Source organism: Rhopalosiphum padi, chromosome 1 (genome assembly GCF_020882245.1).
Source record: "Rhopalosiphum padi isolate XX-2018 chromosome 1, ASM2088224v1, whole genome shotgun sequence".
Classification (NCBI taxonomy): Eukaryota; Metazoa; Arthropoda; class Insecta; order Hemiptera; family Aphididae; genus Rhopalosiphum; species Rhopalosiphum padi.
This window is the reverse complement of record NC_083597.1, coordinates 47,242,280-47,356,812: the sequence shown is the minus strand read 5'-3', so window position 1 is coordinate 47,356,812 and position 114,533 is coordinate 47,242,280. Positions and strand designations below refer to the sequence as shown.

Here is a 114,533-nt window from a genome sequence, read left to right as displayed (position 1 = left end):
TTTTTTGATTGACACGCATTCCTAAAATAAAAATAAATAATCACACCTCCTGCGAATAAATAAATTACGATTTCATATTATTTAAATATTCAAATATTTTTAATTTTATGACGAAAATTCAGCTATACATATTATTTAGTAAGTATAACAAAAATTATTTTTTAAAAAACGACGACTGTTAATATATACGAAAAATTTAATATGAACAATGGGCTTGTTTCCCGTTTATTAATGTTTCATAATTAGGCATCAACGTTGTTACTGCTACTCGAATTTCGTTTTCGACATTAAGTTTGGACCGAAACTTAGATTTTAATACCGCAACTGCCGAAAATCGTTGATCAAAAAATATTAATATTTACCTCGCGCCTTCCAAGGGAAGTGCATCTCACAGTTTGGGAACCGCTGTGTTATACTATAACGATTTTATCCGAAATACGATAATAATTGTTTTGGGACCTCGTTCGACGCTATTGTATATAGAAACTGACGAATTGTTTCCTAATGTTTCATTTTTTGGCTCCAAGAGATAATTCTGGCCATAAAAAAATAAAACACTAATAATAATGTAATTATATTGAATCAAAATTATTAGATTTATAGGTATTTACTTTTTATAAGAAGTACCTACTGGTAATTACTAGTTATATTGAAAATAAAGAGCTGAAACAGAAAACTTTTCTGAATATGGTCTATAACTATGACTATTAATAAAAAATTCAGTTTTAAGAACAGTGCCATATTAAATGGTTCGAAATTGCCTATATCGTTATTCATTATATTGAAATAATTTTCACGGAGAATAATGCATTATATTGAATTTACAATTCAAATCTACTTTTTAAACTTACTAAAATACAAATCAACAGTCAATATTTATAACAATACAATATGAAATATTATTACATAATAGTATTGTTAATTATATTATTAGTCTGTAATTCACTACCTACTCTGTTTACTGAATATTATCGATTTAATTTACAGTGTGGTATAAATGTGTACACAAGAATGTATCTATAATCTATATTATTATGAAAATATGAAACCTTTATGTAGTTGTATAGAGGTGAAATTCAGTTTAGTATGGACTGTGGATGTCCCCTTCAAGCCAAATAACAATCACTTTAGGGTGGGTTCAAAGACTAATAATTTCAGGAATGTGAACATTTTTTTTTGCGGTCTCCGTCGTGTTGTGCAGTTGTGCTCTCACCCTTAGACCGGTTTCATTATGTACGTTGTCAGCGTTGGCTGCGTTGCCATATATCCGTGACCTTCGTCGGCTCAGTTATTTTTTCTAATTCTCCCGCACACTTGAAGGGTTCCTATAATGTCCCTATACTTCTTACTAAGGTTATTTCTGATCGGTCCAATGTTATTGCGTGAGCCACTTCGTTAATAATAATAATAATAATAATGTATCGGTAGACAGCGGTTATATCTTATTATATACTATGATATATTATTATTTATTATATATATTTAATAGATGCAGTAACATCAATACTTTAAATAAATCAATTTTGTATGGAATAACATTTTTTCACATAAAAGTTATAAATTTTGACTGCTGAGCAATACTTTTTGATGAATGACGATCATCAAAGTTGTAGTGTCTTATTCAATTAACAATCAGCGACTATTTCCCATATTATAATCAGCCAGTCAATGATGTACATTGAAATGCCTCTACGCCAATAATATTATATTTATTTAAAAATTGTTTGCGAAACACTGATTTCTATGCAATGTATTCATATTTCAGTATATATATATATATGAATTGTATTTTATACCTATCAATATTAATAAAAGTATATATTGTCAATATTAGTTATAGAAATAATAAGTTATAATTGATTTAAAATATATATATATATATACTTAGTAGATCTTAATCGTTTCGCTACGCCTATGTACAACGAATCTGCGAAGGGTGGCACGTCTACCGGTTATCGGTAAGAACGTAATGTTATTACTATATAACTTATTAGTATAAAAAAAATGCCTATAATCGTCGTTTACAAACATTAATTGTATTATGAAAAATACATTTCCGCCCGAGCTCTGAAGGCATAATTAAAAGTATATGCAGTATAACTTAAATGATTTAATTTTACGTTAAACAAAATTGTGTCCAACATCCAAAAAATGTATGTTCCTATATATTATTATATTATTATATTTAAATTAAAAATATTATTTAAGCATTAAATAATAATTAATGATGTAAATTTAAATAAATGAATTTGCATTATAATTTATATTATTATTATGCATGATGAAATAATTTTAATAAAAATTAGACTAAATGTTCACAAAAATATATTATTCAAAATGCAAATTTTATTTTTATTATTTAGTTGATTTACCTAAAAACTAAATTATATTTGAACCATATCTTTATAACAACTATATATACACAATATTAAATATTTGTGTTTATAAATTGAAAATACATTATTAAACTGTTTTAATATAATAATATATGTATTAATATATGTATTTATGATCGTACGGAGTTGGTAGAAAAAAGCAACAGTATTGTTATGCAGTCAGTATATATAGGTTTACTTAAAATTAACTTTAAATACTACTTATTAAAACTTTTGGATATAACTAATTGTATTATTTATTTTGCTTATCTACTAATTCAATAAATGTTATAATTAAGAAAATGTGTACCTATACATGTTTTATTTATCATACTTGGTAACATGATTGACTTTATTTATCTTTATTTAGTTCTATAAATCTTAAATACCTGTGTCTATAATGTATAAGTTAATAATAAAATAATTTCAAACGATGAACAATTGATTTATAGAACTATATTATATTATATCAATGTAAACTATTTTAAATAGGCATGCCTGGAGGATAGTGCATAAGATTCTCAATTTCAATTGATGACTTGTTAACAAAAACCTAGTTGGATTAGATACTTCATTAGTCCATTGTGTGTATTACTATCCAATGTGAATCTAACAAGACCCCAAACAACAAAATCCGCTCTCCGGTTTCAGAGATCTATCTCACTTAATGAAAATGAAAATAAAATACATTATACATAATTTTTTTTTTTTTTTTTTTTTTTTTTTTTTTTTTTTTTTTTTTTTTTTTTTTTTTTTTTTTAATAAAAATTACCTACACCTTTAAGCTAGGCTTGTGGTGGTGTAGGGAGTAACAGTACATATATATATGATTTAATTAATTACTTAATTTAACAAATAATAACCAACATTGTAAAATAATTAAAATAATTAAGAGATACTAAAATATACAATTTTCTTATAATAGACATTTCCTTAGTTCACTAGATAAAATGTTGTTTATACATTTTTTTATGTTAATTTGATCATTAAAAATATTTTTTTTCACATCAATTGGCAAGGCGTTAAAAATGACAGGACCCATATAATTAATAAATTTTTGACCAAAACTCGTATTAGTAAATAAGACTTTAATATTACATAGTCTATCTTCCCCCAAAGGCTTGTCATTCTGTTTAATAAAGAAAAAGTCTGATTTTTTATGTACAAACATGATTGCGGATTTTTTGTAAAGTAATTCAAGCGGAAGCACATTAAACTCTATATAGTTTAACGAGGTAGACCCAATAAGATTGTCCTTTTTCAGACATATACGAATTAAACTATTTTGCTGAACCCTTAATGGCTTAAGAACATTTATGGATGCACCTCCCCAAATTACCATGCCATATTGCAATATAGATTGGTATAGAGAAAGATAAACTATTCTCAATGTATGAGATGATGTTATATGTTTTAATATATGAAATTTGAACATTAACGATCGCAATTTTACTATTAAACTATTGATGTGAATATTCCATTTGAGGTTACAATCGAATATTAGTCCTAAATATTTAATTCTTTTTACTATATTGATTTTCGGGCAGTTACAGTTTGATACAATTGAACAGTCATGTAAAGTAATTTCTTCAAACGGTGGTAAAGTATAATTTATTGAAAAAACCATGAACATTGTTTTGTTGAAATTTAAAGAAAGTTTTTTAATATTTAACCACTTTATTATTTTCTTGAAATTTAATTCCGTTTTTTGTCTAAGAGTTTCCCAATTACTACTTGATAATAACAGACATGTATCATCCGCATATACAACTATTTTTCCATCAACTCTCATATCACATAGACTATTAATGTACATAATAAACAAAATTGGACCTAGAATACTACCTTGAGGTACACCATACATAACTTCATTTACCTGTCCCAAAACTCCATTCATATTTGTAATTTGTTTCCTCTTATTTAGATAGCTTTTGAACCAGTTTAAACAAATACCATTTATACCATAACTACTGAAAACTTTAATTAATAAACTATGATCTACAGTATCGAAAGCTTTCGCTAAATCTAGAAATATACCTAATGCTTTATCACCTTTATCGAGTGCTTTAGAAATAAATGTTGTGACAGCATATAAAGCATCTTCGGTACTTCTCCTAGGTCTGAATCCATATTGATTTTTAGAAAGAAGACTGTTATTTTCCAGATAATCTATCAAACGAGCTTTGATAATTTTTTCAAAAATTTTTGAAAAACTACTCAACATAGAGATTGGTCGGTAATTGTTCATATTTTCTTTATCACCACCTTTATGTAGAGGTTTAATTATTGCTACTTTTAATTTATCTGGAAAAATACCAAGTCTCAGACTTAAATTGAATATGTGTGTTAAAGGATTTATTATATACGGTGCTAAGTTTTTTAAAATTTTGACATTAATTTTATCAAAACCACAGGCCACATCGTCTTTAAAATGATTTATTATATTCATGATTTCCATCGAGTGTATTTTTACCGAGAAAAAATTGTTGAAATTGATCACTGGTGTACGCTCATCAGAAACTTCATCAAAACATTTATCTATTTTATTTGCTAGATTTTGTCCAATAGTGGAAAAAAACATATTTAAATGATTGGACGCAGTTAAAGGTTCTTTTTGTGCATCAATAATGTTCCCGTTATAGTTAAGGCGTTTTATGATATCATTATCAGTATTTGGTTTATTAGTTAGATTTTTTATTAATTTCCATGTGTTTTTAGGGTCTCCAGAAACACGCTGAAATTGGTCATTGTAATAATTTATTTTTGCCATTTTAATAACATAGTTTAGTTTATTTCTGTACTTTTTAAAGTACTGAATTAATTTAATATTGTTTGGATGTTTTTTTGTTTTTAAAGATAATTCTTGTTTTTTACGCACCGAGCATAACAAACCTGATGTCATCCAATTTTTTAAACGATTAGTTTTAGAATTAAGTTTTCTAAGACTCTTTGAAATATTTATAGCATCAAAAATACGTGTATATACTAAATCCATTGCCTCATTTACATCACAAATACTATATAAATCCGTCCATTTAACATTATTAAAAGTATCAATTAGCTTTTTAAAATTAATAAACTCAAATGTGGTTGATTTATTTTTCTCTTTAATTACATTTGGAATAGATATAATGGTAGAATAATGATCTGAAAAAACGGTTTGAAGTACACCAGCTTCAATGTTATCAAGGCATTTTTTTTTTTTATTTGATTTGACAAATATATGATCGATACAAGAGTTTTTACTAATACCTGCAGGAATTCTCGTATATACGTTAATAAGAGAACTAAAACCATTAGATGATAATAAGTCAAGGTAATTATTCTCAACATTATCATTACCTATTATATTTATGTTAATATCACCTAATAAGATAGTCATAGTGCTATCAACAATGTCTTTATCTGACATTAATATAGCTTCTAAACGAGTCAAAAATTCATTAATTATATCCGAGGGTGACCTGTATATACATATTAGATTTAACGGTACAACAATATTATTGATAATTAACTTAATAATATTTGCTTCACAAAAATTGAATTCATGAAAATCAATATCTAAATGTTGTTTTGCAAAGACAATTATGCCATCATTCTGGTTTCTTTTCGTGGTAGAGTATAATGTTTTATACCCAGGTAAAGAATAAATACAATTTTTAGGATCGTGCCAGGTTTCCGTTAACACAATTACGTCTAAATGGAAATCTGAATCATTTTGCAAAAATAGTAGTAACTCATCTAAATTAGCATTTATGCTCCTAATATTAACACATATTATTGTAATTGATAGATTATTACAAATATTATATTTTTTCATAAATTCAGATATTGTAAGGAAATAATTAGTATTATATAACAGGTTTTTTTCAACAGTATCTACAACATGCATTATCTAACAAAAAAAAATGAATACAATTTAAAGGTACAGAGATCAATTATTGTATAATATTTTTAAACTATTTTCGTCTTCTATGAGAATGACTTTATTATTTTCATCTTTTCTTAAGAATAATTTACTATCTCTGAACCACACATATTTATAATTATGAGCCTTTGCAAACAATCTAGTTTTGTAAAATAAATTATTATTTGCTTGTGTTAAATAGTTGTTTATGTATATACCTTCATCATTCCAGTTTGCATTGACATTTTTTGCTTTAAGTTTTTTCTTTCTTGACATCTCCATCAACGATTTTTTATTTTTATAGCTGCTTAAGACAGCAACAATTTTTCCAATTTTATTTGGCACTTTGGACCGGTAGCGATATGCAGATGTAACTGATACAGCTTCTCCTAATGCCAATGACATTTCTTCAACTATTTTGCAACAATCTTCATTTTCTTGTTCTGGAACACCGACTATTTCAATATGATTTTCAAATATTTTTTGTTCCACAAAATTAATTTTTTTATTGACCACACTCATTTCATTTATTAACTTTTGATTTTGTTCTTTTAGCTGTTTATTTTCTAATCTAACATCATTAATCGACTTGATAATATCACTCAATTGCGATTTAAAATCGTCAAATTTCTCACTCAAGAAGTTAACCGAATCTTTCAGATCCGATAATATTTTATCAGAATGTGAACAGTTTTTTACTTGATTTACTACAGCACCTGATTCAGAATTAAAATCTTTACAATTTACACAAAACCATTTCATTTTGTTTGAAGCACTCATTTTCCTGAAATTGACTTCTCTAAAACCGGCGCATGCAAAATGAAAAAACATTTTACATTTACTGCATTTGATATCTTCATTATCAAATACATCTTCATTACAAACGGAGCACACCAACATAATTTAATTAATTAATAAATCACTAGTACGAAATATAGATAAGAGAACAACACAGACGATCGACGACCGTTTGCATCAACTTGTAATGAAATACTGCATATTACATGCATACAATTAATAAATTTCTAAAAATTGAAAATCAAGAAAATTTACATGCCGATCTTTGACTTGGTTAGCGTTTTTTATTTATATCTGTTGGAGGGTAAAACTATTTAACGTGAGAACGTTGCATATTTTGCAGAAGCTGTATTGATCCGACCGCTGCTAATATTTGGCCGCAACAAGGCCGCCCGGTGAAAGTGACAGCGCATAGTCGTGTATACTGCGTAGAATACGTCAATAGGTACCACCAAAGGTGGATATATATCCACCTTGGGTACTACAATAAATTATATCACAACGCACCCCGTTTCATTCGTATTAATATGTACTTCAGTTTTAAACCGTTTATTGGCATTCGGCATCAAATCAGTATAACTGTATAAGATCGCTAAAGAACGGATGGATTTAATCATTTTGCACACAAATATAGATAGAATAGCAATTAGTTCCTAATTTTCTATAGTTTGCTAGCATCCTAGTTCAGTTAATTTTTACTGTTTGATTTGGTATAAATAACTAATATAATTTGATGATTCATGATAGTTAAAAAATTATTTTTGTATAGGTACTCTTCGATGAAATAATAATATGATTCAACATCATATTTCGAAATCTTGATAAAATACTAAGTAACCTCTTATATTTTTTAATTTTTAGTAAGTACATGAAAAACAAAAATTAAACCCCAATAAATATCATATTGACAATTGACATTTAACATTATTGTAAGAAAGTTAGTATAATTTTTTTTATATAAACTAGTGATAAAGCTAACCAAGTATACAAAATGGTCTATAGAAGGAATTTTTAATGGATTAATGTAGGAATAATTAATAACTAATATTGATAATAGTAATTTTATCTAAATATTCTCGTATTATATGTTGATTTGTTGATTTGTTGTAAAAATATAAAAGTTTGACGAGTTGTATCACCTTGTCCTATATCTGTAGTCTTGTATAGGTATAGATATTGGCGCCGCAAATAAAGGATTTTAATATATACTTGCAGTAGTTATATTCTTCAAAACTCTGACAAGCCACCCCTCTAATCAAATCGTCTTTATTAAATACTAAGTAAATATTATTTTTCTACAATTAATTGAACTCAATAAACAATATTAAAAAAGTGTAATTATTATTTTTGTAGTATTTTGTCTATCTTTAAATGCTTTATTGTATCTATAATTTTTATTGATTTACAAAATTCCTTAAAAGGTATTGTATAAAAAAAAAATTAAAACACATTTTATTGGGTGTTTTTTATGATTTTCAGCTTTATAGCTTTGTAGTAAGTTAACAATTGAAGATTAAGTTCTGAAAATCTTCACAGCATTTCTCCTAGCCAATGTGAATCTAACAAGACCCCAGTAACAAAATCTGTTCTCCAGTTTCAGTAATCTACCATGCTAAATGAAAATCTAAGCAAAAAAAATAACTTTTTTTTTAACTATGAAAAATTAAATAATTTTTTTTTGAAAATTTTTAATCTCACATTTTATTTCTACTTGATAATTCTTTTTTAATGAGCTATCAACCAACTTTTTAGCTATAATAGTTTTGGAGAAAAGTTAAAAAATAGAAATTTTGGGACTGTTCACACCAATGTTTTTGTGGATTCAAATTGTTATACTGCTTGGATGTGATATCAGACCTCTTTCATTAATATTTTATGTTAAAGCTAGCTTAATGCCTTAATTATCCACCTACTCATTATAACTGAGATACTTTTTTTTATCATTTTCCTATTTAACAAAATTCTTAAAGTTTTAAAAATTCAGACCTTTTTCATTTCAATTACCATAATACTTGATTAAAAATCAAGAAAGTAAAAGTTTTACATTTTTAAAGTTACAGTATCCTAAATATACACTATATTTGATTAACTATGATTTTTGAAATGCCTAATTATTTTTCTTTTTATATTCAAAAAAAAAAAATCTCAATTATAATCCTATTATCCTATTATTATATTATTATCCTATTTAAAATACACAACTATCAAAGTACCCAATTACAATTTTCTAGTTATACTGTTATTTAAAAAAAAGCCAAACTATTTTAATTATATTTAAAAATAATCAAGTACCTTGTAATTATAGAAAAATACTAATTCAAATTATGAATAGTATTAAAATGTATGAATTTTATTAGGTTATGAAAATTTCAATATACAGAGATGTGTTTAACAATTATACTATTTATACTGCTAAATACATTACATTACTTTACATTATATTAATTATGTATATTATAATTATTATTATTAAGAACAGATTCTACTATTTATTCTCAATAATTTTAATTTTAAATATTGTATGGATAATAATACTTTTATTTGTAATTTTTTTTCAGTTTTATCAGAGGATGGTAAAATTTAGATTGTTGACTTAATTTTGGTGAAAGAGGTGATGAATATATTTCTCTTTCTAAAAGCAATTAAGTACCTAGTTAAAAAATATAATAATTTATATCTAATATTGTATTATAATTTATTATAGTAAATTACAACATATAATATTTACTTTGCTTGTTACCTATCAATAAAAAAATAGTATCTTTAAAACTTTCAACTAAATGTTCAAATATTGAAATATCTATTCTTTATTTGTTACATCTGTGAATTCATCAATATTTGTAATAATAAATCTAGTTAATCATAATTTGGTAAGAAATTTAGGTATATTGTTATAATAATTCATTGTCAATACAATATTTTTAATTGAAACTCTGAGGTATAGCTGTACTATATTGTTTATGCCTAAGGACTGGACAACGAAACTTTAAATAAACTTGTAATAAATTAAAGTAATTATAACTTGTCCTCAAATAATAAATTATATCCATCGAACAAACTGCAAGATTCAAATCGTGATTTTTCGTTCAACAATGCGAGATATGCCCATTACAGTGTCAGTATAGAATATAGGTACAGTACAATATAACCTCAAATGTTCAGTTGGTTGTAAAAAATATTGAATAACTATATATTTTATTAGGAAACGAGTACTATAAATAATTGAAATAGAGTTAATTAGCTAACAATTGGAATTACTTCAATTAAAAAAAAAATGAAGAAAAAACCAATAATTATTTTACCTACCTAATCGAATATATTTATTTATTTTAGTATTTTAGTTATCTAAATAGATACCTACTCAATAATTTAACTATTTTTATATCTTATAGTTAATTGAATACACTTAATACTTATAGTATAGTTATTAATGGAAAATATAAGGTAGTCGTCTAAATTAGAAAATGATAATTTTGTATAATGGTTATATTTTTATTTATATACCTAATATAAGGTAAATAATATTCAATACTTACTGTCCACATTTTGCGCCTTATCCGAAGATGGTTTCATCATTGAACACTATAAGACTTAAGAATTTACAATTAAACTAAATTAATCAAAGTTTTTTACTCTGCATCTCTGATTATTTTATTCTTCGGCATAATGTTAAATGTTAACATATAAATTTTTATTATTATAATCAACAATAATAAACATTATTATTCCTAATAATAAATTTGGGTTGATAAATGAAAATGATAAAAATATCGCCCATTGTGCAATTACGCGCCAAATGCCAAAATAGATATGGTATTATTCTATATTTTATTATTAACGGTGTTCACAATGAAAATCAATCATTATTTTCTTAATCTTAATTCTTAATCCTTATTAATCAATAATCATAATATATCAATTATCAGTTATGAAGATGTGAGTGCATTTTTTATTTTCTGTCTCAAATTCACGCACAACATATAAGATACAAATAAAACACATTCATGTAAAATCGTATTTTTATGACTTTGTAATCGATAGTCTTAGAGTAAAATACTAAAATCACTCAGAGAAGGACACAAAAGACAAAACCGCACGAATTTGATTGACAGTTAAAAATTAAACAATGATTATTATCAAATAAGGATAATTCAATACATTAGATTTTATAATTACAATATTAATTAAAAATAATTTAATATCATTAGCGCCGAAGTTTCTAAAATATAGTTGGGCCATTTTAAAACTTCGTGTCCTACCCAATGGCATATATATAAAAAAATGATTTAATAAAATTAATGAACTACTACATAATATATTATGCTCGGAAATACATTTATTAATCTTGATGATTTTCAAGTACTTCTGAATGACTGAATCACGGAACAACAGAACATTTATAATTTTATAAGATTTTGCGGATATATTCATAAATTGCTGTATAGTAAGTAATAACGATATCAATATTGTTAAATTGTACAATAATTGTCATTGTAATTTTCTATCAGTATTACAATTTAACAGTTAACAATTTCCCTAGTACATCCCTTGATAAAATCGAACGTTAATTAATAATTTTAGTTAATTTTTTTGTAATTCAATTATAATCAAATGTAGAAACTTAAAACATTCCACTTTTACTTAGATTATAATTTTTTATACACGACGAATATCTAAACAATTTTTAAGTTAAGTTTAAGCTATATTTATAGGCATTTTAAAATTTTGTTCTTAGTCAAAAATTTTGAAATATAACAACTAGATTTTTCATAACTCATAAGTTTTAAAATAATTTGAAAATATTAAAAAGGTAAGTAGATATCGCGCTGCTATACATAATTAGGTGTCGAGTGGGTCACTATTAAAGATCTGTAAAATTTAAACTCAGATATCATTGTATATGAAACACGGTTCTAAGCGGAAACGGTCTATCTGCAGCGTCAGCACATAATAATAATATAAAAAATAATCATGTGTAGTAGATACTACTTAGATTGGAATACAGTTACATCCTAACTCGGCAGTAACTCCTAACGTTTTCAAATATTCTATTAAATTAATTTCATTGTTGCTTATGGTTCTGTAATTATGATTAAATATTTAATTATGGTTAATTAGTGTACGGTTCTAAACGATTATATGATTTTAGATAAATGTTTAAGTAATTTATATACGTGTGTGGTATTGAACAGTTTGATTTTGGGAATACAAGTGCGGAATTAATGTATAAAAGTGGAAAGTGCGTTGTTATGACAACCACCATGGCGGAATATGACCCAATAATTGCTCACTGCAGTTAAGGAAAAAAAATATCTAAACCTTCTAACGTACTACGTACAAAATATTCCCGTTACTACCTATTATCCTTCACATTTGTTAATTCCAAAATAAATCACTCGTTTTTTGAGTACCTATAAATTTTTCCACCGTCGATTCAATTTAATGCAGCAATTACGACATCGTGAATTTATTATTGCATTTTGCACGTAGCGTCAGACGGCCACACGCTATACACCGTTCAAAATCTGGCGCAATCGTCGTTCTATTATATAGAGTAAAGTTACAGATGACTTTTAAAAACTGTGCTCATTTTTATGCTGTTGCGTAAATGGTAGGCGAAAGGGATTTCGCTTTTCGCAAGGAAGTGAAGTGATTGCAGGTTCGCACCGGCCGGCGACGACAAGGTATTGATTTACGAACGAAAGCGAATCACCAGCGTGCAGCAGCGATTTTAGTTTTCGAGCCACTATATAATATAATAGTTTTAAATGTTTCGATAGATACTTCGATAAAGTAAAAGCAATTTTATTTTTATTGTTGATTAATTTTGATGTTTTGATTTTTAGCGCTTATTAAATGTGGATAATACCATTCAGTAAGAAATGCTTGTGGTGAAATTGTTAAACTGTTAAGAGGATGTCAGCGCACTATTTGTTTTCTCTCTCTAGCTCATGCGCAACATGGACAAAACGCATTTACGCAGTCTGAGTAGAATTCGCTCAATTTTGGTTCTAGAGTAAATATACCTATTATAAAATTAAATTTTGATAATATTTCTGAGTACAAGACGATGAGTTTTTTCCATTATTCCCAATACAACGTTAATTATATAGTTTAGAAATAGCTATAAATTATAACATTTTTAAATAACCTTTAACTTTTCAAAATTTTAATTTTTTTTTAAAACTCATCGTCTTATACACAGAAATATTGTCAAAATTTAATTTTATAATAAGTATATTTACTCTAGAACCAAAATGGAACGAGTTCTACTCAGACTGCGTAAATGCGTTTTGTCTATGTTGGTGTGTGTGGGCTAGAGAGAGAAAATTAACAGTGTGCTGACATCCTCTTAAAATTAACTATGAATACTCAGCTTTATCTTAATTTTTCTAGCACAGTGTTATCGTTAATTCCCGGGCGCCCAATAATATTCGGTATGTTCTTTTTACTTATCACATGAATTTTCAATACTGTGTACTAAAAATGTATGTAATCTCGTAAAACATATATTTGGTAATTTGGATTTTGGTTAGTTTGATTATATATAGTTCATACTTCATTGTAAAGCAATTAATTATATCAATACTCGTGTAAATAAATTTATATAGTTATAAAACACAACATTAACCCTTAAAGGTTAACCCAAAACGATATCCGTCGAAAATACATCTGAAGATTAGATAGAAGATAAACTCGTATATTGTATTATGATATTTGGCATTCATTTTATAATCAATTATATATATATTGTCTGATTACATTATAAATATTCCTCAAACAGCATATACTTACCTAATATAGTTTACACAAAATTAAATTTTAATATTATACATTTATTAAATTTGGTTAATGATTAATATATGCCTCGTGGGAACGCCTCATTAATTATTATTGCCAAAGGTTATTTTCGATATGGGATTTGGTTATACATATCTTTTACTAATACGGTTTTTTTCTTAGTTATATCAGTGTTTTATTATACAAACAAAATGAACGCATTTATATATGAAAATAAACTATTTTAACGGATATGTTTTAACTATAAAAAAATTAAAATATCAATTGAATTTTACAATAGAGTAAATATAAAAAAGGTGGGCAAGTGGATATCGCTCTGCTGTATAGTATACAAATGGAGTGTAGCCAGTATAGGTCACTATACTGGATGTGTTAAATTTGAATGTAATGACAGGTATCATTGTACACGAAAAATGATTCTGAACGGAGATGATTTGTCAGTCTAGGATAGTTAGTAGGATATATTATATTATTACCTATATTTAAATTGTAATATATCGTAATTTTACTCGATTTCGTAAAAAATAAATTTCATACGCTCATAAAATTGTTTCTATATTGACGCTGGAATTTTTTTTACAGTTACTTAAAGCCGTTAAAGGAAAACTAATGGATAACCTTGTGTTGGGTTTTTTAACCTTAGGTATAAATTACAAACATTTTATGGATTTGCAACTTTAAAATTCCTTGCAAATTTTCGCGATTTTGACATATTTCGTAAAATTTGAACTTTAAATGCTTATAAACAAAAATTGTGACTAAAGATTTTTTATTTTTTTTATTACGATAAGTACAACTTATATTAAACCTTGTATTAAATTTTAAAAAATTTTTTGGATAGCCAATTTTTTTTGTCATTTCAAAAAAAAACTTAAAAAATCGAAAATTTCAATTGTCTATAAATAGCTTAAATAGGTCAAAATATTTTTATATTTTACTATATTTATTTTTAATATTATATTTATGTATGATACCTATATAATAATACGAAATTATCAAAATATTAAATGGGTAACAAATAAACAATCATAGAAATATAGAATTAACATTTTCGAAATTATTTTTTTATAATATTTTATGTTAGTATTTTAACAACAGGTTTTATTGATATTGTGTGATATTGTGACACATCACACTGCATTGTAAATATCATAATAACCTATTATTTCCAAATTTCCAATACATAAATCATAATATTAATATTAATTGTAATAACTAACAATATTTAATAATATGTTGACACATTTAAAGTGTAATAATAATAATAATAATAAAATCAATCAAGTTTGTGTTTATTAATATAATAAATACATGTTTTTAAATTATAATTTATAACTAACTGCCTTCCAACTATATACACCTTTAGCATTAAGCGCCGTCGCAGATGTCTACTTCACTGCCGGTATTCAATCAATACGACCCTTATTATTTTTCACCTGTTATACACCATTTTCAATGTACCCATAAAAAACTTGAGTTTTGTAACATGTAAAAAAAATGTTATGATATTAAATGTAATGTTTTATTTTAAATCTTAATACGTAAATTGATGTTTTTTTTTAATATCATAATTGCAATATCCTTGGCGAAATACATCTCAATTGTCCTATACATATAAATAAATAAGTTGGAAAATTAAAATTAAATTATATTTATCTACATTTTATATAAGGTCTCTAAAATAATTTAGATTATTACATTTTATTACACAAAATGTTTTTTTTTTTATCTTAGTATACTAAGTTAGTAAAAGAAATAAAATATTTTTGAAACTGTCTATATACCTCTAGGCTTTATCATCTATTATACTTTATAAAACAACATGAATATAGATCATTTTTTTTTTTAATGCTACAGTTTATTGTGAAATGAGTTAACTTAGACTTAAGCTTTAAAATTAATAAATTTGTAGAATAGAAACTCGTCCGCACCGCAGCATTATTCCGCATGTAGCTACGACGCGCGACGGTATATTAAAAACACTGTTGCCAATATTTGAAGATCAAACGTGCGGCCCGATTATATTATATGAATGGTGGTATTTGTATGTGACCTATATAAATTTGGAGAGTAACTGGATGGATAAAATATTAAAGTAATAAATAATTTTCCTAAGAAAAGTAGTCAGACCGTAGCCTGACATTAAAATAACATAATAATATATTATATAAGAATAGGATACATTGATTCAGAGAAGTCATTTTTGTCTTATGAAATAAAAACGCACACGAGACCATGTTATTAACTATAGTCTGTACCGAATAAGCGCGCACCGGGTGGCGCACGAAAACCGTGGTGCGTTCCAGCGTCGGCAGGGTCAACTGTTTATACAGAGTGTTGTATATTGTCACACCATTTTAACGGTATTAAGCGGTAACACGTCTTTTAGTTTTTTTGTGCGCATTCGCTGTTTATTTTGAATTTTTCTTGTTTTCGTTTAATTTTCACGTGACACTATGGCAAATGTTTCACCTTCAACAAAAAATCCTATGGGAAAGGTTAGTAAAAAATATATACATATTATGTATTATGTATTATATATTATTATATACCTATTATAGTTTTGTCTGTATTTTATACGTTAATTAACATAGTTTTTTTCGTATTTTATTCCAGCCTATTTCATCAGCTCAACGCATTATGATTGTAAATTCATATAAGAAGGAATTAAGAAAAAATCCTTTTATAACTGTTCGAGAAGCTCGGATTTATATATCGAAACTACTTGGCATCAGACGACGAGCAGTTTCAAATGTTATCGGCGAATATAACGCTAACAAAACTGTCACCTCTCCGTGCAAAACCCGCATAAGGACATCATTTCAAGATAAGTTTGACGATTTACAAATAAATGCAGTACGTTTCCGTGTTCATTCATTCTGGTTTAATAAAACAATACCCACATTGGACAAAATACTGCATGTTATTAAAGACGACTACACTTTTCCAGATATTTCCGGAATAAATTTGCATCGTCTGTTGAAATCTATGGACTTCGTTTACTCAAAACACAGACGCAATAGTGCCCTTATAGAAAAGGATGAAATTGTTTTGTGGCGTAGACGGTATTTAGAAAATATTCGTAAATATCGTGAAGAAGGGCGGCATTTATACTATCTCGACGAAACATGGATCAACGCAGGCAACTGTACCAGCAAAACGTGGGTAGACAAAACAATTAAATCGCCTCGTGATGCATTTCTACAAGATCTCGCGACAGGGTCTCAGAATCCATCTGGCAAAGGCAAGAGGCTCATTGTTCTCCACATTGGGTCAGAAGATGGGTTTGTACCAGGTGGCCTTTTGTGTTTTGAGTCGAAAAAAACGACGGACTATCACGAAGAAATGAATGGTGATACATTTTACGACTGGATGACAGACGTAATACCGCGACTCAAAGAGAATTGTGTCATTATAATGGACAACGCCCCGTATCACTCTGTGAAAAAAGAAAAAATTCCAAACAAAACGACGAAAAAAGCAGACATCATAAAATGGTTACAGGAAAAGGGCGAAGTAATTGATCGACCTATGGTGATCCCTCAATTACTCGATATAGTAAAAAGACTAAGACCACAATATAGTAAGTATTTAATTGACGATCTGGCTGAAAAACACAACAGGACAATTTTAAGAATCCCTCCATATCATTATGAGTTAAATCCAATAGAATTGGCGTGGGCTAACGTGAAAGATCACGTAAAAAAGAACAACACCAGCTACAAATTAAGTGACGTAAAAACACTGCTATTGGAAGGTATAGAGCGAGTGGATGAAAAGATGTGGAAAAATTTCATAAGACACACTATAAAAGAGGAAGAAAAATTCTACAAAATTGATTTTATTATAGAGGATATGTTGTCCGCAGAAACACAAAGTCTGACAATGACGGTTGACGATACGTCTTCGGATTCTGAATTCGATAGTGAATAGTGATGATGAGTAATATTAATTTTATTTTTATTTTTTTGTAAATAACTTTGACGATGTATAAATAACTTTGACAATGTGTAAATAACTTTGATAATATGTAAGAATACAAAACAAATTGTATCCTATCAAATGTTGATATTTATAATTTAACCTATCCTATTTCTACAAAAAATTAAAATATTATTATTGTTGTTGTTATATTAATATTAATATTAAATACGAAAAATAAATAAATAAATAAAACGTACCCAAATAAAGGAAAACAATTTCGGTAGCATTGGTAAAAACGTTTATGTATTAAATATGTTTAAAAATAAATAAATAAATAAAAATACAAAATACAAAAAAATTATATACATAACAAAAAAAGGATCTGTTATTTTACTGTTATATTGCTTATTTATGGAAAGTATCGACCACAAAAAATATTGATAATAGTTATTTAATTAAAATCTATTTAATACATATATATTTAAAATACAAAAATTGTCAACCTAATCTAACGAGTTACGACCGCACAAAGTAAATAATAAACACATCGCATGCGCAAATTGTTAATGGTTATCGATTCTCAGAAGCTACTGTGTTGAATGATTTATTTTTAAATTCCCATCATCTGATAATGTTTTCATAATATTTATGTGTAAATATAGGAAACACAATTTTTATTTTTGACAATATTATGCTACAATATAATTTTGAAATTTGATATTTTAAACTTCTAAAATTAATAATAAATAATAATTTTAGAAGGGGGCGATCGCCGCATCGCCCCTATCTACAAGCCGCCACTGATAATAGGTCAATTTATATGCAGGTAAGTGAATAACATCAAATTTATTTCGCCGTACTAATTTTGTAATAATATTCACTTTCCTTATAATGACAAAATATTTTGTGTATTATTAAATGTAATGGATAAAATGTGTATTATAATTTATAATAATATTCTCGTGAAATCTTATACGAAATCGGTCGATCTAGCGTCCTTGGTAGGCGTGTCGCTTGGCGGTTTGGCGAGGGTTGTTGGTCGGGTAAGTAGTGGTTCGGAGGTTGGCGCTGACGTCGTGCACCTGCGCGCACCGATGTTTGTCGGCCGGGCAGATGTAGGAATACTTGAAAAACGGGGTGTTTGCGACCAACTGCAAAATATTGTAGTCGTTTGTGTGTTTCAACGGCGGCGCGTCAATAATAAAAACCCGTGACGTCACCGCCAAGAAACCCTCCTTATTCTTTTATGTGAGGTTTGACGACTGAAAAACAACCCTTGGTTTGAATAAAAATATAATATACACACGAATATAAATAATATAATATTCAAGTCCGATAGTTTTATAGAATTCACAGATAATAAATGCATTAAGTAGTATATATTATCTATAATATTTATTTATTTATGCATATCATATGACAGAATCGTTTCTATATGCAAAAAGTTTTTAAATAATTATTAAAATAAAATAAATAGAATTAGACAAACAAATAAGCAAACCTAATATTATCATGTAGTTTATACACGAGTATTTACTTGTTACTTACATATTTTAATAAACCATGACCGTCGTACATTTTTTAGATGGAATTTTAAGAATCATATTTTTATTTTGTTATTATTAAAAAACGAATAAACGTTAAGTTGAAATTTTCAACAAGCTTTTATATTATTATTTTATAATATATATGGTATAATTTTCAAAATATTTTGATTCTTTCTATGCTTTTTATAGGCATAGTAAATTTTAAATTTTTTTTAGAACTTCATATTAGGAAATAAAGATTTTATTTATATTTTATTCTATATAAATATAAGTAAAAAAATTATTCTTAGTCAAAATTCTTAAAAACTTCATATAATAAGATCCTAAATGTTTTTACATACATTATACATATATATTTTTTTAATAATAAAATATTAACTATACTACAATCAATTTAATATTTTCAGAAAAATTTATAACAACATACTATAATACTTAAAAGTAAAATAATTGATTTTAATAGTTATTTTACAAAAAATATCATGAAATATATTTAATTATACAGGCTAATAAACCGCTATGAATCGATTTTTATATAAGTGATACAACTGATACACACCCATTACAATGGACGTCATTCAATTGCATTCCGTTTCAATTTTTTATACCTCTCCAGTGTTTCGATGTTTCGATTGTGGGCACAAGTCGGGGATCGTAAGTTCCTACACGAAAGTATCAGGTAAAAACATAGCAGGTAGTTAGTACAGGTAAATAATAGGTAAAATAGGCTTAATTCCTATATAATATGTGATCTGTAAGTTCCTACATTGTAAAAAAGGTAAATAAGTTAGTTCCGGCGGAGTACGATTGCGCGCGTCTTACCTTTTTAGGTATTAGATTGCGCGCAGTGCCAGAATAACAAAAGACAAAATTTTAATTACTCAAAGGCATACGATTGCGCGTGAAATTGGGCGCGACGTTGCCAAATGTATTACGTAAATAATAAAAAATACAAAAAGTTAATAATATCAAAAAAATGTTATTTAAATAAAAAATAATAAAAAAAGTTAATAATATCAAAAAAATTAAAAAATTTACGTAAATAATAAATCTTTACTAAACAATATTGAAATTAACTTTTAAGCCCCCGATACCTATTCCCAACTATGGCCAAATCGTCATCAACACTGTGGACGTACACTGTTTTTTACAGCATCTCCATCTCACATATCCATCAGCCCGTTGCCTGATACATCTAAATTTGTGCCCATTCACTAGCAACAAATCATTTCCCCTTTCGGATGTAATACGGCGAATTTCGTTTTCCATTTTTAAAAAATCAATACAAAATTTAACACTGTGACACAATTCAAACACCGAACACAACTGATAGTTAATTGATATAGTCACATCATGCACGATTATAGTATATAGGTATATTCGTACATGTATGGACATTTACAATAAAGATAATATTTTTGATAATTTAACCAATTCATTCTTAGTGATGGGAAGTTTGTCTGATATCGGCAAAAATAAGTAATAAATAATCTACTATAATCTACAATGGTATCGTATGGATTTACCATGGACCTATATCTTTGGCAACGTTGCTTAAAAGTTAAAATAATATAGCGCGCGCAATCGTACGCTTAAAAAGGTACCGCTGATATGGACCGCGCGCAATCGTATCGTGCCCGTTAGTTCCTACACGATGGAAGATAGGTACCTACGTATGTAAAAAAATACACCAGTGCCGTAGCCAGGGGAGGGGCTTTCGGGCTCAAGCTCACCCCCTCCCGAAATGTCAGACGACAATAATTTTATTAATTTAATTACCGTTTGTGGTGATAAAACAACGCCGCTTTTAAAACACTTAATTGATCTTGATTTGATAATATGTATAATTAAATGAATTATATCATCAGAAATACAGTGCGATTATAAGCCAAGATTAAGATAATTTTGGGCCTGGGGCCAAACAATTTTAGGAGCCCATACATCGCCGGACCTACCAAGTTTTAGAATTTCATTGTTTGATTACAGCTACAAATGTACTTACTGTACGGTTTAAATAATTCAAATCAATTATAATTTCTACCAATTTTATACTAACAAAAAAAAAAAACAATACGACCAAACACTCAAAACCAGCGGCACTGAATGGCGTAGCGACTGAGCGCGTTATTTATAGTATGTTTTGTACTTTTACATGAGAAATTATGGAATGCTGCCTATGCTACAAAACAGGGCATAGATTACATCATCTTAAAAAGCATTTATGAATATGACATTTGATAGTATATTATTTTATTTATCTACTTAATCCTAAATGTAAATGTTAAATTTAATTATATATAATTTGTACACTTAAATTGTTAAATTTTAAAATAAATTACATTTAATTAATTAATTAATAATGATTATATTATATATTGGTGAAAAAGAGGAAGGTCCACTTTTGGTGAAAACGGGTATCACCCCATTTGGAGCTCAGAAAAGGTAATAAAAAATCGTTTACCTGTGTCTGGGATGCAATAGACGGTCTTACTTACAGTGATCACATGACACTAAGTGTTAAGTCTTAATATACAGCAGAGCGGTATCTACTGAGTACTTGATCTTGATTACATTTTTAATTGTACAAGGCAATATAGTAGTATTTCTCTTGAGAATTTTTAAAATTAAACTTTTTTTTATAGCCAATTACATTACTTTTTATACATAGAGTACCACTATCTTAATTACCTAATAATGTTTTTTTTATCATCAATATATGCATATGATTATTTTTTCAAAGACGCATTTAATGTATGATTATATTATTATACAAAAGTTATTATTATTATTTATTTTATTATAAAACTAGCACTTATGTAAATATGAAAAAAACAAATAAATATATTCCTAATAATATAATGTACTATGATACAATCATGTCTTAACTCTTAGTTACAGATACAAATAAGTGTTATAAAGACCTTAATAACTATATACTATTATAATATATTATTTTATTATTATATATAATATATAGGTAATGTAGTTAATTCTAATTTTATTTGTAGTTATTTGCATGTCATCAGATGTCTTACTGTATAATTATATATATTTAACATTTAGTCAATAAGGTAAATTTCTAAAACGGCTAAAATGTTATTTAGTTGGTTCCGTTGGTTGTTTTCATATAATAACTCAAGTTTGCGATGTTTCATAACGCGAAGTTGCGGTTATTATTGTTTATCGGCAAGTAGCAACAGTGCGTCGTCCACATAATTTGTAGTCGTGTAAAGTGTAAAATGTATTCCGGTATCTATATCATATTATATGCACGTTCGCATTTCGTCCGTTTCGTCGTTGCATGTCCGCCGTATGCGGTCATATTATATTGCGCCATGTCCCGTTTTCACCGTATCTACAGTCGGTGGTCATGTCGCTGGATTTGCGACCATATCGGCTTTGGTCACATCTCGCGTTTGGTTAATAACAATAATAACAATAATCGTCCATGCCTGTCTGGCCCGTTTGAGGTCGCAATTATTATTTTAACGCGTTACGTTGCGACGCGTCCACTGTCCGCGCCGTGCCCTATTCGAATTGTGTTCCATTTACGCGGTGCGCTGTTGTTCCATACCAATCGAACGAAGCGGTCGTTTGCGATCCGTCCCGCATTCGCATACGGCGGACCAAAGCGCGGAACGATGTTGTTATGCAACGACGACGCTTCAGTCTGTCTACGCGGTATACGCGTAATATTAGACGTTACTCACACGGACCACATCACGACCACGTTACTACCACGAAAATGCGATCGCTCGTGGTCGGTGCATTAAAAAAATAACATATTACATGTTAGTATGTTACATAATACATTTTATACTTGCATACTCTTCAACATACCTACTAAATAAATAAACTGTGAATCACAATATATATATATATATATTAATGTAATAATCATTTGTTTAACTATTAGATGTATCGTGATTCCGGAATGTAGCGATTACACGGTACCGAGTGTTTGATTTCTGTAGTGTCTATAATATATAATATGTATTTTATATCATTATATAGCCCTAACCACCCTAAAATCACCAACTATGGTTTGATGATACATAGGTTAGGTTGACTTTAACCTAAAGGAAATTTCCCCGAAAGGTATAATACTTAGAGGAGCGATTGTAAACTGTATACTATCAAAAATACATTTTACAGCATCACATACATAAAATTGTATTATTATTTTATTATTATTATAAACAATAAAAATAACGAATTATAAAATGTAGTTAAATTACACACTGATAATATACGTATATTATTAATTGTGGTCATTTTAGTATTTATACGCATTACATTAATTTCACTCGATGATAATATTGATTGTTTATGAGAAATAAATAAGTTAATAATTATAATCACTTATAATCACTTCTTTTTTCAGGTGCAGACTACTGAAATACATCAAATCTAGTTGATCCATTAACAGTAGTTAAATATCTTTATAATTTTAAAATACAAAATAGGTTAACGATGATGATCTCACGATACACTACGATAATAAATTAATAAATGTTTACTATGATAACCAAAGTCTTAGTGTATAGTAAATTCATATAATGTAGTTAAATGCAGTTTAAAACAACTCTGGTAAATATTAAGTACCTACTAAGTTTACAAATTTCTTTCAGGTGATCACCATAGGATCAAATGTTGACCCGGCAGAGTTAACCAATATTGCGTTTAGTGTTCGCTATTCCTTGAAATATAATATAATTCGAGTGTAGAGTTTATCTTCAGATCAACGCTCGTTATTCTATACAAACGAGACTTCTGTTGCGAGCATAAACATATATTAACGATTTTATAAGTCACTAATTCTTAAAAACTAATTTATAAAAGTTTAATGTACACGATTTTTGTGAACACTTATTGGGATTTTATGCCGTAAGCATAGTTTTAAAATTCGCAATGTACTCTTTCTCATAAGGTAAATCTAAATTACACGGGGCGGTGTATACTCGAAAACGCATATAAAAAGCCACGAGTCGTAACCGCCGAAAACAAAACCGTAAAACAACTGCATGTCCATGGCCTGCATCGATAACGAAGACGAGTCACAACAGTATTAATATTGCAATGACAATACTATATATGTGATATTACGTCATTCATAACAATAATATGCGTAACGGCCAACGGGACAATGTAAGATGTAACAATTACAAGGTGACCGGCCGACGTTTGCACCGGTGAGGAAGCGCGATTTCGGCGTGATGCGACACCCGGCAAAAGTGGCACAATGAAACTGATGCGCCACCGATAAAACACGAGGTAGATGCACGATCGATCGGTCGTGTATGGTGACCAGATAAAAAATTTAAAAAAAGTACATTTTAAAACTTAGCTCCTTCTCTGTCGTAATTGCTCAATGCGTATACTATTCTACCCGTTTTACCCATATTTCCATAGGTCATCTCCTTCTATAAAAATTGTTTTTTTTTTCATCTGATTACTCTATTTATTTTATTATTATTATCAATTATACAAATCAATATTATTTGAATTATAATGTCAACTCATTTAGTGTGTGTCTTTATGATGAAAATACTTTGATATTGAAAATTTAAAGTAAACTTAATAGTAATAAATAATAATAATATTTAAAAAAAAGTGTACAATACAATGTACTATTCTAATACTATTGTAAGGAAACTAGAGGACACACGTCAATAAAGAGTACGTCTGGTCACCATATGTATAGGTGACTGATGGCAATGCGCATTACACACCAAAACTAATGGTAAATCGTCGAGCGTCTATACATTTTACGCACCAAAACGATATTTGGTTTTTGAGTGTACCAATAATACACTCATCTCTCATATAATCAAAACTAACTAATTTTTAACTATCTAAATACATCGTTACATTTTACACAATTACTGAATTACCTGTATACGTATTATATATTATTATTATTATTATACCTACTTGGCTGTTTTCTGCAAAAAACAAAGCGAATTTCACGGTAATATTATATGAGCGCGAGGTCGAGGACACACAAACGGTAACGGTAGACGAATCGATGGCGTTTATCGGTATGCGCCGGACAACGATAAAAACGGCATACCTAGTAAGCCGTCGCTTCGAATTTCTGCGATGGTGCCGCGACTCGCGAGAGCGAATAAGTGGCGAGAAGCGGTGACGGCACACTACATGGACGCGCGTCAAAATAAAGACGGGTGTCAAGACGACGGATTTTTTTCGAAACAAACCCGCGTACTCGATCGTTGCTTACGCGCGGGTAATGATACGCGATGGCAATCGACGAACGGCCGAACGCGATCAAAAACTAAAGCACATAATAATCATCATTCATCAGCGTTAGACGGCTACCGATATAGAGTTGGAATGGGTTTTAAACAAGTTGTTTTATTTAAAACATTAAAACATTTTATTCATAAACGTTCGAAAAAACACAGACAAATATTGTAACGTAATTTTTTCTATGAATGTATATTTTGTTTGTAGACCAGGATTTATAGAACCATACATGTTGTAGATGTAAGAATGATGTAACTTTATAGGTGAAGCACAAACGATATTATTTTTACGATTGCTCGAACAGCTAGAAGAAAATAATTGTCAGAACCTAACTCGTAAGGTCGTTGTTGATTAAGTCTCGGTCTCATCAGAACAACGTGTATAGCGGAAAATAATTAACTAATGACTATATTTTAATATTTAATACTTGATATTAATCAACAATAATGAATACAGTAGGTATTATCACAGTAGGATAAACATAAACGATAAATCCGTATTTCCAGGTGCAGCATTTATATATCATGCAGCTGCATCGTCGACTAGCAGATGTCGATTATCACCTGCAATGTGAGTATCTATATGTGATAGTGACACAATGACAGTACGACACTGAACGATATGTCGATATACAAGCTATAGGTTTTTCTATGAAAAAATCGATTTAAAACAGATTTTACGCCGGATTTGAATTCTTCGTAATCTTTTACAAAAGAATCGATGTTTATTTTAATTTTCAAATTTTTGGCAATACCACTTTGGATTATTGCCCTTTAATTGTGGTTTCTACAGGTCATTTTTTCAATTTTATTTTTGTGTTATTAATGTGTTCATATACTTTGTATAGTTAAATTTAAAGAAGTAAAATAAAATAATAAAAATTGGTTTTTTAACCATTATACTCATATATTTAATACGATAACGAGCAATTGCACATAATATTATTATTATTATGTTGTGATATAAACAACTAACAATTTAAATAATGTAGTGTAATATGTATATAATATAATAATTATTATTATTTTATTATGTATATTATATTACCATGTCCCTAACTGGCAAAACTTAGTGCTCGAATTAGGGAGGGGGGTTCGCAGGGGAATGGAGCTAAGTTTAAAGAGTAATTTTAAAGATCTAAGCATACATAAGGACAGTATATTGAAAATCGTGAACTCAGAAAGCTCTGAAAAACAAACTGTCAACATAGTAATTATTATTATTGTAAACACGTATTAAAATATATTTTTATTAAAAATTACATGTTCAATGTTCTTTTGTTGATAAACAAACAACTAGTGAAGAACCTTAAATACATATAAAATTGACGATTTCTATCAACCAGTAAGGTTCAGTCAAGCAGTGAAAAGACAAAATAAAATATTAATCAATATTAATAAAAATAAAACCGTTATATAGTTTTCACTGAGCAGCAGGAGTCACAACTTTAATATAATTTATATATTTTACCATTTAAATATTAATTCGAATTAATGGGTTTGCACACAGTATTCAAAATCACAATTAAAAATATCTATGTAATACACAACAGGTAAACGTTAAAAATAACAAATCGGTTGATTACTCGTAAAAATAATATTAGCACCAATAATACCTATATAACTAAAACGAAGGTCTGAAGCCACCACATATCGACTGCAGTCTGCAGGTGGTTTATTATTGCATGGTTTCTCAAGTGGTCTTTTCCTTTTGATCATGCCCTCTATAATACTGTGTTGTGCAGTTGCCAGTTCATCTGGATGTCTCAATATGTATGTCCCACGCCATTTTCATCTTCTCTCTCTATTTCTCTAATCGAGACTATTAAAAGACTTTCTCGATTACTACTTCCAATATTTCTTGGTTTCTTTTCCTTCCATCCATCTTATATTCATATACAAACTCGCATGCGTCTCCAACACCACATCTCAAATAACTGTAATTGTTTACTTTTATTCTCATTTATAACGTGTGTTTCACAGCATTTTTGATACAGCCAGGGCTATTACACTCTAAACATATATTTTTTTAATGACTCAGTTCTTAACATCAAAATTCAATTACTTGGACGTGAATAATTTGAATTTTTTTAATGAACGCTGCAGCTGTATGACACCGAATCAACGATATGTGTGTATAACCGCGACGCCGGATAAGCGGCGCGCGTGCATTGAGACCCATCATCATTGTACGATGTATATCGTTACATAACAATAACAGCGCGGCGCGATTTGGTCTGGTGCGAAAACCAGTGTGTGTTGGGACGCAAACGATCGCGAAAACATAAGATGGTTTATACAATATTATGTACAAAATGGTCAATATAAATTCGATAACGGAACAACAACGCACTATGCGGAACACGGAACATAATTCGAACGTAGGGCACAGCGCGGACAGGCGACAGCGAACGCGTCGGCTGTTCGATCATTTTTTAGATGACCAATAATTTTTGGTAAAGGCGAGCGCCTAATAAATTACGACCTCAAACGGCCCGTTTGCACAACACGGGCGAATAACGAACGATTATTATTAACCAAACGCGAGATGTGACAAAAACCGTGAGTCGCGAATCCAGCGAAACATCATAGTAGGCGGCATGTCGACACAACACGACGAAGACAGGACATGGCGCAATATAATATGATGATATTATGACCGATGATCCCAAACAGCGAACCACTTCCGGCGTACAAACAGCGACGAAAAGCGAACGCGCATGTACAACACCGGAATACACTTTATACTTTACAACTACAAATTATGCGGACGACGCACTGTCGCTGATATACAATAGGTAACCACAACTCTGTGTATTAACTGTATTGAAACATCGCAAACTCGAGTTATTTTAATATAATATTACGTAAAAACAACAAACTGAGCAAATAACTAAACAACATATTATTATCTAGGCCGAGGCTACACATGGCGTGTGATGCCGCCGCGATTTCCGTCGAATTCAAAATGAATTTTCTTATATCGGAGTAGCACGACGGGCTTAATCTGCCGTGTATAGCCCCGGCCTTAAGGTATTCGTATTATTTTATTCATTCATAATGATACACAAACGGACCTCGCGCCCACGGGGGTTATGCGTAGTATTGTATAAAAAACGGACTGAAAAAAAAACCAGCACCAAAATGTAAAATAAAATACAAGAAATAAAATGAATACAATTTAAGACATTAGTAATATTGTGTTAGGTATGATGATAATATTCAATATTTACTTCTAAATAATATAGAAATAACACTAATATCTAATTATAATATAATAAAACAATCGAATGAATTGTCAGCTTTATGCCTATAATCTATATGGTACGGCCAGTGAAAAGTGAGCCGCGATAGTCGTGCATCTTCCGTCCGTTATTTTTATATTCCACGTTTGTATGTGGACAAACAAGTAACAACAACAAGCTTGAAGTGCTGTCGCGTATTTTAAATCTCAGGTTTTGAGAATATAATTTTTATTTCAATGCAGCTGGTTTTTATATCCACATTCCAACATTCCATAAACAATTGACGTTTTACGATTAACTAATGTTTTATGCGGGATTCATAGAGTGAAACCTCTGAATAGCGGACACTAGGTCACTAAAATTTTGTCCATTATTCAGAGGGGATACATTTTCGAAATTTATTTGTATAATAATGTACATGGATGTATGTATAATGTTATATTTCTTATTATTTATTGTAAATTATTACATTTTTATATTTTTACAAATTATTATTAATTATTGTTATTTTAAGTATATTTTTACAATCAAAATCAAAATTATATACCTGTATTTTTGAAAAAATCGGTGAGCTTTGTCTGTTTATAATTACACCGTCTCTGCAGTGCAATCTCAATAGTAATACGAGAATACATACGAATATGAATACGTATTATTTTTAAATAAAGATTAGTGACTTACCATTATTCTAAAAATTCCCTATTAAAATAATGTCCGTTATTCGGAGGTTTTCCTATTAAAAAGTAGTGAAAATATCCCCGTTCCCCAAAAAACGTCCGCTATTGAGAGGTGTCCGTTAGTGGAGGTTTCACTGCATATGTATACTTCACATACACGATTAGGTGTATTACCGAAACAATATAGGTATATCAAAACGCAAAAAAATGTCAATTATTATTCTTATAGTAGCCACCTATTGCTATAGTACCTGTTGGCTGTTGAGTTTTTTTTTAAAAAAAAAAAATTAATTTTACGTCTTTTTAATAGTTAGGCTGTAGGGTGTTAGTCAGACTTCTAAAAATAGGCTAGAATCAGGGGTGGATTTACCATTTGTCCGCCTCTAGGCATTACAACACTCCATCATAACCGAAAAAATAAGTATACGTGACCATATTCAAAAACACAACTGGAATTAAATAAAGTTTAATAAAGTTATACTATTTCTGTGTTTGGCTAAATATTTGTTAGGTCTTTTTCATACAGAAATGTTCAAAGACCTAGGAAATTGTGTTTTTCCTCAGTAAAATATAAATCAACATGAACTTCTAAATGTAGAACTTCATTTACAAAATCATTAAATTCTATAATATTTATTAAAATATCTTGAAGTAATTTAAGGGGTATCAATAGTATGAAAAATTCCTATGATAATTCATTTTCGTATTTCCAATAATATGGCTTCTTGGGTGGTTTCAGAATAAAAACACCTATGATTGATATTGTAAAAGAGAAGTTAATCTGTACTTGTATAGAACCCGTTTTTAGATATTTTAATTATTAAGCTGAATAATTAGAATGTAAAAAGTAAAATATCGCCATATTAAAAACTAAATATTGGACATTACAAAAAAAATACCGACAATCGACTCCTATACAAGCCTAAAAAAACTTCTTTACTATAATTCATGTAATAAGTGTTTATACAATAATGTCACTCATTAAGCTATATTATTGGGAATTCGAAACTAAGTTTCACCGCTTTTCGCTAAAAACACATTAGTAATTAGTGTGTAAAGTGCTGCTCTCCATCGTGCAGCGGCAGCTTTTAATATTACCATATACATCCTCCAGCGCCCCGTAACACCGCGGATCTTAGGCCTTATCGCGTTCAGCCGTCAATTGTCTAAACTCAGCCCGGCTGCGGGTCTTAGTGGCGATTGCGGTTTATTTATATGATTACATTATAAAAATAATATTACAATTATTATTGGAAACAATCAACGAATGTAATTTAAAATTTTATGCCTGAGGTCTGACGTCTGTCGATTATAAATCGTCTACTCGACTGGTATACTGTTTACTATCGTACTGTCCGTACTCGATCTTAGATCTTATTTTTCTGATTTTCTAATTTCTTGGTTGTATAATTCCTTAATTTGTGGTAAAATGAAAATGTTTTACAGAAAAAATCATACGCATGTCAGTATATCACATAATTTCTAGTTCATGATGCAATCTATCTAAAATTAATGGGAATATATGTACAAACGTAAAAACATACGTATTTTAAAACTGTATATCGTGCCGATAAATTTACATTTTAATTTTTCAGATTCAGATTTATCGTGAAAAATTGTTCGTTTTTTTCTTGTAGTTATTTTGTATTTCTTACTTGAATAATACTTTCGTAACAATATCATCAACATTTTCATGAGTACTGTCTGCTCCATAAACCTAATTAAGCAATAATATAGCTGAAGTACGTCAAAACAATCAATATTGTCATTTTGTAACTTATTAGTACTTGTGGAGTTTAATCAACTAAGCAAAACCCCATACAAGATAGAACTGACATGATTTTAAAAATAAAAATGATAATTTATTAGAATATTATTTATAGTATTTTATTAATATTATTTAATGTTTATTATTATAGTCCGTTTGCCTAATTTCTAGTAATAAGTTATTACGATTATCGTCAACGATAAACTACCTATTTCCAAATAAATATAATTAATTAACTTTTCTTAAAATAAAATATGTTTGACAAAACGATAACTATATATATAGATAAAAATATAATACCTGGTAACGCCGACGATTACCGTATCTTGTAAGAAAAAACACGTATACAAATGATAATATTACTATAAATAATATCTTTAGTTATAATTATTATAATGTAAATACTAAGTACTTTATCAAATTTATTAATTAAAAATATTTAATATATTAGTTTCATTAATAAATATTATAATTTTATTATTAAATATAAAACAAAAAAGTTAAACTTATTAAAAAGGTAATAACATAAGTATACAATATATATATATTTAATCAATCGTAATAACAAAAATTTGTGCTCCTAAAATATTTTACGCATTAGGCACATGCCTTGGTTGCCTATGCGTAAATCCGCCCCTGGCTAGAATACACAAAAGGACGTCGGTCTATCTTTTAAAACAATAATAATTTCAATAATCTAAAAATTTACTACGAAAAATATCAAAAAACTGTATTTTTGAAAAAGCTATATTCTATGTGTATTATATATCTGGATTCTGGGTGAAGTAATTAGTTTTGACTTTCGAAACTTTACATACATAATTAGGTGTGTCGCTGTCTCGCAGAAACAATATAGGCATATAAAATAAAAATATATCTTTTTTATTTTTCTTACAATGACCACAAGCCTATAGCCACCTGTTGATAGTTTTAAAAAAAACTAATCTTACGTATTTTTAACAAGGTAGTAGGGTGTTAGTTAGACTTGTACAAACAAGCTATAATGCATAAAGGAACGTTGCCCTATCTTTTAAAATAGTTATATATTCCATTACGGTGGTCTGGCGGTAGAAAAAATTTAACAGCCCTATTTTAAAACTGAACTGACGCTCCCGAGTTGTTTGTGTAGTGCAGCACTGCAGCAGAGTACATCATTGTGCATTCAGTACTGCAGAAACCCTAGAAACTAGAAAGTAATATAGATTTCTATTATACATTAATACATTTATTCATTTATACGTCTTTATGATATTAACAAGAAATCAATTTTATTTTTACTATACATATTTTTGTATGTTTGTGTGTGCAGGATATGTAATGAAGAATAATTTAAGCATCATTGCTTTGGATCATTCATACCAGGCGTTGGAGTAGCCTTTGAGTTCGCTAAAATGTCCGCTGTTACAGTCAACCAGATACATTCGAAGCTGCATCAACGGTGACTTATGATAAGTCATCAGTGCCGAAACCTCCGGATTCATATTTTGTATCAACGACGCCATCCTCTCCACCAGCCCCACGGCAGCACCATCGGCTCCTAAAGCATCACCGCCGCTGGGTGATTACTTTAGCAAACAATATCTTGTTCAGTTGTAGTCACTAGTCAATTTATAGTAATCAATAATTATGACTTGTGTCTTGTATGCTATATATATACAGAGGAATTCGACAACATTGCTTGCCCAAATTTGCTCGTTAAATATACAATTTTAAAATATTTTGATAAAAAAATGTATTCTTTTTTTATTATAAATTTAACAAGTTTTATTTGTACGTACATTTGTTGTTACTTATTAGCTATTACTGTTATTAGGTATATGTACACTCACGTAGTTTCAGTGATTGTTTTCTTAAATATTATAAAAGTACCTATTACTCGTATTTTTTTTTTAATTGATAAAAATCAACAAAAATGTTTAAACTATACAATACCGTACCGAAATACTTAAATACCTATTATAAATTATAATAAAATACCATTATGTCGACCGCGGCACTCAATAGTGCATTCTTAATATTTGTGTTAAAAAAAATTCAATATAAACAAGAAATATTTCAAACTCTATAATCATTATTATATCATAAGTATTATAAGTTGCAATATCAATTAAATCCGGTCTTTAATTTATCATGTATTATAATGTGTATAATATGATATAGTATCTCGTGTGATCCATTGTCAACGGTCCGGTTTTCCGCTCGTCCTAGCCCGTGCGACTCGCGGGTTTTTGTGCGTATGCATAAAGACGTTCGACGTATTATACCGCTGTTCGATGACATTCGCACGCGCCCGTCGATAATAATTGTCGACACCCTTATGAGTTATGACACATGACACGCAGACCGTCGTGTCGTTTCCTTTTGTTTTCACCTTTACCGATACTAAACGATCGCCGTACGAGCGCAGTGTAGCGGATCTGTATAGCCGTTCTGCGGTTACGTCCTCACTCCTCACGTAATGTACTATGTGTATATATTATGTGCTTTTTTTTTACACGACATCACTGATCGCCGTGGTCCGGTAAATAACAATATATATGTATATATTATGGAATGCGACATTTTCGATTTGAGACACTTCAAGCTCTGTTTAAACATCACAAACGATGTCCCGTCAGAGAACTATTTGACTGTTTAAGTAATGTTTGTTTTTTGTTTTGTTGCAATAACATAATAACAAAATTATGCTGTCCGTAACGTTTTTGTAAACGTCATCACAACAATACACATTTTATATTATTATATTAAGGTATGGGTTCCTTGCAGCGTCAAAGAGTGGAACAGCACGGCGTCATGACGCCGCGTCTAGACGCTATTGCCTATGTCCAGACCGGTAGTTGTCGCTATAGACGCCGCAGGGATATCGTATACCTTTATAAATTGTATTGTATTATACTATTATATAATATATTGTTTTTTTTTTTCGCATTGTCAAATATATTATATTAGCGCGCAGTGGCGCCGAACCTTTAACCCAAAAGGGCCGACCCTCCCCTCATTTTTTGGTGGGTGGGGTCCGTGGGTAATCAAAAAAAATGTATGTGCAGCAAGAATAGGGATAAACAACAATTGTGCCCGACAAATAACAATATGAAGCGTACTATTTGAGTTATCGAATAAGTTGTCGAAGTACGTATGGTTAGTATAAATATAGAAGGTTATAGCGCAAAAGGTGGTGGGTAAGGGTAACGTGAAATAATTTTTGCCCTCCACCAATTTAAACTTTGTTCGGCGTCATCACTGTAAGCGCGTACCTATCTGTTATGTGTAGTATATTATACGTAACAGGCATGACCGCGGAACACATACAAACGAAACTGTTTGTAGATCTTCGACATCATCAATTTTCGTGGCTTACGAACTACGGTTTACATTCTGTGGTTCCGTCTGCATTCTATGACAACATACTAACATATGGCAGAAATAATAAAACTGCAAGTATAAAAGTAATAAGTATAATGAATATATTTCGTTAAAAAAATAATTACTAAAATGTAGAATACTAAATTACTAAGTGTAGAATATATAATAATAATAATATAAAGAAACCGAAAACTAAATAATATTATATTATTATGTCCAAGCGTAGTTTAGCAACTTACATGCTATTTTTGGAATGCTGATACTAATTAGTAATTATATAGGAACAAGAAATTCCAGAAAATGATAATTTAAAATATATTAGTGGAATTTTTCTGTTTCTATTATTATTTTCTGTATAAATAAACTAAAGAAAAATATAATGATAACATAATAAATTGAAGCATAGATTAAATATATAATATAGTATATTTAATCTATGATTGAAGTAAAGAAATAATATGTAATTAACCGAGCTAAATTATAGTGCAATGGGCGACTTTTTATTTTATTTTGTTTCACATTTCATCTCGTGTTATTTTTACTATTAACACATTTACACATAAGGTTATTGTGCATACATTATACAGATTGTTTATTTCTAAAAATAAAAATATTTTTTAAATTACAATCATTATTATAAATTTATATCTATAAGTTGGAGAATTTCCAACTTTGTAAACATATTAACTTTAATAATCCTCATAATATATAAACATTGATAAACTTCAAGTTTTTCAATTATAATAGTATTGTCATTTGTCATAAAAGACACCAACTATACTATATGTGTTCCGGGGGAAGTGACCGGTCGACGTCATATGAAAGTATACCTATAATGATGAAGAAATGCCCTTTAAAGGGAGGGTCTAACATTTTTATTTTTTAAGTTATGGGCAATTCAATTTTTTTTTAATAAAACCAAACCTACCACATATTCTTTTATGTTTCTCCAAAACTTTTCAACATTTTAACATAATTCTTTTTTTAATTTAAAGCCATTTAATTATTTTATCAACCAACATGTACAATTAAACCAGAATTATGCAAATTATTATTAACTTGAAAAAGTAAACATTTTTTTATTAAAAATTAGAATTTTTAAAAATAAATCTCGTATTACTCCAAATAATTCAATATTTAGTATGGGTGTTTTGTTTGTGTATTATTTTACTGAATAATACCTAGAATACCTTATAAGTTTGGTTTTCATATTTTCCATAATTGCAGAGTTGCAGTTGTTAATTAATAAACAAATACTGAAAGTATTTAGATATAACTATATTGGAAAACAATTATTCAAATTTCAGATAAATACAATAAAATATAAATAATGTTTCACTTATACTAGTTATTCAGTTATTCTAATCCAAAATATTATTTATTATTATTAAATATTTTTATATACATATCAGATCGATTTTACCTGATTTCATAGTAATAAATGGCATTAAATACAATACAAATTATTTAACTCAACAATCTTCCTATATTATTACGTAATATTATTTATAATATTCAAGTATACTATTTAGTTCTCTATTAATTCCAAAGACTACCTGACTAAACACTAAAATAAAATATGAAATAGTAAAATAAAAAAATACTATACCTATAGTTACAAATATTATATACATGTTAAATGATGTACGTATTTTACTTGTATATGCATTTTTAAACTACAGAAGTACCTTATTATAATTTTAATTTAATTTAAACATATTTTTAATAATATATTTAATAACACCTAAGTATGAATAAGTATAGTATATAAATCGTTTTTATTATTTTATTTAAACTTAATATTTACATTAATGCTAACATAAAACAAATATATTTTTCAAAAAGTCAATAAGAAATTTAAAAATTATATAATTATTTTAAAAAGTCAGTTATTTCTAGCTGTTTTATTGATTTATCATTTAATAACATATTTTGTATAGTTAATTTTAATTTATTAAATTGTGATTCAAGTCAATATTAAATAGTAAAGAAAAATTAACGATATTTTGAATTATTTTCTATTCATTTATACGCTGCTTTGTCTATAGACTATAGTTAAAATTAAATAATATGTAATAATATGATATATCAATTACAATAAGTTATTAATTAATAAACAAAAATATTTATGTATAATAAATTATAATATTAATACATAATATAATAATCGTTTTACCTTTCGAATTTTTTTTATTAAATAAAAATTCGAAAAATGTATTTATTTTAAAATGAAATAAAATATTTTATATTTTGACCTTGATAAATCATGAATATTTGATTGTCGTCTAGAAAAAGATATCATTCAAGTTCATGTTCAATCGAATTTCCATTTTTTTACCAGTTTTTGTTTTTTCTTATTATAATGTCTCCTATTTTAATCAATGTCATTCATAGTTGTATAGACGTATAGTACCTACAGGCTACAGCGCTTGCGTGTTTGAATATTATTAAATAATATTTAATTTTAATATCTGTCCATATGGAGTATGGACTATATGAAAAATAAGTAATAACTAAATTGTTTAGACAATTTTTAGCTAATTTATGGAATTTAATTTAAAATTATGGACAAATCTGAATAATTATCAATTATTATTATCGTTATCACTATTCACTTATCACTATTATAATCAAAACAAAACACGTTTTTTTTTTAAATTCGTGTTATAAACGTCTTACAAAGACTGACAGACATAAAGTATAATACCAATGATTTACTAGACAAAACTTATATACTTTACTCAACTTTAGCTAGTTGATATTGTTGATGATGATCATAACATCTATTTAATTATTTTACATTTTAAAAGTTATTTGTTTTTGTTTGCGTGAATTTTATTTTGAAATGTGTTCATTAATAAGAAAACATCTGCAATGGAACTTACCAAAGATGGTAAGTCCAAGACAGACTAGTATTTATACTCAACGGTTACTGTCGGTTGTTACTCCAGATATAATTGTGCCACCTAAAATGAAAGGTAGATTTGCCAGTGGAGAACAAAAACGTATTATTACAGAATTTGTTACCAAATCAAATTCCCCAATAATTGATTGGAATGCATTAAAATCGTCTGTTTTGTCTATTAATCGTGGGTATATAAATGAAAAAAATATTAATGGATGCATACTAGAGATATGTTCACAACAACAGCGTTCGGACTTAGTCAAGTCATTTATGAAGTATGTCAAACAATGTAGTAATGGTAAACCTAATATAGCATTAGAGCTATTATATTTTCGTTCATGTTACAAGTCGCGAAAAGAATTGACAGACGATGACCAATATGAAATCCAGACCAATTGTCATTCTCTGTTTAAAAACAATCGACATTTATTGAATTCTGTTCTTCTTGAAGGTAGGTAGTATGACAATATGTAAATATCTATTTTTTTTTTATTAATTATTTTATTTTGTTATTTAGGAATAGTAATGGGAATTTGTTGTACACCTTTATGGCGTGATTCTTTGGAATTCATAAAAGCATCAAAAATTGAAGATGACATTTCAGTAAATACATTAGTTTGTATAATTTTAAGAGCATTTGAAGAAGCAGAAATTGATTTAGGATGGAATTTAGTACACAATATTTTTAATCGACATAGAATACTACCATTAGAAATAGTTACAGCATGGTTTAATCTCTGTGAAAAAAATGTTAATTGTAGCTATCGTAGAGTATTAGAATTTTTAAGAGATAACGAGTATATTATCAGAGAAGATTTAGCAGAACTAATTCGTAACAAATTAAAACAATTGGGCATTAAGACTTCTACTACTATGATTTATCATAATAAGTAAATATTTTTTAGAACATACTTTCTTTTAGAGTTAAAAAATTATATTTAATAATTATATGTATTTACTTATCTAGTGGAAAATGTAAGAATTGTAATCAAATATTGAAAAATGTTGATGTCACAGATTCAGAGTTTAAGATTCTTCAAGAATGTTTTTTATCAAATGTAATGATTGGAAATAATATATTTAATAACTCTTCTCCACAAGAGTTGAACAATTTTAAAGATTTCATTGAAATAACTGCACCATATGATGTGGTAGTCGATGGATTAAACTTGGCATATGCATATCGAGGAAAAATCGGTAATCATTCTTTAGTAAGTATACTTCGGTACAATGGCATAGTATTCATTAGTATATTAATAAATTAAAAAAATCTTTAATATATAAATTGTATATTTAACAAATGTGTCATGAGACATGAAAAATATTGTTCTGTGATACTTATTAGTTAATACACAGCTCGCAATGCCTTACCAAAATTGATATTGTATATAAGAATTTGAATAGTAAGGATTACCATTCAGTAGTTATAATATCATTCTAATAGCATATACATGCAAATAATATTTACATAGTATATACGTATATATTGGAATATACTTGGGCAGACCCTGTTTTTAGTGGGCATATGTACAAAGTTTCGAAATTACATTTTGGTAAAAAAAAAAAAACAAAGTAATATTTAGATATGATCAATTTTAATGGATTTATTTTAAGAATTAGACAAGAATTATAAAATTATATCTTTTTCAATAACACTTTATCAAGTATTATATTAATTTTAATAACTTATCTTTTTAATTTTTTTATTAAAAAGTAAGGTAGCATTTTTCATCTGCTAGTAATGTTACTGTTCTCTTAAAATACTTAAAATACCAATATTTAAATAGTATTAAATCATACTGAATAAATAATATAACAACTAATAAAAGTATTTTTGTATTGCACTATTTTTAATAAAAATAATATGCTTAATGGTAGACACCACCTACCTAGTTTTAACATTTTTAAGAAAATGTAAATTATACAATTTAATTTAAATAACGTTTATTGTTATACTAATTGCCACTACTACCAATTTTAATTTAAGATCAATTTAAAAAAAAATAAAAATAAAATATGCTTCATGAATATAAATATTTCATATTAATTTAAAACAATGTAAACAATATTTTGCTTTTGTTATATTAAATATAATTTTTATTTAATTAACTTTTAAGTAATTAGATTTTCAACAAAAAAATCTACTAGTATTTAACATAGTTCAATAAAAATTAGGTGGACTAGGTATTTATTAGTGAATAACACAAATGCGTATTCAAATAAATGGATTTTCATAACTAAAAGAAAAATAATTGATTTTGACTTGAAAATTCTTGAAATTTAATATCTATTTGTAATAAGTATTAGTGACTAGTACTTAATTTAGTTTTATAATCGATATATCACCAAATTACACCATATGTATCACCCTAAGTAACTAATTTTATCGAAAGTTGATATATTTAAATTTGAGTTTTCAAGACTTATAATTATGTATAATTCATAGGAACACTTTGATTTAATGGCGTAGAATTCAAAAGTAATTTGTTGCTCTATGCCAGTGTTTCTCAACTGGTGTGTCGTCGGGTAAGTCCAAACGTGTCGCGGGAAGTACTAATATTAAATGTACAAACCTTGTTGGCACTACATTTATATAAATTAATAGGTATTTTTATTTTATTTTTATTGTGTGTCACAAAGTATGAAAATTTTTTATAGTGTGTCGCCATAATACAAAGGTTGAGAAACATTGCTCTATGCAATAACATTTTTTAAATATGTATTAACTTTATATCTTATTTTTCATATAATAATAATAAAGAAAAGGAATGATGAAGTTACATCTGGTTAGGTTCTAATTTTTACAAGGATAATAGTTGAAAAATTAATTTGTTATTACTAATGTGGAATGTATGATAGACAAAATACAGGTTTTAATTAAACTAATTAATTTTAAAATACATTGAAATGTTTATTTCAGATTATTACAAAAATAATTTGCACAAAAATTGGGATTTATTTAGACAAATGTGATTTAATTTAATTTTAGACATACATTTTTTTTTATAAATATCCAAAAATTGTATATGCTTTATTAATCAATTTTTATTCAGAATTTATGTGGAGAACATGTCTCTGAAAACAAGATACATTTTAAACTATTTTAAAATATATCTGTGTTTTGTCCTCCAATGTAATTATGATAAAATAAATATTATACCTGTACTAACTTATACATGTATATTATATACATATTTTTTTTTAAATTTATAAGTATAATACATTTTTTATAATTTATTTATTTATTTTATTTATGGTGGGGTGATAACAAACAAGAGTGGCGGGACGATAACAAACAAGTACCTTCATTTATTATGATTTTTAAAACTAAAAAAATTAATATGTTAGATTTTTCTTTTAGATATATGCAATTAAGTTTAGAACTTTCAAATAGATAACTGTTGAAAAGAAAGTATTTAAATAATAAAATTATTGTTATTTAAAAATACTTGAGATAATACAAGTACAAGGCTTTTGAGACAAACTGTATCTGTAGTTTGTTTGGTAATTTTTATTAATTAGATATTATATAAATTTTGTTATATAGACCAAGATTATCATGAAGAATTTTATTGAAAAGAAATTAAAAGTATTATTAATTGGCAGAAAACATCTAATTAAGATGCTGGGAAAAGAATTTGATTTTATAAAAGAAAATGCCCAAGTATTTTTTACAAACGATCTGTAAGAAAATGATTATGTTATACAAATTAATCTTAAACAAATACAAATGTATATTTACAATATTTTATTTATTTTGCTTAGATCTAAAGATGATCCATTTGTTTTATATGCTGCAATGTATAGTGGTATTAATACAAAAATTCTTACCAGAGATCTTATGCGTGGTCATAAATTTTTGTTACATGATGTTCACATAAAAAGCATATTTCAAAAATGGTTACAAAAACATAGATTAGGATTAAAAATACGTCCTGGGGATGAAGTTATTATTAAAGTAAGGTCATATACAATGACATATTTATCTTTATGTGTAATCTAATACTAATACGTACCAAATATATTTCATTTAGTTGTTTTAAAATATAAATAATAAAATATTAAACTAAATTTAATTTATTATTTTAGGAGCCTATAAGACATTTACAAGCAACTCAAGAATCTGCAAATGGAATATGGCACATGCCTTACCAGGAATTCAAAGAACGTGGTTCCTGGTCTAAACCTGATTCATCACCCGATAAATGGATGTGTATACAAATGTAGACTGAACTATATTATATTTAATTTAGGTTTTTTTTTTTATAATATTACATTGTTATGAATGTTATGATTGACAAAAATATATAAATTTTTAATTAACTATTATTGATTTTTAATAAGTATCTATTTTTACAGATACTTATAAACATTTTATTATTTGATACTTAGTAGTTAGTATTCTATGTTTATTAGCATGCATTGATGAAAATGAAGGATTAATAGAACAACTCATTTTTACAAATGTATAGACATTGTAATATTTTTAAATGTTTAAATCTGTATTTTTAATAGATATTAAATAGTTATATGATTTTTTTTCTTTTTTAATTTTTTGGAAAATTTATAATCTGTATTTAAATAAGTAATAAATATTACTGACACAGGTATTTACATAATAATATTATAAAACAACACATGAAGATAAACAAAAGACGAGGGAAGTCTTCCAGCGATGAAACCCTCTGATAATTAATAATTTAAATTTATTTTAATAGGTCATGGCATCAACACCTCTTAAGGCGGCACAGTGGGTTATCGGAAAGAGTATGTGATAATAGATGGTAGACTTAAGGGTTAGTATGGTGCAAGGCCGTAACTGAAAAATAATTGGGGGTGGGGGGGCAACATTTTTTTAAAATATAAATGCTGAACATTCTTAGTCAATAAACTATATTTACTATTAAAATATTTCTATTATTAAAAATTTCGGGGGGGGGGGGGCGGACCCCTTAGAACCCCCTTCAGATACGGGCCTGGTATGGTGTTGTAGTTTAGGATGAAACTTATAAAAATGTATTTTAGATAGTTGGTCAACTATTGCAATTTTTAAATCTTTGTGGAAGGTTTCATTTGTTACCAATTATTATGATTTATATAACTAGGGAATGAATTTAAATGCAAATTGCATTTTTATCTGAATGTCCGTTCATTTCATACATCAAGAAATTAAAAAATATAATTTGTATTTTGTATTTTTTGACATTTTTATATTTTTAAGTCATTTTTACATAAGAATTGATAAAATTCGATAAAAATTAAGCAGCATCTGATTATACAGTGCTATTATGAAACACAAGGGTAGTATAACGAATGTATCTATCTAAATTGTACATTCATTTTTTGGAAATAATTTTCAAAATAAAAAGAAGATAGGAGAACTAGAAGATAATGAAAACGATACGAATAATTAATACGTAAGAATAACAATTTATATAATTAAACAATTTTTTTCAATCTTAAAAATAATTTTAAGAGTATTTGTTTAGTGCATTAAAAAAAATTCTGTTAAGAGTGCATTAAATCGTACTTTTTTAAGGCATTTTTCTTGTTTTTAGAACATTTAAATCCGTTCCCTATTTATAACTTAAAGTAATGACTTTATAATCATTACGTAGAGTAATTACTTATTGGTCTTATTTAAAGTTACATATTTTATTACTAGTTTATTAGTATTACTAGTTTTAGCCGTTTTAATTATCAATTTTTTTTTAAATAGGTATCTCAATATTCTTTAAATTAAAATACATATTTTTTATAACATAATATTGAGTTGTTATTAACTATTATTTTTCCTTATTAATTGTTTTAAAATAAAATCCAAGACAAAATCTTTAACTGGAACTATTTTTAATTATAAACCAATAGGTAGTATATACCTAATCTGTTTATGTTCATACTTCACTATGTTAAAAATTTGGTATTGATAATTTATAATTAAGAGAATATTAGCGTTACAAGTTATAACTTATAACACAGGTATATTTTAACATCTGTTTTTATTATACATACATATTTTTAGCAACAACAACTGAGCGTTTAGCTGATACAATTATAAAATTATTTACTTTTATATTTGTGTCAACAAACAAGTCAGATTATCAGCTGACTGCTGACACTTGACAGAGTTCTATTTCATTAATAAAATGTTTGTTCTTTGCTTTTGTTGTATATAATGTATATGCTGGCATGCAGCCAATATCTATTCTGAGGGACAGAATGTAAATCGTATTAGTAATTCGTACTACTAAGTAATAGTGTAATTAACACTCATAGGCACAAATATTATTTGAAATTTGAGGAAGTTTGGGAGGGGCTCAATTCTATACTAGATTTTCAATGTATTATGTAGTAAAATCATTAGTTATTTTGGGGGCTATGCCCCAGCCCCCCTATTTGCGCCTATGTGTACACTGTACACCCATAGCCGTACCTTAAAAAAATGTCAAGGGGGGGAGGGTCCAACATTTTTTTTAAATATAGATACTGAAATTTTATAGTCAATAAATTATATTTACTAAATGTGGCTACTTTTAAAAATGTCGGAGGAAGTCCGGTCCCCTTAGAGTTTAGATCCTCCTACAGATACGGCCTTGTGTACACTGTACAGTGTACATTTAATTTTGTACTTGGTCTTTGTGTTTTATTCTCACACAACACCTGTCATATTTCGACCAAACAGGCAAACAACGACTGAAGTCAGTCCATGATAGGATATCTTGTATTTGGAGTTTGTCATTTTAATATGATGCCAATATTGATATTTTATTGATACCATAACCATTGGTATCTAATATCTATTTAGTATACCATACCAATTATATATCAGCGTTATCTCTGTTCAATGCTTACGTACAATTTCACAATGTATACACATTACAAAACACTAGTACACTACAATACTACATATATGATAAGTAGGTAAAAAATTATTAGATTTCCAACTTTGAAATGATATCAAATTGGATTGAATGCCATCAAGTTCATGCTTTTGAGAAGAAATTACCCGTGTTTTAAAAAATAATCAGGAAAAATAAACAAAAAATCAAGAAAAACGGGGATTTTTTACGCAAAATCAGTTTTTTTACAAAATGTTTGGTTAACTCAAAAAAGAATAACCACAGATAGAGGTACACATTCATATGTACACAAAATGTTAAAATTAGTGTTTTATATACATGATACAATTTTCAAAATATTTTGACTATTTTCGAGCTATTTATACTTTATAGTCTTATGGGCATAACTGCATGAGGAATTATAGGTTTCTTATATTATTATCGTCAAAAATAAATTTTTCTCTAGGTTAAAAATCTTGAAAATTTAATACAAAGTTCCTTAAAAGTTTTAATCCTAAGTATTTAAAAATATCAATGATAAATAGGCATGGTTTTTTTTTTAAACCTTTGAAGTTAAAATTCTTACAAAATTACGAAAAATTATTTTGTAGTTACCAATTTAAAAGTATCCTAAATTTGGATGAAATTACACATACTCGTATAACCATTTTAAACGAAGAATAACGATATGTTAGTTTCTTTGTTATAATACTAAAAACATATTATTCGTTAGGACTTACAACATTTATGTGTATTATAAATTTTAGTAATTTTACCTATAGATACGCGGCCACTGAGTACGCAATGACAAATAACATATTCACATTCAATTGTAAGCTATGAATATTACCTATTTATATCATAAACCTATCCACATTTCGCACTGTTTCACGGTGTAAATAAATGTATACTATTATAATAATAAAATATTAATAATATTTATAAATGCAATACAGTTTTCTGCAAAAACTAAATTATCCTACGGTAATTTTAATATATATAGTAAAATAAATTACTTTAATAGCAATATCAAATATCATACATATCATGAAACTACTTGTATTTAGTGATATAGGTTGACAGACAATCTCCGGTGTTTCCTTTCAGAATCGTTTTTCTTATACTATGACATTATAGCATTAAATTCAAATTTAAGTATAACTACTAAAACACGTTCATTACAGTGAACAATTTAATACCTATACCTATACATTATAGCTGAGCGGTACCCACTTTCCCACTTATTTTATTTAATAGTTTTAATTTCTCACGAATTTATTGTATTTGACATTTTGACAATAAATGAATACCATTAATTATAAATGCTATTAGTATTATTTAATTAGTATTTATAACTATTAACCAATGCTAAACGATTTGTAATTATTATAAAATGTATAATTGTGTAAGTATAATTGCAGTTTATTATAATATTGAAATTAATTTTATCAATTTAAACATGAAACTATTTGTATACATATACATATCCTCATCCTGTGTTTATAGGTATTCATCTAATTTATTCCTATTAGTATTAAATTGAATGCATAACTAGCGATAGTTGAATTTTTGTAAGGGTTATATAGGCTTAGAACCATTATAGGTAAAGTTTTTTAAGAGTTTCCATAGGCGTATATTTTGTCATATACGTGGTAGTTAAACATTTTTGTCTTATCCATTAGCGTAAACAGGCATTTTTAGACCCCTAGGGATCGTCTGCGGACCACAGTTTGGGAAACGCCGAGTCTTAGTGACTTAGTGTAAACGAATTTGAAAACGACAATTATACAACTCTTGCGCATAGTTGTGGTTTACTATTGGTTTAGTCAAGTTGTTTATATCAAGCATTGGTTTGTTTTTCGATGAAGTTTATATTATTATTTTCTACATAATATCATAATATTATGGTATATAATTTCCAAAAATTGTTGATTTTTTTAACTGCTAACTATATAGGTTACTGAATTTTATTACTATAAATGTCTATATATAATTATTTGCTGGAGCAAAGTTCTAGAAAATATAATACAAGATCCCACATAACTTTTTTATATCTGTAGAAAAATATGTAGGCACAACTTTTTTTATATGTATTTGAAGTCAAATTTTGACAAAATTCTTAAAAAATAATAAACAATTGCAAACTATTTTGTGGTTAGAAATTCATAAGAACTTAAGTTTTGAAAAATTAATACGCGTTTCCTTAAGTAGTTTATGTTGAAACCATACAATTTAAAAAATTTAAAATTATTTTTATATAGACGTTTTTAATTTCAAATTTGGACGAAATTACTTATTAAACGATAAATAATGAGTGGGAATTTAAAAATGTTTATATAAATTATACTATTTAACTTTTATGAATTTTACTAATCGCAATCACATTTTTAATTTATTTTAAGATATTATCTATGTGTTATGTGAATCTATTTTTACTGTTTTATGGTATTAACAGAAAAATGTTTTTACATTTTCAGTTATATAAATTGATATGATATGATAAAAATATATTTGATTATAATAAATAAAATATACTAATAATATAAAAAAAATATGAATGCTAAATTTTCGGAAAAAATTATACATCAACTTATCGTAATACTAAAAGTAAAATAAACTACTTTTTAATTAGTATACCAAGAAATATATCTGGCAATATAGGCTGACAGACTGTTTCCGCCCAGCATTGTTTTTCCTAATGATATTTCGTTGAATTAAAATTTAACACACCCATAATAATGACCCACTCGACACCTAATATATAATTATACGCCATACGGAGTAGGTTGATTATTTTTTTTGCATAAAAATGTGTTAGAATTTGGAAAATTAAGTAGAGAAACTCAATAATATTTAAAATTAATAATTAAAAACTTTTCTTCAAGTGTACAGTTATATAATTCAGAACATAATATATATTATAAATTATAACTATTATAGGTACCTACCTTACCTTTTATAACTTTGGTAGTCTTTATTCGATATTAGAGTATTGTATAAGTTTTTTGAAATTATTGTTATATCATAAATAGAAATTAGAATTTTAACGATACACTTATAAATTGATAAATCAATGAGTTTGAAAAATAATTAGCTACCGGAATTTTAGCTAACTTTTTTTATCTTACTCAATTTTTGTCGTTACACTCATATGTAATTATTTATAGGTAGGTTTATAAGTTTATTAAGTACCTATAATCTATATCTATACTTAACAGGTACCTATAAACTAATGATAAGAATATTATATTCAGATGGAGATGGACCCAGTACCCACCTAAAACAGTAAGACCAATGATTTTTAGAGTGGACATAATTAAAGGGTGAATGAGAGACGAGACATGACAATTAGGTAAAAACTATTAAAATCCCATAAATTATGTCTGGTATATATGTTACACTATTAGGGACTTGGGTATTTTAAAAATATTTCTACATGAAAAAACTTTAAATATATTGTGTTAAAAAAACATATTTTCACATTCCACACAAAATGACAACAACATTTAAGGTACATTTTCTTCCCACTTTTTTCAGACTTATCACATGACAACTTATATGTAGTTGGTGAAGTAAAAATGTGTATGTTGTAGTTTCATTAAAAAAAAAAAAAACATTTTAAAGAGTGTTTTGTACTTGCATATACATATACATGTTACCTCTATCTTCACAGCCTACACGTGGAATATAATATATCATGTATGTATATCAATATTGGATTCTCATTACCTATATTATAAGTCCTATAGAATAAAGTGATTTAAATAGTTAATATCAAACGATATACCGACAAACCAAATTAATTATTAACTAATTAAAATGTATTGTGACCAATTTTTTTCGGTAAAAATAATCATTATAAATCGTTACAATAATTAAAATTAAAAAAGGGAGGGCAATTGGGTATTGTTCTGCTGTTTAGTAGAGATGGTGAGTAGGTCACTATAATAGACGTGTTAAATTTGAATGCAATGACAGGTATCATTGTATACGAAAAACGATTCTGAACGGAGAAAATTTGTCTGTTTAGGATAATTACTAATTAGTAGGATATATTATATTATTATTAGTTATTAGTTATTACCTATATTTAAATTGTAATATATCGTTATTTTACGCGATTTTCTAATAAATCAATTTCATATATATGCTCATAAAATGTTTTCTATATAAACGCTATAACTTTTTTTTACAGTTATTTGAAGAAAAAATTACGGAGAACCTTATGTTGGGTTTATAAACTTAAGTATAAATTAAAAAATTGTTATAAATTTTCAACTTCAAAATTCCTTGCAAATTTTCGCGATTTTGACATATTTCGTAAACATTTGAGCTTAAACAGTGTTATTCATAGTCATATATTGGACCTGGTTTAACAATGGTTTAATAGTAGTTTAATCGGAATTTTAACCTGTTGACATTTCATACCACACCTAATAGTAAGTAATTACTACATTTTCAAATTCAAATAACTCGTCTTAAAATAAACATAGTAAAAAAAATTCTTCGCGTTTATATTATCATCTATAAGTTTGATAATATTATGTAAATTGGATCTAATATTAACTAAGTATAAATAAACTATAGTAAGAATCCAGTACATATAGATTTGCTTAATCCAATTTTAACAATTATCGAGTACTAGCTACATTTTACAAAATATGTTATCCTCAGTCTACTATTTCGTATTCATATAGTCATATAATGTAAGCGTATAGACATCGACGTGCGCAGACTTTGTTCATATGATATGCGGCTAATGAAATCTGTATCCCAAAAATATAAATATCTTTTATTAAATGCTTAATGTTCAACATTTAATACAAGGATCCTTGTAAAAAGTTCAAAGTAAAACCAAGAAATTTAAAATATATAGGTATAGGTACACCGTTAACTAAACTGTGTTATAAAACACAGTTATTTTTAGACATTTTAATTTCAAATTTTGATAAAATTTAGGTATTTAAACGAAGAATAACAATGTTAGTTATTTCATTATAATTCTAAAATAATATTTTAATAATATTCGTGGTGACTAGAAACTTTTACGTTTATTATATGTATATATACGCTATGTGATTACGTGAAATAAGCTGAAAATTTCGACTTACTTATTTTTATTTTATTCTATAACATTATTAGTAATAACTTATTACTATAATATACTCAAAGACATTTTTAAAATATTTAAATTAATTTTAAACTATTGCATATATTTTATAACACGAACCTATTCACACCGTTTTACGGTTAGGCGTTATTGATTCATAAGTTCATAGTGATAATATTAATGATGTAAATAACATATCTTATTATAGTAATTAAATATTAATAAAATTAAATAAATCTATTGTAATACTAATATAGTAAAATAAATTACTTTAATAGCAATATTAAAAAATATAACTTGAAATATAGGTATACTTAATATGATATAGGCTGTCAGGCAATCTTTGCTTGAAATCGTGTTTTGCGTGTATTGATACCTACTGATATTGATATATCATCAAATTTAAATTTACCATACGACATCTATATACTGTACGGCAGAGCAGTACCCACTTTCCCACCTTAAACCTTTTTATATGTATATTTTCAATAAATTATACTTATTCGGTATATAAAATTACAGAGTAGGGCAGTGGGCCAACCATGGGACAAAGACGTTTTATGATAAGTCTGTGTGTTGCCATTGACCTATATGCGGCTATATTACATAGGTACTCTGCACAGTTAACACACATAAAATTGAAAGTGTTATAAAATAATGAAACCACTAAAATTCTAACTTTGTTAAATTAAATTTTTTATTTGTAATTGATCACAAATGACTATTTTACTTGTCATTTTCAATCGTCAATCCTATCCATTAATAATGTAAATATTTTGTATTATATTTCTATTTTAAAATGATTAATTAATATTAAAAGAAAATTCAAATATACCACCTGCATTTGTTTATTGTCCAATTTAAATTTAAATTTAATAATATTTTATTTTAAATATTGAAGCAGTTATATAGTGAATAAACTATTTTCGAAATTAAATAATTCATAGTATATTATATTAATAAATAATTAATTTTGTTTAAAATGCGTATATACGTCAAGTTTTCATTATAAAATGAAAAATATTTATACTATTATTATTTTTAAGTATTGCCTAGTTCTTTAGTTAAATGTTCTAATTTACAAGTTATGTACTGTGAAATCTCTTGAATTGTTGAATTTGAACTTATATAGAGAAATCGAAAATCAGATTTAGATAAACCTGAACCTATATGTAGCTATATCGGTATTTCAACCAGTTTTAACCTTATTGTCATGTTAGCAAAAAAAAAAAAACAATACCTAAATTAATACAGTAAAGTTTCTCTTCCATAATTCCATACAGTTTTTATAATAATACGGATAATTTATACACCCTACTATAGGAGTGTATTACTTATATTGTTATGTATTATGTAGGTATACATCATATATTTATTTTTTATTATACCTATATTTCTAGTCATTTAAAATGAAAACGATGTCTTCTGTATAATATGATTAAATCAATAATAATAACAGTTTAGTATGTTTCTAAGGTAATATAATAAACCTGAAACATACATATATATTATTATAGTTAAGGTATAAATTGCAGGTATATATATTTTATATTAAATATTTATATAGGTGGGTACTTTACCAATTATAGTCCATCCAGTTTATCATGTCTAATTGGTATATAGTACTTCGATTTTTGTCAGTGACATTACAATATATTATAAATTAAAGTATAATTATATGATTTATAGACCGTGTTAGCAAAATAGTAAAAATATTGTATGTATTCATAGCTTTCCGATTTTTTTTTATTTTACGCGTAAGATTTAAAAATAAATTTATTCTTACAACGGTCCGTTCGGAATGATACATTATTATATAGGTAAGGTACGTACGTAATATGTAGGTATTATGTCCGTTAAAATATTATATATACGCAGTTTGTGTATTATAATTACGATGAGTACCTATATCGAGTATCAGAGCATGTGTGTGTGTGTATGGCGTGGGGAGGTTAATAGGATTTGTGGAAGAAGGTTGGAGGGAGGGGGTGTTAAGAAAAAAGAAATGAATAATATTAAAACTATATTATGTAGGTATACATAAATAATATTATCTAGCGGCGAAGACGAACAAGAAGCCGCTTGCCGCCGGCAAACTAACAGCAGCAGCCAGCAGGTCTCTTTTGTGCTTATATACCTACATAATATAATATTATAATTTTATGTGTATATATACATAATAATATTATACCTATACGGACGTATATATATTATCACAGTGTAACACCAGCGTACAACTACGCGTATTAGGTATACAGTGTGTATTATAAGTTTCACGGCAATCCCCACCCGGTCACCGTGCCTGGCCGCAGCGCCGCGCCACTATCGCAAATCTGGTTTCACCTGGTGCGCGCATGCGCCCGGCGGCCGGTTTTATCGTTACGGGCACCGCCGTCGACTGGTGCGTGACGTTTCGTACGTGTGACCGCCGTTGTACCGTATTTTTATTATTATTATTTTCTTCGTCGTCGCCGCCGCCGCCGCCGCCGTTCCCCTCCGTTTGTAATTTCGTTCGAAATCCACTGTCGCCGCCCGTGTGCGTGTCGCGTCGTATTGAAGCAGTAGAGTTGTATACGCAGTGCGCGTCTCGTCGTTATTATCAATAATCCGTGTGTTTGGTTCGTCCGTGCGTATTTTCCGAGTGTTATATTATCGTGTGGTTCGCGCGAAACACGACGAATACGTTCAAATCCGCCGCTGTCCCGACGATGTGCAGGTAAACAAGTGTCCGCGCGCGTGTCGCCTGTTGCGAGTGTCACATATGATCAATTATTATTAACAGCAAAATAATATAAACGCGACAGCTCTGAATCCGGGTGTTTCGCGAGTGACCGTGTTTTTTGTCTGTATCGGTGACGCTGTTTTCTTTCCTCCGGATCATGGCCCCAGGGGCCGTACGACCCGTTGTGTTGTCGTAGCCGCGGGCGTGTTGCGTGTAAGTGTGCGATCGAGATGATGACCGTCGACCGAAATCTCGCAGTACCCACCGCTACCGCCTGCAAACGCTGTTGATTGTCGGACACCTTGTGATAAAAAGTGAGTACGTACTCTACACACCTTACGCACATATTTGTGATAACCCGTCATCGTATACATATGTCCGTCCCCCCCACTCCGTGTTTACTATGCCCTTATTTGTCGCCAAAAGAAAAAAAAAAACCATAAATTCCGAACGGAAAAAGGCGGTTAGGTTTCGCGCATTTGAATTGTCGGCGGCGGTGGTGCTCCGTATTGTGTGTATGCTACCTGTGCGCCGCCGCCGCCGAGTTCACGTATAGATTGCGTGCAAAGATGGCTGCCGGACGGTGACCAGGTAACCTCTATTACTTTTTCTTCTTTATTTTTATCCGATCACGATCGACCACTGTTTGCGCGATTTCCAATCTATACGATAATTTTTAGCACATTTATCATGACATGTGCGGGTATCCGACTCTTCGGTTCGCGAACAGCCGTGTCCTGCGCAAACATTCCCAAGGCCTGGCTTGGAGGCCGTAATAATTTCTACCGATAGGTGCGTTTTTGGGAGGGGGGAGAGATAAGAAACACGATATCGGGAACGATACATAATAATAATATTATACCTACTTACATTATTATTATTATTCATAATCTTATGTCGAAATGTGGTATCTATTTATCGTTAATTTATCATTATTATTATTATTGTTTTGATTTTTTCCGCATTTCATTCCATAGTGTGAAATAGCCGTGCCACCGATCAACGCGAAAAATAAAATATATAATATTATGAATATTATGGATTACAGCCAATACGTGCGCGGTACTCCGTCTTGTCGTTGTCCTCCGGTGTCATATTTCATAAAATAATGTTGATGATCATTAAATATTAATGAATTAATGTTATAATATCTTCACAATGACACAATGTGTTCGGTTTTTGTTCTTTACGTAATTTTTGAAATTTTAATAAATTTAACGCGGGGAAACACTGATGATGACATTTAAATCATTATTATTGGTATAATTTATTGTCTAATAAATAAATAAATAAATCTATCACTAATCACAATAATAGTGTGCGAATTCAACTTATTATAACTTTAAGTCTTTAAATACATATTATATGCACGCGCGGTTTCTGTCATGAATTTCATTTTATACGGCACAGCCTTTCTTTAGAAATAAATAAAATTGTTAGGTTATTGTCGTAAAGGTCGAGTTATTTTGTGGCGGGTACGTTGACGTTTCGACAAAAGGTGGTTCCCCTTTTCGCCTTTGGATAATAAATATTGATACGAATATATATATATGATAATAATAAAAATAATGTAATACCAGAATCGCGACACAATCATGTTATAATATGATTAATTTAGTTTTCAATTCATCACAATAATAATATTATGTTATGATGTATATTAGGTATAATAAATGATAATCAAATTTTACACGGAACATTTTAAAATCATTAAATTGGCATCGTTGTTCGATTTTCCTTGTCGTGCGAATTTATTGTTCTCATACCTTACTTAAATATTAATATACATTAACCATAAACACGGTTCAATAAACTACATTTTATTTGCCAATAAATAAAAACTATTTCATTACTTATATTTAAAAATAATGTAACGTTTTTATGTCAAAAAAAGACGAAACACTAATAACAAAATAGTAGGTACATTTTTAGTGTTAAAATTTACTACTGCGGGTATGAAATAAATAACTTACTTCTAATTTAAATAACGTGATAAAATTTGATATGATAAAACTTTAAACGTAAGCTCGACAATACTCTATATTGCACTATATTTAAATCTAATACGCAGTCTTGGCATGCATTTTGAGTTAATAGATTATGATTTGTACTTTTTTTACCATCATATTAATAAATAATTATATATAACTATGTGTAATTAGATAAATTATTAGTATTATTTTAAGATGTTTACATTTATTACATTTTACCTATTATAAATTTAATAATACACATATATTATATATATAATATTAATAATTTGAGAATAGGCGTGTTAAATATAGAATAAAAATAAAATAAATATTAGATTAAAATAGTATAAAATACACTTATCTAAATAATATAAAATAATGTATACCTAATATAATACTAACATAAATATTGTTCGTACCAGTGTAACCCGTTATTGTAAGTGTTATCGTCAGTGTCATCATCTAGCATCAGATTCCGATAGAAGTACGTTTTATTAGGAGACTGTGCTAATTTCAAATTTGTAGGAAGTTAATTAAGAAATAAAGAGTTTTGGTATAGCCTTGCAAAAATTTTTGTTAATTGTCTAGGAAAGTTTTTTGTCATGAAAAATATCATCTATCATGATGATATTTTATATTTATTCCATTCTATAGCTTGATTTTCTACACAAATTCGGTGGAGATCGTCAATCTTTTTAATGCAACATTTTTTGTTGCATTATTGGTTGGATCATTGTTTAGTTTCCATATTTTAAACAAGGTAGTGATTTAGTTTAAAGAAAATTGGAGTTTTTGTATTGACGGTTCTATACGGAGTAGTTGTCTTGAGTAATGTCAGTCGTGTCGTGTTGTCAGTAAGCAATGCCAGTAGTTGAGTAGTGTTAGGGGTTTAAGTGATATTATAGTGATAGTATATTAAAGGGGGTTGGTCCTAATATGACTGATTCCTGAGGAAGTTCAGTTTCGCATTTATGGAATAATTCCATTCTCTTTTTTTTGTTCCTATTCTGACCTGGAACATTTGATTTGTTATAAAATATTGAATCATTCTGAATAAATAATTAGAAAGATCTCAGTTAGAGTTACATTATGTATAACAATATATAGGTAATTATTGTTTTTCAATATTTTTGTATTTAGTACGCCAGTACGCGTCCTACATTTTAATGAGCAAATAAGCAATACAACAAATCTAATGTTTAACGTGTTGCAATAAGCAATAATGCGTATTATGCGTTAAAATTTGCCAAAAATTATTCATACTTAACTTTTTTTCTCTACACATTATAAGTGACTAATATTAGATAATCTAATTTCTAGGTAATTTCAGAAAAAGTATGTAGTAACATTTTTGTTTTAAAAATGTGTTAAAAATCGTAATGCACGTTTTAGTTGTATTTTTTATTAATAGATTATAAATTATTTATTATTTAATACGTCTTTTTTTTTCAAGATTTTTTACTCATTTAACTGTAGGAAAATAAATTTTATTCTGAATTGACTATAACTGATCGGATAACATTTAAATTTAAGTACAATAATGTTATATACCAACATTTTTTCATGTGTTCTTTCTTAGTATATTTAATTAGTTTATTAAGTTATGCAGGAAGTCTTACTATTATTATATTTTTGATTCAACAGGTAAATACTTAGTTTATTCAGTTTCAAATACGTAGGTAATCAGTGATTATGTTCATATTTGTCATTCTAAAGTACATTCTTCAAGAGTTCATTGTACGTTCGTTAATGTTAATTTATCAAACATAGTATAAAAATAAAAAATAGGTACCTATCTATAATATTCCCTTGTTTTTTTTTTTAATATAGATTTCAGTGATTTCTGTTTACGATTATATATTTATAGCAAATATGTTTAGTTTAAAAATCCAGTTAATTTCCATTGCCAGATATCATGTGTATTACAAGAGTGTATGAGAAACATATGGGTATAAATATTGCGTGTGGAATGCACTTGAGTGTGTGGTAGGTGATAGTTTACTGGGGCACATTCTTTTCGGTGTAATAATATTATTACTCTTTACGTAATAAAAGTGTAATTCGTATACTATCTGACTATTTCATAATTCTTTTGCACTATTTAATATTTTAATGATACTTCTTTGATGAACTGTAATACAGGATGTTTATAGGTAAACATGTAATATTTTGTAGATTTGTAGATATTAATTTGATTATAAAATAATTAAATAATCTTGTTGGTAATAACTAATATTCAATGTCTTTGGTGTAAGATTTTAAATTTTAATACAGTTTTTGATTATATTCATGTTTTTATTGTAGGTATTAATGGTATGTGTATGTGTATAAGTAATTAGTTGTTCAAATGTTATAGGTCATAATCTCGTAAATCATAGGTCGGGTATATTATCATAATTGGTTTGAATTATATCTATCTAAATACCTAGTGTAAACAAAAATAATCCTAGTACAATATTTCAGTAGTATTTATTCGGAAATTGAAATAATTAATTCAGTGCTTTTTAGTAGTCATGGTTATTTATAGATTATTTATTTAAAAAATGATATAAATCGTATTTTAATTAGGAAAATAAATATGTAATATAATATATTAATATTTCCTATTATACTTTTCATACAATTACGGTTAATAAATATATTTTTAAATCATGTTTAATTGAATTTTAGTAAAAAATTAAACTTAGGTATTTTAAGGTATTCTACTTATAAATTATTTTTTATAATAAATATTAAACATGATGCATTTTGTTTTTTAATTTGGAAATAGAGCATTTATTCCAATAGCGATTTTCGGAGTTGTAGGATATTAAATTCGATACTTATATGTTTTACATTAGTTTACTTTTTATACTATTTTGTAATAAAATAACAGGTATCTACGACATAGATACGTAATTGTTAAAATTAAGTATAAAATATTATAATGCCTAACTGTATGATATTAATATTTATTTAGCAAACCTCATTAAGCTAATAATTAATTTAAACTAATTTCTGTATATGTCGATAATAATATTAGTTAAAGCTATTAGTATATTAATAAATTTAGGGGTCAAATAGTGTTTGTATTTTTATGTGTTTTTTTTTATTTTGTTTTACCTATGCATATACTATATAGTAATTAAAATGATAATTGAATTATTTTATTAGGTAGGTAGTAAGTACACACTTTTAAGTCGAAATTTCATATTATGTATTTTGTTTGTCTTTATTGGACTTCTTTAAATATTTTAGGATACCTTTTTATTATCTGGAATTTTATTTGTAAATGATAATAACGGATAAGTAATTGTGGATATTCGAAGTGATTAAACTTTTAATATATTTATAAAACTAATATTTGTATAAATAAAAATAAAAATAATTTGTATTTTGTGTAATTTTTGTTTGTTTAATAAATAGTTAAGACCTCGATTAAGATTTAACACGACTAAACACTAAACATTTTATAAAACCAATTGTATCTATTCGAAAGTAATGTATAACACTTAAAAAAGGCAAGCCATAGTTTAAAAGAGATTAGTAATTAACCTTAATACAAGCATTTAAACGGCTTCGCAGTAAGTATTATTATATTATTGAATATTTTCATAAATGTGTATGCATTTGTGCAAAAGATGCCGTTTGAATGTTTTATTATGGTTTTTACATTTGATTATTATTGTTATATGTAGCACTTGAACGGAAACCAAGATTTACAATTGCAGGAAATCACGAAAGCTCATTGTATACTTGTACTGAGGACACATGCATATTATAGTCATTCCTCTGTGTTTAGATTTATTTATTTGTTTATTTTTTTGTCCCACTTCCAAGTAGGTTATAACTACTAGCTGATGTAGATAAAACCGCCCATCCTCAGTTTAACAGGAAATGACTAGGCTCGTCCCTGTCTACTGTTATTATTTTCATCATTATTTTTCGTTAATCCCCTAATTTATTTGTTTACAAGGTTAGCTAATCAAATGTACTACACCGTGACCAAGTTATGTTTTATTCGCTAAATTTGTACTTACTTATTTTTACGAGTATAATTTATTACAAAACTTAAAAAAATTCAAAATTCAATCAAATTATTTTATTTTAAGTCAATAAAATGTTATAATCAAATAAATATTATTATATTAGGTACAATAAGAATATATTTTTATAAAATGTCCTTCAATAGGATTTCGACGAATCGACCAACACGTATTAAAATATAATTAATAACAATTTTCAGTATTCAGTAATACCTTTTTTAAATTGTCTAAAACTTTACTCATAAATATTATTATTTAAGTATTACTATTAAATTTAGATAGGTATATTTTATGAATTCATATCGAGTTATTAAAATTAAAAAAAATTAAAAGAATGATGAGGAAAATATTTTTCACTCATTTATTTATGACAAAGAACAAGAACTATAAATAATATACACTTGTTTCAAGTTATTAAAAACAACTATATACTTAGAACTGTTTATTACATATCTTTTAAATAATTATAATATTATTATACATTTATAAATTTATAAGTATGCAAATAAATAATTGAATTATGTTCATTATTAAGTTTTGAGTTGTTTGATTATGATAGGTATAACAAGTGATAATAATCATTATAAACAATCGTTTAGTTCAGCGGTTCCCAACCCATGAGCCACGATGAGCAACGTAGTACTGGGCCGTGAACCATTTAATATTAAATATTATAATATGTATTATATAATATATATTTAAAATAATAGTATTACATATTTTTATTATATACTTAATAAATATATATATATATATGTTTATGTGTGTGTGCTTACGTATATAGGTGGGCCTCAAAGGTTTTTTTTACAAATTTGGTGGTCCGCACAATTAAAAAGGTTGGGAACCGCTGGTTTAGTCGATTGAATGAGTATCTTACAGCTCAGAAAAATGTCAAAAAACCTTGATATCGTTTGAGTAAAAGTATTAAGGTTTTTAGTTTATCAAAAGTACATTGATAGATTAATGCCGTTTTACAACCTTGAAAACAACAGTTTGATATTATGTTGTCTGTCAATACTCGATAATGATAAATATTTACGATTTATAAAATAAAATATTATGGTATTGCTTTGGAAGTTGGTTAACAAATTAAATCGTTTTGAAATTTAAATTATTATATCAATGGAAAAATTATTTATTTTTCTTACCAGACGTGGTGTGAAAAAAATAAAAGTACAAAATGCAACGATCTCGCATCAAGGGGGCTAATAACAATAGTATATTATAACATTAAACATGATATCACAGTGTTAGGTTGTGTTTTATACCATTATTATTATTACAGACATTATAGTATTACTATAGGTGCTGCTGTTATATTTCTTTTCATTTTTTATACAACACTCGTTTCTGAGATGCGGAATTTATTTATTATTTCATTTCGTGGGCGTGTTCTTCAACATATGATTATGACGTGTTTCCTTGCATACTGAGTCCGGCACGATGTGCAACGTGTATGTAAATAAATAAATTGTCGTGATCGTCACGAGCTGCTAGCCGAACCGCCAACGATCGACGGCGCGTCGCGTTGCTACTGGTTTTACAATAATATTATGTATTTCTATGGTATTCATCCTCATCACGCTATTTGCTTCCTGCGAAAATATATACTGCGCGGGAGGGTATGCGATCGTCTCAAAAAAAAAAACATTTGAGATCTTGTTTGATTTATATAATATACTGTACAAAAATTTGTTTCGGATAACTCGGTGGTTCTCCGCGGAATTGATCTTGTGAATAAACCATCTCTGCGTGTTTAAAAGTTAACAAAACAAACGACGCGTTACGATAATGTAATGGCTGCACTGTTGACCTACGTTAACGACGCACTCCGGTGCTTGAGAACAATGTGTGCATGTGAATCGTCAAAATCGCAATTAATTCGTTCTCGTTGTATAGACTTATTACAGGACCGGTAAGTCTTATATTATATTATAGCATACAATTATGTATAGAGTATGGATGTAATATATACTTAGAAGATACGTGTCTATAAACTAGCAAATCGATAACAATAATATTAATTGGCGGAGAATTAGAAGAATTTTAGGGTTACATTTTTTAAAAAGAGGTTACATTCAAATAAGTAAATGGTTTCAACTGCATTCCTTTATTTCTTTATAAAAGTTTATAAAGAGTTAAGTTTACCTTTAAGTCCACAATCACTGCCTATGATAATATTTTAATATTATATAGGTAGCGACTGTTATAATAATTATATTATGTAGGATCTGGATGCAAGATGAGTCTTCTTCGTAGTCCGGTCGGCGGTCGCCATGGTAGACCAGACACACTGCGGCGGCGGTGTTCCATAACACATTTTTATTCGTAAATTTATGTATACGCGATGATACGCCAGTGTTATTATTTTTTTTATTTCTTTTCCTTCCGAACCAGGAACAACATAGTGTAACAGTATTAGTGTATAATAATAATATTGTTATATTTTATTTATATAGTACGGTATTCAATACGGTGTGTCGGAAGCTTCGCATACAATAACGGTAATGGGTTCTTGCAGATTATTATATATGCGTATATTATGTATTGCTACTACGCTTGTCCGGTCTTCGACGCTCTATATATTTCGTATATTATAATGAAATCGTTCTGCGCGATAACAGCTGTTAACTACGGACGACCATGATCAGATATATTAAGAGTATCGTGCGTGAACATAAAATTACAATATTATAATTCTAAGAAAATACTTTAAGGACTATTGAATACAATTCGTTTATTTTTATAAAATGTCCATTTGTTATTCGTTTTTTTTTTTTTGAACATTAGATCTTTCTCGTTCTGTATTAAGTAAAATATATTTTTTTGTCTAAAACTAGTTGAAAAAATTAAAATTAAACGATACACTATTAAAATATCAATTTTAATATAACTATCTTCTATTATATACCTTTAATTTTTTTAATAAAATGGTTTTTACGTTTTGTTTATTTGTATACATATAATACAAGCTTAACCATTAATACATTATAATTATATACACAATTATTGACGTGTGCATTGTGTATTACATTTAGACTTTTTAATAATATTTAATTTATTCTATGTTATTAAAAACCATTGTCCAATAATAATTATATTTATTATTTTACAGGAAGTATATTTATCAGAATAATATAATATATTCACCAAGACTTGCATAATTGATATTTTATTGGAATGTGGGCGTGATATTATTGTGTTAATATCTGCACATTATTTTATTTTTAATTACCAATAGTTATTATTTATTATGCTCTCAATATATCATACATATCTCGATACATATATAATAATATGATATTTAATATTCTACAATATAAATTGGTATCCACGTTTTGTGAATTGATTTGGCCTTATTCGTCAATTATGGTTAGAATATACATTATACACGTTGACATCATACTTTTAATGTGCTGAAAATACGTCATGTTGATCATTCAACAGGTTGTCTAAGAGAGTATACTACTGCCTTTTACTGATAAAATATAACTAACAATATTTTGTAGTAAAAGTAGATTATGTTAGAACATAAAGAAAACATTTGCGTTAAATTTGAATAGGTTTTAATATAAGACTTCATTTGAAATTTTACTTATTTTAATATTATAATATACGTTATCGTCACTAATATTTTATTGTTAATTGTTACTTATTTATGTACTAATAGTTTGTCTATATAATATACCTATTTTACCCTTTCGTTGATAAATTCATGTTTGTTAAATTGATTTTGGGATTATTTATATAGATTTACTATATATATACTTTTATTATCTACTTAACTACCTCTAGTATACTTTTTTTAGTTTTTATAAGTTAGTAGGTTTATTTTTAATATACTTAAAAAATATTGTCGTTTTAGTATTAGGTAGAAAGTTATAATTTATATTATTTATAACAAAAACAAATTGACCACAGTTCTTAGATTATTCGGTTACCATAATTTTGTAGTATATTTTACCAAACTAATTTACTAGTTATACAAGGTATTTTAAAATTCAAGACTAAACTATTGATATATTACATTTTAATTACGAGATACAGATTTATTATATATCGAGTTTTATATGATGAAAATACTCTTATATCATCAACCAAAATCGGAAATCGTTACTAGATTTTTGTGCAGTTTTTTTTTGTTATTGAAATAACATCCGTGGCAGGAACTGTCATTGGAGATTATAGAAAATGCATTCATATAATATATTATTATTTTATATTTTTTATTAGTAGATATTTGTAGTGGTATAGTTCGAGCTGAGGATTTGTTTAAGGTGAGTAGTGGAGGTTTCTTATTGTAAATTGCGGCATTCGATAAGTGAAATGAGTTGTATGCCATAGATGTTGCATACGTTATAGGATCCTCCCTTGACATAAGATGTCGATGGATTATAGTTATATGTGTCCTATTCTTAGTTGATAACTAATTCTTGTCTTTTGAAGAGGTAATCGTAGTTGGCTCAGAAAGTGATTGATTTTTATATTTTAGCAAGTTAGGTAGATAATTTTTTGAAATTAGTTTGCTTGGTTTTAAGAATATATATGAATATTTTTTGCAATATCAGTTGGTTGTTGAGTGTTTTGAATTCTAATGAATCAACGTGCTTAAAGAGTCACTTAGTTTTATAATAGATTGTCTTTTACAAAAAAAAATAAATAAATATATTTATAATTAACCATAATAAATTAAATAAATTTATAAAAAAATTAGGTATAATTTATTATTTTATTTACATTGTTATACGATATAAGTACTTAACTAATGTTTTTATATAAATTACTTACTATAGTAATAATCAAAATAATAATAATAAACTGTATTGTGTCAATTATCATAAAATAAAAGTTCAATTTTTTTACGAGTATAATATTATTATATATTAAGAGGATGCCACACTAGTGTTTGTTGTTCCGCCTTCGTTTAATATTTCTCAATATTTCAATTTATAATATCAAAAAAATACAGGTAATGATATATATACCTTTACCAATGTACAATGATAATATTCATTAAGTATTATACTTTTATCATTGATTTAAAATACTACACTAATAGTTGTGGTATTATCAGCCATTTTTTTTTGGAAATTTGAACAATGGTTTATTATAATTACCTTTTAAAATATGATTTATATTGTAATACTGTATAAATTAATGTTTAATACTATTAAATGTGTAATATTCTTTTTAAAGTTTGTAAAGTACAGTTTACATGGTATATAAAACATATTCAATGTATTGAAATAATTAATAGTGATTAGTGATTACTATATAGCCATAGGAAATATTTTTGATGAAGCTATGTTATACTATTCTTTATTGTTAAAATATTACGTATATATATATACATATTTGATTATAATATTGATATAATATATCTGATGTATAGTGGATTCCTTTTTAGGTTTTTTGTGATGTTTCTTAATTCTTAGCAATCGAGATTCTTGTCACACGCGACATAACACAAAAATGTGTGCACACTGCACATAAGTAATGTACCGGAATTTAGTAACAAAGATGATCAGGTTTTCAACACTTCAATAAGTTACAATACGACGTGACAATAATAGCATACCTCGAGTCCTGGGTTTTGTTTCTAGCCACACCAATAAAGAACCGTTAAGATTTTTTAAGGTTGTGTTATACATATAGTCTGATTTTTTTTACATCGCCAGGTCCTTGAAAAGCCATCTACTTTAAAATTTTTAACTGAAATTAATTTTTTAATGTATTATAAAATATCTGAAGTAATTATCTATACTCATTTTTTTCTCTTTTGTATCTAATATAATAAGACATTTTTTCAAGCTTAAAGGTAGTTTATGAAATAGTTTTCAAATTTTTATTTCACATTATCGCTAAAAATAAATAAATAAAAAATGCAAATATTAATCTAGTATTTATATTACTTATATATAATTTATTAACTTGGTACAATATGTCTTCTGGCGGTTTCGTAATTTTGCTATTCTTGTATATTTTTTGTTAGTGTTCAAATTGTAGTTAAACTAACAATTGCTTTGTTTTTGATTGAAACTTTCTTTCTAAGTGATGATTATTCTTGAACGGGAACTGTATACAAATCCTGTATACGCATACATTTAAAAGGAGTTATACATTTTGCTCAAGAATAGTTTTCTAGAAACAGGAGTTCTGGAATTTGTATAATAAAAATAGTGAGGGTTTAATACGAATTTGTTTTTAAATTGGTTTCTTTATTACGTTTTTATAGATTGTTTAAGTCAAAGTCATGCTCATGTACAATTTGGTTTTGCAATTCATTTATGAGTCAGTTAAGTTGATATAACCTTTTTTGCTTGTCAAAGTTGTTGGTAGATATTATTGTCGAAAAGTTATTTTGAAAAAACTAATCATAATTCATACCACAATACAATATTAATTTATGTATCATACATAATCGTAAATTTACAATACTTGTATTTTGTTTAATACATATAGGTATATATTATTCTTTTGTAATAGGTTCTTGTTATTACAATAGCCTATGTCCCTATGACCTATGTAATACGTTATGTATTCTAAAAAAAAAATCCTTAAGCCCTTATAATAAAGATCATATTATATGTATGCCTTGTTTCGTACAAAAGTACTCACCTTTGTTTTATCAGTGAAATATAATAGCTTTAACAATTTTTTTAGGTTACCATGAATCCTGAAATGACTATGGCCATGAAAAGGCACGAAGAACGGGAGGCTCTGAGGAGCGTTATTCAACAATGGAACGCTAATCGACTGGATCTATTTGAACTTTCTGAACCAAATGAGGTAAATTAAATTAATTACTCACATAAAAATGTTATAGTTATATATTGTCAATAAATAGGGTGTTAAGGCTAAATTATAAAGTTAATATTCTACTCATATCAACACTTTGAATATTACTTTGCTCTCAGATCACGGTGAGGATAGATCGTTGACAAGAATAATTGTTGTTTTAGTCTAACGTAAATTTAAAAACAATACATTGTCAAAAGTAATGTTTGTATTTTGTATGATGTATTTTTTTTTTATAAATTTTACGGTCTAACGCATGGGAATAAGTACCCATAACAGACAGGGTAGGGTGTGCAAAGGAGCAGAACACCCTTCATTATGTTTTGTAATTTATTATAGGTATCCAAAAATAAACTTAAAACATTTAGTATTCAAATCTTACTTGTAATATAAATCTGATCATAAAATCAAATGTTTAGATATAGTATGTATGTATACAAATACATATATATTTTAAATTATTAATACACGTATATTATAATATATCGTATTTATATTTTATAATTTATGGTAGCACCGCGGTAGTAAACTGCGATTATTAAACTAATATTAGATATTATACTTGTTGAAAAATAAAATAATTATTTGCTTATAATATATCCGGTTATATTAACCTATTTTAAAGTTATAGATGTTTAAAAATACATATATGTATAATGTATATATTCTATGTAATAATATTTTTTATGTATAGTGACACAAGATATATTATTTATTATCATTCTTTGTTTTTTTTTCATTAAAAATTTAGTAACATAAATGTATGGATTAGTATAATCGTATTAGTATTTCAAGATATTTTATCATAAGGAAAATATGCAGCTAAAAATATATGTGTTAGTACATATATTTGTTTTAAGATTAGAAAAATAGATCTAAATTTTATAAGTAGTTCTTCTCAAGTAAATTATTTATACTGCAGTACAACGAGAGTTCTTATTTAAGCTGGACATCTGGCCTCTTGAATAGCACGTGCTCTACAGGATTTTTTTTATTCCTAAAAAATAAATAAGATTCTAAATAAGTAATGTAATACTAGTATCTAGGTACTCCATATCGAAGTCTGTAGATTATAAATATATATTTATTTCAATCCAGTGGTGTAGCCAGCATTTTTTTGGGGGGAGGACTGATCAATTTTTGTAAAGTACAATTTAAGATTTTTGTAGCGATTTTCATAGAATTTTCTTGATATTTCGTGGGGGGAGGGGGGCTGGAGTAAATTTTGTAAGATTGTAAATTTGACTAAGAATTTTTAGCAATAAATATTTATTATCACATAATTTATTATATTATACATTTACAATTTATGGAATTTATACATGATTAGTTCGTGCGTAACGCCCATTGAATACGTTTGTTTATTCAATTGTTTAAAAATAATTGTGGTAACATATGATGTCTTTGAAAGAGGGTTATCAACTCTCTTCATTGATAACTTTAGTTACGGAATCACTGAACTTTTTTATTCCTTGAGATTTGAAAATTTAAATTGCATAAATTAATTATAAAATATAATTTTATTATTGTAGATAGATTATTTGTGTAATACTTTTAATTATTTACTATTTATATGAGATAAATTAATATGAATAAACATTCATTAATATAATATATGATTATTGATTAAACTCTATTAACATAATACTAAAAAAATGTTATTATTTAAACACATAATTTACTGTTTTAGTATCTATTTATATTTGTTTAGCTTCTTTATTCCAAATATGTTTATAAAAAAAATATTTGTTTATTTTTGACTTCTGAGTTCAATAATGAAAATTGAAAATTTTGTTCGCAGTTGTAAGTTTTTATTATTTAATTATTAAAGCATTTAGTTATGTTAAAGTGCTACTTGTGGAAACTGAAAATTTTCGTATGTATTTTTAAGCAATATTTAATTGCATAATATAATATAATTTTTACTATTTTTTTAGCTACTTTAATCTTAATTTTCCGTCAGTAATATAAGAAAATACAGGAAATTAATTTTTCAACTTTTATTTATAAAAACTGCTTAATACATTCAAATATCAAAAGGGAGTACTAATTATAGATAATTTGTTCTCGGGAGTACCTATACTATAAGATTGTTCATGACTGCACTCTCTGAGGTTCGAAGATATCTCTGGGATATAATATTATTACTTGATTATTTATTTTTGTGGACATAAAGAAGTAAAAACAATTAATACTTATTAATTATTGCTGCTGTAAAAATGTTGTTTGTTATCTACAAATATAAATATTTATTGATTATGATTTCTGGTAATGCTTAAATTGTATTTTTATTTTTACAAAAACTAAATAAAAATAAATAATTAATATTATGCATTTAGGTACTGTTTTTAATTAGTAAGTCAATGGAATAATATTATTATGTATCAGTTTCTGTATATTAAATTGTTATTGGACATTTGTATTTCATATAAATCACGCTGGTATAATCTGAATAAGTATAATATATTTAAATTTTAAATAATCAATTTAATTTTGTTTTAAATGTCTATTTAAATACATGTTAGTATAATTTTGAGAATTATATATATCGTTTTTTTTTTATTTTATTTTAACAATTCTGCATAGTTTTGAGTTAAATCATTAAGAATAGTAAAACTTAAATATAATATTAACAAGATTTTAATTCGCTACCGCATTGGTCAACCAGTTATTTTTTATGTTACTATATATTCCACGTTGGCATGAAGATGACCGGGATTTGCTCGCGGAACGTCCACGGTTAATTATTATCGGAGTCCGGAGAAGTTTCAATGGATAAATACAACGGTGAAAGAGACATTCTATATATTATTCACGTTTCAGGTCATTCATCCGATTTAACATGGATGTGTGTGTGTAGTACACACACTACACACATAATATGTATATACATTTCATTGAACGCATTCATTGTGTACAATGTTCTGATTTCCAATGATGTGTCACATTGTATAGTAGTAGAAGACACAGTAAAGAGAAATGAAATATAATTCATAATACTATGAATCGCATTGTTGATGTCGTTAGTATTTGTGTACACCCTAACCTTGTCGCATTCTTCTACGTCGAAGTTTAGCAAGGTTGCGTAATTGTTATACATGTAGTACCTATACTTGGTTGGATTGTTTATCAATAGCTTAATATGGCGTATAAAATATCTATACTTAAATTATTGCAAGCAAAAATTAGGGATGCTTCACAAGTGCGAGAAACAAAGTAAAACAGTATTTTCTGCAGTTTATCTTATAATGTGAAATGGCTATCTGGGTTATAAAATGTACAAGGAAATCTATAAACTAATTTTTCAAACAACTTTACCGTATGAAAAAATAAAATAAGAATAATGTAGTTAGTTTTTATTAGTACCGATTTGTATGAATAAATAATAATATTCATTTATAAATATATTATTATTTTAAATATATAACTATGTAATTTAAACTTAACGTATTAATATATGAATTAATTCGAAATTATTATTGTACTTTTTAAAAATCATTACTTTTTTTTATTTTCTTAAACGTGTTTTATTTATTTATTATATTATTATTATTCTTATATTGTCAATTGAGTCATACATAGAAATAGAAATAATCTTAGGAATATAGTGACTCAGCATTGTTATTACTAATCCGATCTCAATAATATTAAAAAAAATTGCACAGTTAAACATTTCATTATAAGTAATCATTGATAAATACTAATCATTGTATTGGGAACTGAACCCATATAGCATTGTGTATTTGTGTTAAAGTAAAGTTTGACCACTGAATACACCCACGTAAATTATATTTTTTTAATCACTGGAATTTGCTGATGAATAGGATTTTCATTAATATTTTTTGTATATAATTAAAGTAACATGCACTTGACTTATAATTTTTATCAATTATAATAATAATTGTGTATAAACGTATAAAATACAATTTTTCTTATTTGTTTTAGTATAATTTAAGATTGGTTTATAGTACGTTGAGTGTTTAATTTTTAACGAGTGACCTCTTTATAATATTTTTTAAGTTAATATATTATTATGTATGAATATATTTTTTGAAAATATTTAAATAAGCTATGGTTGTTATTAAAAAGTTTTTATAAATTTGACTAAACAATTCACGCGTAACTTACAATATAATTCTAGTAGATTTTAATATAAAAAAAATTTGTTGTACACATATCATGGCATCAAACAATAAACATGTACACATTTTTTTGAATTTCTGTAGTAATAACAGTTATGTTATGATATGAACATTTTTTGTTTTACATACTACTAATATTTCAGTCTTATTATAGTCACTAGTCAGTGTAGTAGCATGTTATGTGTGGTAATGTATTTTGTCGCTCTAAGTTTGTCCGTGGGAACTATAGGCAGGTGGTTTTAGTAGTACATAAAATAATGTAGCATTCATTGAAACAATAGCCAATATGTATGGTATCGTATTCTCCCACCAGTTTAATAGCATTAAAAAAGTATGTACTTATATACTTATATAATTTTACAAATTTCCACAATTTAAAAATATATATATATATTAATTAATAAATATAACTGGTTTATTAAGAATATAATTTTAGACTTAGTAATGATAATAATATAAGTAATATGATACGGTAATGATTCATTGTTGGATATTGGGAACCACTGCATGCCGTGATGACGCATTTTAAAGTGTTCGTAACATTTACTCACATACCTATTATAGGTATATAATGACATAAAACTTCTTACATAAAATGTTAACAATTTCCCATCAAATAATTATGCTTATTTTTGAATTGCAGGAATTGCTTTTCCACGGTGTAATGAGGTTTTACTTCCAAGAACCTGGTACGGGTCAAAAAGTTGCTACCAAGTGCATCCGTGTTGCATCTGACGCTACGTCACAGGCAGTTATTGAAACCCTTATTGAAAAATTTCGACCTGATATGAGGATGTTATCCGTTCCAGAGTATGCATTATACGAAATACATGAAAATGGAGGTAATCCATTTGTTTTATATATTTATTTAATATTGTTATTACTATTTACTATATTAAATTTAGAAATTAATTTATATTTATTTTTTAAACGTTCATATTTGAACTTTTTTTATTCACATAGATGAAAGAAAATTGGGCGTTGATGAAAAACCATTATTAGTACAGTTGAACTGGCATAAAGATGATCGCGAAGGCAGATTTTTATTACGTCGAATAGATGAAAAAACAAATGTAAATATTTATTTATTATTTTAAATATTTCTATTATGCCTACTTATTGGTCATAATTATATTAAGCATAACATATTTAACGAACTATTGTTTCTTTCTTAAAGATGCCTGCCGGGACGTTCCAAGAAGCGGGATCAAGTTTTAAGCGAAAGCTATCAAAACGAGAAAAGAAACAGTTGAAAAAGCAAGAAAAACTTAATCGCGCAAAAAGTCACGGTTTAAGTCCAAATGATGAAAATGATGCCGGTGTTGCTGAGAAACTATACACAGGTATAATAATTGTACGACCTAATCATATTATATAAAGTAAAATAGCAATTTTTTCTGGCAATATATTATTCATTTTTAATAATAAAAGTTATTTAACGTTAAGTCAAGTTAATTTTTGTTATAAGTATAACAAATTCTTAGCATATGAAATTTACTTTTAATAGAACCCATAATACTGTGACTGTCGGTTTTAAGTCAAAATATATAAAATATTAAAGGTTAATTTGATATTTCAAATGAAAACATAGGTAATTATATTATTTTTTTTTGATTGCTTACATTTTTAATGTGGTTTTGTCTTAATATTTTAAATAACTAATAATTAAAATATTAAAATTTATTAATATGACTATTAAATTAATGTATCAAGCTTAATTAAACACTGCAATATACATACCATTGACCATAATATTTCTTATCATAATAAATTATAATATTTCAGTTTGTGAACTCATATAATTTTTTAATTAAAATAATCAATAATTTAGGCTTTTTAAATATATATATATATTTCTTTATATTATAATTAATTTTTAACCTGAAAAACAATAATGGTTTTTAAGGATTTCATTGTAGGCAGTTCAACTTGTCAATATTGATAAGTTTTTTTTTGTACTTCTTTTTTTTTTTTTTAGATATTTTTCTAAAAGTTATCTATAATATTTAATATTATTCAATATTTTGTATTGGTTAAAATAGTTCAATATCTATTTATAAATAAAGATATATACATTTTTTTCATTTAAATTATTATTTTATATTTTAAATTATTCATATAAGTTATACATAAATGCATGTTACATTAGTATTTTATTAATATTTTAGTAGTTACTCAAGTTCTGTAATTATCTTTGTTTTAAGTTAAGTTAGTTAGGTTTGTAATGCTTCTTATTAATCAGATGTGATTAATATATTGTTTTATTGTTTATATAACAATATAACTTTAATAATAAATATAGTTCAATGTGTTCAAAAACAGTACAGTATGATTGCTCACTGATTCAGTGGCGGCGCCAGATATTTTTTATTGGGGGGGGGGGGTGGCGATACCAGGCCAAATTATTTTTTGGCGAGGCATTTATGTATGCCTATTTGATCACCCATTAATTTGATTATACTATATTTTCAGGAATGTATTGCTAAAAATGTTTTGGGTATAATAATATGTTATATTTCTAAATAAATAATCAAAAAATAAATCTACTATATTATTATCACAAATGTACTACAGTAAAACTTCAAATTTTTAATGTATGAGATTTTAGAAAGTGTGCAGTTAATATTAGCATATTTAATTTAAATATTATATCAGTCAAACTTAAAATAATATAACTTAAGTCTAAAAATTCTTTTAAGTAATTAATACTATTTTATATATTAATAATGATTTACAATTTCTTTATTTACTTACTTATTTTTAACATTTAATTATATATATTTAATTATTTAATCAAATGTTGGGGGGGGGGACAATTGCACTATGCCCTCGTAGAGCGCTGCCCTGCACTGCTCTCATTTTATTTAATAATAACAGTATTACTTAACTGCGCGCATTAAATAAAATAGTGTGTCCAACATTGTATACATTATTAAATTTATTTAAAATAGGTAAACATAAATTAAATCTATTTAATTTAAAATTTTTGCAAATTTCAAAATTGGTCATATTTATAATATTTTCCTTATATTAACTCGAGAACTAATCATTAATTCTCAATTTTTTCTCACAAATCAGGTTAAGAATTGACATCAAATTATCATTGTAGGTTTGATTAGAAATGACTTGTCAATATTATTCTTTTTTCTTTACTAAATAAAAGTTGTGGTATTTTTGAATATCATGCAAGATAATTTAAGATATTGTAATTGGATACTATAGTCGTATTATCATTTTTATTGTGGATATATTATTACTATTATATAAATTGACACATTTGCATCACTTTCAAGTATAGTTTTCCTTCTATATTTTCATTGTGGTTGGACATAGTTCATACAAATAACATTTATATTAATAAACAATTCTTAATTTTCAAATAGATTTTTAAAATTAACTGGTATTGTATGTAATTGTGTTGTAACTATAAAAAGGATTCTGAAAATTATTTCATAATAATTATTAATGTAAATGTGCAATAGATAATATTTTGTATCATAAATATACATTTTTGATTTATTGTATTAACTCTAATACTAAAATCAATGTTTGATTAATTTTTTGTAGAGTTACCAGAAACAAGTTTCACTCGATCAATCTCGAATCCAGAAGCAGTTATGCGACGCCGACGTCAACAGAAATTAGAAAGAAAATTGCAAGCATTTCGAAGTAAAGACGGTGGCCCCGATACAGGGGGCACTCTCAAAATTTATGGTGAATCCCTTTGTAGAGATGTGCCATATAAAACTCTATTATTATCTATTAGAGATACTGCCCAACAAGTTGTTAAAGAAATGTTAGCTAAATATGGTCTTGATAAAGTGGATCCTCATAATTTTTGTCTTGTTCAGGTATAATTATATACATTTTTATAAAATGTTTCAACTATACAAAGTCTGTTTAAATTATCTTACTAATATTTAATCTTAATCTAACATAGGTAAACAATGCAATCGCATTAAATGAAAATAATTCTGGATTGAACAACGGGGTTTCAGAAAATAAAGAAATACTCAACAACAATAATAGGGAATATATACTTGATGATGATGAGTGTCCATTAGCTATTTTAATGAATCATCCACAAACTAGAGGTAAGTAAATCACTATTGTTTACTTATTTATTTTATTAAATATTAAGTTTAAAATAATTTGGGCCATCAATAGTTTTAGTGTTTATAAAAAAACAGATTTTCAGATAAATTTGTTTTCAATAAGTATCAGGTAATACAATATCTAATTTGATACAAATTTATCCTATTTTTAAATAAACAGTGATCATTTAATTATTTAGGTTATAACTTATCTATATATAAGGATGTTACATCTGCTAATCAAGAAACTGTGGTTTTAAAAGAATAGCTGCTTTTTAAATATTATTTTTATCTTTTCTTTGGACATTAGTTAGAGCTTGAAAAAATGAAAAGTTTAATTATTTCTATCTATAGATTAGAATTTAATGTATTTGTTATTTTATTTACTCTTTCTTAAATTTATTCAGTAATTATCCATGCCAAAGGAAAAAAGTGTGTTCAGATATTGATAAATTTATGTGATGGTGGTTTTTTTAAATTTTTTCTATTGGATCGAGATTAGTACTTTACATCGGAAAATGCTGTTAATATACGAGTATATTATATGATATTTTGCTGGATATTTTTTTTCTAACAGTTACAGTTGCCTTGACAACTAAACGATAACATTGGTATTCAGTCATTTCAATTAATCGTTATTCGATTATATCGATAATTTTTACTTAATATTCACGTTGCAGTTTCGACCACAAAAATCGATTTGTGGTTAAATGTTTTCCATGTAACGGAGAATATATCAAATTTTTGACGGGCATATGTCTATAATTGTTAAGTTTTTGTTTTCGTTTTTTTTTTTATATATATTTTAAGATACCACTATAATTAAAAATATCGTGTTTTATTTAAAGTAAAATTATTTTTTTCTAGTTAGGTATTTCTACTTTATTTTTTGTTAACAATTTCATATAAAAACAGTACTGAGAAAAAATAATGATATACTTGTTAAGTGTATCTCCAGTTAGCGGTGTTTTTGTTCGTGTAAAAGTCTCTTCACTATATTATGGTTTCTTCTATTTCTTTATGTATATAACCACGTAATAATTTTCATTGTATTGTTTTCTTACAGAGAACATTTTGTTTTTGTGAAAACTGAATTAAAGTTTCAATACGCATTAAACATCAATAAATTAGATTGATTATTAAAATTGTTTATGTTTAAAACATTTTTTTAAAGAAAAATTACAATCTTCCTTTAGCAGTTAAAAATATTAATTGAAGATCCTTGACATTTTTTGGACATGATGTATTCATTTTTTTATACACAATGACATTTTCAAAAAAATTGACTAACTTAATGTTATTTATACCACGGAACTATTTACATCGTTGTTTTTTTATATATTACTATTGATCTAAGTTAATAACAATAATATTGTTTATAATAATATAACAATTATCATACAAATATGTGATGTTTTTGGGAAAATTATCTTCAGATTAGTATAATACGTATACCGGGTTGTATAAAGAATGAATTAATTTAATGGACCAATAATGGGCAATTTAATTATATTTAAGGGACTATTAGCTCACTATGCATTCATTAAATGTTTAGTGATTGATTATACAAGCCGGCACTACAGTACCTAATATACATAAATTATAAACTAACCTTAGAAAATACGTATAGAGGCTGACACCGTCTCCGCTCAGAATTATTATTTGTGACTTACTTGAAACCCTACTAAACAGCTAAATTCCTTTGTTTTTATTTATGTGTATAAATTCATTTAATTTTCTTGGATTTTGTTATTTAAATTTTCGTCTTATGATTATGTCTTAGTTTGTATACAATAATGAAAAAAATAGTAAAAAAAGCAATAAGTTTTGTTAAAATATATAAAAATTGTAGTTATTATTATTGACGTGTAGTACATTTAAATTTAATTTGCAAACAATGCATTTAGACTAGAGGGTATTTACGTTTATTAAATATTCAACGTTTGGCCAATATTTATATTAATATATTTATATATTATAATAGCTGCAAAACTGCATTATAAACATCAAAGTTGATAAAATTGCATAAAAAAATGTTTAGATTAGATAATTCACTTGAACTCAAAATGAAACAAACGTAGCTTACTAAGAAATAAAATAACTGAGAAGCCTAAAAAAAAATGTATATATGCTAATTTTACAATATTCATGTCTAGAGTCGTGCATAATGAAAATAATCCGTAAAAGGTTTATCTAATATATGTGTCAGTATAAATAAAATCTAGATAAGCATAATATATTCAGCATTATAATTAATTAAAAATTGTAAGCAGCCATTATACGAGTATTCTCGTGTGTATATTTAATGACAAAATAATCAATGATTATCATAGAAAATTTAAAATGAAATGTTTCACATAACACATTTTGTTAAACATTTTTTAATGTTTGAAAAATATTTGATAACTAGGGTCCGATTAATATGTAATAAAAAACCAAAAATATGTACAAATATATATATTATGTAGTATAAATTAAAAAATATGTAACAAGTAAAATTTAAAATTATGTTAACGTGTAAAATTGAAATTAAATTTTAAATAATTTTTGAATAATATAAAATTAATTGTTTTTAATTTCTAATCAATTTAATTTTAAAAATATAAAATATAAAGATATTTTCACAACCACGGGAACGCAAGTACTGACACTGTTGAAAATTCGTAAATATATTTTGTCTAATAATTGTTGAATATAAAGTATAATTTAAGATCATTAATGTATAGTTATCGAACAGAAACAAATAAGATAAACTATAATCAAGTTATTAATATTTAATTAATACTTTCATATACTTATTTTCTATTTGCACTATACACTTATAATTTTTACGAGTACTATTATCGAAGTATAATTGTATAATACTACTAAACCACCGAAATTGTCAACATTTACAAAATATGTAAACAAAAAGCAGACATTTTACAAACAATGACGATTATTACGAAATATGTAAAAAACATCTAAAACAGAGGCGTCATTTCTCATTTTTTCATGGGATGCAAAACCAATATTAAAGTAATACTATAGTCACTCGCATGAATTTTTTTCAACACACTTTTTGTGTAAATGTAGATCATTTTATAGAAATTATAGTATAAAACAAATAACAATAATTTTGTTCATGGGATGCATTTGTACACCCTTGCATCCCACAAATGACGCCACTGATCTAAAATAAAATATGTTTTATTTTATTGCAAATCACGTGAAGTGAATTTATCATTTTCAATACTTAATGTATTATGTTTTATTAAAAATATGTGTTTACATACAAATCCCAGCCCTATTGATAACACTATTCATGAGTGTGCTTGGGCGTGGGAATTAAAAGGATATTTGAAAAAAATTTATCAACTTTGTTAAACTAATGGTATTAGGACATAATGTTAATGCAAAAAGTATTAAGACAAATAAGTGTCATGTAGTTATAAGTTCATAACATAGTTATAGTTACTTTTAGTCTTTAGATTCTGAGTGGAGCGATGAATGTATTGATTTTACAATATGTTTTTTTTGCGTAGGATTACATGATAGGTAGTCGATAAAATGTTTCGATTTTAAACTTTTTGGATGGTTTTGGATAGAAATTGGATCTAGTTTGTACTTTAAGTAGGTAAAAGTTCTCAGTATTTTTATGTAATCGGAATGAAGGAAAAACAGGAATTTGTATAGTAAAGTAAAGTGAAAGTGTAAAGTATTTATATTATTATTTTGGTATATATGGTATAATTTTCAAAATATTTTGGTTTTTTTAACTATATATATATATAATAATTGATTTTTTTTTTTTTAAATGTCAATAAAAAGATTTATAAATATTTAAAACTACTTTAAAATTTAATGAAATGTTCCTAAAAAGTGATTTATTTTCCAATTAAAAAATATCTAAAATGTATTGTCACAATATTTTTTTATACGTATTGAGTATTATTTGAAGTTAGAATTTTGACAAAATTCGCCAAAATTGTTTAAAATTGGAAACAATTTTGTAGTTAAAAAATTCATAAAAACTTATCGTTTTATATTTAAGTTTTGAAAATTTAATACAATACTTCTCATAAGTAGTTCATACTTAAATCATAAAATTTAAAAAATACATAAGCAGACAATTATTTTTATAGGTATTTTAACTATTTTTTAAGCTCAAATTTAGACGAAATTATTCATTATAATTATTTTGTTATAATTTAAAAACATTATTCATGTGAACTTTTTACGTACATTAAATTATTATAAATTTTACAATACGTAATGACATTTTGATTTATCTATATATATATATTATTCTATGAATCAACTTTTACTATTCTACGGTATTTACAGAAAGATATTATTACATTTTGAGTTATATAATTTGATATAATATGGTATAAAAATATATTATTATAATAATTAAATATTAATATTATAAATGCAATACTTTCGGAAAAAATTTTCTATCAACCTTCCTATTTTAATATTAAAAGTAAAATAAATAACTTTAATACCTATTATATTGAAAAAGTATATCATGAATTACTTGTTAATATAGGCTGACGACAGATCATTCTTGCGCAAAATCGCTTTTGTTTACAATTATATATCATTGAATTTAAATTTAACTCATAATGACCCACTTGACTGTTGACACTTAAGACTTAATGCACAGCAGAACAGACCGAACCCACTTGATTATCTTTTTTAAACTAAAGATCTTACGTTAACATTCTGTGTTGAAAATAAACCTATAATAGAATATTATATTAATATTACTTTACTCAGTCAACAATACGCGTAATATTAAAATGTAACTTCTACCAAATATTTGGCTGTCCCGAGAGACTATACTAGTTATACGAAATTCACGTTTTGCCTACAACTATCATATTATATATGTATGTACATTTTTTTCTTGGAAAATATCACGTTATGTGTGATTTAACTTTCTGTTCTTAAAATTTAGAATAAACACTTGCACTTTACAGGACACCCTTAAAAAAAAAAACATTTTAGATTCTGAGCGTAGCAATGAATGTATTGATTTTACAATATTTTTTTGTCAGTAGAAAAAATGCTTCAATATTTAGGGTATAGCCTTTTGTAACAAATCGCATCTATTTTGTACTTGCTTATGGAGGAAATATTTTCATCGAGTTGCATTTTTCAACAAATTAAAAAAATTAAATAAATAAATTAGAAATTAATTAATTATTAGAAAAATTGCTTACTATTTTGTTTAACGTAATGTAAAATATCTAATTTAAATAAACTGATATATACATTGTAGTCTTAACCATTAATCATCATTTTCAGAGAAAAATCTTTGCTATGCTGAGCATAGAAAATTGTAGTTCGTCGTACGGCCGATGACGTTTTTCTCTGAATTGTGTCATGTATTTGTATATAAATGATCAGAGACAATAAGGGCACGGATTTTAAAAAAATCGGCCAATCAGAAGCCGTATAGCGTTGCCCTCGTGTGTCGATTTTTTTATGTTAATATGTATTATACATACGTCAAAGGGATAGTAATGCGGCGGTGCGTGTGTCAACGGCGGCGGTCGTATATAGTGGTTAGCATGTTTACAGAGTTTAGAGCGCGCAGTGGGAAAGTCCTTGTCCTCGACGAGCGCGCCGATTGCTGAAGATTTCAGTCACGCCGTCGTATCCTATCGGTTCGCATGACGCGCTCGTCCCGCAGGACTCGTGATTTGTCCGTTATAATTAATAATAATACGAACAAAATATAATAACATTTGCAAATAAATATTTTATGATCTCACTCAGTCGATATCACCACGTTTTTACTGAATAATTTTTCGCAAACAATCGTCTTGACTCGTATGACCGACAAAAAAATAATACAATTCACTTGTAAAATATTGTTATAATTAAATTATATAATAATGTGTTCGCTCACTAAGTATGTATAATACTCCATGCCACACTGAACCTCCATCACTGGGTGTCGTATGGAGCCGATTAGAATAATAATACAATATCGCGTAGGTATGTCGGGTGGTGCGAGAAAAGATGAATATTTTTCTTTGTCGTGTTATAGTATGGGATCGTCTCACCACGATATCGTGTATCAAATTTTCTCCTTCCGTATTGTAAAATTGTAATATATTTATAGTATAATCATTGTATGCGAAGTGTTCGCGCTGTAAATTTGAAATTCTGACTCACACCGGGAACGTGTGCCACTGTCGACAATCGTATTATAATAATTATTTTTATTTATATTATTGTTAAGTGTAGTAGTACGGTCAAGGTTGTTGTTATTGTCGTTGCCGCCGCATTTTGTATACGCACGTAACGATCACACGACTCTCGCCCCGTGTTTGTACCCTGACGACGACGACAACACTTCAAACATGATGGATTGGGGTATACGACGTAAGGAAAATGACTGCAATGCGTCGACAAGACAGCCACGTTTGCGCGTGCTTCCGTTTTGTCATCATATCTTTATGATACAAATATACAGGGTAATCTATTTAAATGGCTACATTAATTTTTCTAAGTAGAATTTATATTTTTGTAGTCCAATATATTTATCTATATTTTTACAAAATAAAAATTTAATTTTCATTTTAATCAGAAACAATATATCGTTTGATTTACAAAATTTTTTATTTTTAATAATAACAATTGACTGAAAATTAGCGTATTCATTTAAATAGATCACTCCGTATACAATGTACATATAAGTTTAATATTATATTATATTAATAATGTATAACAACATTATGACACTGTTGCGTTTGTTTTAGTTTTTTTTCCAAATCAATTTGTCCCTAAAATATTATAATATGTATACTAGGGTTATATTTAGAAAAGTATATATTACGTTTATTTACACACGCCTTGGTTTTCATGTTGTTTTTTTTTACTAATATTACTATAGGTACAGTGTATAGTTTACGGGTCGCTGTTTGCTTGTGAGTCGTCGTGTAGTTTGAAAAGTATACACAAATGTACGAGACGTCGATAAAGTAGTGTGTATGTTACTTATTTTTGTTTTACGTCTTCCGATTTTTTTCTGTACACATGGCTTGTTTTTTTTTTAGAGACGATTGTGGTTTTGTTATATTATAAACGGCCAACGGTCAATGTTAACAGCGTGCTCCTCCTATATAGAACAACGCGAGTGTTAACATAATCGGCATTAGCTGTCTATTATTTTTTCAGTTTATTATATATGTAGATATGTCTATATTTAGTATTTACTACTAAATTTTCTATATTATTTTTATTTTAGATTTTTTCATGTGATTTTTTATCACTCTAATTTATCGTAAATTGATCGCAATTGTATTGTTTTGATATACAAAGCACAACTTAAGATTAAACACATTGGCTAGACCACAACATTTAATGTTAGACAATAAAAATAAAAACCCATAAAAAAGAAAAAATGGAATAATGTTGTACTTGCGAATCAATGTTGATTTGGTTGTTTTCTTGTACCAAATACACATACCACATTATAAACTACAAAATATTATCCTTCAAATGATAATATTATATCTTTTATTTTAATTTTAAATAAATAGAATTAATCGAAAATATGACATTTATTTGAAATGTGAAATAGAACGACACTTCAAAACATTTGTATTTTATAATAAGAATTTAGAATTTTTATTTTAAAAGGAGAATGGATATTTTTTTTGTTGGTTTATTCATTCTACTATATATCTATATTCTTTTTAGTCCCTTGTAATAAGAATTTGGTGGGCAAAATACTCAAGTATTTAGCTGCGTGGAAACCTAATTTAAAGTTAATTTAGTTACATAAATATGTAACTTATTATAATAAGTAATAACAAAGAAATTTTTTAAATATTTAATTAGAAAATCTTACTCTTATACATTCGACAAAATTAGTATTAATATTTTTACTTTACTTATATTAATATATTATATATCGGACTACACGTATATTTAATTTTAATTTATAAAGACGTTATTTTTTTTTAATATTTCATTTTGAATTAGAGTAAGGTAATGGGATTAACATTTATTGTGCTAGTAGCTTTTAATATCAGTCTATTTTTCATTTACACTATATAAATGTAAATATTTACTTTATACTATTTACAAATGGTTAATAAAGTGTAATAGTTTTGGCTGTTACACATAGTTTTCTATGTAAATAGGTAAGTACAACTTAAAATATTTTAAAGTCTGTGGGTTATAACTTATAACATAATATTATTAAACTTTAATTTTATAATTTACTATTAAATGTTGGTAATTTTATTTATTGACCATATTTGAAAAATATATTTAACATAGTACTTACTTACATTTACAACAGCCCCAGTCGCCGAGCATGTCTTATTTGTGTTTGCGTCCAAATTTGCCATTTCTGTATATTAAGTATAATTATGCATGGATTATCTATGGTTCACATATCATAATTCGTTGAAGTGGATCGTTTCTTGATGATTATTGATTACAATCGAGATGCTTCACACTATTCGAATTTTGTATTCATTCACATAGTTTAAATGACTTATTAAAATGTAAATCCCTTTTTTTCAATCAAATCAACATTTGACATAAAATATTTTTATTGATTATGGGTGTAGTGCAATAGTGGGTTCAACAATTGTTTGGTTCAAATGTCAACAGAAGCATATTATGTTTCTTTTTACTTTTATGAAATTTCAATGAACTATGAACAACAAGTATGCGCATTGTTAATAATCCATATCCTTATACTTTATAGAGCTTTATAGACGTGTGAATTATGTGACATGTTTGATATCTTTTAATAATCAAGGATTTCTGATAATGATTTCGATATTTTATTTCACGAAATGTGTATAATTTCCCATTTTTGTAATCAGTTTGGTGTTGTACACTCTTCGTTAAGTGGATTTATAGTGATTCTCATAACGTGTATCAGATTTAAAATGTTTTCTTATATTAACAATTATTCGATTTGATGTATTTATTTATTTATTTATATATATTATTAAAGATAATAATTTTTTCATGTTTATTTTCCTGTTATTTTAATGGGTTTATAATACGTACGTAACCTGGGTCATTTTAAGGCTATGAAGTAGAAACAGTTTTACATTTATTAGAGTAAAAATGTGGGAACACATTTTTTTGCTAGTCAAAGAGGTAATCCCTAAAGTAGATTAATATCTTCAGTTTTTATTTACGCATTTTATATTCAGTTGCGTAAAGTAATTTTGTTTCGGTTATATTGTATGTTTATGATTATGATGCTATTAGACGACTAATGTTTAGTTTTATAAATTCTAAGTAGTTGGATTAAGTAGATTAAAATGTGTGATTATAACTTATAACTCATCATTGATTTTGTTATTATAAATTTAATAATGGATTTTTAATGTTGAATACTTGTATACCAAACGCATAAAAACAATGTAGGTCAATATTAAGTTTTTAAAATTAAATATTAATAGTAATAGTCTGGTCAAGGTTTAAGGGTAATAAAGTAAAAAATAAAAATACCAAATTGTAGATAATGTTACTGCAATGTGTATGCATGGATAAAAATTGATCATGGGTTGATAATCATGGTATAAAGAAAAATATAAATCGTATAATTTTTTATTTACACAGTTTTATATTAAATAAATATATTACGAAAATTATTATAAATTATGGTGATTATAATTTATAATAAACTCGTAATTGAAATTTTTTTGAATAAATCGTATAATTAATATTGATTTTTAATGTATTTGATAATTTATTAAGTTGTTTTTTTATCGTATTATTGGAATTCCTACTTACTGCAAACACTTATATATAATTAAGTATATAACTTTTGAACTGCAATATACAAAAACTATAGTGCTGTCTTACGATCATTATTATAACTAAATAAATATGGGTAGTTTGTTCTTTAACCGTTAGATAGCATATCAAGTTATAAAACAACTACTAGAACTACAGTAATACGCATTTACCATCGAGGAGTAAAATGTATTTTCTAAAATGATTTAAATTTTATATATTTTACGATCTAATTATTAGTAATTATTAGTTTCACATGTGAATTATTTACACAACATTTACATCATTTTTAATTATTTTGATATTAATCTAAAATATTTATTTAAAAGCTAAAGGTACATCATATTTTTAATTTTTATTTTTTAAGTAATTATTCAATTTTTTAATTTTTTTTCAGTATTCAATTATTAATTTAATATACAGATTAAAATAGTAATTATAAAATTATTAGATTGAGTATAGTTTGAAAATTTATTTTAAATATCTACATTTTTGAAAATCTAAATTATCGAAGGTATTTACTTTCGTAATTTCTGTAAATTCGACGTATTATTTGTTTTGGTGTTTTAATTTGAAAAAATATTAGGTATGACATGTATTCATGAATATAAAACCGCCCCTTATAAAGTTATATATTTTAGAATAAATTTATTATTTGTTTTATTATTTTAATTAGTTATAATTTTCTTATGTTTAACTACAATACTACAGATGACTTTAGATGTGTAATAATTGTGGATTATTACAATTTAAAAATAGATTTTTAAAGCCAATTCGCTAAATTATAAAAACAAAATATTGATTTAGATTTTGTATATTATCGTTAGTTATTTACACAATTAGGATCATCAGAATTAATATTAAGTTCCAATTTTTTTATTTTTTAAGATACACAACTAAATTAATAAATAAATAAAAACAAATTATTTAGACGAATAATGTTTTTTTTCCCATTAATTACTTAATTAAATTATACAAAAGTTGCATTAATAAGACATTTTTATTTATAAACACTGAGATTTGTACTTATTTTTAATTAAAATTAAAATTTGTCACTTATTAACATGATCATCAGCGTAACATCATTTTTATTACCAATATAAATACGGCGTGTTGTATAGGCATTATTGATACGTTGCAGTATTGGCGCTGTTGTGTGTTTAAAGCATACATATCGTATTATTTCATTATCATTTATGGTATTGGTATTGGTATTATTATATATAATAATATGATAAAATCAATTGGCTAAATAATATAGTTTTATGCCACATAAACGATATAATGTATAACTGTTTGTTTTTTAGTTATGTTAATTATTAACAATGAAATGTATAATATACTGCCTACGTAATTTCCCGGCTTATGATTAATGATGATTGATGACAAGTTATGAATATCCCGATGTGTATACTGTATATACTATGTATTGTCTCTTGATATAGATGAATAGTATTTTTTTAAACTTAGTAATTGTTGTCTATTGTCAACAATATTTTAAATTATGAAAATTAAATACATGGATAAATTACATTTTATCCCAAAAATGAATTGTTTGTGAGATAATAGGATTATAATTCCAACTGAAAAAAATGACCAATAAATAAAATAACAAGTATAATTATAATATTAATTAAGATTTAGTTTTTTCATATTAGAGGAACTATAATATGTAGTTAAAGAAATGGACTATGACTTTCGCCTTATAACATTTGACAATTAAGAATGTTTTTAAAACTTATTTGTTTACAAATAATAAACTAAATTTCTTAATTTCTAAATTAAAATCTTATTTGTCTAATTTATATATTTTTTATATAATTATTGTTTATACAAAAATATGGAATTTATACATTTGGTATCGGAGAGTTGGCATCCCAATAATTGATGTATTTTTATGTGAAGCCTTATAGGTTTCTAACGACCTAAATCATATATTTTTTAGTGGAGCAACTTGATCACCCGCTTCCTCCATAACAATAATATATTATTCCATTTTTGTATGGCTTGGAGATAAAACATATAAGAGTTTTAATTATAGCTTAGAAATTAAAAAATTACATTATTTTACATAAAATTGTATTTTAGTACCGAAAATATTATAGATTTATCGAAAATCTGTTTGAGTTTTAAATAAACTAGTTAATAGTTGTATAAATATTTATATGTGTGTGGAATAAAAATAAATAGTCAATAGTTGCAGACAGTAATTGAGCATCCATAGTTATTATAGGTATACCTATATTTATAAACCATGCATTAAATTTATATTGTTTAATTTTATTTATTATCATATAAAATATTATTCAGATACATGTGGGCTTCATATATTTCAATTCAATATATATTTTATCTAATGAATGGGTAATTTTGATATTAATTTAAAATTTAAATTGTAACTGCAGCATTTTCTTAATGTTGTAATGGTATAAAAGTTTCGTTTTTCTGAAAAATTAAATATATTATGTACCATCTGTGTTGAATTGTCAATAATATACTTAATATATATATTATGCAGATAATATAAAATATAAATATGAAATTTGTATATACTCTTTTAACTCTAAATTATATTTTTTTATAGACATAAAAGCAAATCGACTGAAAAAAAATAAACAGTTTTTGTATAGATTATAACAGTGTATACATATCTTAATTTTTTTTTTGCTTAGGGTAAAAATGTCATGATTTTTACTTATTTCATGAAGTTCTAATATAATCTTATGTATTTTATAACTTAACTAATTCCTGTCTAAGCTAATGAATGGGAAGCCATTTCATTATATAGGTAGTTTCTCTAATGTAATATAGGTAGGTACATTTCTTATATTTTCTAACATCGGATGTGTTGATGTGTTGTTATTAGTGTCTATTAAATAGATTGGATCATTAAAAAAAATTATTTATCAGGTACCTATATATATATTTAATAGTTTTTAATTTTTAATACCTATTCTGATTTTTACTTTTATGTTTAGTTACAAACAATTTATTTTAACGCACACTTGTAAGAATATTTTATTTTTTACAATGACGTTTGGCAGATTCTTTTGTTTGATTGAAAATAAATTAAAGGGTTGCCTTTTGTTATAAGATACGTAAAAAAAAAAACAATAACATAAATAATAAATACAGTATTTATTTATTATATATATATTTGAATAGCACATATATTGTACTCGTAATTTAGTTACAAAAGCAGATTACAATGATACTTAAGCAAGATAGTGTGGTCGACACGCGAAGGCCGTTTGAAAATTGATAATCAAATTAAAAATCGTCCGTTTGAATTATTCGAAGTAGTCCATATAATTTATTTACGAGGTTCATAACGTTGAAATCGATAAAACACAAAAGTGACATTGTTTTGAAGTTTTTAGGATATAATTATAGTGCCAATATAATGGAATCATTTAATGACGAATTCATCTAATGTCCAAAATATATAATAGTGTTATATTTCTATGATAAATATATAATATGTTATAGCCATATATTGAGCCATTAATTTAATATAATTTTTAGAATTTAATTGATCTATTTATATTTACTATAAATGTCATGGTTTTCGAAACACAAATGTAATGAGTAAGGCTAAGTTTTATAGGCAATGCAAAATGTGTAAAATATGCATTTTATTTTTAAAAACCTTTACTTTTTAATTTTGCATTTTTCGTTTATATTATACATTTTTAACTAATAAAATTGTCACCCAAAAAGTTAAAAATATTGTCTACACTGTAAACACTCGTCGTATTACCGATTAGTAAATCAATTTTGAACAATCATAGTTGGATTGTCCACATGCCTATAAAATCTTATCTTTCATCCAATACAACTGGCCATATCGATCTATAAATAGTATAATATGTACAATAAATTAAACAATAATTACAAACTTTCATAAGATAAATACGATTTTATATTAGTATTTAAATACTTAAAAACTCTAAATATGGAATTATATATGCATTTTGATTAGAATATTCAAAGATATTTAAAATAAAAATTGTTCTATTTAATGTAGAATGAGCTAAATCGTGGACATCAACCATCAACTAATGTATTTGGATTAAAATAATTAAATCCTAGCTCTAGTAGTAATTAGTATTGTTTATGTATACATTTTAACTAATTTTTCATCAGGTATTTATTAAAGATTATTAACAATTAAAAAACGTATATATATATATTTATTAGAGATAAAAATAATGTAGATTGTTAATTTGTAATAAGTGATCATATTATTGGTTTTTGCATTAATTTTGTAATCCCTTACAATTACAATTGTAGTTACTTACGATGTGAATTATATATTATTATAAAATATACCTATACTAAATATTATCATTTGTTCAAGGGTTAACAGTTTCATACATAATCCATTTTTGGAAAAAAACCTTGTTTGTTAATTAAATAAGATATTAATTTAACCATGTAGCGTATTTAAAAAACACAAATTTTAATATGATTTACTATACAAAATACAAACATCGTATAATAACTAAGTTTATATTATTAATTTTTCGATTTATTTATTATTATAACAATGTATTTACAATTTTATAATTATTCCCATTTTAATGTTAGGATCACATTTATATTTCATTTTGGTTAGATCATATTCTGTTATTTTTTCAATAAAGATAGCGCCACCGTTTTTAAGGGTCTTTCGTATACAATTTTGATGGGCGACTCGCCAATCCGCCAGTCATACTTAATCTATTGGGCGTTCCAGCATAACGCTACTTGTGTGTTAACTTTAAATCGTGTTTCATAAATTTGATTTAGTTTTTTATTACAATAATTAATTAAATTGTTTAAAATATGATTGGTCTCTGGTCATATACAAATTTCCGCCTACGAAATAAGGAATGTGAAGTGCTCTTAGGTGGTATAGTATTTTTTTTTAAATTTTAAAAGCATAATAGTTTTTATTAAATCGTAATTATATATGTACATTTTTATACTTAATTTTCATATTTTAACTAAAAAATATTAATTAAAAGAAAATGATAATCGTATCGTTATAATATTTAAATCGATATATATATATATATATAGCTACACATAATACAATGTTAAGAAACACTAAACATAACAATGGCATTCAATTTATAGAATTGTGTATAGTTTGTTAATAAAACCGAGCTTTTAAAAGAAATACGTTTATTGTAATAAGTGTATATGGGACAAGCCGTAAATGTTGATGTGAATTTATTTTAATTTATATAGGTCCTCGTAATCAATTGATTAATTTTAACCGTTCCTATTATATTAAATATAAATTAGTATAATTACAGTGCTATACACTGTAGCACTGATAGTGTGTTAGTTTTTTTTAAGTCAGGCAAAGCTTAATATTAATCATTTTCTATTTAGTGATTAGAAATTAGTTACTAATAATTATAAGAACTATATTACCACAATAAATAGTAACATTTAAAATAAGCTGAAAAAGTATTTTCATTATATTGAATTATTGTTAGCTAATAGGTAATTGTATTTATATTCGTTTATTTTGATTGATTGTAATAATTTCAAATAATTTAATTTCTATTTAGTATATTGTTTCTAATTGAATACCATGTTATTTATCATGCATGCTATTTACTTAAATGTTTCTTAAACTAATTAAAGAGTATATGACAATAACTGGCTTAGTTGAACACACATTTGTGTTTCTCGAGTAGAATTCCATTTATTTGTTGTTTTACAAAAGCCAAAATAACCAAACGAAGGTGGTTTAAAGGAGTTGTCTGTGCACTCAACATTGTTAACAAAAGGGCTTATAGAAATTGTATTATGTGTTAAATAAAAATATGGGTCGCTCTATGGGTTTGTAGTGACGATAATACATGTTGGGAGGAAATCCTCTATTCATCCTTTTGATTTTTATTCACATTGGTATTGCAATCTTGAGTTAGAATGATCTTACCAAATCCATGCATGCATGTATGTGTGTATGTATGTATGTGTGTATGTATGTATGTGTGTATGTATGTATGTATGTATGTATGTATGTATGTATGTATGTATGTATGTATGTATGTATGTATGTATGTATGTATGTATGTATGTATGTATGTATGTATGTATGTATGTATGTATGTATATGTGTGTGTGTTTTTGTATATTTGCAAGTACTTATTTTTCCGACATATTTTTTGACTATACGAGCTGTTTATTTTTTACTATCATAACTGTTTATGATTCATACGTGGAAAGCATTCATGTTGATGATTTAAATAAAACTATTTATGTAATATGATTTCATTGGGATATGTATATCGTTTTAACTTAAATATAATTTTCTCAGCGTATTTTAATTTACCGCTGTAAATGTTTTGCAAGATAGATTGATCACGTCGTGGTTTTAATTGTAATTTAATTGACGAAACCCGAGTAGTTATATTATTCTACTGCGAAACTCCGGGACTGAGTATATTCTAGGTTTAACTCGTTTAGACTCGAGGGTCTACTATTTAGATAGGGTTTGTATAATATGGAAAATAAACGTGAACTGTGTATAAAACAAATTTAAAGAGAAAAACCATTATTTATATTTTTATTCTTTAAATTGTATTTTACGAAAACAATTCTCAAAGAGACTTTAAAACCTAAGTACTATTTTGCCTTACTAAGACGAGTGGTTTTTTTTGCAGTTATTGAATATTATTTTTTTTTTTTAGCCCTGGAGAGCTACGGGGTTTAAGTTGAGTTCTATGCCCCTAACAAATAAGTAAAGATATATTTTTGTCTATATTGAATATATATATATATATAATAAAGCTTAGTCATTTTACATGATATTTCATTTAAATGTTTTTAAATCCTAATGTAGTATACAATTTATTTCAATGGTAAAATAGTAAAATGTTATTTAAGATCGAAAAATTATATGTTCTATTTGGACTTACTAATTAAATAATAAACTAAAATTACCATTAAGTAGTTTTAATTCTGAAAAACGTTGAAATTGTTTTAATCCATAATTTTTATCTTGACATTTTCATTAACTTTAACTAAAACCGTGATATACTTGCCGAAGGGTATGAAAATGCACAGTTATAGTGTATTAAATTTGAATTTTTTTTTTGTGAAATTTGGATATTGCAAAGCAATAATAATATCTTAAAATGTTAATACTTTTATTAAAATCGTTATTATTTATTCATTAATGTATCATAAATTAAAATTGTTATTTCTAAATACACGATAATCGTGTTGTTCATTTACCTATACATGATGGTGTATTTGATAGTTTTACAATAAATTGCTTTTCTTTTAAGTAAATTAGATACACATATTATACACTTAACGTATTTAATTTCAAATCCGAGAATTATGTTTCAATTCATAATAATATTAATTATTATGCAACATCCCTGAATTATTTAAGTGTTTTTGTTAAAAACAGTTTATTCCAGTGTCAATAATTCAGATTATTTAATTAATTAAAAATTAGTTTAATTATTAAGAATTTTAATATCTGTTAATTTGTCACTGATAAGCTTAAAATTAGAGTGTTCGTGTAATTTGTCATTTCAATTTTGTTCAAATTTTTCATTTTTTTTTGCAAAAACATTTATTGCAATTTAAAACTTATTGAGGTATCGCATGTAGACATGATACGAAAAGGTAGAAAAAACTATTGTAAGCTATTGTATCAGTTATACAATATATTGACTGACTAATAAATCAAAAACAAGAAAATTGGTTTTTCGAATGATGTATTGCTAACAAAGTAATTATGAAATAATCAATTTCTTTAATTATTTCAATGATATTTTTAAGAAAAATTATTTTTGTTACAAATATAGCCAAGTTAAAACCAATATTTTTTTTATATATACCATATTAATTTTAATTTTTATTGATATTTTTTTACAAGAATATTCGTAATATTATATAAATTGTCCAAACTCATGTTTTAGACAATGATATTACGATATATCATTTTATACATATAAACTTGATGTAACAGAATAATGTTTCGTAATTAGTGCGGAGTGAAAAAATGATAAAGAATATGTTTTACACGATATTTACATTATTATATCTACATATATTTAGTATATATCTACTGACGGTAAAATATTTAAGTTTTATATTTACTTAGTTTCTATTGTCATTGAAACATCATGATACATATATTTTTTGACATTGACATTAGGCATATTATAATAAACATTTAAAAATAAGACGCTCGGTTTCTTAGTTAGTTTTGAATTTTATTTGTATTTAGTTTGAAATAATATATATTATATCATAAAAAAACATGAAAGTTTACTATTTGTTTTTGTAGTATCTATTTTAAATTTAATAATGTTTTTAAATGGTTACCTATATTTGTAATATTGTTTAAACTAAATAAGGACATTTTATAAGCAATCTAAGATATATCAGTTTAGAACGTTGAATCAATGTTATTTTTTATCCATAAATTATAATTAATTATTAATTTGTCAAGTGGAGTGGCTGGATATTAGGAGTTATATCGTTCCTTTAAACTTTAAATATCATTAATAAGTAATTAAATACTTTACAATTGTGTATTAATATTTTTCCAAACATTTTTTTCTCAGAATATAAAACTAAAAAATTGAGTAAGTGTTAGAAAAAACAATTGTACCTTTAGAAACTTGTATATCATGGATGAAATGTGATCAATTTGACTGTGTTGTAAACTTTTAAGTGTTGTACAAGGTTTTCGTATATCAAGTAAATAAAGATGATTTTTTAGTGATACGAGCGTTTCATATAAAAAAACAAATCACCTTGTAGAATACATTATTGCTAAGTATATTTTATTTACTTACTATTACATTGCTGAAAATTGTGCTGCAGTAATGAACTACAACATTTTTGGAGTGTTTTCACACGAACACTATGTAAATAACTATTGATGATGTACCTACTGAAAATATAATCATGGTTATAAATGTATATCTATATTATATGTATAATATTGTTTTAAAAAATATATTTTAATGGTGAATAATGTTACTATATGTATATTTAAATATTTAAAATATTAGAATATCGCGTAAAGTCATGAGTCCCACGTAACGTTTTAGTCTTAATGATATTTTTGTTTTTATTGAGTTTCTATTTTTTGGCCCGCAATCAAAATAGCTTTTTGGGGCGCTATTGTTCGATTAATCGTATAAAATACATTTAATGTTGCAGTACAAACGGAATAAAATGATGGCTATTAGAGATAATATTTGCTATATGATTGGTAGGTAATAGAAAAATCGCATGGGATGGTAGGTACCTATAAATGTGTTATGTGTGATAGAACTTTTTTCTTTTAACTTTTGATTCAATTTATGCTGTTCTTCTTATAGCCTCTAACCATTTTCAATTTGATATCTGCACATGATCAAGGAAGATATAATATTATTTGTTATAGATAAATATTTTTTTAAGATATTTCCAAGATTATATAATTAATTAAAAATAATGTATTAATACTATACAAAATCAAGTGAAAACTGACGAATAATTAAAAACTACAAATAGTTTTATTTGTTTTTAACATATATGAGAGTTATAAACTACTATAATTATATTAAGTATTTGTCATAAAAATCAATTACGTAAATGGTTCGATATTCATATAAAAATAATTTTACATAAGTGCAGTATTATTAATTATTATAAAAGTGAGAGCTGTAATTTACCTATTTCAATGTGGTAACAATTAATTATATATAATATGTAAAAATTATTTCCTTTACGTCTAATTATTATTGTAATAAGATTAGTTTTTATTGCTATCAGTCTGCAAACAATCAAGGTTCTAAGTCTAAGTCGATTATCATGTTTTTGTTTCCAGACTGTTCATTTTCAATGTCTCGTCACGTAGAATTTATATCCACCATGTTGGCAAAGTTTCCTTATAAAACTTTCGTTTTTTTTTTTTATATATCAGCCGTTCCAACTTTCATGTATGTTCACGCTGTGGAGTAATGGTTCTGAAAAAACCTAACCTAAGTACTTTCATACAACTATATAATTCTACATCATAAATCATTAAACTCGTTTCATAGGTTAAAATATGATGATGATGAAGGATGAACGTAATATTATTATTTTGTATTATCTACACAAACTTGTACATCAGATCACTATTTTATAACGTGTATCGTTTTTGCATTTTATACCTCTCGGAATTTTAAGTTTTTAATTATTATTAATTCATCTATGTATGTATATAAACATAGGTACAAAAAAATAATGTGACTAACATTTTTTTATAATGTCACTCACGGAAGTATTCGAAAAAAACTAACAAATTGCCGCATTAACATACTTATATACTTATACTGCATGCGTAATTATAACAATACAATATAATATATAGTAAAATTAGAATCGACATTATAATTTCGTTATTGGTCTAAATGAGAATCGCGTGTCCATAATATTTAGGGTGTGTCGGTTGTAAACGGAAATTTTGAACGGAACCATAACGAGAAACTTTTTTCGTATTCTGCGTCGTTGGTAATATTGTACGTAATGCAAAATCGTATTGTGTTAGTATATATTGTGTATGAATTTGATGAGGATATGGGAAAGTCCGATGTGTTAACAATTTACATATTATTCGCGATAAATGTATGCTTGGGTGTGTGTATTTCATCCATTGTCATGGCAGGAAACTTCACTATTGCTCTGTGTATACCATCGCCGTTGCGTTATACTTTAGGTACAGTTGGTTTAATAAACAAAGTACCTACTTATGTATGCGTGTGTACATTATAATGTGTGCACATCGTTCGCTTCGCTGTGGTTTATATAATATACAATATATCCATATTCTATACATATTCTTTCAACTAAAAATGAAATGGATATTGATTTGTAGTAGGCGTTCCGGAAATATGGTTTTAGTTTTGACAGTCGTGTTTGTACAGTTACGCTGTTTGTATTTTATATGATGAATACTTTTGTATATTATATTTATATATAATATATTGATAATCAAGGTAGTAGCGTAAAAGTATATTAAAGTTTGTTTATGTTATTATTTTATCTGTATTAAGTACTATATCAAGTTTGTTTGATTTTAAATATATTATATATTATATATTTATTATTTATACTTTATAGACAACACACGATCATTGTAATATGTGTATTGGGATTTTGTTGATGAAATAATGAAACAAAATGTTTACTTTTATACAAATCGTACTAATTTTATGTTTTAAAATATAATTAATGTCTCTTCTCAAGTGGGTTCAAGTAACCCGTTTATGTAAAATTATACAAAACTAAATTCGTTAGTATATATAGTACAATATTTTTATAATTTAAAACTACATGTGTATACCTATACCATTATAAACCTAATACGAAATTGAGCTAAGTAAAAATGTATTATTTTATCAGCGATCATCTATTAATATTTGATCAAACTGTTTAAAGTTTATCAGGTAAAAAAAATATCAATATAATAGCATTAGAATTACTCTTTAAAAATAGTTTCCTGTCAGGTTTGAAAGCATTGTGTTGTGCTCTCTATTATATAGTTTTTCCATGGATGGCGTTTTCAATGAAATAATATAATATGAAATGTTGTTATACTCAAATTTTTAATATAAAAATACATTCATCTCGTCTAAAGTAATTCTTAAGTTACGTTGTTGTTGTACATCATGGATTTTAATGTACATAATCAAGGCTATTGAGAGTTTTTGACTGAAACATTTCTTAATATAATTTCCGAAAATGTATTGTGAATATAAATAAATTACGTACTTATAGGTATTTACACTTTTTAACGATTCGCTCAATTTGTTTGATCTATACAAGTATACGACGATAGGCTATATTTATTGGTATAAGTTAATTATTCAAATTTATAATATTGGTTCTTATTTTTTTTTAACGGAATTAAAAAGCAATCCCAAAACGGTTACTTTTCTTGGCAGAAAACATTTTAGACATTAGTTATGGATTTGATTTATGAATTATTCATCGACTCAAAGTTTGAATACTGCACAATGTAAATATTCGTCTCGCGTAAAAATTCGATTAATTAATAACGAAAGACCCTGTCAGAAGCGTGAAACAAATGTTATGTAAATGCCCTCTCCGACCTTTTTGCCCAATTAACGGCCATAATTATTTAGTCCGCGGTGTACGCTCTGGGATATATTATGATGTATACATAATATATATACATGTGTGTGTGTGTTTAACAGCATAGATCCGTTCAAAACCTTTGGTGTTAAATAATAATGATAATGATAATAGTTTAGTGAATATGACGCGTTGATGACGTTTGATTACATTTCGGTCGAATTCAGTTTGAGCTATGGTCATTTTCGTTTTCCATCCATTTACATATTTATCTCTGAGCGTCAATCATTTTCTATGTATATAATATAAATTATAGTGCATTGTTGGTTCTGGTATTTTTGATATAGATAATACGTGAATATACGTTATTTCACATCGGCCGTCTCTACAGAAACTGTGTGTAGGTAATTCTGTTTTCTTTTTCTTCGTCCTCATCTTGGTCCCTCGGTGATAAATTATACTTTTAGTGTAGGTACCAACGTCACGCATTTATTCTTCAAAAGTTACTCGAGGGCACCACACCCGAACATAATAAGTAATAACTTATCATTGTGTGCATTTATATAATATATATATATATATATATTCATATTGTTGTATATATAATTTTACTGCAAACGGCAAAATGTCTGGTAGTTTCGCCATCTGTTTTGGTCCCGTGAGTTCTTCATTGTTATCGCCAAAAAGTTCTTAAATAAAAAGTGCTTATGTGGACGGATATATCGTTGTTTTAGTTGTTTGGTATGATAAAACTGAATAAAAAACAAGTCACGGCAATAAAATTTCCTCGTTTTGTTTTAGTATATGTATGTTAACTTCGTGATTTCTAAGACTGAGATTTCTACAATAAAGTTATTAAAATCTTCATCAATGTTTATTTATTAACTGTTGTAAACTTTAAAAAGTACCTATATAAATACAATATACACTTATAAATTTAATAGAATATAAATGTAGGATAAATATCGAGGAAATATGACATCGGGAAAAAATATTTTTACTCTCGGTAGTTAATATAAAATGCGTATAAATATATAGTATAACAATATGATAATACTACAAACAGATATGAAAAAAAAAAACACAAATTTGTCAAAAAAAAAATTCTTCAGATCGTTTAATTAAATGTAGTGTTAACTAGGTACTATAAAAATACGATTTATTTTCACCGGCTTGACCGTGGAATTACTGGAATTGTACACGATTCAAATCTTAATGTTAACGGTGTTATAGTTATTATTACACAGTATTATAATTTATACTTTTATTGTGTGCCGTAATCATTTTTCGAGTTGTTCAGTTCAAACTTTCTTCTATGCAGTGGCGTCAACGGATGATAAGACGTTTCGAATTTTCGATATGACGTCCTGTAGTAGTGTTTTGCTTGCGTAGTACGTCTATTCCTCCAATGATTCTGAAATGGAAAATAATAGTAACAATAACAATGGTATATTATATAGGTCAAAAAAATGTATGTGTACTTTACCCCCGTCTCCCATGTCTGTCTTTGTAACCGCCCGGCTGACGCGTTAGGGGTTACATTGTATTTTGGCTGGCTGGCTGGTTGCTATTATGACGTATATACATTATACGTGTCCTGTTTACGACAGTTTTTTATTCGGAAGTTTACGTCTGTGATGTGCCAAGTCGATTTTTTTGTTTACTGTTGTATAAACGGTGGTTGTAGCAGCACGGTGAATATATTATGTATATTATATATAGTTCTCAGTCGTGGGTGTTGGTGGTCGGCCGGCGCCGTTGGCCGAAGGGAGAAGATAACGACTATATCGTTGTTGTGTTATGATCTCTACCGACCCCTAGCTTCAGGCATTTGTATATATCTAGTGTTTTTATGTATTTTATTTTTGGTTTGTCGGGTCGACGTCATTGTTTATCACACACACACACAATACAAATCGCTTTTTCGTCTAAAATTGGGTTACGTGTGCAAACTGTGTAATTCTACGCGGTATGTAGCGGCGTATATTATATTATATATATATTATGGCTCTGTATGCCCGGAAGCATTTTTTTTCTAATGGTTTAGTACGGTTTCACTGTTGTGGTTTAGCCCTGTGAACGATCACCGCCGTCTTGGGTTAAGTAAATTCACGTAGTTATATTTGAGGCGCGAGTCTGCGTTTTTATTGGTAACAATATTTTCTACTTGTATTTTTTATTTAATATCTTCACCTGCATATTAATTCAACCACCCGACTCTCAATGTGTGACTTACTAACAATTATATTAACGATTGTCATGCACCTAACCTAACCAGTTGAATGCAAAAGATGGATGGATCGTTTAAATATTATTGTTTTTGCTCTAAATATATAATATGATAAAATAGTCTGTATTCTATTTGGTTATATTTTAGCTAATTATTGTTTTCCATTTCTCCAAGTTTGTTATTCAAGATCGTAAATTATTATTATTGTTTAGAGTTTTAGACTTTAGATCATAACTTTATTATATACTACCACTTTTCTAGTTATCACCATTTCTGGTAATTCTTTTAGTATGTGACCTACCAAAACGAAACCTTTACCTATGTGGCTATGTATAATAGTGTTTTGGATAGTATCTATTATGTGCACATGCGCTTGATTATCTTTGTAATTTTATTTTATTATAAAATAATTGGTTTTTACTAACCTATAACCGTTTTACTACCATATTATATATATATATATTAATAATATTATATTGCTCATTAGACATTGTAAAACATTGTCAGTTCGTGTTTTGTTCGTTTATAATTGTTTTAATTAAATACAAATAGTATATGCTAAAAATTTAAATTCGATTTTTACGATAAAAGTATAAGTTTTAATTTAATACATATTTTTTTTTAATTTTGACTACCTACACTAATAAGTAATAAATTATCTAAAAATAATAAGCTAATAAACTTAATAATATATGTTTATAGTGTATTATAAAGCATTTGATTTTTTATTAAATAAATAAAAAAATGTTGGTACCTAATATGTCATTATTTGAAATACGGGTAGATCACGCGGGCTCCACTTTCACCGGTATGTCACATAATAAACGATAACGATAATAATATTAATAACGCCGCCTCCGATAAAGTAATTGTGCCGACTTTTTTTTAATACACTTATAATATTATATTTATTTAATCATGGAAATGCTCAAGTTTTTTTTATATTTAATTAGCTTCAGCCGTTTGATATTGAATGTAAAACGTGTTGTTAAGATATTTAAGTCTCGAAACACGGTATAACATTTAAACAACAGCATACATTTGGATCGATAATAAATTATTAGAAAATGGTTTTATTTAGAAACTAAGACACCTATTACATAAATTAAATAAAACAACGGTTTCAAGGGTATTTTTCAGCTATTGATGTTAGTCTAATTATTAAGGTGGTTAAAAATAAAGTAGGTACCTACCTAAATTAAAAAAATATAATATTAGTTCTTAAGAATGTAGTATTATTCATTATTTGCATAATTTTAATTAATATTTACGCAGAAAGAACAAAATATTTTAAGATAAAATCAGTAAATGAAAATGTTTATATGTTATAGGTTCGATCATGTTCCATGTGCGACGGAGGCCGGCCGATTACCATCCTAGAAAACGGAAAAAGAAACCGACACACAAGTGGAACCAACAAAACAGCACTAGTGAAATGTTGGAATACCGTTATGAGGACGGTTTGGATAGATTACCATTCTTTTTAGAGCTTAATGCTGGTCAGTATTCTATATATTTTAATATGTATAGGTAATAGGTACCTATAGTTATTTTATTTTTGTAATTCTAAGAAATAAAACTTAACAAAAAAAACCTTATAAATTATTTTTTTCCGCATCGATCGCGAAAGCTTTACCATGAATTGCTTCGTTAATTGGACCTGTCAACTGGATGAAACACTTCGGTATATTATAAAAGTGACCTCGACCGTCACTTTATCTGAAATTAATATTGATAATTTAAAACTTGCCTATAAACGCGTATTACATGAAATTATATGAGAATAGGATTTTAATACTTTAAATATATTTTTACGAGAAATGTTATTCGATTATTGTTGAGTTTAGTATTTTTTTTTTTTAACAAATTCCGTGCGTTTGTGTCTATTGTTGTTATTATAATAATATTATCGTTTTGTACAATGTACAATCTTGGTCGTTAATAATATCGTGTATGTTATGTTTGCCATTGAAAAAGCGTATTCGTACATATCATTCTTAATAATGTAATTTATGTAATAATTTAATATTTGTATCCGTACGTACGTATGTATGTATGTATGTATGTATGTATGTATGTATGTATGTATGTATGTATGTATGTATATATATATGTATGTATGTATGTATGTATGTATGTATGTATGTATGTATGTATGTATGTATGTATGTATGTATGTATGTATGTATGTATGTATGTATGTGTGTGTGTATGTACTCGTATGACATTAATTATTTAAACCACAAATAATATATATTTTTGAACGCTTATTATTTGTTTGAACAATTAAAAAAAAAATCATGCAGTGAAAGGTGAAATAGTATCGTGTACACTAGATATATTGTTATCTATATTTATCTTCTTGCAGACGGTATGGAAATGGTGAATCCCAAACGGTACCGAATTCATCCCAACGTGACTGAAGTGGGCTGTGAGAGACAGAATCAACCTAGTAATGCTCAATGTCTTCAACTCAACGGTCCCAACATCCAACCCCGACATTGCGTAATTGCGCACACAGAGGGCATTGTTACCGTGACGCCTTGTAGCAGAGACGCGGAGACGTATGTCGGTGGGCAAAGGATATTCGAGACCACTATACTTCAGGTTAGTTTTTGTGTATAGTGTGTATATTATATCTTTGCAGTGGTGGTCAGATTAGGAGATAGTCTCGGTGAGCAGCAAGTTATGCAGGTGTTAAGAGATAAACAAAGAAAACTTATCGCATGTATTAATTTTAATATAATATCTCCTAAAGGCTAACTATAACTACCGAACTATAAAAGTATAAACTATTATATTATATTATATTATTTTGTATTTGCTTTGGTTAGTCCTATGATCTTATACTATTGTCAAACAATATAATTTTATTTTTATGATATTTATGAAAGACATTAGAACGAATTATTTAGGATAATATGAGTGAACTGGGAACAAATATTCAGGGATGATATGTTTTAGAACTCGGGGTAATATGATAGCCCACTTAGAACCTAGGTGATTTGTTTCTACGAATTGAGACGAACCAAGTAAACACTAATATTTCGAACCACGCATTGGCCACCATCAATGGATACACATAGTCGAGGAGTTACTAAAGTTGTTTAAAATAATAAAAATGATTGTTTTTTTTTTTTTCCGGTATAGAATGGGTCAATAGTGAAATTCGGACGACTGAACAATCTTAGATTCTTGGATCCATGTTACGACGAACGGCCGCGACCTCGTAACAATTCCCTGCGAAACGTTCAAGACTACTACGATAGGTAAATAATAAATATTATAATTTCGTCCACAGACGCAATCGTCTGTTACACCTCGATTATACTTCACTATTTTATAAATTTTAATTGCTTGATATTTATTTTTTTGCACGTGCGTTTGGTTTTTAGTTCATTATTATTATTTTTTTTTGTTTGTTTTTGTTTTTTCTAACACTTAATTAGTGGGTCGGTAGACAACACTCAGCACTCAGCTGTTATGCAACAAAACTTTGAAACAACTTTTGACGTGGACGGTAATATTGAAACGCGCTCCACTTCTAGCCAAGGAAATAAAGATGACACTAGATCACAAAGATCGATCACAAGCAGCCGTGATGGCAATCGGTATTATTATTTTTAAATTACACTACCTATACTCATTATTATTGACTAATGACGATATTGGCTGATAATAATATCATGCGTGTATACTTAGTACAATATATTTGTGTTCAGTGGCATTCAACAGTTATGTATAATAAAGTATTTTTAAATGTTATTGACATAATTTTAGATTGTCTGCTGTATATGGTCGTACTAGCACTGCCCCGGTAGCAGACAACATTTTACCTTGCGTCCTAGAAGTACGAGAAGAGACTGAAGAAGCGTGGATCCATGCGGTCACCATGGACGTTGATCCGTCGACGTTGACGTTCAAACACGCTCCCGCTTATTGTCTGTACCTATTGGCTAGGTATAGGGCGTCGACTTCGTATCGACCTGACGTCACACCGATGGAACGAGCTAATCGTTTATCATTGACTTTCGCTAAAGTCGCTACTATACTATATACTATGATACAGGTAAGTGCTTACATCTAATGTCCATGTCTAAATTGGTATTTTATTGTTTAAATAATACAATGGGGACAATTTTGTTATCTAGGGAAAACAAAATGATTTGACTTTACTGTCATTTTGGCTCGCCATCGTTACTGAATTACGACAATTTTTACATAGCGATCGCCATTTGTCTAATTTTTTAACAGAGACCATTGAAATGCTACATGACACACAGCAAGCGGCTATGCGGTAGTTAATTGTTTTAATATAATTTCGTAAAAGAATTTCGTATTAATTTTTTTTTATATTTATCAGATTTATTGTCGAGTGTATACTGGAAGAACTGATGTCCGTGTTGCCCGATCTTTTTGCAGATAATGCGGATGCCGATAATGAACATTTACCCGCTAATTCGGTTCGTTGTATTTATTTTTTATTTATATTAAATCATCGTTTGTTAGTTGTCGATCTAACGCCATATTTGTTTTTTATTTTAACTTTTAACTAATCTATACAATCGACACAAGTATAGTGTATTGTACTGTAATAATTTGACTTTTGCCGTTTACACAGATCGTCAGTAAACTTGGTACGATGATGACCACACTTCGCGAAGGCCGTGTGAACGCGTCTCTAACCATTCAAGTATACAATCAAGTATTTAGATTCATCAACGCTTGGGCGTTTAATCGCCTGATCACCGCTGATACGAGTTACTACACACGCGCGTGGGGTGCGCGTTTAAAGTCGCGTATAGGTCGTTTGCAGGCGTGGGCCGAAAGACAGGGTTTAGAAGTTTCTGCCGACTGTCAATTGGCGTTGATTTCGCAAGCTGCGGACTTGCTGCACGTGAGTGATAGATATACTTGTTGAACGAGCCACAGGACTGCTGCATAATATTAATCTTTTACTCGTCGTTATTGTCTAGGCTCCAAAATATACCGGTGAAGATTTGGCAAGTATCACTTCTACGTGTTTCAAGCTTAATTCGCTCCAGCTCAAAGCACTGTTAGTTAAATACCAACCAGCACCCGACGAACCGAGACTACCTCATGAACTCATTGACAATGTTGTTCGGGTAACAGTTTAATATTATAATATATTTAATTATATCTTGACTTACTATTTTACCGCAACTTTCTTAAGCGAATTCCATACCCAAAGAAAACATTTATATTATCGTACTCGACTAATTAGTTTTTGTTTTTTTTATAGGTTGCTGAAAATTTGGCCGATGAACTGGCCCGGTCTGACGGCCGTGAGATACGGCTGGAGGAAGAAGACGAACTCATGATCACATTTGTACAGCCTGAAGAAGGGTTCAGCTACGAGGTGGCTAGAGGCGTACCCCCAGGTCTCATTGAATTTATTCAACCTCTCCAACAAGCCGGTATGTGTCGCCTGACACTTCACTCAAACGCGTCTGGACTGTGGACCGTCTATTTTTTGCCAAATGTAATATTCAATACATTTGTTTATACCAAAATAATTATATACATCAAATATATTATAATCGATTGTTTAAATTTCTAATAGGCCCGAAGTCCGAGTGCGTTAAGTAATAGGAGTGGTGGTTATGCTATGCAAGCACCTGAACCGGACGTACAAACAATACGGTTGCACAAGTCCAACAACGGAATGGGCTTGAGCATTGTGGCGGCAAAAGTAAGTCACTGTGTGTATGATTTGAAGTAGCGTATGGTATTAAGTATTTTTGTTTAACCGTTATTTTCAGGGCGCTGGCCAAGAACGATTAGGCATTTACATCAAATCTGTAGTGAAAGGAGGCGCCGCGGACGCAGTAAGTGTATTAATAATACTATTTTGATTTAATATCTGTAATTCATCGCTAATATTAATTAAATGTTGTTATTAATTTTTATTAGGATGGAAGACTTCAGGCCGGCGATCAGCTTTTAAAAGTTGACGGACAAAGTCTTGTCGGTATCACTCAAGAAAAGTAAGTAACATAATTTTTTCTAAATTTCCATAAATAATTTTAAATTATTAATTCAGGGCAGCGGAGTATTTGGTACGCACAGGACCAATAGTGTCATTAGAAGTAGCCAAACAAGGTGCTATACACCATGGTCTGGCTACGTTACTTTCTCAGCCATCTCCTGTCATGACTAGAGGTAAGATATAAAACACAATTATTTATATATATAATTTCATTAATATTTTATTGTATAACATGAGAATGTTGTTGTATAACCGGGATGTTGATAAAAATGCTTTTGTTGGTGATTTGTGAACAAACCCGTCGAGACGATTAATCGATTAAAACTACTATTTCCACTTCTACTAATGATTTGTTTTTCATATCTATGACTAACTTGCTTAATATAAATCGACACATGTTATCGTGAGTCGATCGCTTTCTATAAATCATTCTCGTGTAACGTTAGAAAAAGCAAAATAAATGACTCGGCGCGCATTTCTTTCGACTAAAGAAACCTCTACTAAAATGAAATATAGAAATATCATTAGAAGGCCGACCGTGTAATATATATTTACGACTAAAAATCATCCGTTGTTAGATTCCGTCCGTAGGGAAAGGCCAATATCTGATTATCAGCCCCGCGTGAAAGCAAAAATCCCGCAAGGCAGTTTATCGATGCATGACATACACGAATGTAGCGACGAAGAGGTGATAACTACTTGGATGACGGACGTGCTATCTTTATCAGGTGAATTGTGTGTGGGTTATAGGTGTTGGTGGTGGTGGTGGTGGTATTGCAGGTAGAACAAATGTAGCGTGCTGCAGGGATCCCACGCAACCTCGCTTTGGGCACATGCCCTCTTGCAAACCCCCGTCGGATTATCTATCAGTGCCGGACGTTCGTAAGAAATGCTATAAAATACCACCGGAAAACGAGCTGTGCTTGTGCGAGGACATCTTTCAACAACACCAGGCCAAGCTGATCAACTGTGACGTGGAGGACGCTAACGCTGTCGAGTCATACAAAGACCCAGATTTCGATTCCAATGAAAATGTGTGTGATGGTATAGTCAATAATGAGTGTTGTTACGGTGAAGGCGGCGGTGGCGATAACTGCACCGAAGGCGAATCGCTCAAGTCGTCTACTTCGTCGTCGTCGTCACCGTCCGTCATAAGTGCCAAAAACGAACGAAATAATGGTGCCGTGGAAGAAAGCCGGGACAAGCTTACGTCTGAAGAACGGGACAAAGTGCTCCGTGAACTCGAAGACATCGTAACGGGAAATTTCCTGACCAAAGTTCGACGGTTCAGCCAAGACGTTCATTCGGATTCTTCTGCGGGTGACGACCATCGCTTTGGTTGTGCTGGCCAGTTGCAGTTGACTTCCGCCGCAGCCGCGGCCAGACTACGTGGTAAACGATCCAGTTCATTGGACACAGACGAGATCGTCAACTACGGTAAAGTGGCTGAGCTAACCCGGAGGTTCTCCAGGTTGGGTGAGATCGGCGTGATCACACCCCGACACTACAGGTCCGAACCAGATTTTTTCGGCGAGTCTGCGACTTCTGACCGTCACTTTCGTCATCATCATCGCGAAAACGATTTTTCGTTGTCCTCGTCATTGTCGTCCGATGGTGGAATTGGCGTTGGTGGTGTTGATGTTACTAGTAGTGGTGATGATTATGAAGTGGTCCGTCAACCTATCCGAATGGTGTTCATACGGCCTATGAGCGTCAGTGACGATAGACTGAATAACAGGAGCGGTGGCGTCGTGTTGACCGAAGTGACGAGTGACGGCGAAACCGACGTGCATCAGCAACAGCAACGTACTTTGTCGAACGCCACGCAAAACCGGCGACGGTCTTTTAGGAAGAGCGTTGCATTCGACAGTTCCTTGAGTTCAATCGATGGCAGTGGTGGTGTCGACTGTGCCTGTGGCGACGATGCAGCAGTGACCCGTTACCATCGGCTGAAGGGCGGATGCCAGCAACCACAGACCAATCTTAACTGGCAACCGGCAGCAGCTGATCAACGAGCCGCCACCGTAAATTACAGCAAGAGCTCGGACACAGTGTCCGTGTCAAAGTTTTGCCGGTCTCACAGGCGATACTCAAGTGTGGACGTGTACGACCAAGTGAAAAACGTTGTGTTTCTAGACGTAGAGAAAACGGAAAAAGAGTTTCGGGACGGACTACTAGCGGAGAAAAACAGGCGGCGAGAAGCCATCCGGGATTATATGGCCAATAAGGAGCTACTGTTGATGAAGATGAAGTCAGCTAGTGTGGGAGGTGTGCTGCGTTGGAACCAAGAGCATCAGGATACGCTCTTGGACGACGAAGAACCACCGCAGTCGCACGACTCTGACGGCGGATCGTCCGATTCGTCATCTTCGCTTCCGCCGCCCAAGGACGGGCTACGGAGAGTTCTCCGCACCGGATTAAAAGGCAGGCGGATTAGGAGGTTAAGAAAGTTAGAATCGAGAAGTAGCGGCTTCGCGTTGGCAGACCTCTGGCGCGTCGTCGGTAATAAAGACATACCGGCGCCGTCGTCGTCATCGTCACAACACAGTGCTGCAGGTTGTTGTTCGTCTGCAGAACCACCCGATAATCATAATAATTCGCTGTGAGCACTGAAATACACACTTGTAACAAAAAAAAGCTGTACATATAGAAGAACGAACGAACGAAAAAAAAAATTCCGCTAGCTTTTGCTTATTTTGTAGTCATAGTACTTCGGCTATATGGCTTTGCTTGGTGTGTAACTTTTGTATTGCGTTGTTGTATTTTTATGTAGCCGTATCTTAGAACTCAGTAGTTGGTATACAACATAGTGTAGAACTGTTAAATTACCTTCGCACTGGCGCGTAGCAAAAAATTCCCACGGGAGGAGTCTTGTGAAGGAATAATCGTTAAATTAAAAATTCGGAGAAAGAATTTACTAAGTATATATATATCGCCTTTCTAGGTCAAAATTTAAGTAAAACTTCGCTTACTGCTTAATTGAAATAAGAAATCTATGTATTAAAGTACTATAGTACTATGGTACTATAGTATAATCTTTGTCTATGTCAATTATTTTTACGAGATAAAATCATCTATGAAAATATTATCAATCAATTAATTGTTTAAATTGTTACTGCATTTTTTTAAATATTAAAATTATTTCAGTTGTAATTTCTAGGTTTATAAATATTTTAAGTTTTAGTGTTATATTTTACACGTAAGCATTTTACTTTCTTAATAATAACGAATTAATATGTTTTGATTAAATATCGATCGTGTCGTATAGTAAATACGTTTATCGTGTCATGAATGTATACATTTAAAATCGTTTGCATAGCAAATATATTTATTTTTTTTTCCCCACAGCCGTTGCCTGATATTTATCGTGTGTTTTTTTATTGTGTGGGTAACTATTTTTTATATTCGACGCTAAACAATGAATTTTGAAATTACGGTTGCACCGAAAAGATTTCCCGTCCAAAACAAAACTAAAAAATGATGAATTTCGCAGTGGTAATTAAAAAAAAACATTTTCAAGTTGTATAAAACAAATAAAAATAAATGAACGATTATAAACAAAAACAAAAATTATAGCGAATTCCGTATTTCGTAAAGTTTTAACGAACAATCTTAAATCATCGCGACCGCCTCGCAAAGAATAATCACCTTGAATTTTTATTCTTGATAAAACCATGAAAAGTAATTAATAAATCATACTAATTAGTATTTGTGTATATGTAAAGCGAACTTGGCGAATTGCAAAATACATATTTATTCATACAATATTCCCCCCGAACAATTTATCTATTCTTGCAAATTTTATATTTTGTAATGATTGGAATAGTAAAAATTAAAATTCACTTGTAACATTTAGTGCCTAAAATCTAAAATATGCAATAGGATATTTGAATAATATTTATATAATTTAATCAATTTATTATTATGTTTCGTTGTTTCGTTTTGCATTTGCTGAGTATAATAATTAATAACCTTACCAACTGCATGTAATTATATAGTTTTTGAAACAAAAAAGATTTTGTTTAAAAGTTTAAAAACTACACTTTTTTAAAAAAAATTTTTTATAAATACACCATGATGGGAACGGGACATTTTGTGATCTTGGGATGATTGTATAGAGTGAAATCAAATAATGTTATTGGGTTTATACAATACACAGCAGGGAATTATTAATAAATTATACACTATCAATTTCAATATAAGTATAAGGTAAATCACTATTAAGAAATTGTATTAATTTATCGAACAGTAGGTTCATTCAAAACCACAATACAATATTATTTATGTATGCAAATGCAATGGATATGTTTATAAATAAAAAGATAATTTAAATAAATTTATAATTTACACAATGTCAGATAATATCCAAGGCATTATATGTCGTTTTCTATGTGGAGTGAAAATGTCTTATCATATTGCGTTTAAATAATTATTTTGTTGAATGATTGAAACACAAATCACAATTTTATCTCGCACAGTACACTTAATATTTATTATTTTTTGTGTATCTATTTACCTACCTAAACTTTAAGTGTACCTATCTTAATTTTCATATTTTTTTATCATCTTTATTTTTTTTATGGCTGTTATGTTAATGAAAGTTTTACGTGACTTGTATGTTTATTTATTTATTATATTTGTATCATAAACTTATTAATCTATTTATTCATAGTTTTGGTATGTTAATTTTTTAATTTTCAAGGAATGAAACATTTTATAAAGTATTATAGTTAAATAATAGTTTTGGTGTTTTCTTGTCTTTTAAATTTATATATTACGACTGATCCATTTATAAGTTTTTATTTAGTTTTTTTTTTTTTGGTTTGGAGAATTTGCAATTAGGTTTGTCATTTAAAAACATTTTATTTAACTTCAGATATCATACAATTCAATATTATCTTCTACTCAAAAATCGGAATAGTTATAATATATAACAGCCAATTATGTATTATTATAGGTTTGATTTTTTTTATTATAATACATTTTTAACAATTTTAATTGCATTAAAGGGGCCGCCACACTAACATTTGTTTTCTCTGTCTACCTTCCCGATAATATAGGAATAAAAATATTCCGTATTTCTACGATTATGGCCGGATACATTTTTAATATTTATATTTTTTATAAATGTAAACATGTTTTAATTTAAAATAATTTTGATTATTTTTAACCATTAATAACTTATTAAAAAATGTAAATATTAAAAATCTATCCGGCCAATACACAAGAAATATTCTTCTTTATAAAATATATAATGAGTGCCTTTGCCCTAAATTGAACCAGAAAGTCGTAATCGTGGGAATACGGAATATCTTTGTTCTTATATTATGTGGGAGATAAACAGAGAAAACAAATGTTGGTGTAGCGGCCCCTTAATGGTTCTAATTTTTTAAGTTCAGGGACCTTTAAAATTGACTTCTTAAATATTACATTTATTAAGTATTGTCGTTTAAATAATATGTACTCTTACTGATTTGTTTTTATTTGATAAAATTGGAAAAGCTGAATGTATGTAGTCTTGCATTGATTGTTATTATTTATTGAATGTTTATTTTATTTAGTTGAATGCTTAGTCAAATTATATTTTTCAAGTTAAGTATGAGATGATAATTTGTATTGTTTTTAAACTAGGTCCTCGTCGTATGAGCGAACGGGACTTACCGTCTCGGGTGTTGAGCGAACAACAAAACATCAACTCCAGAGGTCCACCACCTCACCATCTGTCACAAATTCAAAGTTCGAAATCCGTCCCTTCTCTTCACAGTAAGTTTTTTTCTAAATTTAAATATTATATATAACTGATCATTTTTAAGTTATTGATATATTTTTAATATACCTACATTTTTTTTTACAGGCGTTGAAGGGGCTAGCACATCCGTACCTCCCGTAGTCGGTAGACCACCAACTCAACACGAAGTATTTAATCCTGGATACAATCGCACTTCAACTACATATAATCTTCATCAACAAAATACACTTAGATCTCGGTAAAAACTAGTTTAAAAATGTATTTTATTGCGTTTCATACTAACTTATCTACTTAATTTTTAATAAAAATCATTATGTTTTTAGGTCTAGCCAAAATCTAAATGATCCTCGTCCACATTCCCAAATGGCTATTCGTCAACCATCTAATCCGAATCTCTTAAACGGAAACTATCATCCAGAAAGATCACCATCGGTACACCCAAGTGTATATCAACCACAACAGCATCCTGCATACCAACAGCATGTACAGCAACAGCTGTTGATGCAACAACAATATAATAGTCCTACTCCAGAAACAACAAGTGAACGTTTTTATCAAAACGTTAATCAAATATACAGAAACCAAGATCAGAATGGATATGGACCGTCCGGAAAATTGCCAAGTCCACCCGATGAAAGGTGTGTTTGTTTGAGAATTCAAATGTATAAATTCAAATTAATTTTTAATATGTAAATATTTTCAGAACTCCAAATCAATTACAAAAGAGTTTTAGAGGTTCGCAATCATCATTGCAAAGCAGACAAAGTTCAGATGCCACACAACATTTGAAAGACAGACCAACATCTGCATATATATCTAATAAGGATAGTTACAATTTACAAAATCAAGTAAGAATATTGATCTTGTGTTTTTGTCTTACCAGTATCTGGTATAAATGTACTTAATACTTGTTATTAACAGGGAATGACAATGCGTTCTCAATCATCACGGGATATGTTGAGACAAGATGCAAAATTGCAAGAGATGACTGAAGAAGTTCGTAGACGTGAAATGAGATCAAGTGGAGTTATGTCTCCTCACCAATATGCCACACAACAAAGACCACCACCTAACCGTGCTCAGCCTTATCACGGTTACCAGGAAGCCAAGCCTACCCCGTACCTCGGAGATCAAATAAAATCACAACAAGATATTGTTCGTTCTCAACAATTTAATCAGCCAATGAGAGCTACAATTCCTGAGCCCATGCCACCTGCATACAGAGAATCACCACCACCACCTCCTCCACCACCAACCTCTACTCATCCATTGTACCAGACAAGTCCCCCACGTAATGAGCCTAACCGATATATGGCCAGTGGTGGTGAACCACCGAGAGGTGGTTTCTATCAAACCCCAACAGAGCCATCCAAGCAATATCCATATCAGGGAACTAATCCGTGGCAAAGAGAAGAAAAAGAAAAAGAAGCAGAACGTAGGAGAGAAGCTGCTAGAATGTGGCGTGATCAACAAATGAGTGAACTTGTTGCGCTTGGACAAAACAGAACTGTAAGCCAAGAAGAACAGTTGCGGGCTCTAAGGTTAGAGAAGGAATTCGAGCGTAGGGCTCAAGAAGAAGGAGAAGATGATGATGACGATGATCAAGTAAAATTAATAATTTTTAATGTTTAAATTTATGATATTATTTGATTATTTATAAATTTATTAAAATCAATTAAATCTTAATTTAGGAAGCAAATGAAAGAGTTCAGCAGTTGATGCGAAGTGCTCAGCAACAAAGTGATAGGAGGCCACCTGCAAATACAGTTCGGACTCCAAACAATAATTTTAGTTACATGAATGGTTCACAAAGGGGTCCACAACCTGTACCATCTAATGGGTATGCTTATATTTACTATGAATTTTAGTTAGTGCTAAGTAATAACATATTTTTTTATTATTGTTTAAAAGAATTACTGATGAAAAAGAACGTTTAAGAAGACTAAAAGAAATGAAAACAAAACAAGTGGAGATGGAAGCCATGAGAGAAGCAGAATTAAAAATCAAAAGAAAGGTTTGTTATGACGATTATAATTTATAATATAATATATATAATATATTTATATATATATTTAATTAACACCATTATTTATAAAAGGCAGAATTGAAGAATGGTATTATTATTTTATAATTTATTAATATTATTCAGTAGACATTGTTGGTAAATTATTTAAAATTTAAAATAATAATTGTATTTAGGTAATAGTGTTATTGAGGTTGCCAGTAATATTATATTTTTTAACACAACATAATATTCAATAATTATGATGAAATTATTAAAAAAAACCGACAAGATTATGTAATGAACTGTAATTATAATTTGGCGATGAATGATTAGATTACATTTTAGGAATTGGTAACGACTTCTCAACACAGTGGCGTAGCCAGGATTTTTTTTTCGGAGAATGCTGATCTATTTTTGTAAAGTACAATTTAAGATTTTTGTAGCAATTTTCATAGACCATTAAAAATTTAAATAATTTTTAAATATTTTCTTGATATTTTGGGAAGAGGGGTGGGGGCTGCGGCCCACTCAGCCCTCCCCCTGGCTATGCCACTGTCTCAACAAATATAATTTTTAGTTCGATAATAATAGGTAAAAATAAAATATTCTTTTAATTTAAAAGTATCAGAAGTTAGTTAATAGTTAGGACTAAAGAACTACAGTATAATCAAGTAAATTTGGTGACATGTTACAATTAAAACACAGACTGATAGACTAACTAAACTTGCAAAATGATTAAGTCTTTATTGCAAAATTACAAATTATATACAGGTATAATACAATTTGGTAGATATCTATACATTTGTGGATATAGTATGCTAAGCCACCAAATATGTAATAGATAGCATATTAGACAAGTACTTAATATAATTTATGATAATAATTGTACAGGTATATAGAATAAATATTAAATGCTGATATCATGATAGTCACGCTAACCCGGTTTCACATGTCTGATTTTTGTATTTCAGGAAGAAGAACTCAAGTATCAACAACAACAGCAACAGCTAATGAATCAATCGTATAATAACAATACACCTAATAGACTTAACCGTTCTGTGAATCCACCTAACAATTTATCATTGGATAATTCTGGTTATGGTTATAGTTTAGCTTCACAAGGAAGTTTACCATCTCAACGACTGGACAATTTACTGGGTGGTCCCAACAACAATGACCCACCACAGCCACCTGAGCGTGGATCTTCATATGCCATCATGAGTCAAGTGGAAACTAAAGCAACACCACCTAGACCACAAGTTCTTACATCAACACCAAATGGAGTAGTAACTACACCAAATGCAAACACCACACCTAAACGTGTATCATTCCAAGATCCAACATCAATTCCACCGTCACCTCCATCTCCAACGTTGGAAAAAATTATTGAAGATCCTGACGTAAGAATTAATTATTTATTAGTATTATCAATTATCATGTATATGTCCTAGCCTCTTCATGAAATCAATCTTTTCACGAAATGGTCACTTTTTCATGAAATTGTCTCTCCAATTTAACATTGTGTCATTTTTTCCACAATGTGGTCATTCACTTTGTGTATTGAAATACAATATTTAACGGAAATATTATAATTATTTTTTATAATAATATAGTGTATTTACTACTATTATTTATTACTTTTAAAACCAATACATATTTCGGTTTGATAAGCACTTTTACACAAACAACTTAGGAATCCCTGACCTCAAGATACAATTTGCAAAAATTTGATGTATTAACAGTGGCCAAGAAAAATTACTTATACATAAAAAAAAAATGTATAAGGAAGATATAATGCGGGGTACCTACTTACTCTAAAATAAATTTAAAATAATGATATTATAATATATTATTTTTAATATATTTGGTAGCAATGTTGTAATTTAAGAATTCAAAATTAATGGCTGCATTACAATTTCTGTATGTTTGTTTTAAAAGTAGCTTAAAATGTAACAGTTGTTCAGTTGTTGTCACAATTCATTTTCCTGCTCTAATAAATAAAAAATAATTATAATATTGTTAACTAATTAATATGATACACGAGTACTTGAAATCACTAAATAAATCTAATCAAATTTAATGTTTCCGTTAAATGTTGTATTTCAGTAGGTACACAAAGTGAACAACCACATTGTGAAAAAAATTGCACGGTGTTAAATTGGAGTGACCATTTCTTGAAATATTTTCGAATTTCACGAAGTTTAAAAAAATTGTTTTCAATTCATGAAATGGTCATCTTTTCATGAAAAGAACGATTTCATGAAGTGGTTACAACATATATATATATAAATATTTTTTTTATATATATTCAAATAATTAATAATAAATTAATACTTTCCTTTTATTTTCAATAGAATTTCATTGATCAGGCAGAAACAATGTTAGCATCACCGCGGAGTCCAGACATTCAGTTTACCAGTGGTAATACGCCAGGTGTTATTGGATCACAAGAAGTATACAGGTAAATAAAACTATTAATAAATATTTATTGAAGTATAAGTAAGAAAATTATAACTAATTTTATTGCATTTTAGGGATCCAAGACAGCGTTTATTAGCTGAGCAACAAAAACAACAAATGTCTAACAAAGCTGGTAGTACAGTGCCAGAAAAATTAAGCTTTAAAGAGAAAATGAAAATGTTTGCTATGGAAACTGGAGAAGACGGTACACCTAAAGATAAAGTAAAAATATCTAAAGCTCAACGAGAGATTGATAACTTAGGAGCTTCAAGTACACCTTTGACTAACTAAATAATAATATTATTGAAACAATAGTTCTTAGAATTGCACTTAAACATCCCATTAAAGTTTAGTACATTTTTTTTTTCATAAAGGTTTACTAAAATCTTAATTATTAATTTAAGTATTTCATTTTTTTTTTTTCATCATCATATTATATTTAATAAGTACATTTCTTAAATTTGTGATTTATTATAGTTGAATATTAAACTATAGTTTATTTTCTATTATATTGTATTGTTATATTGTTGAAAGTAATAGCGTTTAAATTATTATCGTTGAATAGTTGTACCATTGTGTTTTAATTTTAATTTTTACCGCTTTATATAAAGCATCACACTATATTTTTTCGATCATGAGTTTCGAACAATTTCAATCACTAAATTGGTTCACAAATTATTCAAGATCTACTTAGAGCAATACATTGTATACAATATATTTAAGGATTAATATTGTTATTTAAACAATCAAACATTTCATATTATTATTATTATTATTATGATCATTTTAATTACTATTTTTTTTATATATATACTTTTAATTTATTGTAAACTTTTAGTTAAATTTTTTTATTTTGTTTTAATAAATTTATTTGAGTTAAAAAGAATAGTAAAGAAATTTAAATAAAAAAAGTTATATTATATAATTATAAAA

The 114,533-nt window shown here is 27.6% G+C and overlaps 3 protein-coding genes across 9 annotated transcripts; all 3 read left to right on the top strand.

Moving 5' to 3' along the window:
- The first annotated feature begins 16,337 nt into the window (after positions 1-16,337).
- Positions 16,338-17,814, top strand: LOC132925995 (uncharacterized). The gene is made up of 2 exons (XM_060990350.1): positions 16,338-16,379; positions 16,498-17,814. The coding sequence occupies exons 1-2, from the start codon at positions 16,338-16,340 to the stop codon at positions 17,812-17,814; spliced, it is 1,359 nt and encodes a 452-aa protein (XP_060846333.1).
- A 19,508-nt stretch (positions 17,815-37,322) lies between these two features.
- Positions 37,323-41,900, top strand: LOC132917868 (mitochondrial ribonuclease P catalytic subunit). The gene is made up of 6 exons (XM_060978830.1): positions 37,323-38,027; positions 38,094-38,466; positions 38,544-38,787; positions 41,124-41,260; positions 41,342-41,534; positions 41,666-41,900. Exons 1-6 carry the CDS (start codon positions 37,517-37,519, stop codon positions 41,801-41,803), a joined length of 1,596 nt encoding a protein of 531 aa, XP_060834813.1. The 5' UTR covers positions 37,323-37,516; the 3' UTR covers positions 41,804-41,900.
- Positions 41,901-51,914: 10,014 nt separating this feature from the next.
- On the top strand, positions 51,915-114,036 carry LOC132917779 (afadin). 7 transcript variants are annotated; one of them, XM_060978667.1, is made up of 32 exons: positions 51,915-52,561; positions 64,909-65,034; positions 69,829-70,027; positions 70,149-70,258; positions 70,363-70,528; positions 72,753-73,036; positions 73,126-73,279; positions 98,708-98,875; positions 99,745-99,983; positions 100,527-100,645; positions 100,826-100,987; positions 101,157-101,445; positions 101,528-101,673; positions 101,740-101,839; positions 101,998-102,273; positions 102,353-102,502; positions 102,640-102,879; positions 102,961-103,089; positions 103,160-103,225; positions 103,311-103,384; positions 103,441-103,559; positions 103,965-104,114; positions 109,018-109,149; positions 109,241-109,373; positions 109,459-109,773; positions 109,839-109,983; positions 110,057-110,740; positions 110,827-110,975; positions 111,047-111,149; positions 112,112-112,540; positions 113,495-113,601; positions 113,675-114,036. In XM_060978667.1, the coding sequence occupies exons 2-32, from the start codon at positions 64,915-64,917 to the stop codon at positions 113,889-113,891; spliced, it is 5,874 nt and encodes a 1,957-aa protein (XP_060834650.1). In that variant the 5' UTR covers positions 51,915-52,561; positions 64,909-64,914; the 3' UTR covers positions 113,892-114,036. The 7 variants fall into 7 exon arrangements, with proteins under 7 accessions (XP_060834650.1, XP_060834651.1, XP_060834654.1 ...); XM_060978668.1 differs by having other exon boundaries at positions 51,915-52,565; XM_060978671.1 differs by lacking the exon at positions 100,826-100,987.
- The last annotated feature ends 497 nt before the right edge of the window (positions 114,037-114,533 follow it).

Bases quoted from the DNA above. Each gene is read 5' to 3' on its own strand.
- LOC132925995 (XM_060990350.1), top strand. From the start codon at position 16,338: ATGGCAAATGTTTCACCTTCAACAAAAAATCCTATGGGAAAG. The intron at 16,380-16,497 runs GTTAGTAAAAAA...ATTTTATTCCAG, and splicing joins CAAAAAATCCTATGGGAAAG to CCTATTTCATCAGCTCAACG.
- LOC132917868 (XM_060978830.1), top strand. From the start codon at position 37,517: ATGTGTTCATTAATAAGAAAACATCTGCAATGGAACTTACCAAAGATG. The intron at 38,788-41,123 runs GTAAGTATACTT...TTTGTTATATAG, and splicing joins AAATCGGTAATCATTCTTTA to ACCAAGATTATCATGAAGAA. The intron at 41,535-41,665 runs GTAAGGTCATAT...TTATTATTTTAG, and splicing joins GGGATGAAGTTATTATTAAA to GAGCCTATAAGACATTTACA.
- LOC132917779 (XM_060978667.1), top strand. From the start codon at position 64,915: ATGAATCCTGAAATGACTATGGCCATGAAAAGGCACGAAGAACGGGAG. The intron at 98,876-99,744 runs GTCAGTATTCTA...ATCTTCTTGCAG, and splicing joins CTTTTTAGAGCTTAATGCTG to ACGGTATGGAAATGGTGAAT. The intron at 103,090-103,159 runs GTAAGTCACTGT...CGTTATTTTCAG, and splicing joins TGAGCATTGTGGCGGCAAAA to GGCGCTGGCCAAGAACGATT.